This window comes from Eucyclogobius newberryi, unplaced genomic scaffold, assembly GCF_026437365.1.
Source record: "Eucyclogobius newberryi isolate DKJ021-1_F unplaced genomic scaffold, fEucNew1.0.hap1 SCAF_11, whole genome shotgun sequence".
NCBI lineage: Eukaryota > Metazoa > Chordata > Actinopteri > Gobiiformes > Gobiidae > Eucyclogobius > Eucyclogobius newberryi.
Genome location: NW_027315735.1, coordinates 7497938 through 7642116, shown reverse-complemented (window position 1 = coordinate 7642116; position 144179 = coordinate 7497938).

Sequence of the window (144179 nt, the reverse complement as noted above, 5' to 3'; positions counted from 1 at the left end):
ATTATATGAAAAAAAAAATATACCTACAGAAGGTGGCATAACCTCCAAGAAAAAAAGCTTACATAGTAGGCGTTTAGGTTGGTTATATTGGTATACTTTTTAATGTGTATAACAAGGTGGCATTTTATTGACTATAGATCACTTTAGATTAATGTTCCTTTATAAACTGTTTATGATGCATTAATAAGCACGCTGTTGTGTGGGACTTATGGGACATCTACTAGTATTTATCACTTGGATTTTGAAAACAGTTTAATAAGGAGCTGCTCTGCCTTTTTGGTTAATGGCTTATTAACACAACATTATAAACCATCTACAAATTCTAGTAAATGTAGAAGTGCGTATAAACAAATAAATAGTGTTTTTTAACACCCTACAAACAGTTTACTTACCACACTTATCTAGAACGCAAGAATCAGGCTAGCGATGACACTGTCTCTTTAAAACCACACTCTTCTTCTTTTTGAAACAAAACATGTTTACGGTCTGGATTTGCCGTGATTGCACGTTGGGCTACGGGTAATGATTGATTGATATTTCCAATTGTCCGTCTGAGGTGAATTTAACAGGGTTTGACAGCGCAGATCCTCGGGTGTGTTGACGGCTTGGCCCTGATGGAGTTCCGCGGTCTTAACCCATTCTCCAGCGCTCACGGTTCGAACACGAAGCGCGTTCTGATCATCACTCCAGAGGGCAGTTCAAATACTGCAGGTCAGCAGGGGCCCATATTAACAGAACCAAGGCTTTGTCACCAATCCCACTCAACTTGAAGGATCTTTAGGGGAAACAAATCGATGGACCCCAGACTCTATAAAAGAAGCACAGACAATGAAGAGAAAAAGAGAATTTCTCTGTTGATGTAGCAATGCATCTTTCTGTAAAGCCCTCTTCTAGTATTTGTTCTATGTATACAATTACAGTCTATACCTTTAGCTTAGGTTAGACAATAGTCTATCAAATATGAAGTACTTATGTTGACTGTAACTGTCCATTCAAAGACCAAAATAGTAAATCTTTGAGTTTTTTAGGCCAATAATCAGAGATAGGAAAAGAAGACAAACATTGTAGGAGTAGAAGTACAAATGAAGTTAGTAATAAGTGACTGAACAATACAATACATCTGATATATCATTTGAAGTGAATTTAATCTATCTATCTGTCTAATTATTTATCTATTTATCTAAACTAAAATAATAATTTATAATAAAGGCTCATGCTAATTTGCATATTCAACACAAACTTAAATGTCAGTTTCATGGAAACTATCAAGTTAAATATTGAAGGACTCTTTTCTTTTTCCCCCCAGTTTTCATATTGACTCTGACCGTGAGCCCCTCCATTCAATAAATGTTCTGACAACAGGCTCGGGTTGTGATATCCATTTCTTAGAGATGGCTTCCTTCTAGTTCTTTCAAAATGGTCACGATCTGGTACAACCAGACTGGCCCTAGTTATCACATTATTCACTACCTTTGGCATTTATTTGCATATTAGACATTTAATTTTAATCTGAACGAAAAATTCAACTTAATCCCTCTGTTTTCCAAAAATACAGATGAAAAAAAATTCCATTTAGGGGTTCTAGAATTCCATGGTCCAAAACCCAAAGAGCTGGGTCTAATCCAATTCAGGAAAGACATCCAGTATGACAACCTCTGTATACCTCTTTGATTTCAATAACTATTCTAATTTTAAAAATATTTAGCTATATGCACTGCTCAATTCAATCAATTCAACCAAAGTAATAAAGTACAACATTGGTGGCTTTAGTAAAATGCCAAGTATGTCTAAAATCCCTGTAGTTACCCATATGATGAAAGTGAGATAGAAGTCAGATGGACGAGAGCTGTTTACAATTTAACAATTCTGCATCAATTTTACCGCGAAAAAGAAACCAGCATTTTTCGAGATATTAAATATAATATAGAACTCCAATGACCTTATGAAGTGCTTCCTGGCTGGAATGGAGCATTTTGGAGCAGTCTACTTCCTGGGCACTAATGCAATATGTGACCGCGGCGGTGACGAAAGGCCAGATATGTATTGGTGTCTCAGAGGTCACGCCGCAGGCTTTTATCTCTCCATATGCTGTCGGCACGCTGCGCAGACCCCAACCAAGCCCCCTTCCCCGATATGAGGCCATCCTGCTGGGTTACAAAGATGACCCCACCACCAACACCACCACTGCCCCACTTTTTCACTGTGGGACAGAGGGAGCCACATGTTCACCTCCTCAAACATTCAAAACAAGGCGTATGACAGTGGAGAAGAGTTTGCCTCAACACATGGAGTCTGCGAATGCTGTATGCCATAAATATTTATTTTTAATAATGTTTTATTTTAAAAGCCAGTGAGATTTTCCTTGGCTTTACTTTTCCTTAAAAGATTTCTGAACATTAGAAGATTTTTTTGTCCAATTGTAAACCGAATTTGCCTCTTCAGGGAGGCGTGACCTGAGCAACAATTCTTTTAAGTGATTATTTGTGGTGGCACTCCTCATGTCGGTTGGGTCAAGCCCGTTGGACCTAAAGCCGTGATGTGAACATGAGGAAAACCAGGAGAGAGGGAAAAGAGAGAGAGCAAAGCATGGAGGTGAAAGAGGAGGAGGTTCACGTGGCGACGGTGCAGGTAGATGCTAAAACAAACTGACTCATATTATAATGGTGATTGAGTGTTCATAACCACAAGAGGAGAATAACCAGCTTTGGCTCCTCAGCTAAATAAACGCTTTGGGGAAGGATAATTTCAGTCAGAGTGCATTTAGACTTTCCTTTCATTTAACCTTCATCATCGTTAACCAGCTAAAATGTAGAGAAAAATAACATTAAATTGTTTATAATGAATACATTATAAAGCTCATAATGCAGTTGATTCAGTTTTTAACAGTTCCAAGTACAATACTTGATGGCGTACTTTTGGAGTACACCAGCGGATGGAGTTTCAGCTGTACTTTGACTCTTACTAGACTAATTTTCAGACAAGTAACTGTACTTTTACTAGAGTAGAGTACTTCAATACTTTTACCACTTCTGATTGTTTGGCTGCGACTCCCAAACCAACAAGTTAGACATTGCCAGGTTCTGTTGCCTAGTGACAACTCTTAAACTTTAGAAATAGCATGAACAAAGACAACATGTAAGCTTTTTCATTCTTCATCAGCGCTACAGGGCCTTTAACAGGCTCCTTTCCTCCAGTGAATGTAGCGTTCTCCTGTGTCCTTTTTCAAGTACAGTTTAATTACACACATTTATTCATTTTGATTGATTTTTCCTGCAGGTAAGAGCATATGTAATGGCAACTCATGCTCGTCCCATATCCTCATAGATGGGCCATATGGGACATGTTGCTTTTAAGGTGAAAAGGGAATATGTGACGTATGTAAATAATGTATATTAAACAACTGACCCTTATTCTGAGATAAACACCTAATGTCACTTCAAAGCACCTTTTTCAACTTTGCACTGTATCTTGTATATGGCCTCGGTGTATTTAGATATTTTATTTACTTTTCATCTATTATACTTGTACAGATACTTATTTCTACCTTATTTTACCCAACTTGGTTCTTTGCTATTTTAACTAATTTCAATGATGTTTTCAGCTGGTTATTTGATTGATATTTGTGAGCTACTATGTCCCAAGTAATTTGTAACTTGTTGAGAAAAAAAGTCTAATTTGCAAAGAAGATGTTATTGCTTTGCCTGGAATGTTCCACAGTGGCATTATTGTTCAGTCAAAGCTGTTTTTATTTCTTTAATGGCATTCTGTGGAACATTCAAGGCAAAGCACATCTCAAAGGAGTTAGCATGCCCTCCACCAGAAAAGTTACATAGTTTTCTTTTTAATTACAAGTGCATGTTACAACAGAGCAATATACATTATTAAAAGTGGTGTTCAAGGTTTTCAATCACTTAGTTAGTTCTGAATAATCCAGAGGGTTTGGGCTGGTGCCAACCCATCGACCACATTTAGGCCAAAACCTTGTTAAACGTCTTGTTAATCTCATCTGAGCTATTGGCTAACTAAATGACGTGCTTCTAGTAAAAATCTAGTGACACTAACATCCTTGTTTACATATTATTAATGAAGAGACCAGATACATGACTTAAATATCATGAAATGAACATGTTAAACACTGGCTTCACCATTCATTTGTATGTGAAGAGATTTTCAATTTAATTTAAATCCAGTCCAAATTGTCAGCCAAATTATATTTTTAACTATTACTTTTAACTATTTGTTTGAGAAATGATGGTTAAAACAGCCACTTGAATGGACAGACTGTATTGGCCGTGAAAGTTAAAGTTTTGTATTGTTGCCTGTACGTTTCGACAACAGTTGGTTCAATGCTGAAGCCAGTTTGAGGGGGTCCCAGTGTCCGGATCTGAACCAGGAGTGCCATGGAGCCAGCTGGGAGTGCGAGGGTGTGAAGGTTCTGCCCTTTGGAGCCACATTTGTCTGTGGGGCTGTGGCACTGAGGAGGCCGCTGTCAACAACACATACACACATCCTTCTGTAATGGCCCATTTTGCGCAGCACACTTTTTGGAACTATACGCTGAATAGGGTTGGGACAATAATCGCGATAAAAAGGGTTGTCAATAATCGTTCAAGGTGCATTTCTTATAATCGTGATAATTGCTAACAAAGAAGATAACGTTAGCATGGATAAAAACGCTACATCCATGCTGTTCTTGTCTAGATTGTTGTTGTTTTCACTTACAACAAAGTGCAATACTATAATAGTTGTTTAATCAGGGAACATATCTTCTTAAACTGTCACTAATTTGAATTATTGTGATATTATAGTCCAGCACGATTATTTTGGACATGAAAATTGTGACACAAACTTTCAAACCTGTCCCATGTCTACTGCTGAAGCTGGCTTCCTGTTACATGTCGGTGTAATCCCTCATTCGTCCAGGAGTGTTCCATTGTAGAAAAAGATTCAGTTGTAGTCTCTGTTTCTGGAAAAAAAAACTAAATGTTTCGACTCTCATCCAAGAGTCATTCTCAATCTGTGAATCTTTTTCTACAACTTGTTACATGCAACATCTTGAGGACTTTTTAGATGTGTTATGTTTTAAATTGGTAATTTTGATGGTGCGTGGCAAACTTTTAAGTGTAAATGGTGAGTAAGTATTACTTTCCTGCTGTAATAGTTCAAAACACAACTAAATGTAAAAAAAAAAACCTGCTACAATCTAATATACAATTTTACAGCTAACATCAAAAAGCAAGTAAACAGTAGTAGAACACCAGATAAACACCACTACTGGCCTTCTGGTGGTCCCAAGAGTCTCTAAAAGCACAGTAGGAGGTAGAGCGTTTAGTCACCAAGCTTCTGTGTTATGAAATCAGCTCCTGTCCATGTTAAAGATGCCGACACAGTCTCTTCATTTAAAACCAGGCTTAAAATGTTCCTCTTTGAAATAGTTTATGGTCAGCCAGTTACGAACAGAAATAAAAACATATAGTTTCGCTACGCTGCACATTGAAATACACGTGTGTCTCCCATCCAAAGGTTTGTACAATGTGAATGTAAGAAAAAAACAATACGTTAACCCCCTAAATTCACCTAGTGTGATCCAGGTTAGATTAGGGACTTTCACATTGTCATAATGTTGAGGGGCATGACCTCTATTGTTCACATTTTGTCATAACTTATCCATAGAATGTGGTTCTTGGTGGATTTTTTTGCTGATTTCCATCCATCCATCCATCCATCCATTTTCTACTGCTTGTTCCCTTTCGGGGTCGCGGGTGACTGGAGCCTATCCCAGTGACTTTGGGCCTTAGGCGGGGTACACCCTGGACAGTGGCCAACTCATCACAGGGTTGATTTTATGAGCAAAAATAAAGTTCTATTTAGTTAAATATCAAACTTTTACTTGGTGATTAGCTAAAAGAGTTGAGGAACAAAATGATGAACTGCTGGGTCACGATTTACTGGATACGTTTGGTATTTGTCCTTTCAAGTTCTCAATCTTAAATTCTCTTCAAGAAGATATAATACACATAATGTGCCTGAAAACATTTTAGAAGAGGGAAAAAGTTGCGTTTCCTTTTGAATCAACAGAGTTTCCCTCACGGAATTTATTGCTCATGTGCAATACCTCCCAACACTGTAAGTAGAACGATACAGAACATTATACTCTGATGGTTCTAATCAGGCCTTATCATGTGCTATACACCCATCCACTCTGCCACTTATCCACATTTCACACTTAGCCTCCACACCACACTCTCGCTCATCCCAGAGCTGCTCTTAACGCGCTTTTACAAGGTGAGAAGTGCCCGATTCAACAACAATTGAAAACCGAGCCTATATTTCAGCTGCACTCATCAATCACCCCTCGATCAATCACTGTCCCCTGGCCCCGCGCCACCCTCTCAGCAGAGCTTCACCGCGCCCGGGGCATGCCGCCGCCAGGAATGCCCGCATAATGAGGGGCTGTCGGGGCACACGGAGGGCCACACAGGGCTCCGGTTACAAGCCATGTTTGGGAAGAGCTGCGGTGTCATGTGTGTGTGTCTGTGTGGACGGGGACAGGCTGTTGTCTGCTGCTTACAAACAGCCGGCGCACACTTAAAATTTCCAACAGGACTTGACATTACAACAGGCAAGCTCAAGTGCTTGTTGGAGATTTTCCTTTGTGCAGAAAAATAACACTGTACTTTTGTACATTCTCCATGTATATACATAGATTTGTTTTTTGACATACTGTGGAGTATTATAGCAAAAGGAACAAAATATCCATAGAGACAAGACCAAGTTCAGTTTTTAGAGCAATAAAACCATCCAATATGAAAATAAATTAAAAAAATGTAAATGAAGAAAAGTGTTTTTTACAATCAAACTTGACTCTTATACAAACCTCATTGAACTTGATGTGATAAGAGCCTAAATATCTTTGTAAAATATGGTAGAAGTGTGTATTCTTAGCAGGTCAGGGAGCAAAGATTGTGCTCACTTTGTCGTACTGCCAATAACACTCCAGTCTGCACCTTAAAGTGAATATTTATACATATTGTTATTACTAAATGAACAGTATAGAGCGTAGATATGTTACTACATTCATCCATGTCGCCTGATACCTGCCCTTAGAATGATTTCCATTGTCCAGGGTTTCTCGTCAATACATTAACATACCACGTTTGTGTTGTATGGGAGATGTTTCCGGGTTTCTTTACATAGGCCTGAGCGCGTATTTATCTCACGAGCCTATAGTACATAGCAGACATTACAAGGAGCAGGCGAGGAGCCCAGAGCTAAAAGTCACAACAAGGAGGTTCTGCATGTGAGAAGTTTATGACAGACTAAAGCCGCGGATTAGCCAGGACATGTCGTGTTAAGCAGTCAGTCAGTGTCTGCTTAACAGAGCCAGGGATAAGGCTGCAAATGAGGATGAGGAGTTTTATATGGTCAAGCAGAAATATACTGTATATACTGCTGTGAATCGATTACAATGTCATCAGATTAGACACACAAGTTGATTGATGATTAATCTCAATTAGTCATTCTGCGCAAATTTGTAAATGTAATTGTTCGAATAGTATTACATTTGGTGATATGGAGTATTTTCGCTCATTTTCAGGAATCTAAATACGTGATTTAAAAGGCAAACTAACTGCAATTTAAGGCTAGACATGCAAGGCCCTTCATTGCTGCTTGCAGGTGTAACTGGCCCTTACCACGACACATGCGAGCTGTTCTTTTGGCCTGGCGTCTAAAAGTGTTCTGTTGTTGTTTGGTGTAATATTTGATCTATATTACTTGTTTTAGCACTCACAAGCCAGTTTGTTTTCACCACAGAGAGCACTGTGGAGATCTGCCCTCGTACACATCAGCTACTGAGTGATCTGCGCTCGTCTAGGTGAGAACTGATGGATTCTATAAGTAAATTTAACCGTGTGATAACAGCTCTGCCCCTGAACCGTCCTCATACTTTCAGGTAAAACCTCTAAAAGTCTGTTTGGTCTTAACAGACCTAGTGATTTATCCACGTCAATTCCTTATTAATGTGTCGACGTGTTCATATTGGCAGTCCGAGTCACAAGTACAGAATGGAAGGATTTTAGAATGATCTTGAGCTTTATCATAACTAGTATGAGACCACAGAGTACCATAAACAAATAATGATTTGTTTGTATTACAATTGTAAGTCAAAACCAGGAGTCAAACCCAGGATGTGAGGAGCAGAGGTTCTACAACAAGCTTTTCAGAGTTGATGAGTTACGATATTGTTCTAAAGGTGAATAGAAATACACTGACACTTTAATAGCCTTAATGGGCGCATGAACAAATACTTCATACATAATTAACACACAGTATATTAAGAATGATTCAGGCTTGGTAACTAATTGATGTCAAATTACCTAAACTCCTAAATTATGAATTCTTCTTAATTTAATTATTTGTTCATGCTTTACATGGTCAGTAAAACTAATGAGTGTTAAAATCGCACAGTTAAAGGGGACAGAGCAGCCTTGTAACTTTGTAACTACCTTGTGTACAATCCCCTGAACAGGACGTACACTGTCGAGTTTTATAACGTGTCAAATGGTAACGTAATTACATGTTGTTACAGGTTGTTATATGGAGCGCTCCATTATATTTATTATAGTTATAGTGTATCAAGTGCAGTGCAAAAAGTGTAACCTGGCCCACGCTCACTCTTTCTTCTTCACATGAACCAATCCGGGAAGTCTCTTGCCTGACCAGCCATCCCCAACACGTTTTGGCAAACAACTTATCAAAACTGTGTGTGGGTCTGGGGCTCGACCGCTGCGGTTCAATTTCCAGGGCGGAGTTTAGAGAGCAGAGACAGAACCAATCACATAAACCCAGAAGTGAGGAAAAAAACGCGACACGCTTAACCGGATATTACGTAGCCGATGTCAACAAGGCGTGTTCCGTGTTATCAGTCCCAGAACGCAGAAAATGTCTCCTGAATCGCGATGACGCCCTTCGTATAACCGCATCTAACGCACGTTCATCGCATGGCGAGTAGAGCAGACTTTCCTGATTGTTCAAAACGAAGCGAGAGCAGAAGTAAACACTCGGTCACGAGCCAGGTCACGAGCCAGGTCTGCCATCTTGAATGTTTTGGAACGGGGGTGGAAAGCGCTACTTCCGTATATCAGTGTGACGCGTTGTCGGTAACTGGATTACCGACGATCTCATTGGCTATTGACTCCGAGTCCAGACCGAGACGCATTCGAACAGAATGTGGGTGGGTCTGACGGGTCAGGCAAGGAAGTCTCTGTAAAGCCATCAGGAAGTCTAAAAAAAAAATATTGATGCTGATTCAGAAAATCCCGCGACCCCAAAAGGGAACAAGCGGTAGAAAATGGATGGATGGATGGATGGATTCAGAAAATCGAATTTGTGTTAAATCCATTGTTCAGAAAAGCACACGCCACTTTTTCATCCACAAATTTACGAAGTTCCAAGTTTGCTTTTGAAAAACAAAATAGTCTGTATTTCTCCTAAAATAGACCAATGTACGACCCAAAAAAAAAAAACACTCAGTGGTGAAAACAAAACTGTTCCACCCCAATATATCTGTAAAACCTTCTCAGTCATTATTTTATGGATTTTCCCTGTAAACCACTTGTCAAAATATGTGTGTTATGGACGTTTAATGTTTTTAAATAGCGCAGAGCATTGTGTCATTTGGCAGGAGAAATAGAGATGGGAGCATTAATCACACTACAAACAGGATCTCTCGGAGGGGCACGGGCAGGTATTAAGCGCAAATCCTCTTTTCCAAATTTGCGCACGCTTCAAATGGAAATTCCATCAGAAAACTCCGCCTCATTTATTATTCATCGTCACCTCTTCACCGCGGCTCGGGGAGGTGATGAAAAATGTGTGCCGTTACGCAAGTGTATCATATGGGATTGTAATATATTGCTACGAAAAGCAGTGAACTGGAAAAGACGGGATTTAATATGGTATCAGCCGCTAAGTCTCCGCTAATTCAATAACATTATGTTGCAGATTTATCAGGCAGCCCATTTACAAACACATCTGTGCACCCAGTCTGAAGCCAAGAAACATCTGATTACATGGAGGAAAACAACTTGATCTAAATACACCATAAAGGAGACATTATGCAAGATCCACTTTTATGAGCTTTTAACATTGTTATTCAAAATCCAAGACCGTCAGCGTAACCTATTGAGAGTAGAACCTTTTAGGCGCTTGTTTTTAAGAATTTACAAGACATTAGCTCACATAAAAGCAAACTTGTGTATGCAATCAGCAGTTATCTCACTGCAGGTACGAGTTAGGTGAACGTGCCGACCCAGAGGCTGCAATCTAATGACACCTGCCCCTTCCTCTTCTTTCTGAGGTTCTCTTTCCTTGACACCCTTATCTAGGTGGATTCTACAAACATTTTTGTAGAATTACATTTGAAATATACTTGCATCTCCCATCCAAAGGTTTGTATAATGTGTATGCAAGAAAAATCAATCAATTTAAAACATAACGCCCTAAATTCACCTAGTGTGAGCCAGGTTAGATTAGGGAGTTGCGTTCCAAAACCTTAAACTTACTTTGATTGTGAAAAAATACATAGTCAAAATGTAAATGTTAGAACACTAAGCTACGCCCCCAGAAAGAAAATATCAAACTTTTATGCAAGTGATGTTTAGTTACCTATAATCCCCATATCTTATCTTATCTTATTATCATACAACTGATTGACATAAGGTTTTCTCAGTTTATCCACAAACCACTCAATTCTAAAGTACAGATTATTATTGTAAAGAGTAACGATAATTTAAAAGATTTGCGTATGTTAATGAAATACACCTTGTATGGGTTTAATTTGCACCGGATCTGCACATTTGTACTATTGGCAGATCAGCATTAAACCTGCACCGTGTAACGTTATACTTTTTTTATTTTGCTGCCTCATTAAATTTAATGGAATAGAACGTACCGGGCTTTGAGCGTACCTATTCCAAACACGTCAAAGCTGGAAAGGTCAGGTGACAGAACATTTTGTCCATGATTGTTGTCCATGTACTTTCAGTAGGCTATAGTCAAAGTCATAGCAGCAGAGTCTTACCCGTACACCACCTTTAGGTAATGGAGGCTGTAGGAATAACTTCTGAGAACCTGGCACTATAAAAAGAAGTTAGTGAGTGGTGTCACTGTTTACGCAAGGGTTTATATTTGTCTGTGCCAGTGCCCCTTCGCGCCATAGGTACCGGGCCGCGTGGAGGGGAGGCTGGAGCCGGGATGGGGGTGTTGATGGAGGCTCTGGCTGCGTGGGGCCGGTCCTGTCAGATCTCCGGTCCAGCTCTGGAGACAGCTGGAGGTGTCAGCGCTGCGCCAGCCTCACATATGCCGCCCCACAAAACCTTGTGTTTGTGCTCCCAGTGTCTCCTTGTCACAACACAGGCATACCCTGTCGACACGGGGCTACGAGGGTTACGGGGGCTACCCTACCCTGACCCGTTGCCAAGAAAAGGCTCTGGGGGTTTGAGAAGGTAGGGAGAGAATTTGGTGAAAGTATGTTAGAAAAGTTTTATGTCTGAATTTTAAGGTGCACTGCATAAACTTTCTGTGGGAGGGTATGCCAGCTCGTCTCCATGGGAATATTATAGATATGCCTTGAATGTCGGTGTAATCCCTCATTCGTCCAGGCGTGTTCCATAGTAGAAAAAGCTTCAGTTGTAGTCATCTGGACTCAGTTAGAAAAAATAGATGTTTCGACTCTCATCCAAGAGTCATTGTCAATAAAAGAATTTAGGTCGATAACTTCGATATTTATACTATTCTGTGGTAAGTCCAGCCCATTGGGAGGAGCCTTCCTGAAGAGGAAAGAGTTGTTTGTTACAACAGAAACTTACCCTCTTGGTATCTACCGAGCCTATTCAACCCTTTAATGGGCTATTAGTCTCCCCTTTGTCTTTGTGAGACCCTGGCTCACCCACCCTGAGTACCTCATTAACATCTAAATGTCCTGGTACTGGACCTCTACCTCTCCAGGGGTTCAGGATCCCATTGTACACTACAGGACGATTGAATCTTAGTCCTCCGTTTCGTTTTTTCTTTTTTAACAAAAATAGCTTCCTTCACTCCTCTTTCAAACCATCTTTTCTCCCTGCTTAAAACCTTCACCTCACCGTCTTCAAACGAGTGATTAGAGGCTTCAAGATGGAGATGCACGGCGCTCTGTGGTCCTGAACTTGTATTTCTTCTGTGCTGATAGAGCCTCTTGTGTAGAGGCTGTATAGTCTCACCTATGTAACGTTCTTTACAGCTTTCTTCACTGCATTGGATCGAATAAACTACATTGCTCTGTTTTTGAGTCGGCAACTTGTCCTTAGAGTGAACCAGTTTTTGTCTTAAAGTGTTTCCTGGTTTAAAATAAACAGGGACTTCGTGTTGTCTAAAAATTCTCTGCAGTTTTTCCGACAGGCCAGAGACATAAGGGATAGAAACACCCTTCCTTCTCTGTTCAGTTTCCCTTTTGTCCTGCTTCTTGGTTCTCTTCACTCTGTTGAGAGCCCAAGCGGGGTAACCACAGGCTGAGAGGGCATTTCGGACATGTTTTTGCTCTTTCTTCTTGCCCTCTGAGCTGGTGGGCACATCTTGAGCTCTGTGTTGTAAGGTTCTGATCACACCCAGCTTGTGCTGTAGTGGGTGGTTGGAACCAAAGAGCAGATACTGGTCCGTGTGTGTAGGTTTCCTATATACTTCTATTTGGAGTTTCCCGTCCTCTCCTCTGATCGTGGAACAATCAAGAAAGGCCAAGCGATTCTCCTTAGCGTCTTCTCTTGCAAACCTGATATGTGGGTCCACAGCATTGATGTGCTCAGAGAAGGTTTCCAACTCTTGTTTCTTGATTGTTACAAAAGTATCATCGACATAGCGAAGCCACAGTTTTGGGGCTATGCCTGAGAAAGAGGCCAGTGCCTTCTTCTCAAAGTGCTCCATGTACAGGTTGGCCACTATGGGAGAGACGGGCGAGCCCATGGCACAGCCATGAATCTGTCTGTAAAATTGTCCCCGGAATTGAAAGTAAGTGGTGTTCAGACAGATGTCCAACAGTTTACATATGTGTTCAGGTGTCAGTTTGGTCCTTTCCTGTAGGGTGGTGTCTTCCTGCAGTCTGATCCTCACTGCTGCTACTGCATCAGAGGTCGGGATGCAGGTGAACAGGGACACAACATCATATGAAACAATGAGGTCATCTGGGTCCAGTTGGAGATGTTTCACTTTATCCACAAAGTTGTGCGTGTTTTCCACGCATGTTTTCCACGGGATCCTGAACCCCTTGAGAGGTAGAGGACCAGTACCAGGACATTTAGATGTTAATCAGGTACTCAGGGTGGGTGAGCCAGGGTCTCACAAAGACAAAGGGGAGACTAATAGCCCATTAAAGGGTTGAATAGGCTCGGTAGATACCAAGAGGGTAAGTTTCTGTTGTAACAAACAACTCTTTCCTCTTCAGGAAGGCTCCTCCCAATGGGCTGGACATACCACAGAATAGTATAAATATCGGAGTTCTCGACCTAAATTCTTTTATTGACAATGACTCTTGGATGAGAGTCGAAACGTCTATTTTTTCTAACTGAGTCCAGATGACTACAACTGAAGCTTTTTCTACTATATGCCTTGAATGTAATTAAGACGATCAGATTCATGTCTCATGAGTTACTGGTCTGGAGTCTCATTTATAAAGCGTGTGTATGTATAAAAATATAACACAAGTTACTTTCAGAGTTAAACAGCCTGTACCCCATATATTTGCATTTAATAAAGTCAAATCTGTTTTGCCAGCAGCCTCACGGCCCAGACATTCAAAGAGTTCGGCCTGTAAAATTACAGACAGTGCTTAATAATTTTTAGTCTTAAAATAAATAAATAATGAATTTCATTCTTTCACTGTTTCTAAAATCCTCAAAATTAAATTTTTGACGTCACGGTGTACGGTAATCTGCTGTTGGCGTGCTCGCAAAGCATCATGGGGAAAGGCCCCGAGCTAACTCCACAACCAGGAAGTAATGCGAAAGAGATAATTAGTTTTGGTGACTTGTGCCAATGAGCACATGCCATTGACTTGGTGTGTCCTAATGTTTCATTATATTCTGTACTTTATTTTTACGGTTTAAACCCTTTTATTTTAATTTAGCTTAATTATAAATATAAATAAAACAAAACAATACAGCAAATGTCTTACCATTGTTACCCTCCTCTAAAGGTACTGTACATGATTTCAGAATTATAATTCACTTCACTCGTTGTTTCATCTGTCTCTCATAATTCCTTCACACACAGTGTTTGCTGCCAGCGCAGGGTCATGGGTCACACTAACGTTAGGACATACTTGACCTCTTGTGTCTGGAGTTCACATTGTTTGAATGTATAGAAAGATAAACTAAAAAGGCACCCATTTGTCTCTATTTCAGCGAATGAATTAAACAAATCAATTTAGATATCTTATCTTAAAAATAAATAAAACTTTAGCAGTTATAACTAATCTGCCAACCCTACCATCCATAAATCTTCCACTTCAAAACAGAAGTAAAACTACTTCCAACACACAGCCACTTATGGAATTTATAATAGTCCATGACAAGAGCCCAAAGTAAAGTTATAGTGCGGCTTACACGGCCCATTTACATTGAAACAATCACTCAGGAGCCTGGTTTCAGATTCACTCAGCCACAGGGCCCACCGTCCAGCTACAAATCAAATGTTTGGAGGACATTTTGGCGATGTCCTAATGGCTTCCAGAAGAGGATGGGACCAGACTAACGCGGTGCCTCTAAAAGTTTATGGTCTGTGTAAAGAGAGGGCACAGTTCAGGCAGAAATCATATAAAGGAATCGGTTTTGTTTCAAGTCGACGTGAGCGAGGTGAGGTGAAGGGTGAGTGAAATATGGCAGTGATAGGGCAAAACACAGTGTCTCTGTTAGTCCTGGTCTGGAAGCGGATCATGTGGGACGAAACAACAAGCTGTGTGCTAAACGAGTAATGAGCAAACAGAAGGCTAGATAGATTAATAGGCAATCCAGAAGTGTTTATCTGTGTTTTTGAAGTCCATACACATTCACCAGACTCGTTCAGAATATTTCAGTTCTACTTTTCTAATTCTAGTTCTTCACTCTAAAAGCTTGTCAAACTTTTTTTTTTTAAATTGTTCTTTATAAGCTTGAAAAGCCCTTCAAAGCACATTTCTGCAGTCATCATTCATTCAAATAATCATCAACTAATGGAGCTCGTAATGGATTACATTTTTTTTTTTTAAATACATTTTCTGTTTTTGATGAAAAATTAGTTTCTAGTAAATATACTCAATTAGGATTTCTGCTTCACCTGGGTAAAATTTAAATTGCGTCAAGCTGGAAAGGCTCTCACTGAAAGCAATTAATCTTCAAACAAATAGTTCAAGACAGAAAATGAAATCATACTTTTGTTAACTTCAGTTCAGAGAAAGCAAGGACATCCTTTCAAAGTGCTTCTATGTTAGCTAAACAGGCTAAAGTACGTCCACTGGCATTGCCATGTTTGTTTTGATTAGTTTGGGCGCTTCATCTTGCACTTCTGCCCAAACCACAACACTGCTCTGTGATTGGTCCAGTTCAAGGCTGGATCACAAAAAGGTTTGGTCAAATATGGTAAAGCAAAAAGGCTGTTAAAGGCCCTTTTGTGATCCAAACAACTGATGGGAAGAATAACTGCATTTTTCATTGATTTGTAAAATAATCATTAGTTGTACTACTTCTGTAGCTACCACTGCCCTGCGGCAGACTGACAGAAGCAAGACTGCCAATCTGCTCCATCAGCCTGTCCGACCACCACCAACACTTACACAAAAACACCGGCTATTGGCTCTCCCTGCATTACAAAAGTCCTGTGTATAACAGCAGTATAATCGGAAACACAGCAGTGTAACCACAGACAGGTCTGCAGCTGGACCTAATCAGCAGCACATATTATGCTTAAACCAAGGCCCTCCAGCCCATCCCACCATCACCATGCAGGTTCTACAGCTGAGTTGGACTTTTTATATGTTTTTTTTTTTTAATATTTTCCTTGAGTACACATTTAGGCTGCACTCTACACACTTCTTTAGCGCGTCTCTTCCGCTCCCGTCCTCCCTCCTCGCTGCAGATCCTGCTCCTTCTGCAGATCCTTGGGCTGGCCTGTTTTCTGCCAACTTTTCTTCCCGCTCCCTCAAAAGCTTCAAAAGCGGCACAGAAGCTCTTGACTTTAGTTATGACTTCATAGCTCTTCTCGCGCTCGACTGGCGGTCAACTCAAGTGGAGAATGAATAGTCTGAGAGGGCAAGAGCGCAGAGTGGTGCAGGGAATTTTTTCAACGTTCACTGCGAGGAAATAACTCTGATGCAGGGCTGTTCGCAGAATGTTAAAATAAAGAGGTCCAGCTGTTATTTAGTCAACTTTATACTTGATATATTCTCTATTTTAATCTTGTAAATCCTTATTAAATCCTGGTTCAATCGAGCTACTCCTAATTTAGTCCCTGTTAAGTCTTAGTCCTTTTAGTCCTGCTTTTGGTTGATTTCAAATTCTTAACTGTTACAATGTCATACTCATCCCAGATAAAATAAAACTCCATCATTGTTGAATCTGATCATTCTAGCACCCTTGGACATACATACCTTTACCTACATAGTCAATAAAAGTCTGCATACAAAGCCGTGGTACTTTACTGTATTCTTTGTTTCATTCTTCTAATTTAGTACATGTTGCTTACTTTGTGAATAAATCAGAGTCAGAGAGTGTTGGTGGTCCACCCCTGCTTCACTTCTGCGTCTGAAAAAGCAGTTTGTGAGCTGTTCAACAGTTTATTACATACTTCTTCCTTTCATGCTTTAAAAACTGGGTGCCAAAGCTTTGGATTCAATAGTTTTACCTACAAAATGTTATGATGTGTTCTGAAACCGAACAATAGAGATGGTTTTGACCCGCCAAAAATATCATATTATATACTTTATGAATGCAATCCAATTGTGTATGATGTCTATTCATGCACAGTTCTAATTGTATTTATTTTTTTGAGACAAGAAAAAGTAAAACAATAGAATCAATGAAAATATTTTATAATGCACCCTTACTGGATTGGCTAAATAGGCATTCTTAAAGGTACTTGTTGTTGTGGGAGGGTCTGCTACCTGCTTGTCGCCATAGAGGCTTTGTCTGGAATGTTCCACTGTATGGAACTGAATGAATCTATCTTGCGTTTCTTAAGTTACACTGATTATAGTGGCTGAAAAATACCTGGGAAAACATGTAATCTCACCACAAATCAGACTTTGTGTTGTCTCCATGGAGATACAAGATATTTAATGCCATACGGTAGAATATTCTGGCAATAACATATCCATCAATATCAACACAAAATTTTATATTTTTGTCTGTTTACTAATTTTCCTATTTATTACTTTTTTTAAATAATATTTCTGCATAATCTTGGGTTTGGAAAAATGCAGACATTTATGCACATGTTGATTCGACAATGTGAAATAAAAAGACTCTTAATAAAGCAAAATAGAAAACATATCAAAAAGTCAAGTGAGAGATGCATGAAAAGTGTGAGAGATAAGGCTTCTAGTCGTAACACAACTTCAGGCGTTCAACCCACCGCCGTAAAATAAAATCATTATGAATATTTCAGAAATTGCTCAAGTAGCACTTTGAAGGCAGCACAAGATGACTACACCATTATTTACACTTAATATGTCAATCACTGTGCGCTGAGAGGGCTGTGGTGAACGTTTAGAAACCACACCATATCAGAGTGTGCCAGTGCATATTTGAGCTCTGCTGCAGCCAGGCCTTGACTCATGCCTTCTGCTCTGCTGTTCAAAAGATGCAAAAGGAGGGCTGGAGATGGGTCAAAACGCTCTATTTTAAGAATCCATGGATTTCAGTTTCTCCAGGTGCTCAGTCTGTCCAGACTCTGCATCAGGGACTGAGGTCTGCGCCGTAAGTATCACGTTTTCTCCATAAATAAAGTTTAAATCATACCTCAATTATACTTTTTAATCATGAGGCTGGTATTACCAGTTCACAAAAAGACATTAAGTAAAAAATGAATAAAGTTTGTGATGCAGAGAAACATGGTTATGCCAGTGCCTTAATGTGATGCTATGTGTTTGGAGAATGAGACGTGTCAGATGTGTTATGCATTGGAAATATGATATTTTGGGTAACTGCTGTGTGTCCAGAAACAGGAAACAGCTGATGATAACGTGTGCTAGATTTGTTTAGCATTTCGGTTCAACTTGTTAGTTACATCACTGGAAATATGGCAGTTTATGACAAGATCAAGTCATCATCAGTGTTTCTTGCCCGGTGCAGTTGAATGCCTCTTATAGTGTGATCGGAGTATGCTTTCTACATGCAGCAGTGCTCCAGGTATATTCCAAATACTCCAGATGTGTTTCTGCAATTTGGGTGACTCATATTATGACACTGTTGCATTATGTTTAATGGCATCATGAAACTCATGGACCTTATTGAAGCTTAGTGACTTTTTCAATGTTATTATTGCATTTACACAACTTAAACATAATGTAATCTGGAAGTACTGTATTGAAAATGTGTATTCTGAATTCTGGTACAGATACTGAAATGCAATTTACTCTTACTGTTACATGCTTTAAACTACCTTGTATTAGTCCGTATATGTATTAGTTTCTTCTCTAATCAGTGATAAATAAAAGCATAATAAACTGTGCAACAAACATTAAGTTGTTTTATTCCTAATCATAATTGTGAAAGTATTCAGAAGTTTCTCTAAGTATTCTTCCTGACACTGAATACTGTACCTTAAGATGGCGCTGCTTTTCTGTTTTGCCAACTATAAGCTGCACCCAAAACGTCTACGAAGCCAGAGTGAACCATATTTTTCTTTGCCTGTGCTTCTTTCAGTCCATACAGATTTGATGAAAACATAATTGAGTGCTGCAACATGCTGACTTGTGTGGCGCTTGTCCTGTGTTGGAGAGTAAGGAAAGCAAATGGAATGCATTCGGATTTGATTTGGGAAAAAGCGCTGATGTGGTGTTAAACTTCGGCAGTCAACGCGGCAGAGCAGCAGAGGGGTAATGATGGCGGCCTTGACATGGTTGGCAGACGAATTCTTGTGGTCGTCAGGCAGCGTTACACAGGCAGTTCCCAGCTTCCTTGTGCCAAAAGCTTTCCAACTGCACTTGCATTTTGTGATTCCTATGCTGGTGTTTACAGCTTTATATTTGTCTGGTGAAGAAGTGTGTGATGATCCATTGATTTTTTATGGTTTTATTATGGTATTATAAATCATTACTATTGTTTGTAATGTTGTTTTGTTAGCATGTTACAACTGGTGTCAAATGAACATATTTGTTTTGGTCAAAGACAGAATATCACTCAAAAGGTGTCTGTAGGTATTATCCAAATTTCACTTTCATCAAGAATAACAATACTTACTGACATTAAATTGAAGGAGAATATATCCAATTATAAAACAATGAGCGCCTGTGTAGTCAAGGCCTTAGCTACTCAACACATATTAAGAGTAGGAAAATGCCTGAGCTTAGGAAATGAGCCCTCTGAGAGCAGTGAACCTCCAGGCCTAAATACTAGTCTATAGTCATAAAGTCACTTGCTCATTGTCTATGCAAATCATTTGAGAACCTTTTGACCTGCATGGCTTTTGTACAAATGAGAGGGATGATTCTGTGCTTTTAGTGACAGGAAGACTGGCCCACAGCCAGAGTTTATGACTGATGGAGGGGCTTGTCTCCTCAGCTGCCCCTGTACCCAGGGAGAGGACAAGCTAAAGATGTCCATTCCAAATATAGAAGGCTATTTCTCACCCACACTTGATGGATTACCCCAACCCAAACTATGTACAGTGTCTAAAGAAGTAACAATGTAGCATACTCCTGCAGTCACTGCACCTTCTTTCATCTTTGGTCTGAATCAGGGTTGACTGCTCTCCCCTGATGTGTTGGGGTTTCCCACAGTGTGAGTCTTTGTCTGAAAGGAACTATCAAAATGTTGGTAATATAGCTGATGTAATTTCTGTGTTGACGAAGTTCTATGTTCCTATTCTCATGATCATGAATTTTGGGTTACCATAAAAAGAAGAAGGATCCCAGCCTAAACAAGTTCCTATCACAGGATGGGGCTGAGGGAGTGACCAGCTCCTTTATATTGTGCGTCGTTACTTCTAGCTGAAGGGACTTGGGCATCTGTTTAAGTTGTCTCATGGCCCACTGGGCAGAGACCTCAGAAAAGTGACCTGCTCTCAGCTGGGAAGGGCCCCTGTGGATGGATGGGCATGTCTGTAAGATACTTGAGAGTAATTGGCAGCACATTCACATGCGGCTCAATACTTTGGGTCACCAAGATGGCCCTGCCTTGTATTGCTGCGGTAACTACAAAAAAAGCTATCTTCACTTCAGCAACTCACCTTCAAAGCAACAGTCTTATAAACTTCAATTTATTAGACACTGGCATGGTGTAACCAGCTTGTGCAGATATCTGCAGGGAGGGTGCAGGAGGATGGTTGTTACAGGAAGAGCAGGACAATAGGGGCTGGTTACAGGTCTTACACAGGAAGAGGGGCTGGTTACAGAACATTATAGGGTGGGCGAGACTGGTTACAGGATGCAACAGGTGGAGGAGGGCAGGTTACAGGACTTTATAGGGGGGGAGAGACTAGTAACAGGATATTACAGGAGGATAGATGCTGGTTACAAGACAATACAGGACAGGGGCTGGTTACAGGACTTTATAGGGGAGAAAGGTTGGTTACAGGACAATACGGGACAGGGGCTGGTTACAGGATGTTACAGGAGGACAGGGGCTGGTTACAGGTCATTACAGTTGGAGAGGGGCTGGTTAAAGGATGTTACAGGAGGAGAGGCTGGTTACAGGATGTTACAGGGAGACACTGATTACAAGGGAAGCAGGGCTGGCAGTGTTTGTATGGAAGGTTGTCTGCTGCACTTTCACTTTTAATGCCGTCTTTAGCCTTTTTGTGTTCTTTGGAGTTGAGTCCAACCAGATGTTTCTCTTAGAGCCACTGAAAGTGATAGCTCATGATGCAGTATCATTTTTCACCGTTGTATCACCCCTCTCCACTCAACACCCACATAATGGCTCACTCTGCTAGCGGAATCAATAGCTATTCTACTGTAATCTACTCAGAAAGCTTTGCTCGCAGGCAGGCATGTGCAAAGTGTCTGAAAATGATCTTTCACTAGAGAAGTCTGTGTGGGAGGATTTGGCCGTGAGTTGGGAAAATGCAAATGAAAAGAGGCAGAGATCAATATGATTTTGAATCAAACAACATAAGGGTAATTCTGGCTGTCTGTTTGCTGCAGGCTGAATGACTGCTGAGCGAGCGGGAGGTCTGCTTTTCCCTCATTTCATTTTCCTTCTGCTTTATATCCATGCACTACACAACATGGATACACTGCAGACTGAGGTATCGATTCTTCTGTAGTAATTAACCTTGTAATTTTAATGAGAACCTATTGCTGTAGTTCAAACCATAAAGATTGCATTGAAACTTTTCTAACCACTAACTATTGATCAATGTCGATTCCAGAGGCAGATCAAAAAATGCTCGATAAATACTTTTCCTTGGTTCTCTCCCTGTGACTTCCCTCTCCCACTGTTCTGAGGCCCCTGTGGTATGTTTGTATCTTTTCAACGCTATGGATTTATAGACGTCTGCCGCATGTAAATCAAATTGAAATCAAGCATCTGCATGCTCTGAATCTCCAACGAGGGCCAAAAATACTTTTCTTTCCATTGTCTTGTGTTAAATCAAGAAGCGCGTCTGTTCACTGAAGTTCAAAGCCTCTTCCAACGCAACAATACCAGCCAGACTCCGACAGATGGGCAGCAGTGGCCAGGCTCTGCACCCTATACCAGTGGCGCTCTGACCTTCTATAAATACTTGCCATGAGCAGCCCTCAAACAATGCTGCTGCGCATGTGGCCTGTGTAGCGGTGTGTCCATCAGGGTATATGCCTCATGCTCTCATCCATACCTGTTATCTTCTGTTGCTCTTTCTGCTACTGCCGTTTCAACAAAACTGGACTGAACATTCCACTGCAAAACCTGAAGCTAATACCAGTATGATATTGTGTGATTTAGACTCTTGGTGTAGTGTCATAAATCAGTCTAAGTGATTAAAGCGAGAAGGTAAACAGGCTTGGTGAATTGAAATCAAGATCATGCACTATTAATTCTGAAACGATGTATTCACGTAACACTGCCAAATTCCACAATGCCTGTTGTATAAAATGGTGCTGGAGGGCAGGTAGAATAGAACTTGGGAAAGAACCTCAAAAACTTAAATACATAAGCAACATTTTTAAAAAGGTTAACAAAAAGCTATGAAATAATCTGATTAGTTGCTGGGTCACTACTGGTAAATACATGTATCACTCTGTGTGAACATTATTGAATTAACTTAAATTCTCTAATCCCCATTGTTTTAATTTTAGGCTAAGTGAAAACACCCAAGCTCTAAAGGGTTGGGTTCACATTTGATGATGTCATTTATTTTATTTTATTTTGAAACATTATTGACTTTGGACAATTGATATTTAAATTCTACTTCATCCAGTTACTTCATAGTAACGACAGGCTTTTCACAATGAAACATAAAGTGCAGCTTGTTCAAAATGGAGTAGGGAGAAGCGCAAGCTTATCCAGCCCTAACCCACATTTACAAATTATATGGTTATGATAAATATAAGTTATACACGACCAAAAACTATGTGACTGCATCATGGGCTATATATCCCTTCTTCTTTAATATATACCTAAAAAAAAGCTTATTTAAAAAAATTGCTTAATGTTACTACATTGCTTGATGTTCTCTTTAGTCTATTGTTAATTGTCATAATTTTAGATTTAGGGCTGAGGCCTAGATACTATAACTTTATGGAAGATGTACGGTTTGTTTAAAAAAATACATAGTATATATACATACTTATGATTCACAAATGTTGAACCTTCTTCTTCTTTGTTAGAGATTGGCTCTATAAACTTGTCATATTCAATCATAAGTGATTGTAACTTACAACAATCATGCCTGGTGTAATAATTTCAGAATCTGAACTGGTAACCTTTCCTTTAGTGGAATTTGCTTTTTTCCTTCCAAAATGTAGCTGTTTTGTTCTGGTTCTAATATAATATGAATAATACTAGAACAAGAGATGTATCTAAAGCACAAGGTTCTTATCAACTTACTGTTATCTATGGTTTGAAATAGCGGGCAGTTAGCCGAGGTATGCTAATTACGGTATTACTCTTAATGCAAAGTGGGCACTGCTGCTATTCCCAACAACATTTTGGATTAGCATGGAGCAAATGGATGAAATAACTCTTAAAGCACTGGTTCACATCTTGCTGTTGCATTTGACTGTGAATAAGAAGACTCCAGCTCCACTATTTTGATCTGGCATGGTTCAGCCAAATGTCAGAGAGGAGTGTCACAGATTGGACACAATGGAGCAAGTGCTATTTGAAATGGTATTTACAGGCTTGTTCTATTGGGGCTGAGACTATATCTAGCAATGGTTTTGGCAGGTCGCACCAACAGGCTGCGGCTTTAATGCACCTTTTAGGTTTAGTGTAGCTGAGGAGGTTTAACACAACTGTCTTCTACCATGATTTCCAGTCCTAGCAGCAGTAGATCATTCACTGAACGTTTTTTTTAAATACCGTATCTAGCCAAACTGGCAAAAAATTACATTTCATTAAGTTCCTTGGTATCAGGATATCCTCAAGATGTTAGATTGCTTTTATTTAGGCTATAAACACTTAAAAAAGTAGCTGCCTACCTTGAGACAAACTTTTATTCAGTTTAAAAATACAATTTGTTTCATAGAACAAGTGGGACGTTGGACTTTTTCTTTTTTTCATCCCATTTTGGGATGAAAAAAGGGAAATCTCAAGCTGCTAGTTATGCTGTACAAAAAAATAAAGCTGTATCCCTCTTTTTTCCACTCAAATCAATCATTCTGGGAAGCATCAGGGCCAGTTTATTCTCCAAACCCACAAATAAAAAAATTCCCTAAAATGAAATTAGAAATTAATAGGACTTATATATGGATTCCGCCTGGAGATTTTTGCGTTTTTGGAAAAATAGGCCTCAAGCAGAAGGGATCAAAGTGGGAGGTTGCTTGGTGGTTGAGTGCATATCAACCGTGCCTGACACTTAGCTGCATGTCCCTCAACAGTCTCATCCCCGTTTCACACTACATTGTCCTATCCATTAAGGCCTATGGTCAAAAATCCTCTAAAAGAAATGTCAAAATACTTCTACGTAAGTGAGCACTTCAAATGGAGATCAAGAATCATGCTCAACTCTTTTTTTTTTACGGAAAAAGCACATTCTAGAAGTCACACTATTTAATCTACAATATAATTCAGAAACCTTGAAGACGCAGATTTTAAAATTGTTTGCTGAATTTTAGGTTATAATATGTATTTTTTGATGAAAAATAATCGTATTATAAAATTGTCTGGACAATTTTGGTAAAATATCTATTTGCAATTATTGTAATTAAGACAATATTTTGCAGTTTTATATTTTTGAGTAGATTTTTACACCTGTACATGTAATTACAATTGAGTCAAATTCTAACCACGCAATTGCAATTAGTTATTTAAAATCAATGAGTACTGAGTACAGTACACATTCCAATTGTTCTTAAGTACAGTTGTCTCACCGTTGACATGACATGAGCTCAGAGAATATGTAGATTGCTTCATTCCGGCTAAAATTATATTATATATATATACAAGTACTGACAACAAGTTTGTCTTATGTGTACTTTTTACTTTTACCTGAGTACAATTGTAACAGCAGTACCTGAAGGCCTTCTTGAGTGCATTTTAGCCATGTAACTGTACATTTCATTGAATAAAAATATTCAGTACTCTTCCCACCAACCCATGATTTCTGAAAGACATTGCGGCTCCAATTAGATTTGCATTTTAAGTTTTTAAAGTTGGATTCTGTTTCACGAGCACACTTTACAGTCTAGAAGCATGAACATTTGAGAGAAGATTGAAATATAAATCACATGCAGTTTGAATAATTTTATAAAGGTCTAAACTCTAGGGTTATCACACAAATGTTGCTGTTTGCAAAGGACATAAAGGGCATAGCAAAACTTTTTGTAGTTTTTTAATTGTGACAATTTAAATGCCAATTTTGGTTTGATTGTGATACATCTTGCAAATGAAATAAACCAAAAATATAATATTAATTCAGGTTTATATTTATTTATTCATGGTTTTAAGCTCCAAGGGATGATTTATGAAAAGTCTTCTCCTTGTTGCTTTCTGCAAACAGACTGCAATCCTCTACAGTGTTTTCATGAAAATATGAATCAAATATTTGTCATCCACATTTGGGATTTTAATTAAAAGCAGTTACCATAAATTTGCCCATGCATGTGACCCCGCCCTGTAGCTGTAGCCTCTCTGTCTCTGCGCTCAAAATTGCAAGAAGCTTCAAGAGAAAAGGAATATGCTCTCTAATAACCTTTGCGTCTATGTTGGGTAAGTTCTCCTGATGTTCTTTCGACACCTTAAATTTAGCCTTGCTCTCTAATCCTTGGCATTGTTTTGTCATTTGGCAGCAATGCGAAACATGCTCTGTGCAGGCATAGCACTGTATCAAATCAAATCAATTTATTTTTGTAAGGCCCAAAATCACAACAACAGTTGCCTCTGAGGGCCACAGGGAGAAATGAATCAACCATGTCTGTGGTGGCGATCAAATCAAATCAAATCAAATCAATTTATTTTTGTAAGGCCCAAAATCACAACAACAGTTGCCTCTGAGGGCCACAGGGAGAAATTAATCAACAATGTCTGTGGTGGCGATGAAGTCAGACAATGTCCGTGGTGGCGAGGGACGATGTCCCAGGGTCCTCTGTCCTTAGACTCTCCTTCTCGGCCAGGAAAAACTACAAAAAAACCTCTTTGGGAAAAAAGCGTAGAAACCTGGAGGAGTTCCAGTGAAGGAGAGATCCGACTCTCACAGACGGACAGACGGACACAAGGAGACTGGAGCTGGACCCACTCTTCAGGCAGAAGAGGGACCGTCTGAGTCGAGCTGGACCCACTCTTCAGGCAGAAGAGGGACCGTCTGAGTCGAGCTGGACCCACTCTTCAGGCAGATGAGGGACCGTCGGAGGCGAGCTGGACCCACTCTTCAGGCAGATGAGGGACCGTCGGAGGCGAGCTGGACCCACTCTTCAGGCAGATGAGGGACCGACTGAGGCGAACTGGAGCCACTCTTCAGGCAGATGAGGGACCGTCCACACAGGGCAGGGACCACTTCACCAGGGGAGGGGCATCTGGGTCCACAGGTCCTCAGGAGTGAGAGAAAGAAAATAAGGCGGTGAACAGTTTGCAAGTGGAATCAAAAAATAAATATTGTTTGATAGCATAAGTAGTCAGAAGAAGAAGAGGATAGTGCTCAAGCTGTCATACTTCCCCCAGCATAGTTACTCCTAGGGCAGCGTAGCTGAAGCTGTGGGTTTATCTTTCTGTTCCTAACTACTCTGACCATAAGCGATTTCGAAGAGGAACGTTTTAAGCCTGGACTTAAATGAAGAGACTGTGTCAGCATATTTAACATGGGTCGGGAGCTGATTCCATAACACAGGGGCTTGGTAGCTAAACGCTCTACCTCCTACTGTGCTTTTAGAGACTCTTGGCACCACCAGAAGGCCAGCATTCTGAGAGCGAAGAGCTCTGTTTGGATGATATGGTTCTATAGCATCTTTGAGGTAGGATGGGGCCATGTCATTTATGGCTTTGTAGGTCAAGAGTAGAAATTTGAATTTGATTCTAGACTCGACGGGGAGCCAGTGAAGAGACTTCAGCACTGGCGTAATGTGCTCTCTTCTTTTTGTTCCTGTTAGTAATCTTGCTGCTGCATTTTGAACCAGTTGAAAGCTTTTTATGGAGCTTTTAGGACACGCTGCAAGCAGGGAGTTACAGTAGTCTAATCTAGTCGTTACAAATGCATGGATAAGTTTTTCGGCATCACTTTTAGGCAGGATTCTTCTGATTTTGGCGATGTTGCGCAAATGGAAATAGGCTGTTTTACAAGCTTGATTTATATGAGCTTTAAATGAGAGCTCCTGGTCAAATAAGACTCCAAGGTTTCTTACAGTAGAACTGGAGGCTACACTGACATTGTCCAGTGTGACTATCTGCTCAGATAGAGCGTCTCGTAGATGCTTAGGGCCAAGCACAATGACCTCGGTTTTTTCAGGGTTAAGAAGCAGGTAGTTTAGTGTCATCCAGGTTTTTATCTCCTTCACACAAGTACTAAGTCTGTCTACTTGATCGCTCTGATCAGGTTTCATTGATAAATACAGCTGAGTGTCGTCTGCATAGCAGTGGAAGTTAATGTCATGCTTTCTGATAATGTTGCCTAATGGTAGCATATAAAGAGTAAACAGAATTGGACCGAGTACCGAACCCTGTGGCACACCGTAAATTACTTTAGAGCTTGGTGAGGAGCTCTGGTTTACATTAACAAATTGGAACCTATCAGATAGATAGGATTTAAACCAGCTGAGGGCTGTTCCTCCAACACCTACATCACATTCTAACCTCTGCAGTAGAATGTTGTGGTCGATGGTGTCAAACACTGCGCTGAGGTCCAACAGAACCAGGATTGAGACCAGTCCATCGTCAGCGGCTAATAACAAATCATTTGTGACTTTAACTAGTGCAGTTTCAGTGCTGTGGTGGGCTCTGAACCCTGACTGGAAAACTTCAAATAAGTTATTGTCCTGCAGGTGGCGACAAAGCTGTTTTACTACAACTTTTTCAAGGATTTTAGAGACGAAGGCAAGATTTGAAATAGGTCTGTAGTTTACCAATAGGTCGGGATCTAGATTAGGCTTTTTCAGAAGAGGTTTAATGACTGCATGTTTGAAGGACTGTGGAACATAGCCACTTTCGAGTGAAGTATTTATTATATTAAGAATAGGGTCTATAATTAGGGGAAGAATGTCTTTGAGGAGTCTGCTTGGAATGGGGTCTAGGACACAAGTTGAGCTTTTAGAGGACATAATGGCTGAAGTTATCTCTGCTTGATCAACAGCTGTGAACCTTTCTAGGTTTACAGGTGGATTTATATGGGACGTTAGATTTACAGCTTGGGCTAGTTCAGGGCTAATAGCGGGGGTAATTTCATCTAATTTATCTCTGATTGTTTTTATTTTATTATTAAAAAATAGGAGGAAATCATCAGAGCTAAGTGTAGCTGGGATTGAGGGCTCTACTGCACTGTGACAGTTTGTTAGCCTAGCTACAGTGCTGAAAAGGAATTTAGTGTTACTTTTGTTGACTTCTATTAGATTTGAATAATATCTGATTTGGGCCTTACGCAGAGCCTGCTTATAGGACAGCAGGCAACTTTTCCATGCTTTTAGGGATTCTTCGGTGTGAGAGCGACGAAATAATCCCTCTAACTTTCTAACTTTTTGTTTATGTGAACGCAGTTCTTGGTTGTACCATGGGGAGGCGCGCTTTGGCCTAATGACCTTCTGTTTTAACGGCGCGACAACGTCAAGAGCAGACTTCAGAGAATTCATGGTCAAGTCGACACATTGATCACTTAAACTGGGACTAAAACTGTTCTCAGCAGGATCACATGACATGTCACTGAGTATTGGCTCTATTATTTCTTTGAATTTTGAGATAGATTTTTCAGATATTGTCCTTTTCATTATAACTTTATTTTGTGGGACTGGATGATCTTTAAGAATAAACTGAAAGGTAATTAGGAAATGATCTGACAATATAGGGTTTTGAGGGAGGACAATGAGGTCACTAATCTCTGTTCCATACGTTAGGACAAGATCCAGAGTGTTCTTGTGAGTGTGAGTCGGTTTATTTACATTCTGAGTGAAACCAATGCTGTCTAACAAGGCGCTGAAGGCATTACTGAGAGCGTCATCACTCATATTCACGTGGATATTAAAGTCTCCAACTATAACTATTTTATCCCAGGCTAACACTAAGTTTGATATAAAGTCAGAAAACTCTGTTAAAAACTCTGAATAGGGACCAGGAGGTCGGTAGATAACTATGAACAAAACTCCTTTTTGGTTTTTCATATTTGGACATGTGATCGACAGCATAAGGCTTTCAAATGAGTGAAATGCATTGTTAGTTTTAGGGCTCATGAGTAGGCGATGAAGTCAGACAATGTCTGTGGTGGCGAGGGACGATGTCCCAGGGTCCTCTGTCCTTAGACTCTCCTTCTTGGCCAGGAAAAACTACAAAAAAAACCTCTTTGGGAGACTGCAATGGTGGAGGGAGAGGGATGAGCCAACGCCACTAGAATCAAAGGTATCGGGTGACGGGCCAATCAAAGTCAAGAAAACAAATCAAAAGACAAATGAACCCAACTGGTGCCATGTCAAGCTGTGTACGCTAGCTTACGAGAGCTCAGGCAAGAATTTAGTGGAGGCTCCGGAGATCTATTAAGATAACAGCAAATTTTATGTAGTCTTGCCCAGAAGTTTAATTTAGTTAGTTTTATTGTTTGGTTTAAAATGGTTTCTGCTTTATTAAAATCAAGCTTGCATGAGCAAACCTGTGTGTTCTAAACAGAACATCTGCATTCTAATGACTGGTCCAATCCCATTCATTAGCTCCCATGTATTTTAAATGGTAGAGTTAATGTAAGTAAATAAGTCTCAAATCTTTGGCCTCAAATCCTGGGGCCGTATTTCCCCCCCGATCTTAGCGTGGCTGTACCGTTGACGAGTTAATTTGCTGACATCTAGCATTGGCCCAACTGCTGAGAGTGCAGGGCGTGGAACTCTAAAGAGGTGTGATTATGCAGAAATATGAGGTGGAGTGTGCGGGTGGTGCTTTCTGTGAATGGCCAGAATCATAAACTTCAATACAAGTGCATTGAAAAACATAATATGGGCAAAATGTTCAAAAGATCCCTGGGGAAAAGCCTATAGGCCTATGTCTTTAACTGTAGGCTAATAATCAAAATTATTTTAATCTAAGGTTAATTATGGCCCTGCGTTTTCTTTCTTTGTCTGGATTGAGGCCATAACAAACATCACCTACACGTGGTGCATCAAACGCTATCATGTGTGCTGGCACATCCCACTCCAGCCTCCAGTGGCCAAGAACAGCCAATTTAGGCTAGCGTTAGGGTCGTGAAGGTAGCAGGAGCCCGACCTGGAACCGGCCCCAGGCCATGGCTCACATTTGAGATGGGTGCCTGTTGCCCCAAAATCTAGTCTCAAGTCAATAGCCAACAAGTCCAACTCAAGTCCTCTGAGTTTCATTATACTATATTATCAAACATAACACATATTTTTGCAGTTGTTTTTTTTTTTAATGAATTTTGATGAATTTTGGTAAATGGACCTTTAATTTAATAGATAAGGCATGGTCCAGTTTGTTGTAAAATAAAGCAAAGTTGATTTTAGGGCAAACACTCAACCCACTAATCAAATGTATGTAGGCTCTGCATTCAGTGATCTTTACTGGTTAGACAGTGTTGGAACAACACAGGCCTTGATCACTTGATGAAAAAAATATTCAACAAAAATGAAAGGAATATTACTTTTATAACATATTTTGGAAACACCAGTTCAAATCTACTATATCCAAACAGTAACAACTACTCAAAGCAAGATACATGTGAAGTAATTTTAACTCAAGTGAACTCAACTTCTATGCCTCAGCAACATACACGAATGGCACTCCCCTTTACCAGCTCCCACCCTGCTAAACAATAGCGTGTTGGATTACATTTGTTTTCACACATGTTAATCTGGGCTTGTAAAACTAGCACAAGCGCCCATAAGGAGGTGTGCCGGCGCAGGAATTCCTCCGCATTTATCAGTGCCTGGGCCGGACTCAGGCAAATTAATGAAGTCTGTAATGCGTTATCAAAGAGTGACACTGGATATGTGTGGAAGTGGGGGGTACCACCTGTTTATGGGTAGTTCACACAAACATCACACACTCGGGACACCCCCAAAACGCAGGTGCCCCCTTCAGTTTCTCCCCTGTTTCCCCTCAACGACAGGACGACAGGTGGATAGACATTTTTTATGATGTCTGCTTTGGGAATATGAGACACTGGAGCGTGGCAGGACCAAAAGACAGACACACAGTTTTATGTTGGGTATAAAATTCTACACCTTTTGCACAGGGAATAGTCGGTGTCTATGGTTTAATTAACATTCTATAAATCCATCAGCGGGGCTAGTCTAGACGTGATATTGGAGCTACCAGTCATGCTCCAGGACGTACTGGACAGTAAGAGATGTTTTATTGCACTCAACAAAGTATTTCTCTGGTAGAGGTACAAAGTAGAGGTTCAAAAGAGTTGTGAATAAACAAACATAGCCCACTGAGCAAATTCATGCCTTTCTACAGAATATGAATAAACTCTGTAGGTATAGGCTTGTTTCACTCCAAAACAATTTAGTTAATTATATTCTTAATATGCCAGTAAAAAATAATGACCTACTAAATAAAGTGCTTTTGGTCAGTCTGCTTTTTCAGTACAAGCTGTACAGTTTGGAACACAGTACCATAGCACCTGCACACAGAACATATGGTGAGGTCATGGTTACTTGAGAATCAAACCTTTGACTACAGTTAAAACATTAAATATTTCTTTCCTGCTCTTGTGCTGCTGCTTGTCCCATGTTAACATGGTTAACATATTTGTGGTCTATTTTGAGTGCTCTTGCAGATTTCTGTACAGCCACCGGTTCAGCCAGTAATCTGTTTTTCTATAGACTCCTAATTTTTTAAAATATTTTTCCACTATTCCTAATTGCACTGTATATCATTTAAATGTTTTGTATATATTTTGTATATTACTGACATTTTACACCTTGCCTAGGACAACAGTTGGAAACTAGCTAAACCACAACTAAAACTGACATATTTACAGAAATGTTGATTAATGTGCACTGTCCCAGTTCAAATAAAAATTGCAATGTCATCAGTATAAAAATAGGATTAGTAGTTTAGGGCCCAGAGAGTTGTAAAATGTGCTTTTAAACTCATTGGAGTGATGAATATTTAGGATGTTCATGTTATGTAAGTGGACTCATTATAACATGTGGACTTAAGAGTTAAAAATCAACAATTGTTTTTCGCATTTTAAGACACTGAAAATCAGGTACGATGCCTTTAAGTAGAACTTAAAGTATGGGGTCTGAAAACTACATTTGTATTAAAGTAGTACTGAAGTAATGTTAACTGTGCAATATCTGTAAGAACAATTTATTTAATGCATTTGACCAATCCACAATTCTAGATGCTACCGCTTTTAAAATCTGATAAATTATAGCATTAGCAAGAGGGTTAGCCTAGCCTAAGAATGTTTTAGGTTGATGGAGGAGAACTGCGGAGAAACTTGCAAACTCCACACAAGAAGAAGAATCAAACACAGAACTTTGCTGCTGTGAGGAAAGAGAACGAACCAATGTGTCTCCATCTCCGTAATTATGTCAAGTTTTTCAACTGAAGTCAATTATAATCCATCCATCCATCCATCCATTTTCTGCTGCTTATCCGGGGCCGGGTCGCGGGGGCAGCAGTCTGAGCAGGGACTCCCAGACTTCCCACTCCCCAGACACTTCCTCCAACTCCTCCGGGGGGATCCCGAAGCGTTCCCAGGCCAGCCGAGAGACATAGTCTCTCCAGCGTGTCCTGGGTCTTCCCCGGGGCCTCTTCCCGGTGGGACGTGCCTGAAACACCTCCCGAGGGAGGCGTCCAGGAGGCATGCGGAACAGATGCCCGAGCCACCTCAGCTGGCTCCTCTCGACGTGGAGGAGCAGCGGCTCTACTTCGAGCTCCCCCCGTGTGGCCAAGCTCCTCACCTTATCTCTAAGGGAGCACCCAGCCACACGGCGGAGGAAACTCATTTCGACCGCTTGTATCCGCAATCTTGTTCTTTCGGTCACTACCCAAAGCTCATGACCATAGGTGAGGGTAGGAACGTAGACCGACCGGTAAATAGGGAGCTTTGCCTTTCGGCTCAGCTCCCTCTTTACCACAACGGTCCGATGCAGCGACTGCATCACTGCAGCCGCTGCACCGATCCGCCTGTCGATCTCACGCTCCATCCTTCCCTCACTCGTGAACAAGACCCCGAGATACTTGAACTCCCCCACTTGGGGCAAGGACACCCCACCCACCTGAAGAGGGCAAGCCACCTTTTTCCGGTCGAGAACCATGGCCTCGGATATGGAGGTGCTGATTCTCCCCCAGTAGAACCACGGAGTCCCCGTTCGGTGCACTGTCCAGTACTCCTCCCAAGGACTCCAAGTACTCTGCACTGCTGTTCGGCCCGTAGGCCGCCACAACAGTGAGAGACCTGTCCCCCACCCGAAGGCAGAGGGACGCGACCCTCTCGTTCACTGGGGTGAACTCCAACACGTGGCGGCTGAGCTGAGGGGCTATAAGCAAGCCCACACCAGCCCGCCGCCCATGTCCCCAGAGTTAGTCTCTGTGTCTGGAGATCTGGTCGCCGAGGCCCCTGCCGTCGACTGCCGCCCAGATCTCTCTGCACCGGCCCCTTATGGATCCTCCTGCGGGTGGTGGGCCCACGGGAGGGCGGCCCCACGTCGCTCCTTCGGGCTGTGCCCGGCCGGGCCCCGTGGGGTTAAACCCGGCCACCAGGCGCTCGCCATCGAGCACCCATCCCAGGCCTGGCTCCAGGATGGGGCCCCGGTGACGCCGATCCGGGCGACGTAATCGGCCTTGTTTGTGAACTCATCATAAAGGGCTTCTGAACCGATCTTTGTCTGACCCGTCACCTAGGACCTGTTTGCCTTGGGAGACCCTACCAGGGGCTTGAAGCCCCCGACAACATAGCTCCCGGGATCATTCGGGCGCTCAAACCCCTCCACCACGTTAAGGTGTCGGTTCAAGGAGAGGGTCAATAATAATATTAACTATCATTATTCTTGCTAACCTGGGGCAGCGACGGTGCACATATAAGTCGTGCCCCTTCTGTCCTATAGTTTGATTAGTGGCCAAACTGTGGTACTGCACTTTTGGGCAATAATAATTTTAATGTATACATGAAGATATTAACTTTAGATCTTTTTTTTAAATCCTCAAAGCACCTAAAAGTTAGTTTTGTAAGTTTACCCCTAGCTTCACTACGGATTCATGCTGCTCCGCTCCACCCGCTATTGCACCGCCATTGCACTGATTTGTTGATGAGCACAGGCCACTGAAACCAATACCCCATATTTGATTCATCTTCCAGGTCTTGTTATACTTCCATGTAGCAATGTTACAGTGGGGAAACATTAACCCATAAACCAGTAAGCAGCAGCTTGTTTGAATCCTGTCCAAGTAAAGTGCAGTCACACTAATATGGCTAGTTGCAATAAGGGCATTTGGCATAAAAATTTGCCAAATCCCTCAGCAGTTAGGTCATTCCACTATACTTACCACTGCTAAGCTTGGAATCAACCCTGTTTTATCAACATCGTTTTCCAATCCACGTCCACCTAAAGACAGAAGATGTAGAACACTTTGCTGAACCGCCAAACTAAAGGTAGCAGAAGAAGGCGGGTGAGTTTCCACTTTGCACGCAATGGAAAAATCACAAATTTGTCCTGACGTGCCGCTTATGAACACTCACTTAGCTAGCATCTCTGAACTGGCTGCTAATCTGTAGCATATCAGGGAGTTATTTATGCTGCTTGGATTGTTAACTGCTTTTTAGTCCCAGGAATCACGTGTCTGTTACTTGATGCGCCAGGCTAAGAAGGTGAATTTGCTCCTTCTACTGTATCGTCCTGAGAGCAGAGCCGGGCCATTATGGAAAAGTCAGTGTTGTAAATCTAATCTACACAAAGGTACATTGTAAAAACCTAAGAACAACAATTTGATAGAGCTAAATTGACATCATGTTTTGCTTCAAGGTCCTGACCAAGCCGAACTTGAGGTTTGTACTTCCCTGGTATTATAAAAGTCCAGTTTAAACATGTTCAATGTTTTGTATTTTTTGTAACAACAATTGTAACATTGCAAATTTTAAACACTATATGTTATCTTAAAGTATCTCAAAAACTGGAAAATAAAATTATGAGGCTAAAAATGATCTATGTGTGTATAAGTAAAGTAAGGAATTACTTGGATCTGTTAATAAAAATTCAACGATCAAATGGCTTTCATTACTAAGCATGTAACATAACTAAGTCATGACCAAACAAGAAAATCAAGAACAAAACCAGGAACAAAAGGGATATGAACCTGTGCAGCCGGCCGTAGTGTTGTGAGATTGAGACTTTGCTGCATGTCCTCCTTTCTCTCTCATCTCCATGTCCCGCTGAGCTATCCCGTCTAATAAAGCCTAAAGGCCAAAACCTTAAATAAATAAATACAAGGGATATGAACCTGGCGGAGTAGGCTTCTGGAGTTGGCCTGATGAATAATAGATTTCGTATGTGAAATGTAAAACCACATTCACAAACAGACGCTGACCTTTTGAGTGTTCAGCTGTTGTAATAAATAGATAAAGGGACAGATCATAACCCTTTATGTTTGGTGTTATTAATTTTCATTGGGCACCTGTTGGCCTGTGACACTAACGTCCCCTCATCCAGAACTATCCATCAGGCTGATGGGAATACACATGTCTGCTCTCCATGTGAAGCTCGGAGCCCAGTCTGATGCTATCTCGGACTAAAGTTGAAAATAAAAGTGCTAATTTGAAATAGAGGGACAAGAAGGTAAATGATGAGAGATAATATAGCAGAGTAAACAGGCTGTTGGCCAAACTAAAGTTCAAAAGCAAACCCTGAAGGGCTGTGAAGAAATGTGTCCTCACCGGGCTCACTGCATAAACAGAATCTCTTCAATATAGATGATTATTCAAACAATCAAGTAATTTTAAATAGTTTATTTATATAAATATGACATATTGTGCTTTTGTCAGAAATTAAGTATAAAACTACAGTCATTATCTTATTTTTAATCCACTCTATTGTCCTAAAACAGTTTAATTTTATAAATGGGTTAATTTACTTCCTTGTCAAAACTGCCGAACCGATCAGCCCGACCATTTCATAATTTTTTATCCCTACATTTGTGAACGGAATGATTTTAAATAATCCCACGTATACAGCAGTGGGCGGAGGTAGGGGGCAGGTGAAACTCGATCTTTTCTGAACACTCAAGTCTCAAATGCAGGACAATAAAGGATTAGTCAAACAAGCAAGAATTAATAGAAATACAACTCTTGTTATAATGGGAACATTGTTTTATAACAAGCTTGGTTATTTTCTCTTTAAACTAAACCTGCAATAAACCTCTAACTAGACCAAAACTAGGACTTAAACAAAAGTCTATGAGCATTAAACTCATTTCAAATCAGGATCAAACAGGGAAATGTGCACTCATAGTTTACTATCATATCTTTCTCCACAGTGTTTTTTTTTATTGGGGGGGTATTAATTAAGTATTTTTTAAAGCCAGAGCACTCAACTTTTTGTTGTTGAAAATTGGTACTTTTTGTGTTTCCTGCCAAAGAGAATCTTGTTGAGTGCACGTTACTGCTAATAATAAAGCATTTTATTTCTTGTCAAGTCAGAAGAAAGGGCAGGAAGCTGTGCTCTGAGTCGCCTAAGGGTTTGTGAGAGTGTGTGAAAATCAGGTGCCCCAGCTTTAACCTGAATCAATCTTAAGAAACTTTTTGTTCCCTATGAATCAAGTCTTGTTCAAGCTTTATTAAAAGTCTATTTATTATAACATGATACCAGATATTTTTTCAGCCTTGCAACAAGTGCTTATTTCGGTATCCAGTAGACCCAAACTTCAAGATCAAACACTTGCCAATAATCTACAGATGATTTTCGCGATCCTCCTCGTGCCTAATCCTGCCGCCTGAACAAAGCTGTCGATGGAACTGCCAAGGTCATCAGTCAGTGGCATCTGTTGTAACTCTTGTTTTCCAGCTAAGCCTTCCAAACGCTCCCAACTGCTGTGTACTTTCCATGCCTGTGAACTGTGGAGCATGCGCCGACACTCGGAGCTCATCGTATCACTTGGTCCTATATCCAGCGCAGCACCAATTTGCCGTACACAAGTGCTAATCATTTACTGTCCACTTGGGCCTGAGGAGAGCCAGATCAAAGTTAAGTGTGATCGTAGCGGGAATGTTGCCCTCTGGGATATTTAAAGGCTCTCCTTGCTAACTATGTGTCTTTGGGACTTGATTGGAGATTAGCGCCATTTTCATTTTGGTGACTGTAGTATCCTGGAATAAGGAGATGCATAGGGGGCGCCGTCAGCCACAAAAGGGTCACAAAAGCTGAGTTTTTTAGAGCGCCATTCTTCAGCAATCAGTATTTTGTGTTTACAAGCATGAAATCTTGTAGATATGGCAACAACAACAGCACTTACTGAGGAGTAGCACTTAGTGGATTGCCATCTAATAAAACAACAAGTTAGCGCTAGAGAGGTAGAGATGCCAGTTTAATTAATATAAACATATGTGAATGAAACAAACACTGCACAAATGCCTACGTAAAACTGACCGTACATACGGTCAGTTTAGCAGGACCTTTAATGGGATAATATGGTTATTAAGGTTTATTTTGGTGCAGAATGTTAAATCATATGTAATACTTTGAGGTTTTTTTTAGACTTTATTCGACAGGAAAGAACAATGTGAAATGGGATGAGAGAGAATGGAGGACATACAGTAAATTGGGCTGGGATTCAAACTCACTACACTGGGGCCGACTGCACGTGGAGCCTGGCATATGTTTCGACCACCGGGCAGCACCTGTACATGTTTTAATAACTGCACTTTTAATAACCTTTTAACAAAGACATATCTATAAACTTAATAGACTTTGTCAATATTAAATTAAGTCTTTGTTCATGCTTTATTAAGGCTAATTAAGGTGCAGTTATTACTGTATTCTGACAAAGACAGAAGTTACTGTCGAAATATTTCAAGGTAATTACAATCTCTCTTAACTTTTGTCTGACATAGATAAAATTACAAAACTATTCTACTAAGAAGACAAGATGAACTTTCTCAATCCATTTACAAACTAACTTACTATTTGAACTATTATCTAACTTGCTTATTAACTAAGTTACTTACTAAACCAAATTAACTATCCACGTTTTTAATATTGTTATTCATTGTTGTATGTGGCACCTCACCGCCGAAGCAAGTTCCATGTTTGTGGATGTCACTGACAATGACAAGAAAACGTTTCTGATTCCAAACTAATTCACTACTTTAACTTTTAACTTACTTAATAACTTAACTTCTAATTTACGTTACAAGCACCACCTACACCAAGGCCCCCAAAACACCTTGTATGTAATCACCCTTGCACCTTTTTGAGGGTCCAAATCGTGCCAAGTAAAGGGTCCAGCTGCTATTTTTGGGTCAGTATGGCACAGAGTGGTCTATAGAGAGTGGGCCTTGTTTTATACCAAGATCACACTCTAAAAATACACCACGAGTGTGTGTGTGTGTGTGTGTGTGTGTGTGTGTGTGTGTGTGTGTGTGAAAGTGAGATGGTTGCACAAGTGAGTGTTGAAATCTGACAACGTGTTGGGTTTCTTCACGTACAGTGCCACTTTGACAGGAGAATAAGTTACCGATAATTCATTATCGGTAACTGCTATGCGAGAGGCTAATGTGTTTCTTGTGGAGTGGTAGACTCAGCATAAAGGCATGGTCGTGTTTATACATCGCTGACCGTTAAAGATGCATTATCACAAGGTCATTTTATAGTTTTAGAATGGCATTATCGTCACGGAGACAATCTGGTAACGCCACCAAATCTGTGAAGAGGCCTGCTCAAGGGCAAGGCATTTTGTTTAGCAATAAAACAATTACAGATGCGTTCTGGGAAATAAAATATAATACAGTTTCATAATAACATTTCCAGAAGAGCAGCAAATGACGGCTTATTTATATAAAATATTATATGATATTTATATTTATCATTTTTGTAATTTAAGTGAAAGTTCACTAAATCAGTGGACCTAAACTCAAAAAAACAAACTGTAAAAAAAAAAGAAAAAAAGATAAGCTTCAACATTGTGGATTTTTTTGTTTGTTTTTCCTTCTGAAAAATACTGTCAAATTCTGAAGTCCCCTGAACACAACCTGTAACCCAAAAAAGTGACAAACAAACATAATTCTGCATTAAGCGATGTTATTTTTTAGTTTTCTTCCCACGTGTTTATAAATCTTGCATATTTTGGATGTGAAGCTAGTATAGAGAATACATTTTTATGATAGAACTATGGCTGGTTTGGATATTAAAAAAAGAAGTGTGGGCATGCGGTCGACTGTGACTACAAAGCTGCCATTCAAAGGCTCAGTATCAAAAGAGTTCTTTACCGTTAAAAGAAAGCATATGACGGGGTCTACACAGTACCAAACTATTACTATCACTTTGACAAAACTTTACCACAATGGTTTCAAAAAATAAAAAGCTAAACAAACAAACATTTCTGTTGAGATTTGGATAATAAACTTATGATTTTGAACCACAAGTGAAGAATCCATCCATCCATTTCTTCCGCTTATCTGGGGCCGGGTTGCGGGGGCAGCAGTCTAAGCAGGGACTCCCAGACTTCCTCCTCCCCAGACACTTCTTCCAACTCCTTCGGGGGGAGGCCGAGGGGTTCGGAGACATAGTCCCTCCAGCGTGTCCTGCGTCTTCCCCGGGGCCTCTTCCCGGTGAAGAATGTTTGTCAGAATTATTTGTACCACTTAATTTAACCACGGTCATAGCCACTTATTTTATATGAAAGTTTTCTATGAATTGTTTTTTTCTACCTGTACATTGTGATTTTTGTGTGTGTGGTTATTAATGTTGTTTTTGTAGCATGTTTCTATCATCCAGTTGTTCTTGAACTGTGCGTTGCAACACTAGCATTTTTCCATAGTAAAACAAATTAAGAGCTCTTATTTTAATCAGCCTTAATAAACTATGACATAATTCATAATTAACACATAGTTTTAGTTGGTTCATGCTTTATTAAGGCTAAAAAAAAGGTGTAATTGTTATAAAGTGTTAGCCCCGCCCACTTTCACCTGTCTCTGATGTTGAACCATGACAGAGAAACAGCTGTCTGGGATGGTCACAGACAGTTGTTTCCACATGGGTAAACGTTTATAGAGGTGGGGGGTGTTGGAGACTGAGCCGAGGATGAGGAGCAAGAGGATGTTCTAACGCGCTTGGGCTTCATGGGCTTAGAAACGCCAAAGTGATGGAAGAAGGACTTCTAAAGGATAAAACGACAAAGACGTCCCATGACCTCATGGGCTTTGTACTTCCAAAGCACCGAACGTCAAAGAGGGCGAGGAAGGTGAAGAAGAGTCTCCCTGGAATAAGGCCGGTTGGTCTCTGACACAACAACTATTCTAGTCACAAAAACACATCATGACCTCATGGGCTTTGTAACGCCAAAGCAATGGGAGGAGTACTTTTACGGACTACGACAGAGTCTGAGGACTACGAAACGTCTGAGGAATAAAGTCTGGCGGTAATGCAACACTCGGATGCCAACCGCCATAAAACAACAACAACAACAACATGGTTCTCATCCCACGTCCCTAGTAGAATAAAATGGTCTGTTTCTGGCAGCTGCTATACACTGCACTGTATAGAGTAAAGAGTGTAATTTGAATAAGGTTACTTTAAACAAATTACGTCAAAAATCAAAACTAGTTCAACAAATTGTTTTTCCCACCTACCTTTGCCTTCACTGCGATGCATTATAAGCACTTTTCACAACTTTCATAGGCCAAATCTGCTTTTGCCATCATGGTAATGCTAACAAGCATTACCATAGCATGCTAACATTTCCTGGTTCTCGGACAATAAAAAAACACATAATAAATAGCTGCAGAGAGCGCACTATGGTCTCATTTTGACCCAAAGAGCTGTTTTTACAATGTTAGAGCAATCTGGCTTTATTACATGAAAAAATAAATGTGTGAGGCTTCTTTAAAAATTAAAAATAAAAACAATTCAAAGTTAGAAGTAGTTCTGCCTCTTGTGTAAAGCAATGCCAACTTTCTTTGAATTTTCAGCGGTTGCATTGAGAGAGCGACAGTATTCCTCAAAAATAAAAATAAAATAAAAACTCCAAAACAACTTTTCTCATCGACTTCTTAAGGTTTACAATTACTAATATGTTATAGATCTTAAGTCAACAAGAAAGATTGTCCTCCCAAATGCGTGTGGAACAGCTGGTCAGGTTGAGCGCTGTGAAGGTTATGATCACACTGAGTGATTTCTATCTCCACATTGGGCCTCTTGCTGTGGCCCCGGGCCCCTGAGCGCCGCCCTCAGACAGCTGGGGCTGGGCTCTCGTTTCACTGGCTGCTTCGTCATTACTTCCATTACTACTCACTCCACTGCGCATTACTGCCACTTGTCTGTTTACCACACTCTACATGTTTCTCAGTGTAAAACCTATTTTCATTACACAAAAAAGTTGAAATTTGATATTGTGTCCTCTTCTAATCTTACAAATCTAACTTTATTATTGTTTCAAATACTGATTAGATAATAATGAGCTTGCATTATATAAATTACACGGCACAGAGACAAAAAAAAAGTATGCATGTATACACAAGAAATCCAATGAAATCACGGCACAAAAAAAAGTAAATTTTCAAATTAATTATGATCATTTTTCTAATGTCTGTTGAGTCTCTGTTTGTAGGTGCAGTTTGTGTCATCTATGTTTTCATAATGGCCTTTGTCCCTGCAGCCAGAAGTGTGCTCCGAAAGGCTTTAGATTTGAATTTTGACTAGCTCTTTCCAGACCAGGGCCTACTTTTCCAAAAATACCCAAAAAAATGACATTTGAAAATGTTAAGCTGTTCCTGAATCCTCTGGAGTATAAACAATTAGCTGGAGCCTTTGTGAAGCTGAGACTGTAGTTTCTATTTAACTCTAATCATAATATCTAATCTAATATATATCTGATGATAAAGTACAAAATTAGGTTTTAAATTCTGCCAAGATTTTCTTGTTAACTATGTGAATGAGTAAAGCTGGTTTCTGGAGGGATCGGCTGATTGACACTAAAATTAGCATTTTTGGGGTTTTAACAAAAAGTTGAAGGTAAATTCAAGTAATAGTTTTAGGGACTTTAAACAAAGCAAAATATAACTATAAAAATCCTATTCATTTTTTTTTTTTTTGGGGGGGGGGGGGGGTTTGGAGAACAAACTGGCCCTGATGCTTCCCAGAGTGATTGATTTGACTGGAAATAAGAGGGATACAGCTTTATTTGTATGTACAGCATATAAAGCAGCTTGAGTGTTCCCTTTTAACAGATGTAGACAAAATGGAATAAATAAAGACATATTCCAAGACATCCTAAGTGTAAGGGCTAAGCACAGATTTTAGCCAGGGATTATCTATTTCTTCCATTTGTTCTAACTGTTTATCATCTGCCAGTAAGGCCTGTACATGAACCTCTGGCATCACAATACGTTCAACGTTTCCATTGATTCTTGGTCACACGAGCACCGCAATGCCCTGATTTGAACTGAAATAAAGCAATTTGTCAGAAAAGATAAACCCCAACCTCCTTTTTCTTTTAATAATTGTAGAGTTTTGAACCGGATACAAGATTTTCTTGCCTAGCTACATAAATCTTGAGATTGTTTTGTCCCATTCATCAAATAACCGGTTGAGGATGGAAATGAAAAAGATTTATTTTCAACATAAGTTGCGTTCACACAAACCACATCAATACTGGAACAAACATAGGAATAATTTCGTAGCTAAGCCTGGACGTAACCAAGATTAGCGCAGGCCCAAACCAAGTCTACATCAGGAGCCACATTTCGACTGGTTCGTTTTGGAGTTGATCAAGACCGTCAGAAAGTGTCTCCACTGTCGCAAATGTAAAAAGAAAATATATATTTTTGGTGAACTTTATTTGGCCAACCTACGTACTTCCAAAACAAAGCTAGTGCATTTTAGAATTAATTCTTTCTTCTTCATCGAATGCCCTCCCCACATAAAATGCAATCGTCAATATTCGATCATGTATAATACTGACTCAAAGTAATCCAAATCTATTTCAAAAATGATAATAATATTACCTCGGTTAGAAACCAAGCCCTCCCCCACGCTGCTCGTCCCTTCTGCTCCCTCCTCTCCTCTTTTCCGTGGGCCCTCTCACCAGCTGTGGTCTGCTCAAAAACTGATTTCCAGAGTGTTAACCACCATGTTCTTCCAGGCGACGGCAGGATTTCATTTGCAGAGCACAGGGGGCCAATATCTAGGGTAATTCCCGGGGTTTAGAGCCACTGATCTCTTCCCGGTTCACCTTGGGGAGAGAAATTAAAGCGCGATAAGGCATCAGCACCCTGCCCAGCACCGAGTTCACCTGCACTGAACGCTGACCGCATGGGACACACAGCAGCTCACATTCAGCAGGTATACAAAGCAAACAGGCTCAGGAAATGAATCATACATATGGTTCAGCATTTGTTTATACCAGAGCTAGATATAATTGTTATACCAAAAATAAATGCTTTTTTAAAAATTGTTTTAAATCTTGCAAATCGCAAAAGGTGCAATGAATCAGGTAATTATTGATCACAACATCTTGAGTACCCCTTTAGTCATGTAATTTTAATGCTTTATTCATATATAAGTTGAATACAAAAATACACATTTATTTTTAGTATATGTATTATATCTAGCTCTAGTATAAACAAATGTTGAACCATATGTATGATTCATGTCCTGATACTGATATTATATTTTCATTTCTCCCTCAAATGTTAAAATAAATAAATAACTGCAGATTTTTTTGTCGTCAAAAGCTTCTGAATCAATTCTTTTCAAGTCATTTTATACATTTGTTTCCGTTGAGCAGAGATATCATCATCGTGCCATTTTAGGCAGGATCAAAGCTTTACTCTTCAGTCCAGATAAAAAATATAGTGTAAAGTACAGATACTTACTGTCAGGTTTAGTGAAGTAAAAGTCAAAAGCATTCACTGTAAAATGTACCTAATTTAAGTTTAATAATTTTACTGAATTATACTTTTGTACTTTGCTACCTTCCACCACAGATGGTAAGTACCTCATGGTAAATGCGTGTGTAACCTCATGGATTCCTCGTATGTACTCTGCAAAGAAACAAATATCATTTGATGGTCAAAAAACTTTTCAGTTGGCCCATTGTTCAATCAACACGACATTTAATCAAGAATACGTGAGCAGTATAGAATAATGTAAGCTATTTACCAGTCATGGCCCAGCAGTTTATCGAGTTGTTCCATTGCTCATTTGTTAAATTTTTAGCATGGTTTTCTTTGTACTGCTGCACACACTTTTTTTTTTATGTTTGATCATAATATAATCACATGCAGAAAAAAAAGAATTGATTGAAGATGCACTATGGACTTGTCTGCATGGATGCTCTACAAGTAGCATTGTTGCTCCTATTCATTTGAGGTATAAAGGCATTTCTTGTTAGAGAATGTGTAATTTTATACAAATTCTACGCTCAAATACGCACTTTCCTCTCTACCATCTCCCCTGTAAAAGAGATTACTTTAAAGTTTGCCTTAATTTGCAAAAGTACATTTCAGCTCTGTATTCTCATCTCTATCCCCATTTTAGCACACGGTAAAAAGTCATTTTCTGTGAACGTAACATCTCCCAAATCCTCTTTTCTAATACGAAAGCGGCTAATCCTGCCAGAGTTCAATTACAAGAACACATTATCAAAGCTCACAAGACAATTTCTCCTTTTACACTCACCACAGTCAAACTTGTGTGCTCTTACGGAATGTCAATTTGGCTTGTGCGGAACCATAATGGAGCGCTTCCGAATGTTTTTGGGTGGTACTTTCAAGGACACTGTGCTTGGAGAATGAGTCATTTGTAAGGCAGTGATTAATTAAGCCTAGTTAACTGTGCGCACAGCCTTAGCATATCCGCTGTGCCAGGAAGAACGCGGGACCACAAACAGACTCGGTTTGCTAATAGTATCCTTATAGTCCCTTATAGTGCTGAAGCAGGAATTCAATCTTGGACTCATTTGAGATAAAGCTTGATGTTGGTCAAAGACATTATGGTGGCGCTGTTGCTAGTAAGTTTGCACTCTTTTCTATTACCACAATGTTTTAGCAGGGTTGGACTTGGAGAAAATATTCGCCCTGGACTTTATGGTCTGGACTGGCCCCCTTTGAGGAAGGAGGAAAAACCTGTCTCTCAGCCTGTGGTTACCCTGCTCTCAACAAAGTTGCAGGAGCCAAAAACAGAAGGGAGAACCAAGACGGAAGTGAGTCTGAAAAACTAAAAAGACAGCATGAAATTCCAGTTTATTTTAAACCAGGCAAAACTTTAAGACAAAGACCTAAGTATCCTAAAGATTCCATGGACAAGATGCCGATACAAAAACATAGAAATGTAGTGTATTCTATCCATTGTAGTTGTAAAGAGCGTTACAAAGGTGAGACAACTGGAACAGAGGCTTTATCAGCACAGAAGACATGCAAATTCAGGATTGCAGTGCACTGTGCATCTTTGTCAAAGTCACAAACCACTCTTTTGAGGACAGTGAGGTGAAGATTCTAAGCAGGAAAAGAGATGGTCCAAAAAACGAGTTAAAGAGAATCCGTCTTTAAACAGAAATAGGGGTTTAAGGTTCAACCTACAGGTCGTGTATAATCGTGTTTTGAAACCCTGGGGCGGGATCAGCTCATTGTCAGATGCTAATCAGGTTCTCATCAGTGATGAGGGAGAGGCAGTCAGCTAGCAATAAGATTTCTATGGCCTATTTCAGGGCTGTTATAGTAACTAAGAAGATTTGTTTCAGGTGAAATTTAGAAACAAATAGATTAACAAAAAAGGCTATTATCAGGAGATTACGCCCAGTGGGCAGGGTTTACGCAGCCCATAGCAGGACAAAAATCTGCGTTGTGCAGAATAGGTTTGAAGATTGAGAATGACTCAAAATGTCTTAGTTTTTCAGAAACTTTTTCCAGTTGATACAAGTGAATCTTTTTCTGAGGTGGAACACTCCTAGACACCTACCTACCAATCGGTTTTATCAATATGATAAGCACACTTTATATATGTGTATATATGTTCATTTTAAATATAGCTTTTGTATTTCGTCCAAGTGAGTGCTTTTTTTTTATTATAAACCAATGTAATTACAGCTTTCAAACAAAAAGTGTAGAACAATTGTTATTAAAATTACTGATACAAACTAAAATGTTTTAATCATTCCCCCTGTTAGGACCCCCAAAGTGTGCTTGTTGAATACGCCCCTGGATTTTAGAGCACAGTCACAGCAGTGGTCTAAAGTGGCCCTTAAACACCGCAGACTGTATCTGGATGTCTGGACCCAAGTTTTGTGTGACTTTTGAGGATAAAAGCCTTTTTGGCTGTGTATTTAAATGCTTTAGTTGCACTGCATGAAAATGCAGTGAATGTCTTCTTTCTTCTTAAGGAGGATGTTGTCCAAAATTAGGACTATTCTGGACGTTCCCTCCAGCCCGATTCACAATGTGCTGGGCAGCTGCAAGAGCTCCTTCAACAACAGACTGCCGCTGCTCCACTGAGAGACACAGGAAATCATTCTGTCACCATCAAACTGTGATAACAACATTTAAGTTTAGTTTTTAACTTTACTTTTAATATATATGGTTGCTGGTCGGTGCATGTTTATGTCAAAAACATTTCCCCTTGGGGATTAATGAAAGTGATTTGATTCTGATTAGCAGACAAAACTTGATTTAAAACACAATGTAACCTTCATTGCTGCAGTTTACAAACTTATTTCATGTTAATGGAAACTAAATAAAGTTGAGTTAATGTAAGGAAAGGCACCGTTTGGATGCAGTATATAACACAGACAATCAATTGTTGAGTTCATACAGTGGTAGCAGTGCAAACAGCTGTAAGTACACACAGTATCTATATAAGTGCCCAAACAAATGTGGTTTGCGGTACAGACTTTTGCTTTGTATTTAACATTCTGAAAATCTAATTCAATTGCTCGGTTTTTTTAACATCAACTTTGTGAAATCAACCGCAAAATTAATTTATTTTTGTGAATAATATGTCATAGTCAAATCATTACAGAAAGCCTAAGACGTGCAAACTTATGAGGATAAGATCATGTCATACCTCTTCTGAAAGCAAAAATCAACTTAATTCATTCAAATTTTGTTGCTTTGAGTTATTTAAATCCTTAACTAGCACTGATTCCTTCTTGGGAACAGAATACATGATTGTGGACTGAGATTTTAGATTAATCACTAGTTTCAATAAAAACAATCAAGACGTACGGACCACATAAATAAATAACTAAAGCATCACTGTACTCCAAAACTCAAACTCCAACTTTTTTAAAGTCTGTCCAAAATCCTGACCAGAACAATGTCTCTTAAATTGTGCATTGTTGCCGTGAGTGAAACCTTTCGTGTATTTGACCATCCCTCCATCCTTAAAAACACGTTCACTTTTCACCTCTCCTTGCTTTTCTTTCTCTTTCTGTTTCTCTCGAACATGACATAACTGCTGTTTGGACACGACTCCGCTGCGACGCAGTCTGTTTCCAATCGCCGCGTACAGAGAATCCCACAACGGGAACGAGCTCGCCGCCCTTTGAAACGACGCACCAGGAGGAAAATATATACAAATGTTTGCCACCAAGCACGTTTATTCCCCCTCTTTCCACCGCCACACGTCTCCACAGCACAGCAACCCCTGCAACCTCACGTGTGAATCATTACCCATCCGCACACATGTTATTGGAATGAAACTATTACCAGGCCTGCAGACAAGATAAATGTCCTAATTGGCAGCTTTCACAACATTTACATTTGGGCTTTTGGGTGCCAGAGTGAGAGTGAGGCGTCCCGCGGAGAGGTGGGGTGTCTCCGAATATCAACAAACAGCGTGACTTTTAAGCCTCTGCTCTATCAGCTTTCCTGCTTCAAATGCGGGTTGAAGATCTTTTTACTGGGTAGTTTGTTGTTTCTTATCTCCCGGTGTTTTGTCGGGTCCATGTGTGTGTCCTGCTAATCCCTGAAGAGGCGCCCAGACAAAGTGAAAGTAAGATGGGGTTTGTGGCCCTGGAAAGGGGGTAAAATCTTTGGACAATGCTAGTTTCAAAGCGCGATTTAAAGGGACTGTACCCAATTTTTTCCCAATAATAAATGCAGTAAAATCTGTTTTGCCGCAGAACAGTTTTACAATATTGTAAAACATCTATTTGGGTGAAAAGGAGACTACAGCGCATTCTCTGCATCTAATCATAGAGCGTTTTATTCTCTTTGAAGTAGGAAGTCCGCCGTTAGCACATGCTAATGTTTGTTATCTTTACTGTGACGGCAAAACTCGCTCCCGGCTCAGAGAGTTGTGAAAAGTGTGTTCTAGAATTTGATTATTTGTCATAGTTTCAGATGGTGGGCAAGGACTAATGTAACTCTACTGACATATTGACTTCTTTGAAAGAAATATCCAAAATAGAAATTAATTGTAGTTGAATCCTGATTTGTCTGGCATTGTCTCAATAAACATGCAACATTAATTTCATGGCTTAAGGCCCTTTCAACTGTTTATTTATGTTGACAGAGGGGAAGTTGAACTTTGTGTCAGTTTTTGTTTCATGTGGATAGGCCCACAGCAATATGAACCATACGCCAGGTCAACAGGTCTCACAGTTTAAACTGTGAATTCTGCCATAGAATTCTCACTTGAATATGCTGCCCGGTGGCTGAGTGGTTAAGACACTCACTCGTATGCCAGGCTCCAAGTGCAGCCGGCCGCAATGTCCGAGTTTGATTCTTGACACTGACTATTTACTGCATGTCCTCTCTTCTCTCTCATCTCCCAACTCAAACTACTTTCCTGTCAATAAAATCCATCCATCCATTTTCTACCGCTTGTTCCCTTTCGAAAAGAAAAAACTAAGAATTCTCACTTGCCCTCCTGCTCAACTCTAAACTACACTACTACACTACTACTTTTCAAATGCTGTGATGTCACTGTTGCAAACAGTTTAAACCTTTAAATCATAGCTTTCCAAACTTTTTTTCACTTTGGGCCGCATTTTGAAGGATATACAAACCGGAGATCCACAGACAACATGACAATGAAGTGAATATTTGGAAATTTGATGTAGTTTTGATGAGCCTCCACACCCTTAATATGGCTTGGAACATTAATACTAGGTCTGTATCTCATCAAAATGTGTGTTATTTAAGTTATTATAGCTGAATGTTCTAAATTTTACAGTAAAAAGTACTACTTTTTGGTGATTGGGCCAATGTAGTAGGAAGCCTAAGGGTCAACAAAATTGTTTTGAGGGCCGCATTTGGCCCACAGGACGTCCCTGCTTCAAATGATTGGTAGGTTTTGTTTTTTGAAGATAAGGGTAGGCATGGCAAGCTCAAGATTCTGCCTACACCTTTAAGTTCTGTCATTAAAACGCTTGACCAAAGAAGAAAGACTTTGCTCTGGTGATAGCGAGGAAAGCGGACTATCGATCCAGAGTCTGCAATAGCCGAGAAACATCTAAAGACACGTGTGCAATAGGCTCCTCCCCTCTGGGGCCAGGAATCCCCGAAAAAGAGATTCTGAATCTCAATGGGATTTCCTGATTAAATAAAGGTCAATAAAAAAAATAGGTCGGTAAGCCTATCACGATGAATACTATTCTGGTTTATTGTTCAATAAATTATAAACGAACAATATTTTTTACAGCTCAATGTTTATTGCATACCTTTTCGCAGCAGCAGTTGGGAATATTTTCTTTTTTGGAGATTGATGCGTTGTTAATGGCCTATCACACATTATGTGACATTTTTGCTATATTACTGTTTGTTGTATATTTGTTATTGTGACAGGCCAAAAAAATCCGTCTTCTCTGATTCGAAAACGATTGCTTGAACCATCAGCAGCAGGTTCTGATCCAGAATGAGTGAAAGTGAAAGCAATATCCTTTATACAATTCGACTAGAACGAAAAGATGGGACAAAAAAAATAAGAAAACATAAAGGACTTATAAAGGACTGAAATGTATTCTTCCCATTGAGCACATTGTAAAACACTTTGGAAATATTTAATCTTGAAGCCTCTTCTCTAAAATATTAGAATAATAGCTCCAAAATATACATCTAAACTGAACATTTTACAGCGTACAACCAGACATGTCTCCTTTAAACAAGCGTCTGGAATGTAAACATGATCCACCGTTTTTCTCAGGGCCGTTCATATCTTCTACAGGATTTGATCTAAAAACAAACCACACGTCTACTCTTCCAAACGATACCGTCAAAGCCACAATAACGGCTCACCGCATTTTAACAGCACCACACTTTTACTGTCAACTTGAGCAAACGCAGACGTCACCCATGTTTCTGAGCCTCCGCAGCAGCCGAGAAACCCGACCTGAGGTTTGATGTGAGCGGACAGACCACATTCTTCACTTAAGACACATTTTGAAGTAGGGTACTGCAGGTAAATAGGGGGAAAGCTCTTTAGAGATTTTATGGAGATGTTAAAAAAAATAAAATCATATATAATTTTTCCTTTTTTGAACTCCCTTCACATTTGTAAAATGAATGGAGTCAGGTTTAAATAAATTGACAACTTTGTTGGCAGATTGGATACAAAACATAATTATAATAAAACTAATCATTAAGAAAACATAATTTATATTTGCGTAAACTACATCACTGTAAACATTGTAGCAACTTTTTTTTAACAGTGCTTTTTAAATCAGGATATTTCAGTTGCTACCCAGAAAGCCATTGCCAATCTGTAATCTTAAAAATAAATAAATAATAATAAATAAAAATCAATTGTTAAAGGTTGACAACATATTAAAACATCCTGTAGTAAAATATTAACATTATACACAAAAATACTTTTTTCTTGTATTACATAACATTTTAATAGTCGCTTGTAGGTTATTTTATCATTCTGTTCGTTCGCAATTTGTTGCTTCGTTCATTCCATAATTTTATTCCAGTAACTGAAACATATCTTGATGTAAGATTTGTTCTTACTTGCTGATTAAAACTGATTACACCCACCCACCCACCCACCCACACACACACACACACACACACACACACACACACACACACACACACACACACACACTCTCACACACACACACACACACACACACAACCGCACCTCCTGTAGTGTCTGGCTTTATCCTCCCAAAAGTGTGACTTAATAAAGATGCAGAGTGGAGCTCCAATGAAAAGCACATGCACAAACACAGGGTTCAAGGCGCAATGAGAGGCTACAGTAATCGGATTGGTTTCCTGTGACAAACAATAATATTTGCTTTAAAAAGTTCTCAGCCCTTACGAGCTCCTGTGGTAATCAGAGACAGGCCCGCTTTTATGAGGCGCTACCTGCCGAGCTTCAACAGGGGGCTAAAAGGGGTCACAGCAAAGGACACAATAGCAACAGCAACAGACCATAATGGCTAATTTGATTTACGCCACAGACAATGATGCGGATGGGAACGACATTGTTAAACCGCAAAACATCAAGATTTGCAAACAATTTAACATTTTAATATTTAGATTTCAAGTATTCATTATCAGAGACACAAGAAGTGGGAATACCAGCCCTTTCCCATTGTTACATTCTAATTACTGTTTTTCCCCCCCCCAAATAAATTATGCAATTCCTGTTTTATGGAGCGTTACTATGGCAATCTTTGATATGTTCTAAATTGTGCTTTCCTAAATCTGTATATTGTGGCTTCTGACACTCAAAAAACAGCTGATTCTATTAGTTTACCAAAAAAAAGACTTAAGTAAATTAGGGATGGGCCGATGTGGATTATTTTGGAGCTGATACCGATATCTGATATTTGGCTGGTTGCTTTTGGTGAAGGCTGATATTTTATAAATGTATAATAAATCCCACAAATTTTAATTGGAAGTAAAGTTCTTAAATTACCTGTTGATTTAATAGGGATTTTTGTTGTTGTTGTTGTTATTTTATATATTCAGATATATTCTGTTATTTATTTTTTAGCCTATATTTAGCTAATTTAACTAATTAGTCATTAGAAAAAGGAAAACATGATATCGATTGTTTCCAATATTGCTTATTTACAAAAAAATGTCCTTTGATGAAAAAATTAAAACTTCCAAATTCAATTAAATATTCTCTTCTTCAGAATTGCAATCTCGAGATCATAACAAGTGTTCCTCCATCACTTGAGATATCTTTGCCGAGAGTTTATTTTATACAAAACAATCCTGTCTCTCTGCGTTTTACGTGACAATGAAACACTCGAGGAAACACTGGTCTCGAGGAGTACATGACTGGTCTAATATTTGACCTCTTCAGATCCACTCCCCGCAGGATCCCCTTTAATTACTTAATGTGCGAGCTTATCTCACTTCCACTCTATTTTCATAATGAGTGATGGCTTCGCCGGCCCACGTAGCTCAGCTTAACTGTGATCAAGTGGAGGGCGGCGGGAGCTCCCAGCACGCCCACGGTCCCTGAACACACCACCACCACAGCGACCGTGATGGATCGCACTCTTGTCAACATAAACTCATAGTACTGTCTGCTCGGCTCAACTTAAGGGCTCCTGACCCGAGAGCTCCCCCCCGCCGGGCTGCTCTTAGTGGGACAAATTTCCTCTGCTCCTCCAGGGTCTACATGCCATAAGATTCATCTGCCTTCTATTACCCTCCCAAACTCAGCGGAGAAGTGCGAATAAATGAAAACGCTTGGCTGGACTTGTGAGGAGGGGATTCTCAGGGGGGAAAGTCAGCACTCACTTATCTACAACATTTATTGCACTTGAAAGAGTTGGGAAAAATGGTCAGGTTTGGATTCTGTAAGCCTGAAACGGCTAAATGGATTTACGTGAATGTGCAGACTTTTGGAGCTTTTAAAATAAATGATAGTTTTAATGAACGTTAGGGATAATCTTGCACGATGAGACTGTCCCACTCTTCTAAACTCATACAGCTTGGTTCCACCGGTTACATTATTTAATGGCAATCTACAAAGTGCTCCTTTGTGTTTTTAAAGTCTGCTCCTTCACCAAGACTCACTCTGATCATTAGATGCTCTAACGTTCATTTCCATGTGTCTTTGACTGATGCATTTGACAAATTTTAAGTTAGCTGCTATTGTTTTTTTTAACTTGTCTTACGCCACATGAACTCTTGTATCAATCTGGTTGGACTTGCGCTGTGATTTTGGGCGTTACAAAAATAAAATGAATTGAATTGTTAGAGTTTAGCCCACCAGCTGTGACCAATCACATTCAAGTTTGAGTGGAAGTCAAATATGGTGACGCCGACAGACATACTTTGGCCTACTTTAGCAGATTTACGGACAATTTTGTTTAAACGTGCACAAAGAAGCGCTTTACATATTTAAACACGGGGAAGATGTCTGTGCTTTTCTCTGACTGGATTTAACACCAGTTTGATTTTTCGGCTTGTTCCTGTTGTTGTTACACTTCGACCAATCAGAATCCACATTCGTCATGACATAACGCCTTTTCCAGACTGATTTGTCCTAGAGCCTTTCCAGATTGATATTGTGATATTGATATGGTCGGAATGATACACATATCAATCTGGTGTGAGCAAGGTCAGTCATTTTTGCTGTAAAAAGATTAAGGCATATTGTGTTGTCTCTGGTAATTAGTATCAAACTATTACTACTACTTACCTAAGGTGATTATCATTGTACATTTTGCTCTTTGTAAATGGCAATATTGATCTAAAATAGCTCAACAATAGAAAAACTTTAAATGCAGGACAATTGAACCCAGAACCTTGTTGAAGTGCCGACTCTACTGCACAGAGACACATATAATATAAACTATTCATAATAATCAACAACTGTATCAGATGTCTTGGCGTCAACTTGGCTGTTAAAATCGTATCGAACAAGTTTTTCCTTTTGTCAGACAACATAGTGAAAGATCGTGAAGAGAAAGAGGATTCAAAACAGCTTGCAGATCCCTTTGGCGATGACCCCAGCCGAGAATGAAACGTCATCGTTGTCTGGAGACATGACAGAGCGGCTCCTCTGATGTTTGGGCTCTTCGCAGTGTTTTCTGTGTATGATGTGGCGTCAATCATCTGAGCGGCGATGGGAACCTCGGAAGGCGGAGGACGTACACGGAGACTACATGTCGTGGACTTGCGCAAATGTCTGCAAAACATGTCCCAGATTAAGCCCCGTCTGCACTACAACAACCTTTCGGTAGTGTTAAAGGGAATGTTCTTTGTGACTTTTTCAACAAAATAAGTTTCAAATTGTATAACCTGTTTGTAAGAACTTGATTATAGTGTCAAGAGTATTAAAATCTGACACTAATACTACCCGCTACACACTAAAGTATTGATCAAACAATACAAACAAATCACATTAACAGGACAAAACTGGACTGGATTTATTTTAATCTTGGGTTTTATCAGAACTATTAGAAGACCACAAGGGTGAGTGTTGGTTACCTGGTTACTTAACCTCTAATCTTGCAGAGGGCCCACCGTGCAGTCACGGTTTGAATGCTACCAACAAAGTTTGTAGCTCTGCTCTGGAAGATTTAGGGGAAAACTTCTTGAATGACTTGATAATTTTGGCTTTGTTCATCACCTGATGAAACGTGCCTGGGGAGAGGGTTTGAACACACGCTGGTCAGCACTAAGGCCTCGGCAAAGTCCAGGAAGAGCCTGGCGTCCCTCCCCACTGATCAAGAACTAGTTCTAACACTAAAAGAGTTGGTCGAGTTTTGTGTGGGACAATTAGCTTAGAGATAAATATAGGAAAGAGTGAAAGTTTTGTGATTTCTGTCACGTCTTTGTGATTTGAATAAAAACAAATTCTGCTGTGTGAAGCACTTTGAATTGTGCCTTGTGTTCGAAATGTGCTTTTAACTCCAGTAGTCCGACGGTTTGCTTCATGAGCTTATGCGACTACCGGTAAATAAGTTTCCACTTTTCAACATTTGCTAATGTGCATAAATCCACCTGAAGCAAGCCTATAAACTTAAAGTGATTTTAGGGTTCTAAATGGGCTATTTGGCATTTCCACTTCTCGTTACTTATGTGATACTCCAAAATATGCATTAAAAATAATGAGCTGGAAACACAGTTACTGAGCTTTACAGAGAAGGGATTTTGAAGTCAATTTATCGGATTGGTATTTCTATTCAATAAGGAAAGTTCCACTGAAATTCCAAATCCTAGGGCGATAACACGACAGCGTGCAGTGACTTATATGGAGGGGTAAGACATGGGATGATCATCAATATTTAGTGAATGACATTTGCACGCAAAAAAAAAAAAAAAAAAGATGCAGAAGATGGTCTGGTCCCGCGCACGGAAAACGAGTGCTTGTTATATATCTTATCTTATTGAGCCCATTCAGCTAAACAGCTCACGGTCAGTGCTGAATGGACTCAATAGTGTCACTGCTCATCTCACTGCACACAAACTAGCTCTCTGTGTGTTCACATGCACACAAATAACCTGATTATGAGCAGTATTCTGGATACGGTGTTAACATGTGCTCAGAGAAACCAGGATACTCATACCCCTGTATACATAAGGCATCTCAATATTCTGGATATCAACTGCGGTGGAAAAATACGTCCCACAGCGTCAGTTCAATCTGAGAGCAACACAGACCGCCACAGAAGTGAGTTTGCTGTTAAAAGGTGGCTGTATTGTAAAGTAGACAACTTAAATGATTTATGATGATAAAATAATACCAATAAAAAAGTTCTGGTAGAAGTTTGAGTCCTTTTGAGAAATGATCTGCTCCTGCCAAATGTGTTTCTTGAGTTCACACATGCTCAGTACAGCACCAGCGAAATCAGGATACTGTGTTTACATGCCAGAGTATTTTAGATGCTATTGGAATATCCCAGTGAGAGTAACCCGGTTTCTCATAACTGGGTTATTGAAATAAGGATATGGTGTTTACATGGACATACAAAACCAGGATACTTAAGAAACCTGATCATAAACGGGTTATTTTAGCGCATGTAAATGCACTCTATGTGAATAAATGACTGCCTGTGTATAATCATTAGAATTATGAACAGAGCCTTAGCTACAAACAGTGAGTTTTCTCTCAAAGATATTTTTGCTTCTGCTGTTGCTTCGCTTCTCCTCTGCACATGCTCAGTTAGGCACAACCCGCAAATATCCAAGATTCCCACACAGGTTTATTCTGCACAGTCTGAGGCTGTGTTGTCCTCAGAGCACATGCACAGCCCTCTAAAACACAGTACACATGGTCATTTTATTGGTCAATCACTACTTATCTTGCTTGCCCTGAGAACTGCCCTGTGAACTGCCCGGTCCTGGTCCATGAATCTGGTCCTGGGGAAGTGAGTTTGTGCCATCAGAGCCTTGGACCAGTATCAGTCACTCTCAGTCGTATTGTCGTGCTTGGGAAAAAATGCCTGACTTGCTTTAGTTAGTTTCTGTAAACAATTTAGCACGACGGTGTGGTTTCCTGTGCGCGCGCGGGTGAATTGTCTTTGGTCTAACGTGCTTCCAAGAGGGGCAGTTTATGACAATTAAAACTTAAAAGAATGATAAATGATTGAAATACTAATACATCGTGCTGTCCGATGGCCAAGTGGTCTAAGCAGCAGCAATATTCCAGGCTCTGTGTTGTGAGTTCAATTCCCAGCGCCAACAATTTGCAGGTCCTCCCTGCTCTTCTCCCCCATTTTGGGCTAATAATGCCAACAGGCCAGAGAAAGAAATACTGTTACATTGTTTAGTGTTACAGAATACAGGTATTAATATAGTTTATTTATTTTTACAAGGGAAACTTATCTAATTTTATCTAATGTCCACTGTCCTAAAAACATAAAATACAAAGGAGTGGAGTCCTAAGACAGCACACACAAAAATGGCTACGACCCAAAGTCTGTCTTAAAAACAAGCGGTTGTACCAGTTAGCTAAGGCTAGCGCTACAATGATTGCAGATAATAAGAGTCGGGCTCACACTGCAACCAAGATTCCAAAATATCAAACACTGCCTAATATTAACAGCAGCTCAACTGTCATACAACAGTTCTAAGTTTAATATTTGTCCCTTTCTCACTGTGAAACCTGCCACCCACGCCCGTGAAAACTAAAATACTAAACTATAGAATATCATGTACTGATATTGCAGTATCGCCACATTGTTATATTTTAGCGTTTTTCTTTACATAAACATTGATTAAAGCCGCAGTCACATGTTTCCTGTGATGTTGCAGTCACGGACGCCCCTCGCTGTCTCCGTTTGGGTGTTTGGTTTTGTGTGAGGGGGCTATCAGAGCGCAGATAGAAGGCACATGCGGTACAGTGATGATGGCTCCCAAACGAGGTTATCCATCACCGCTGTCCGGAGCCCACAGGCCCCCGGCCAATACCACATTTATTATAGGGGACGCGAGGGTACAAGCGGGAAAATGAAAGGGCTTTTCTCAACATAACCCTGCACTGGAAACGTATGGAGGGACGTGAGGCCAGGGAAAATGATTTGTGAACCGGTTTGTCAAGGGCAAGTGCAGCAAAACAGTCGCACTGATTTGGCACTTTTATATTTTCATTCCTCTTAAACCAGCCTTGTACAGTAATATAGATTCAAAGAGAGTACGTGTTCTCAAAAGGATCGAAGTGGATATCCTCTAGTTGGTGGGCTGGCAATACACAACAATCCCTCTGTATATTGCTTATGTTACCGGAGAAAAAAAGAAAATTACAAACAGGCCTACAAAGATTTTCCTAGAATGCCTACAAAGATTTTCCTAGAATGCCTATGCTCAGAACCTGATTTGTTATTTGTTTGTTTATTGCTTTGTGGTGCAACTTTATAAAAGGCTTATCTTCATTCTGGCCAACCAATCACATTCTGGGGGTGGGCATAGAGGAACACTGCTAGGATGGAATAAGACTGTCATTGACCTGTGTAAACATGTTTAGACCGTAACGCCTTCTGACCATGTATTTATCAGTAAAATAGTTTATATTTGAAGTTTAATTGACTCAAAAATTAGGATTGTCCCAATCATATAATCATAGCAACTGCAGTCCTTGTATCTGGGCATATGCCGTTAGAAAAATTGGGCAATGAAGCAACTATATGCAACTACTGTGCAACTGCTTTGAAGAAAAAACTTATCTGAAATCGTCTTAATCAAAGATCCAGATTCACTTTTTCCACGTGGGATGCTAACATGCTAACATGCTTGAACTAACAATCCAGACATTTATTTCTCTGTGTCTTTACTTTGGCTTTAAGAAACAAAAGTTTGCCCCCTGGCACAAAAAGAAGAAATGGTGCTCCTTGTGTAAAAGACTGTGGCTTTAAAGCAAACCGCTTTGATGTTAGAGTTGACCACTTAAAGGGCAGCTGTAGGAGTGACGTGAATAATAGTGTTTCATTTATCTAATCTTAGGTCTCGGCTGGAGTTCTGCTGGCTCTGCAACAGAGCTGCTCCACCACAACATGCAGCCAGAGCCCTCAATGATTATGTTACTGCTGCTTTTCTCTCTGTTACTCTCTCGTATCCAATGCATCTTGTTGGTGTTTTTAATACATGCAGTGCTAATTGGGCATATTGTGCAATATAAGTTACACAATGTTTCCTAATGAACGGACATCGAAAAACATTGTTTCAGTTGTTAGAAGATTTCTTAAAATACCACGTTTTTTTTGTAAGAACGTGACATGTAACTGAATGTATAGATACCAGCACCACTGAAGACATTTGGCCTTTGCATTTGTTTACATTAGTGGAAGTTGGAGATGTTAATTGCCAGCAGTGGTTCAGGAGCGGGACCACGCCTCAACCTCTACTCTACTAGTAAACACGCCCCACTCTCTAACCACACCTCTAATTACCCAGAAGCCCTATTTATAAGGCCTATTCACAGCATATCTTGTTGTCTCTGCTCTCTCGACCCCACCCCATGTCTCTATCATCTTCACCTTAACACATTACCATCTACGGAGGGGGGGTTCTGAATCGGCTGGGCTGATTACCTGAGACAGAGCCCCCATCCTGAGTCTCTACCCAGCCAACTCTTGTTGCTCAATCGTTGCTGCATCGTCGCTACATCGTAGCTCCATCGTGGCTCGATTGTCGCTACACCGTCGCTACACCGTTGATCTCCATCGTCGAGCTCCATCGTCGAGCTCCATCGTCAAGATTCATCGTCGAGCTCCATCATCGAGATCCATCGTCAAGATCCATCGTCAAGATCCATCCACCATTTATTATCAATAAATATTCTTTCATACTCCGTTGTGGCGTTGTCCCTGCTGGAGGCATTCACACGTGTTATGTGACTGGCAAAAAAACAATTTAGGCCTAAATAATTGTTGTTGATTTCATGTGCTAGCTTAAAAGCTAACAGGTCTGTTGTGGTTTTAGCACTAACTTGACCATGATCAAGAAAACAATGTGAAATGTGGGTACATGAGGAATTTACCCTATTTTGAGTATTTATTTTGATTTAGTAATACAGGCCTATGTATTACTAAATCAAAATAAATACTCAAAATAGGGTAAATTCCTCATTTAGTAATACAGGCCTATGCCTCTCCTTGAACCGACACCTTGACGTGGTGGAGGGGTTTGAGCGCCCGAATGATCCCGGGAGCTATGTTGTCGGGGGCTTCAAGCCCCTGGTAGGGTCTCCCAAGGCAAACAGGTCCTAGGTGACGGGTCAGACAAAGATCGGTTCAGAAGCCCCCTACGATGACAAAAAGAACAAGGCCGTTTACGTCGCCCGGATCGGCGTCACCAGGGCCCCATCCTGGAGCCAGGCCTGGGATGGGTGCTCGATGGCGAGCGCCTGGTGGCCGGGTCTTACCCCACGGGGCCCGGCCGGGGACAGCCCGAAGGAGCGACGTGGGGCCGCCCTCCCGTGGGCCCACCACCTGCAGGAGGATCCATAAGGGGCCGGTGCAGAGAGATCTGGGCGGCAGTCGATGGCAGGGGCCTCGGCGACCAGATCTCCAGACACAGAGACTAACTCTGGGGACATGGAATGTCACCTCGCTGGGGGGGAAAGAGCCTGAGCTTGTGCGGGAGGTTGAGCGATACCGACTAGATATAGTCGGCCTCACCTCCACGCACAGTTTGGGCTCTGGAACCCATCTCCTCGAGAGGGGCTGGACGTTCCACTTCTCTGGTGTTGCCCGCGGGGAGAGGTGGCGGGCTGGTGTGGGCTTGCTTATAGCCCCTCAGCTCAGCCGCCACGTGTTGGAGTTCACCCCAGTGAACGAGAGGGTCGCGTCCCTCCGCCTTCGGGTGGGGGACAGGTCTCTCACTGTTGTGGCAGCCTACGGACCGAACAGCAGTGCAGAGTACCGGGCCTTCTTGGAGTCCTTGGGAGCAGTACTGGACAGTGCACCGACCGGGGACTCCGTTGTTCTACTGGGGGACTTCAACGCCCACATGGGCAATGACAGTGACACCTGGGGAGGGGTGATCGGGAAGAACGGCTTCCCCGTTCTGAACCTGAGCGGTGTTCAGTTATTGGACTTCTGTGCTAGCCACGGATTGTCCATAACGAACACCATGTTCAAGCACAAGGGTGTCCATCAGTGCAAATGGCACCAGGACACCCTAGGCCGGAGGTCAATGATCGACTTTGTTGTCGTGTCATCTGACCTCCGGCCGTGTGTCTTGGACACTCGGGTGAAGAGAGGGGCAGAGTTGTCAACCGATCACCACCTGGTGGTGAGTTGGATCCGCTGGCGAAGGAGGAAGCCTGACAGACTTGGTAGGCCCAAGCGCATTGTGAGGGTCTGCTGGGAACGTCTTGTGGAGCCCTCTGTCAGTGGGGTATTCAACTCGCACCTCCGGGAGAGCTTCTCCCATGTCCCGGGGGAGGTTGGGGACATTGAGTCCGAGTGGACCATGTTCTCCGCCTCCATTGTTGATGCGGCTGCTCGGAGCTGTGGTCGCAAGGTCTCCGGTGCCTGTCGTGGCGGCAACCCCCGAACCCGGTGGTGGACACCGGGAGTAAGGGATGCCGTCAGACTGAAGAAGGAGGCCTATCAGGCCACTCTGGCTTGTGGGTCTCCGGAGGTCATCGACAGGTATCGGCAGGCCAAGCGAGCCGCGGCTCGTGCTGTCGCAGAGGCAAAAACCCGGGCCTAGGAGGAGTTCGGGGAGGCCATGGAGGAGGACTATCGGTCGGCACCAAAGAAATTCTGGCAAACCGTCCGGCGCCTCAGGAGGGGGAAGCAGTGCCTCACCAACACCGTTTACGGTGCAGGTGGAGGCCTGCTGACCTCGACTGGGGATGTCTTCGGATGGTGGAAGGAATACTTTGAGGATCTCCTTAATCCCTCAGTCACGTCTTCCGAAGAGGAAGTAGAGACCGGGGACTCAGAGGCTAGCTCATCCATCACCCAAGCTGAAGTCACTGAGGTTGTTCGCAAACTCCTCGGTGGCAGGACTCCGGGGGTGGATGAAATCCGCCCTGAGTACCTAAAGTATCTGGATGTTGTAGGACTGTCTTGGTTGACACGTCTCTGCAACATCGCGTGGCGGTCGGGGACCGTGCCTCTGGACTGGCAGACCGGGGTGGTGGTCCCTCTGTTCAAGAAGGGGGACCGGAGGGTGTGCTCCAACTACAGAGGGATCACACTCCTCAGCCTCCTGGGTAAGGTCTATTCCAAGGTTCTGGAGAGGAGAATCCGACCGATAGTCGAACCTCGGATTCAGGAGGAGCAGAGTGATTTTCTTCCCGGTCGTGGAACACTGGACCAGCTCTATACCCTCCATCGGGTGCTTGATGGTTCATGGGAGTTTGCCCAACCAGTCCACATGTGCTTTGTGGATCTGGAGAAGGCTTTCGACCGTGTCCCTCGGGGTGTCCTTTGGGGGGTGCTTCGGGAGTACGGGGTCCGGGGCCCTTTGCTCAGGGCTGTCCGGTCCCTGTATGACCGGAGCAGGAGCTGTGTTCGCATTGCCGGCAGTAAGTCAGACCTGTTCCCAGTGCACGTTGGACTCCACCAGGGCTGCCCTTTGTCACCAGTTCTGTTCATAATTTTTTTGGACAGAATTTCTAGGCGCAGTCAGGGGTCGGAGGGTGTCCGGTTTGGGGACCACAGGATTCCATCCCTGCTGTTTGCAGACGGTGTTGTCTTGATGGCTCCATCAAACCCGGACCTGCAACATGCACTGGGACGGTTTGCAGCCGAGTGTGAAGCGGCTAGGATGAGAATCAGCATCTCCAAATCCGAGGCCATGGTTCTCGACCGGAAAAAGGTGGCTTGCCCTCTTCAGGTGGGTGGGGAGTCCTTGCCCCAAGTGGAGGAGTTCAAGTATCTCGGGGTCTTGTTCACGAGTGAGGGAAGGATGGAGTGTGAGATCGACAGGCGGATCGGTGCAGCGGCTGCAGTGATGCAGTCGCTGCATCGGACCGTTGTGGTGAAGAGGGAGCTGAGCCGAAAGGCAAAGCTCTCTATTTACCGGTCGGTCTACGTTCCTACCCTCACCTATGGTCATGAGCTTTGGGTAGTGACCGAAAGAATAAGATTGCGGATACAAGCGGTCGAAATGAGTTTCCTCCGCCGTGTGGCTGGGCGCTCCCTTAGAGATAAGGTGAGGAGCTCGGCCACATGGGGGGAGCTCGGAGTAGAGCCGCTGCTCCTCCACGTCGAGAGGAGCCAGCTGAGGAGGCTCGGGCATCTGTTCCGGATGCCTCCTGGGCGCCTCCCTCGGGAGGTGTTTCAGGCATGTCCCACCGGGAAGAGGCCCCGGGGAAGACCCAGGACAAGCTTCCATGTAGAATAGCAAATTATAATTTCCCCAACAGAGCAGATATATTGTAAAAGCAGCTCTTACAGTCATAATGAGGCCTGTGTGCTGTTTCCATCTCCAAATTATAAAGCATTTTATCTACCTAGAACCAGGAAGTGATTTGTTAACATGCTAATTGTTGTTAGCATTAGCCTGATGGCAAAAATCCGTTCTGGCTTCTGAAAATTGCGAAGAACCCTTCGCGGTAAATAATTAGCACGCTAGATATGTGTTGGATGAAGGAGATGAAAGAAAACTGTGGAATGCGTTGTATTTTAATGACAGTAAAAATCAGATTAAGCACATTTAAACTTAATGTAATCTAGAGAAAGGGAACCACGTTTTAGCGCTAGGAAAAACTGACATGGAACACGCAAACGTTCTTGTCTGAGGCAGAAAGGAGGCCACTATAGCATTGTGCAGGCTAATATATTACTCTTACATTGTGGCATGAGAAAAGTCTTAATTACCACATGAAATGGATGTCACGTTACTTCTTTCAAGAGCCCCCGACTATTCATTGCCTCTATAAAAATCGACATGGAAATAATTGAATAACTTTACAGCTGTACTTTGGAAAGTGTTTACGAGTGCGAGTACAAGTTTCTCCTTCTAGAAGCATTATGGCACTACACGCTGTATTTGAAACGCCAATAAAATATTCCCCATGCGGCAAGTGAGTGAGGTTTCTAAACAAAATAATGCTCATGTCAACACTTTGGTCAGTGTTCCTCCTCTGAGCGTTTGTGGTCTATGCTGAGCTCTGTTTCTTTATTTGATTTTCCTAAGTGAATTTAGTGGTGCAGCCTGTAAAGTTGCACCAGGCAGCAGTATTCAGGCGAAGGAAAATGTATTGCTGACTTTTGAGCTGTTCTTTTTCAATTACACACAGATTGGAGTCTAAGAAATAACAGTCTTGTTAGTGGATTCCCCGCTTAAAATCCATTCAACATAAAACGATTAGTCCAATGTATTGTTCTTTTTTTTGTAGTTTGAAAGGAGAGAAGTTATGTAACATTGACTTTTCGGAACCATTAACCATGTTATAATGGTTTCCCCATTACCTTTACGCATTAATGCATGTGTAAGTCATTCTGAATTCTTGAGATTTTTTGGCACATTCATATTTATACAATTTTAATAAATTAGCCAACGATAAATCAACTATTTGGGAAACTTACAAAGTCAACTAGAAGGTTCTGTATCAGATCACATTTTTCAAAGAACCTTTGGAAACACCACAATTTGTATTCAATTCAAAATTTTACCTGCTGGTGGTTTTCAGATTCTAGAATATAATAATGTTAAATGCTAAGGTTGAAAAAGTACATTAGCATTTTTACTTGAACAATTGAAACAATGCTTCTGGGTTCATCCAGTGTAATTGTTCATATTGAATGTGGGAAAAGATTGTACTTTGCCACTAAAATATCTTCAGTGTTATTTCCTAAAAGTTACCTGATCATTTCTATCAGTGACAAGACCAATAAACACTTGAACCCCATCTGTATTACATATTATTGGCCTTTAGAATATTGAGATGTCACTGGAAACATATTAAGGGGCGCATGGACTGGAGTATAATTGTAGCTGTTGACACTGAAGACACATTGAGCGCAAACAATGAATAAATGACAAGTTAAGGATACAGAGAGTTTTGAGCTATAAAATATGACTCAAACACACAGTGCATGAGGCGGTGTGTTATGGTAATGACATGTGTCCTTTCAAGTAAAAAAAAAAGTTTACTGATGATTATTACATTACATTACATTGCATTACATTTAACATTTAACACTTTGTCTGGAATGATTCACAAGCAATGAAGATATTTATCATGCATTAATGTATGCAAGGGTGTGTGAATTGCTCAAAAATGCCTCTAAAAACTGCAACAACAAAAATCCAGACCAACTTACCACATTTAAAGAAGCCGAATCTACCTTAAACTAATGCTTTTATTGCAGTGTTCTCTCTCTAACGTCTTCCTCGGCCTGCGTGGGTTTGCCTTGGAACAGGAGATGTTTTCTTACACTACAGGAGTGCAGAAAGTCTTATTGTTTTAATCCCTGGGTACACATAAGAGATAGTGTGACAGTTAATATATGTGGTGCGGTCGGTGTTCAGTGATGACATCAAACACGCGCGTACTATTTCAGACAACTTTGAGAAAATGGGGAAGAAATGCTAAAGTCTGTGGTGTTGGAAGGCAAAGGCGTGATGGCCGCGGACACCCAGAAATTGGAGGAGCGGAGAAGCTTTTTGCCAAAGTAATAAAATGAAAGGAGGTTTGTGAAAAGTTTATACCGCTCTACAAGGGAAGACACTGTCAACGTCGTTCCAAGTAAGTTGCATGTTATAAAAATATAGTTTCATTAAACATGTTTTTTTTATGAAACTATATTTTGCACTAGCTTTTTCACATGAAAGTAAGTGTTCTAAGTGAATTGAATCATGCATACTCATAAAACTGCGTCACGCTTTTTGAGACATTAAAGCTGGATTTTTTTATTCTTTTGGAAATATTAATAATATTCCTGTATTTTAAATGTTATGACTGTATTAGATGTTGTTTCACAATTTCTTAATTGCGTGAAAAAAGAACAAGATTACATAGAATTTATATCTTGATAAAAGTAAATTCCAAACTTAAGGTATATTTAAGTTAAGAAAATTGTAGAAGGTGTAGTGTCTGAGACGTTTATGTTTATTCTTGAGGGATGAAATTGTTTTCATGATGTAATACAGTAAATTGTGCCCATGTGGTGTTCATTGTGTGACCTGTTTCCTTGGAGAGGCATGGGACTCCTTGGTTAAGATAAGATAAGATTTATTTTATTTGCCCCTCAATGGGGAAATTCCATGTTGAAATGCACAATTCAAGAACAGCAGGAGAATAGAAACATGCTAGAGAAAAGAAGATACATAATTTAAAAAAATAGGTAGAGCTAAAAATTAAAGATAGAAAAATATTCTATTATGTAGAACTGTCATGTGTACAGTATAAGTGGCAGGTAAAGTGAGTTCAGTAAAAGCACCAGAGATGATTGACATTATGTTAGAGTATTGCACAGATGAATGACATGTGTTGAGGAGTAACAGTGTTCAGTGTAGAGTCTGACAGCTGCAGGAGCTAATGTCACCACAGAAACGTAGAAGGTTCTCAGGAATGAACCTCTCACTCTAAAAGACCTGAGTGGTGTGTGTCTAGTTTGTGCTTCAGATGAACACTATGAGTCCTTTATCTCAATGTATCCTCCCTAGATGTTCACTGGAGTCAGTAGAGTGATGTATGCAGGTTTAATGCTCTTTTTTGGTAGTACCTTTTGCATGGCAAGCAGCGGTAAGCAATGCTAGCTCACAGCAAGAAGATTCTGTGTTACATTTTCTTGACCAAGCAGGCCCTTTCTACCACACCAACTAGCACATTCTGCAAAAAAATGAAAATCACACATTTGAATATCTCAGTTTCACCGAGGCCGACATGGTCCGGCATTTACGGCGCTCAGTCACAATTATTAAAACTATTCCTTTGCATGCCCTCCACCCACAACCAAGCAAACCACCACAACTCTTTGACCCCACCCACAACCAGCCCACAGTGAACACAGTCACATGCAGTGTTGGGAAAGTTCACTTTCTACATGAACTAGTTCAGTTCATAGTTCACACATTTTAAAATGAACTAGTTCAGTTCATAGTTCATAATTCAAAATTTTGAACTAAGTTCACTGCTCCAAAAAATTAACTAGTTGAGTTATTTTTTTCAATATTATGCAATAATGTTTCCAAATTATTTCCACAGCCCAAATACAACCACAGGCAGCAATTATTTTATTAGTTTAATGCTGAAAATATTTGTCAGATTTCATCTTCATATCCAACTTTGAATCCTTACCCAGGATTTACATTCACATTGAGGGGACAGACTTCCTCCATTTGTTGCTGTCCATTCAGCCCACACTAGTGGCAGTTGCAGCTCTCAACCCCACAGTATATTCTCAAAAACATGAGGGAAAACTTGCTGGGCAAAGTTTGCACAGAAATATTAGATTGTTCCTATCCTCACCGACCTTATCATAAAACTCACTTAACTGGTCGTAGCAGGGCGAATCGTTGCTGCTCTGTTGACCACACGTTGCGGTCGCGTCAATGCTGCTTTTTGTTTTGATGCGCATTCGCAGTGCGGTGCGACACGCGAAATCTGTATGTCTCCACGATCTATCGGCCTCTACAACTTCGGAGCTCTCACACTTGCTAGACATAGGCTCTTTTTGGGCAACATAACGGTGTGTTTTTGCGGTGTGACACTTTATTGAACGAAAATAAAAAGAACTAATTTGCCGTTCACAAACACCAGAAAGAAGGCGTTCATATTAAGATGAGATAAGATAAGATATTCCTTTATTGTCCCACATGGGGAAATTTCATTGGTGCAACGTAGGTAGATACAGAGGTAGATACAGAAGAACAGATCACTTATAGGAAGTCTGAAAAACACTTTCAGTAGAAGATCTCCTATAAATAAATAAAAACTCCCATAGACAAATAAATAAATAAATACCATTGCATGTGATCCCGACAGTAATTGCACATGAATATGTGTCATGACAGCACATAGATTGCACATGAACTTCACAGTAATTGCACATGAATTGCACATGAATTCCAACAGCAATTGCACATATGACAGAATTGCACATCAGTATTAGGTTAGGTCAGTATTGCGACGGGATAACGTGACGATCTCCGGGTAAGACGACTGTTCTCTGCAGTTTCATGAGTTCCTCCTTTGTGGAAACGCGGTACGGCGCCGGCCGGGGGGTGGGGCCGGAGCCGGGGGGCGGGGCCGGAGCCGGGGGGCGGGGCCGGAGCCGGGGGACTCAGAGCCAAGACACATCGCAACGACACGACGAAAACACTCAATCCAGCCGAATAAAGTCAAAACAAGTTAATTTAAAGCGATTCCAGTGCGTGTCCCGATCGTTCGTGAAGTTCCTCTTTCATATAAACGTGTATATAAACGTGTACCGACGACACGCCGTACTTTATCGTTCTTCAGCAGAAATACCGTTCGTTCAGTTCACGTTCATCAAAATTATGGTCACGTGTATACCTCACCCACTCAAACACACCCTATAAATGGACAAAAGAGTACAGATGAACCAGTTGAGGAAACTGGAGAGATGAGGCAGACACCAAGGGCTTACAAGTCAGGCCCCAGCAGCCACAGACGACCACCGCTCCTGGTACAGAGGGCTCCACAGAGGAAACACCGGAGATTCTAAAATAATAAAAGAATGAAACTACGTAAAAATTAACATGAGTTAAAGCTAAGAACTAGTACAAAATGGGATCAATAAAACAAATGCATGTTCTCTCCATGTCTCTGAGTGTAGGTTTTCCTCTAGGTGTTGCTGTTTTCCCTATCACAAAAGCTGGACTCCTCAGTGGTGCTATCCTGGTTAAAAAAAGCATCTTAGATTTCATACATGGAAAGGATCACGAGTAGCATAATTGAGTGTTGATGGCCATAATGACAGGGAGCAGAGACCAGCAAAGCAGACGCATTTGTATTTAGAGTAGTCCGTTTTGGCCTCTCCACGGTAGACTTTGGCTGAGAAACAATGTTGTGTTTATGATTTCCAAACGATCTGAATTCTTAAAGCTCTAGTTGTGGCCGTGTGCTTCGTTTACCTCTTCTTCGGGATCTGGTGTTTTGGGTGTTGTGCCGGCTTTCTCGCACGCCTCTCCTTGACCTCAGCGCCGCTCCATTGTCCCAGAGTGTGCGACTTGATTAGCGACCTAAGCTCTGTGGAGGTGCGCCTGGGTGGGCACAGCTGATCTTTTGTACTAATTTGGGATTAATGGCGGGTCTGCAACAGTGCGTAAACACGGCCAGTGAGAAGGCCCCTCCTGCCACACGGAGCTAAACATTAATCCCCCTCTAATGCCCGGAGTCAACTTCCAGTCCTCATCAGAATCTCTGCCTAGGCCGATACAAAACACCAGCTCCATACGTAAAGTGTACACCACCACAGTTAATGAGAAGGGATGGAAGGATTAAGAATCTAAATGAAGTGTGATTATAGAGGTCACAATTCAATCAAAATAAATTTGAATACAATGAAATCGATATTAAGTCTACTACATACAACAAGACTATCTGAAATAGTGACCGCATTGAGTTATGTTGTTGTAGAAATTGAGAAATGGTAGGTTATACTTTTAATACTGTGGTGTGGCTTTATATTTAATTAATAATGAACAAATAGTTATTAAGAATGAGTCACGCTACTACAACTACCATATGTAATTACTAAGCCTAAACCATTCCTATTAAACTATGTGTTAATAATGAACTAAGTTTGTATTCATGCTTTTATAAGGCTTGTAAAATTTTGTTAAAAGTACATTTTACAATACCTTGAGTATTTTATTTGAAAATCTAATAATTATACAAAATTCATGAAGTATAGTTCAGTATTGTAGGCCTAAATATAATTTCTTCCGCACAGTCAACATTTATGACCAAAAATAAAGAGGAAATAGCCTTATCTTAAAAAGCACACAAGAACGTCAGTATGATGTTTTCCGTTAGCTGCATGCTCTTGTGGGTGCTAGCTAGCGCCTGTTTAGCCATCTGTGCCGTTTAGCGTCTGTGTGAGCTAGCTTGCAATTCCCCCAAAGTCAGATGGATGTGATATTATTTGTGCCAACATCCTGGCCACGTGCAGTAGAGGAGAAGACTGTTTCATAAGTATTTAAGTTAGCACACTATTTTGAAATGTTTATAGGCAATTTACACATTACATTTAGCTTTGAATATCAGTAGTAATAAGCATAGGTCTACCACATGTTCTTGTTTACATAAAGCAGGCTACTTTTTATTTATGGCCCTTTTTTGTTGGCTCTTAAACAAATTTATGAAATCCTGTTCTATCCACAACAAACATATGTGATAAAGACCAGATATTAAGGTTGAATGATATATTGTATCTGCAATGTTTGGACGCATCTGTTGTTTCAAAGGTTCTTGGCGGTTACATTATACAGTAACATTTGAGCTGAAAACACCAACCTAAAAGTTAAGCTCACAAATACAAACAAGCTCAAACCAAGTGAATTCAACTGTGCATTTCAATTGCAACACAATGTCTAGATGTGAATGTTGGGTTTGAGTGATTGATGGCACACATACACAAAACAAATATAAACGTGCAGATAAAACCTTATGTCTTCACTGTATCTGCAAGGAGAAATGGAACAAATAATCCTGATCTATGCAGTTCCTTCCGTTTCTTTAGCTGTTGACACTACAAAACAATGCATTTAAGCAAAGAAGTTTATTATTAGAAATATTGGGACAGCTCACGGTATATTATGACACTTTTGACATTACAATGTCACGATATATTTGTTCAACCATACTTGTAAATCATCAAAATCGGAACTAAAGCAAGTCCACAGCTCTAATAACAACAAGTGTGAACTTCAATTAATACCTATTTAATTACAAACATGTTGCAATCAAATACTATACAATATACTCTCTCTACAAGTTTGTTTTTGATAGTAAAGAAGTCATTATCGAGCAGCCCATGTTCCTAAACCTTGTCTTCAACTTTTCCATTGAAACTGATGGTGAAATATAGGCTATTGGGGCACTGGTAGTAATCTAGTGGTCTGGTTTGAGAAGCACTGTGGTAGATGTTGGGATTGTCTAGGAGCGGGGCTGGTTGTGCCTCACTTTGTCGCCGCTGTTGGAATGTGGAGAAAAGCCCTTCGGAGAGGAGCATTAGCACGGGGCAGCGGAGGGAACGAGGCGACTAATCTCCACACAGCCTGCACGCAGCCTCCCTGCAGCCTCCGCGCACGCAGCCTCCACGCACGCAGCCTCCACGCAACATCCACACAGTCTCCACACAGCCTCCACAAAGCCGCTCAAACAACATGTGAACCTAGGAGTGTGTGAGCACGTTTAACAAAACGTGTGGGCATGCAGGAACAGGCTGCTGAACGTGTGTTTTACTTGGGACGTGCAGCAAGTTAGCGCTTGGAGGTTTGAAGAGTTCACCTGAAAAATAAACAAATAAATCGCCTAAGTGCAATAAAAAAAAAAAAAAAATCTAATTCTGTTTTAAAAGCAAAATTTATTCAGTGCTAAAACAATTATATTGAGCAAATCCGCTCAATACTATAAGCTGAAAAAAATATTGTTGTGTGAATGTTTAGTGTTTTTATTTAATTTTTAATTTTACCAGCCTTTGGATATAAGATGATATTTAGCTTTTGTGCTAACTTTGTCATATTTATGTAAAGCTGGTGCTGACATATGCACTGCCCTAATTTAAAAAATAAAATAATTACAATATGGTATACAATATACACCTGTTTTTGCAAATCAACTCTTCATTTATTCTCACAGACCTCCTATTCCTGTTGTTATGTTATGTTATGTTATGTTATGCCATTTTGTAGGTTTATAATTTGACTTCACTCTAGGACTAGGAATCTCCATAAATGTTACCTAGCAACCATGTAATACACTGGGTGGGTCAAAATTACTATAATTCAGAGATGGTTATTTGACAAATAAAAATACACAAGAACACCATAAGCCTGGGCAATATGGAAAAAAAAAAAATCAGTGACAAACTTTACAAACTGATTGATAAAAAACTATAATTAGGCCCGAGCCCCAGCAGGGGCCATTCACTCATTGTCATTGTATATCACTCATTGTATTCACAATGTATAATTTGTTGTTATAGTGGAAACGGCTACATTGTTTTTGCTAAAAATATTATTATTATTATTTTTCTTGTTCTTCTTCAGCGCTTTGAGCTCTAATTTGACCCCCTGAACATGCTCAAAAACTCACCAAACTTTGGTGAGTTTTTTTCCGTTAAAAAATGGCGCCACAGCGCCACCGACAAAAGTCAAAATACATTGCGCCTATGGGAGACGCCCCGAGGTCAACTTTGTCATAGAGCTACGAAATTCGGGACACGCATTCCTCTTGTGAGGACAAAAACAAAATATTATTGTGGCCACGCCCCCAGACTTACCCTATGGCCGCCATCTTCCTTTGAAAATGAAAACACGCTGAGTTAGCCATTTTGTTCACGTCAAACTTTGACGAACTCCTCCTAGGGCGTTTTGCCCACTGACTTCAAAATCGGCGTACGTCCTCTGGACAAGTGGGGCATCTAAAGTTATCCAAATTTTTGGGATACCTCTTACGGTCTGTGTGCGGCGCAGCCGCAAAGTTGGACAACTTATTTTGGGATATTGCAAATCTAAAAATTGCTCCCATTTGATCAAAACCAGTCCGATTAGGACCAAATTTGAATCAGTTGTTAAACTTTCTAGTTTGGACCAGTTCATGATGACAAAATTGAAATGGGCGCGATGGCGCCCCCTACAGAGTGGCCTTTGAGTGAACATTGATGGACAAAAACTGGTTTTATGCAAATGTTCAAAACTTTGCCCAAAATTCTATTTTGGCGTCCCGAGCAAAAGGCCAATCAAACTTATGCCTTAATTTTTACGGCGTAGTCGTAGCCATGACGGAAACCTCCCATGTATTCCCTATGGGAAAATCGCTAAATCCCTCGAATATCCACATTTTTCTGTTTCACACTTTAACAAACTCCTCCTAGGGCGTTTTGCCCACCGACCTCAAAATCGGTGTACATCCTCTAGACAAGTGGGGCATCTAAAGTTATCCAAATTTTAAGGATAACTTTTACGGTCTCTGTGCGAAGGAGCCGCAAACGTTTCCCAGATTTCTGACTATTTGGCCTTCAGAGTGGCCTATAAACAATAGAGTTTTTCCAAATGACATGATATTTTGCACAAAATTCTAATTTGCCATCCTGATCATAAGAGTATGAGAGCCAAAGTCATATTTTGTACGGCGTAACCGTAGCGATGACAGAAACATCCCATGTTATCCTTATGGGAAAATCGCAAAATCGCTCAAATCACCACATTTTTACGCTTCACACTTTAACAAACTCCTCCTAGGGCGATTGTCCGATCAAACTCATATTTGGGGAAAATCATCTATACAAGCGGGGCATCAAAAGTAATCCATATTTATATTCTTAGTGCTACGGCCTCTGTGTGGCGGACCCGCAAATATATGTCACAAATGGGAAAACAGCGAAATCTCTAAAATGACCACATTTTTACGCTTCACACTTTAATGAACTCCTCCCAGGGCGATAGCTCGATCAAGTTCATATTTGGGGAAAATCATCTACACAAGCGGGGCATCAAAAGTTATCCATATTTTGATTTTAAGTGGTACGGTCTTTGTGCCGTGGAGCTGCAAATATACTGTCACAAATGGGGAAACGCCGAATCTTTGAAATGTTCACATTTACGCTTCACACTTTAACAAACTCCTCCGTGGGCAATAGCCCGATCAAGCTTTACTTTGGGAAATATCATCTACACAGCGGGGCATCAAAAGTTATCCATATTTATATTCTAAGTGCTACGGTCTCTGTGCGGTGGCGCAGCAAATTTGACTGACACTTGTGTTGATTTGCACTGGATTGGCCATGTCCAATGTGTCGCCGTCTGTCAAGTTCTTTTTTTAATTCAACACACAATAAGGGCGCCATCTTTATCAAGTCGAAAGCGCAGAGTCGGAAGGCCGGCGGCCCGCGAGGGCCGTTGGATGCCGCTTGCGGCTTTAATTAGGCCCGAGCGCCACAAGCTGGCGAGAGGCCTATTAATCTCGTAAGGCTGCGAAAGTGCGCACGTAGTGCACACGAAATCGAGCGCAAAGCGCTCGCCCACTTCCAAACACTCACTAACGCACTCCTTCACTCATGCACGCCCCGGGCATACTAATTAGTAGTAGGAAAATGGAACATTACCGTTGTAAACGGGCGAAGCCCGCGCAAAAGTGCGCACTAAACGAGCACTTTACATTGAGATGACGACCGCTTCGCGGTCGTCATCCCCATATAAAGCACTCATATGCGCTAAGTACCTCACGAATATGTTCCCCATCTCTTGCATGTTCCGTGCATACAAGCATGTAATGCAAAAATTGAACATTCTTCTTCTTCTTCTTCTTCTTCTCGGGACCAACCCCCCTATTTTTCACCCAGTGAACATTGACGAAAAGTCACAAAAATTTGCACACCTCTAAAAATTGTGCCTCTCTACATTCTGGCTATTTCCCTTTTCTAAAATATAAAAAAATTGGTGCGTCAGCGCCCCCAAATGTACCAAAAATGCATTGAGAGATGGGAAATGACCCAAAAAAAATCTGATCGTAGAATCATGAAATTTGGCGCAGAGGCAGATGGTGACAAGAGAAGTAAAAAATATTATTACGGCAACGCCGTCCGCCCAACCAAATGTCGGCCATATTGCTTCAAAAATGGCTAAACATGACTTCGGAGTTTTTCCAAACGTCGTACTTTTACGAACTCTTCCCAGGGCGTTGGCCCTAAAAAGCTGAAATTTGGTGAAAATGCTACTGAGGAGTGGGACATCAAAAGTTATCCAAATTACATTGATACCTGTCACGGTCTCTGTGCGGCGAAGCCGCAAACTGTAGCAAGAATTTCAGAAATCTCCCAAATTTTACATTTCTGCCGTTTGCGCAGATAAAGTCCGAATTGCGTCAAATTAGAATCAGTTGTTAAACTCTTTGCCCTAAAGCTACTTGAAGTGAAATAAATTAATTTGGAGCCACAGCGCCCCCTACAGATTTTATATGGAGGTTAAATGTTTAGTTTTGCGAAATTATATGAAATTTGACACACAACTCAATTTTAGAATCCCCATCAAAAAAGTCAATGAGACCCATGTCATAATTGTTATGGCGTTGCCGTAACGATGACCGAAACCTTCCAGGTTATTCCAATGGGGAAATCGCCAGAACATGTTTACACTTTAGACTTTCACAAACTCCTCTTAGAGCGTCAGCCCTATTAACCTGAAATTTGGTGAGACTCATCTTCAGGGGTGGACCATCAAAAGTTATCCACATTTTTTATTCAAAGAGTCACGGTGTCTGTGCGGCAAAGCCGCACATTTTGCCAAGAATTCAAAATAAAATTGCTTTTTGATGGTAAAACAAAGGGGAGAAGATGTGACAGCGTCACAGATTCAGCAGTAGGCGTAATAAAAGGACAATTGGGGCGCGTTAGCGCCCCCTCCTCTTGCGGCGTGGCGGCGGCGTAGCGAGGGCTGATCATTGCCGCTTGCGGCTATATTTTATATTTACTATCCCTCCAAATAAAGTCAAAATTTGAAAAAAATAACTACTCCTTAATTGAGTAGTTGTTAAGCCTGAATCATGATTAATAGTATATTTGTTCATTATAGTTTAAGACTTAAGGCTAATGTTGAATATAAAGTGGTACCAAAAATACATCTTAACTTGTGAATTCAAGTCTGGGAGAGAGTCTATTATGCAATGGCCCAAAAGCGCGCGTGTGTGTGTGTGTGTGTGTGTGTGTGCATGTTAAGCTGACAAATGTAAACGCTGCAGACCTGAGTAAAAGGGGGACATGCCAGACCACATAATTATGAAGTCAGAAAGTACATGCCGAGACTCTTATAAAACCCAGGAGCGCGGGAGGAGAACATGTGTGAGGAGAACGTGTGAGAGGAGAACGTGTGTGAGGAGAACGTGTGAGAGGAGAACGTGTGTTAGGAGAACATGTGTGAGGAGAACGTGTGAGAGGAGAACGTGTGTGAGGAGAACGTGTGAGAGGAGAACGTGTGTTAGGAGAACATGTGTGAGGAGAACGCCTGTGAGGAGAACACGTGTGAGGAGAACGTGTGAGAGGAGAACGCGTGTGAGGAGAACCCTTAAATACATTCTAAGATTTGGCAGAATTATTAGCCGATGAGGGGAATTCATTAGAAATTCAAACGCTTCCATAACAGTCATACCTTTTAGCGGTAAGAAGATGAGGTAATGGGATACAGTCGAGAAAGTTTTAAATACACATATTTTTGAAAAGAGATATTGTTTGAATTTTTTGGGTTTTGACCATTGACGTTGATTATTAAAGCAGAGAAACGTAGAACTATTTCAAAGACACACATTTTAGTATATATTTGAAGTTTGGATTTCATTCGGGGCGAAATCTAATTTGAAAAAAACATTTTTACTTCATGTAGAATATGTTACGTAGAATTAAAAATACATCATCCAATAAAAAAATACAAGAATAATAGTACTTGCCAAAAAAGTCAACTATTTATTTTTTGTATTGATCTATTTTGACTGATGAAACAAAATAACATGTATATTTTGTTAGAAAAGACCTGCAATAGAAACAATATTTCTTCTTATTTATTTATTTTTGAAGGCTAAAATATTAGGTTATGAAAATGAAAAAAATAAATACAAATCTAATAGAAATTCCAGAATAACTGAGCTAAATGAACAGAATCAGGGGATAAACATGACTTAAACAAGATTCTACAAATGTACAAATTGTGATTAATTGTACAGAAAGTACAGCTCCTTCGACTCCATTCTCTGTCTCACTGGGACCACTTGAACACACCACAGCGGGCGGCGGCTGTCCACTTTTACACTTTCTCTGACCACACTCCAAACACAGTACTGTTGACTCTTGGTTTTGTCCCGGCGCGCTCACTTTGGAACTTCACCGACAGTTTATCGCTCTGCATTTTCTCCATATGAAGACCTTCAAGCCGCCTCTGTAATCACCACTCTGGCCGAGATCAGCGAGCCGTGGGAGGATTCGGAGGCTTTCCAGATATGACGAGAGCAACAAGCAACCGAACCCAAACCAAATAAACCAGAGCAGTAAATGCTCAAATAAAAAGTAGGAACAAGAAACACCACTTTTCAGCTTTAGAATTCCACAGGTTTTAAGTTAAGAGTTATTTAGGCATGAATAACTACCCTATTTAATGCTTTGTTTTCTCTTTGTTTCCATTGCTTTACCATTAATGTCACACAGCACAACACCAGGCCAAGTTACGTCAGATCTGTGGAGAGGCGAGCCTGCATTTTTAGCCCAAAAACTAAATGAATGCAATATGTTTAATGTAACACTGTGGAACACTCTAGGCAAAGCAATAAGTTGGCATTTTTAAACGGTTATTTGTGCTATCAAAAAAAAACTTTGTCTTTTGTCTCATTTGTGCATGTTTGAGTTACTCCTCTATGTTTTTAAAGTCCATAAAACTTCATAAGATGTTCATAACTTCATAGTATAAATAAGCTACTGTGGCATTTTACATTCTCAAATGCAGGATTACTATTGTAGGGCTGCAAAGATTCGTATTTGACAAATGTTAACTTGACTACAAGACACACATCAAAAAATACTTTTTTTATCAGTCAACACTTCATTTGTAAATATTCTCTATCTTAGCTTACAGTCACCATATTGCAACCTTTATTTGGCTAACTGTACTGTATCTACAGGTCAGATCTGTGGAGAGAGAGTATATAGTTCACCTTTAAATATGAAGTCAAACAAAAACTTATCTCATATTGCAGGCATCTCTGTCAAATTCCCTCTAAAAAAACAAAAAACAACATAATCTGCAACTTCCAAAACGTGTAACCAACTTTCCCAAAACAAAATAACCTCAGAATTCGCTGTAAATGATCAGACTTGACAACTTGGCTTCCAAACTTCAGTTCAGCAAGTTAAGCATTCTGCGATAGCTCCGGCCCCTCTTACATTATTCTGCACCGAGGTTACCCCTAGTCTTTTATGAGCTGTGAACTGACCACAAATGTACCGACTAGCCCATCCCCAAAGCACCGCTGCGCCTCACTCCCCATCCGTTCTCAGCTCCCGCTCCTGTAAGTCTATGGGAAAAGGCCAGAGAAAAGTCGGTAGCAGCCTAAAAACGGAAAAATCCCTTAATGCAATTCCTACCTTATCTAAAACACCTACATCTGTGTCTCCAGTCTGCGGCCTTTCAAAGGATATTTCATGGCCGGGATTGAGGGGGAAAGCTCCCTTCAGAGGCTGGGCTTCGGGTGAGTTATAGGCGTCTAAGAGCCAGAAGATCTCCCGGGCCTGACCGCGGCTTTAGCGTACAACACCGGCCGCGGACGAGGGGCTCCGGCGCTTCAGCCCCTGCTGTGGATATTACAGAGAGAAATACAGAGCGGAATGAGAACTAGGAGCAATGTGCGTTTAGTTTTATGAATACGTGTTTTGGTTGAGTGCGTGGTCGTGGAATGGTCTTAGATGTAACCAGATAGTGTAGAGGTGAAGAAGGTACTCAGGCTTAGGCTTTTTGAGACATCATATTTTAAGTGGTAAGACTTAAAATTGTGAAAATAAGCAAGATAACAGAACTCATTGTTGTGTTTGCATGAGGAGTGAAAGGAGTGAAACAGTTTAATAAAAAAAAAAAAAAAAAAGAACAATTGCTGGTTTGTTCAGTGGTAGAGGCCGACTTATGCTCTTATGCTAAGAGACTCAGAAGTGCTGTTTATGATTTACTGGGCGATGTGTGGACTGACAAGAGGTTCTGAGCTTTCCAATAAAGAATGGCACGTCCTTATCGGCAGCTGAAGTTGGTAAAAATGTGTGGCTGAATGTTATCTCTAAAAAAAAATCTAAAACATCGGCAAAAATCTGTGAAATGTCTCGTGAGATTACATAATTGGTCGGGCCCTTTTCAGTCGCGCCATATTTCACTGTATTGCTTTTAATCTTGTTAAGAGCTTTGAGTGTTGAAAGTGCTCGACCGAGATGATCTCTCTTATAATAATGACACTGTATTTAATCTATGTTTAATTGAAAACAGTAAGGTTGAATGAGGGTAAACAAATAACACAAAAAAACAATGGAAGAATAATAAAGACAGACCTCATTTTTAAATGTTTTGCAGCTTGAAAGTGCCATGTAAATTTGATTTTACAGCGGGGGTCCTGGATCGGTTGCATGGCTGTTGTGGAAGAACTGCTGGGTTAGTTGTGAAGTGGAGCTAGACAAACTTTGAGATCACCACCTGATGACATCATGATGTGTGAGAAAGAAACCCCATTGCAGGTATGTTTTGTACACTTAAGATTATGGCTATTATGACACTTCAAGAGATTTTCACATATCAAAACTTAGCTGATATCCAAATGTAAGTCTCTACTTTTTAACAGTTCGGTTTAATCCATTTACAAATCAAGATAAATGTGCCATTGAAATAATTTTATCAACATTTTCTCAGTGTCATAAATCCTCTCTGTAAAAGCATATCTCCCCTTCCTGTCTGACAGGCGCGTCTTCCCGCAGCGTCTCTCTTAGCCGCCTGCTGCTCCGTCACTTTAACACAGCGGCCGGGTCAGATCCTGTAAATTTTCCAGCCGAGGATAAAGTTCAGCAGATAAAATCAAACAGATGTGGGCTGAGGGGGCGTGCCTGCCGTGACCCATGAAAGCGCTCCATCAAAGCGCCGCCACGTTTGTTTTGAATTATTACATTGTTATCAAAAGAGACGGCAGCGGCGTGTTTGAGGAGCAAACGGATCTGTTTGTCCAATAACACGGAGGAGCGCTGGGAAAGACTGACAGCTGACAGGAGCGGGGCAGCTGCAGACGGGCGGTGATTGGCAGCACTACGGCTAACTTTGGATTGAGTGTTGACTTTGTTTAGGGGCGCTGGACTGTTGACTGTCTGGCACCTCGTGTCAGGGGCCCCGCTTTCCTGTAAAGGTTCACCTCTGACTGAGGTGATTGAGCGGAGGAGAGCGGCCCTGGAAGTCCTGGGGTTCATGGTCAAGGAGAATAGAAAGTGAAGTGTACTGTATGTAGAGGTGGGAGATGTGTCAAACAATGGATAATATTGTGATTGTTTTAAGGAGATATGCTAAATTAGATTATTGACTTTATTGTCTATAATTGTAACTATTCAAAATGAACTCAAAGAGACGTCGAAGAGAAACGTCTAGTGTTATCTTCCCAACAAGGATATTAAGTGATGGTTCGTTTGTGGTTCATTTTATGATTCATTCTCAGTTTGTGTGCCACTTGAATCTCAGTCAAAACATTTACAGACACATTTTAGCACATTTTAACATTGAGATATGGCAAGAAACATGGAGATTTTTTATCATATTTCCCACCCGTAAGTGTATGCCAATGGTCCAACAGGGACAAGAAGATATAAAAATGTAATAATAATAAAAAAAAATGTAATATAATGTAATATAATATATTATAAAAGCAATTTATATTTATTCTTATTGTACATGGGTAATATCTCTTCTCGTATGTGGTAAATTCCATTTAGATTTTCTGCAAAACTTGATTCAAACCACATTATTATTATTGGCACGTTTCAGCAAATTTATAGTGACATAATATTGTTTGAATAATGTTATATCCTTAATTAGGGGTTTTCTCAAATATAGTGATACCAAATTTGGTGATACAGTATTAATATGGGCTGCTCTATCGATGTATTGCCATGAGTATGGTATGTTACCATACCATGTTTTTAAACAGCACTACAGTGTTGTTTTGATCATTCAAATCTGCGTATATCATAACCAGTTTGTGCAGGTTGTGCTTTTACAAACGACAATTGTTGTTAAACAGTTAACTTGAAAAAAGTAATATATCACAAAATTGTAATATTATCATATTATAAGTATTGTGTATCGAATCCTGAATGACCCTGTGAGTCGCTGCCCTTTCCTCAATCTTAATAAAAATATATCAGAAATATTAACATAGCATTTAGCAAGCATGACCCAAAACAACACAGAAAAGCATGTATTAGAGCTCTCGTTGAGGATACATACATTTGCAACACTCAAATAAGAGTTTACATTTGAATTGTATTGTGATTTATTTCTTTTTTGAATGAATGAACTGATAGAATACAGTTTCTACATTACAAGTTACAAGTGTGACTTTTAAGACAGTCCACGACAGGTAAGACGCTCATTTCTTTAGTTTTAAGCCATTAACATCCACTTGCTTGAGAAAGTTGTTTTGAAATAGACTTACTGTATTCTGTTTCTTTATTAGTTTATTAATATTCTATTTGATTAAATGCAGGGTTACTGATAGTCATCAAGGGTCATTGCCTTTTCTAAAATGTTATTCACTCTGCTCTAATATTAGCCACGTAACAGTATCCAAATCTAATGGTACAACAGGCTGTTTATTACCATATAGTATTGAAATGCTCACCGTATTGCGCCATGCTATGAACATTATATATAAAAAGTAAAAGTGACTGTTTTGCTGACACTTGAAAGAAAATGTACGGCCCATTAAAACTTTAGGCCTTGGACATTGAAGCTTTGCACACTTTGCTAACTTTATTCATGCAGTTAAGTTAAGTTCACATGAGGAACCCGGTGGTGGATGATGAGACAAAGGTCACGTTGAAGGATCTCGCAGTGTCGTGGACGAGTCATTGAAGATGTGGGAAACGTGAGTGCGCTCTTGTTTGGTCTGCCTGCTGTAAATGCGATTAACTTCCACAAACCAAGCGTGTGATTAGATCAAAAGTAAACGGGCTTTCTGAAGAGAGCGGCTCGATAAATATTGGTCATTTTGGCCCACATTGGACTTATTAACTTTACACCAGAAGGTCGTACCATTCCGAGGTCATACGCTCGTACCACGGTTCATCTTAAGGTGAAATAGTTGCCTTATCTCCTAAATCTTGTTTCAACTGATGAGAGAGGTCAAGTACGTGACTATAAAAAGCCGCTTTGGTTTGGAATGTGTGATATATGCGTAATATGGAATAAATACGGAACATCTGAGCAAACATACACAAACCATTGGCATGTGTGTCCACCGTGGGCAGCTGGAGAAGTTGGACGGTGCCGGAGAAGTGTTGTGTTTCGGAGGGGCAAAATAAACAGGCTTTGAAAGGAGGCTGCGGCATGGGAACTTGTGGGTCAAGCGTCAGGGAGGGCGGGTAAACCCAGAGGGATGGACGCTAGCACGCGATCGCACACACCACTCAGGCTCTCATAACACGGCCACTGCAAAATGGACTCAGTAAATAAATATATCGGATAATGAGACTTTGAGATTTGGTTACACTTTATGACAACTACACTTTAAGGCGAGACACTGCAAGAGAATAGGAAAGATTCTAACATTTTAAAAAAATGAATGTGAAACTTCTTTTGCAGTTTAGATACATAGATGTAAGAAATACATGTATTAAATAATTTTCCTCATGTCATGTTTTCACATAAAAATAAGGGATTATTTGTGTTTATGTGTAAAAAAAAAAAAAAAATACAGAGGGGATTTAGACATCTTATTTCGCATTTCAGTATATTAGATCTGATTCAAAATGTGAGGAAAAATTCTAATTTGTCAACTTTTTTTGTTCAGTTTTAGAAACACATATCAAAAAATTCTGTCCAAGTCCAAGATTGTAAAGTTTAGAGTGTTTAGGTACTACTATAGGGCTGATCTTTGTATCTCTGTGGGAGAAAACTGCCTTTCAAAGTACGTCCCATTGAAATTTATAGATTAAAGTAAATCATAAAACATCTTTAGGTGCAGATTGGGCAGTGTTTTCATTATAAGAGAGCAAATTGACCCAAAAAATATTTAACTAAATTAAATAAAACAGCCTTTAGGCTGTAGTTTCTTGCCTTAATTAGCCTTAATAAAGCACAACCTTAGACCTAATTTGTAATGTACAAATATTAAGACTGATTCAGGCCGAGTATTATTAAATGTTACCTAAGATGTTCAATGGTTCACTAGTTTGTATATCAGTTTTATGTATATGGAAGATTATATTCTCATTCACTCCCCACTCAGAAGACAGACAGAAGCAAGGCTGCGCCTTGAGCCCCTCTGGCCACCTCCACTTCTATCATTTCCTGTGAGTGCGTTGCCCAAGGACAAAGCGGCATGCATTGACCTGGGATCAGACTGTATGCTGGAGCTGCTGAGGAAACTGGTGGTCTTCAGCGAGGGCTCTATGGCAGCACCGTTGCTCTTTCAGGGCCAGTGCGCTAAAGCAGACACCAAACTACACAACTTATGAATGAATGGATTAATGTGCACATCGTGTATGATAGCGTCTGCTCCGTCACATGATCTTCAGGAGGAATGTGTAACCGGCTTCCTTTTTTAAATGGTCAGATTTAAATGAGGCCTAGATTGAGACTGATTTCCAGATCAGTGCAGAAACGAGCAGTGGATTTTCCTTGTGTCAAAACGGCTCCAGGACGCTGCTGAAACCTACGTGAAATGAAAAAGAAAAAAAACATTAATCAGAGAAGAAAAGAGCAGTGTACCAGGGATCAGTGACAACAGGGATTTTCAGAGCAATGATGTCTATAAAGATCACTCTAAATACAACTTCGAGTGGGTAAATGGGAAACAATTATAACGTGTTTAAAAGCTATTTAAGTCAATTTGTCATAACGTGTCTCCTTTAAAGCTCTTTCCTCGCCATATTGTTCTTTCATGAATTACATATGTATTTATATTTCCTGGTTTCTTTTTTGAAGCATCGTTCTGCTGCCACCATATTGCTATAATTAGCTGAAACTGAAAGCCGCATGCTCGACACATCTTTCCATATATAAATTAATATTTGACACTATAAAACATGAACTATACCCATCCAAAGCACCCAGCAAGTCGTGCAATATGTGACCTTTAGGGAACCAGGTTTCCCCCCCTGGTTCATAGCAATTGCCCTTTCCTCACCTGTACCTGTAAACAAGCCTCAGAACCGCTGGTAAAAGTGACGAGAATTTATGAGCACTCAAAATAACTTGTGTAAAGTTTGCTGAAAAGTCGACTACACGGGTGATTAGAATGCTGCCGCTCGCGGACCTGCACTCTCAGACGGGAAGTTGATATTTCGCATTGACATTTAGCAATAATCTGCGAGTCGGAGCATATCATAATAATAATAATGAGGCCCTTTGCTGCAGACCCCTTCCTCGTCCTCGTATTGATACAGTAATGTCGGGCGTGAAGGAGGTGAAGGAGGCGTTTGCTCACCGTATTCCCCCGTGTTTGCACGTCTTGGTGGAATTTGTTTTGACTCTCCAAATGTTTAATGAGCAAGCAGCGACGGCAGCTGGAGGCGGGCTCAGATGGAGCAGGAGGCGCGGGTGACACGGAGAAAGGGGGAGCCGAGTGCTGCAGGAGAGGAGTTCAATCTGAGGGTTTAAAACGATACGAGCCAGTGTCAGAATACTGTCTTTTTCATGTTATTTTGCAGATCATTGAATAATATAAATTCTCAAAGCAAAATCAAACTAACAAATATTGGGATTTTGCTGCTTTTTGAAAATGTTTTAGGGACTCTTTTTCAGCTTCGTAATCAAACTGTTGAAAAGCTCATTTAAATATTTCTACGATTAGCAAACGCTTCACAAAAGTAAAATGTTGGATTTGCTTTCTAAAATTGCAGGATCAAAATTTTATGAAATTAATAATATTCCTTTGTGTGGTTGGTAATGTTTGCGGATTGTCTTGCAGAGACTCACAACACTAGACTTGAATCTGAAATCTTCAGGTGAGAGGGAGAATTATGATAAACTGCACCTCCTTTGTATCCAACCACATTTGATCAAGATCTTTGAAGCTCCATTTTGAAAAAAAAAATATTTCTGTCGTAAAAAGTTACGATCCGGCTTATTCAGTGTGAAAAATTAAAATACTGAAAATATATTTAGTTACAGACAATTGAATTCTTACATTTATTTTTTGTATTGTTACATGTTGAATCAGACTTGGGATTATTTAACTCCAAATACTTAGAATACCTTTATTTTATGTTGCATTATACTATAATGTGAAAACCCAACTTTTAAAACAGCTTCATGTTTCTGTTATGATTTATTTATGAAAGAAACTTGATCACGAATGATAAGGAAAAAAATCACACATTTTCAATTTTTCTCACAAATTCAGTGAAATTTGAAGCCTAAATATCGTGATCAAATTCCATCATGTTTTCCTCTGATTTTAAAACGTAATGTGTATCAGTGTAAAGTGTATTCTGAACACCACCAAATGAAGGAGTAACTGTACAGCAATACAGTTACTCTAAATTAGTATGTGTTGGGTTTGTATTTTTGGTACATGTATTCAGTCACTGTGATTCCTCTGATTAGAGAGCTATGTTTAGGCTGTTTCTGTTAGTGTAACCACATATTTAATATACAAGTTAAAATTATACAATTGTCAAAAGTTTACAATTTATTATTAGCCTGGCAGTGTTTTCAAAACTCAGATCTGTTTTAGTGCAATAAAAAAGTATTATACTATATCTTCTTGAGCAAATCCCTCAAATATACAATTAATAATATAAATTAAAAACATAATAAATCAAATTAAATTGTGTAGAAGATTAAATAAAAAAGATAAATAAAAAAACACTAACATATCTAAATAATCTCTGTGTTTGATAGAAAGAAAGAAAGAAAGAAAGGAAAGAAAGAAAGAAAGAAAGAAAGAAAGGAAGGAAAGAAAGAAACTGACTAAATGGAAAAGAGTGACATTATAAAAATGTACAGAGTCCTGTCACCATGTCGGCCCGGGCGCGGGCGACGTCTCCGCCGAGCTAACCCCCGTCATGTGGCAGCAGATTTGCAAGAGAGATAAAGGCAGATCCAGTCGGGGATCAGTCCGGCCCGCTGCTCTAACCGAGGATTTAGGCTGCGCTGACTAAAGGGGCTCCGGCGGAATTACCGAGTGTGGAAGTGAACTGCTCCAACTCCCCCCAGCCTCCGTGCGCTTTAGCCGGATCATAATAAAAGATAAAGGTGCATTGTGGATGGCTGTCGCAGGTTAATATGCAGCTAATGTAACAACAACAGTCCAATCCGCTGATGAGTGAGGAGGATGAGGGCAATTAGCGCGCTCATCCAGGTTCTTCTGAAAGGATTCGCAGACGGATACTGTTCTGAGACCTCCATAAGCAGGAGATATAGTGTTACAGATAGGCCTATTATGGTTAGCATGAGCTTCGGCGCTTGAATACTAGAAGAAGAGGACTATGGTAATTTGTCAAGCTAACAATTATACATGGCAAGACTGAACCACTAGAAATTGGATGATTAGTTTGATATTCACACACGGATCCAACTAGAACTGTAGTCTTTTCAGAGATGGCAGTATAACAGAAGATTATATAAATATTGTTGTTTTGAAGGCATCCAAAATTAGAATATCAAGTGTATAGTCCAAAAATTGCAACTGGAGTTGAAAGAAAAACAAAACAAATACTTTAAGGTGTTGTACAGTTCTGCATTTTTGCTTATAATTTTACTTTGTGCATCTTTTGCTCATTTAAAAAACAAAAAAGCAAACATATTTACACATTTCTGATTTGCCCCATAAACATAAATAACTACTAATCGCAAACTTATTCATTCACTTTCATAATGCATCACTAGCCTCCTGATGATTTACTGCGACCAGTTAATAAGTGCTTTCCCATCTTTCAGAGGCCAGAGCGATGGTTTGGTGTCAAGGTAACGCTAACAACAACTAGCATGCAGGGCTAGTTAATAATAAAAATTAGATGCACACAGCGGCCTCATTTTGAAGAGTTGCTTTTATATTATATATACACTGAGGTCAAGCTAATTTGGCTCAACTACATGGGCAAATATTGGACACAGCCACTTTAAAGTTATCACTGGTCAGGGGTTGAACTGTCGACCTTTGGGTTTGTGGGCGAATGCAATTGCTTGCAAACTTAAAGAAATTCAGTTTGAGATTTCTGAATTGTATATGTATTACAGTCATTTCTAACTGCGCATATGATTTTTATACATTATTATGTATAACACAGTCTTCACCAACTCTTATTTGATTTCAAAGGCGTGTTATGTAACAAACTCCTGGATGTTCTGAGGTGGCTTCATTGTTACCTCTCTGGTCAAACTCTACAAAAAATGTGTGACAAACTAGCCCATAAGCGCGCGTACACAGGGACCGCACTGGTGTCAAAGTGTAGAACGTGCCCACCCAGACGCCCGCGCCTGTAGCAGCTGCTCGCACTCTTGTCACCTTCCTCGCTCGCCCATACAAGGCCCGGAACAGTCTCAATTAATCGGCCATCCAAGAGGGCCATTGTTTCCACGTTTATCCCAGACTGACCCGACGCAGCGGCCATGTCCGAAGCATGCAGCGTGTCAACAAACATGGACATCAGGGCGCATGAGGTGACAGAGGAGCCAGCAAATGGGGCCCTCATTTGGTACACAAATAATGTGTTGTGGAATTTTTGAGTAATCCAAAAGAAGACGATTTATTGTAAGTGACTGTTTAAAGAACCTTGAAGATGCCAGTGATTTTTTTATCTGATACCAAGTGACACTATGGCAAGTATTGTGATATCGATTTGATACTGATACCAATGGGTTTTTTACTCTTTCCAAGTAATCCAGAATATACAATACTCCAGAAGTACATGAGTTCAGACAGGTTTGATTGACGGGTGGATAAGCCAATAAGGGACTAAAAGGCTGTGTCTGTTTTGAAACAAACATGGCTGCTTGTGAAGACAGAAAAACAAGAGAAGCACTAAACTGTTGACTTTGTACTAATTGATATATGACCAATGATCTCCTTTGTTTCACACTTGGATCAAAGAAATCTGATTGATTTTGATTTGAGTTTAGCTTAAGTTGTGATAGAGTTTTTTGTTGTTGTTTTTTTTAAACAATTTCCACATTTAAAAAAAGTTGATGCAAGTTGGATAATACATCAGAGGATAAGGATAAACCCAACAAGCTTTTGCCTCGGCACACACCTCCACAACATCACAACTGTCTCTGTTTCTGTCTAGAAAATCTGTCAGACCCCACAAACAGATGAAGTTTGATTATGGTATGGTGAGAAATTCTTTACATTTTGATTTCAATTGCACTATATGTCTTAATAAAATAACTGAAAATGTCAAATTGACAATGAAACAAATATTTCACCCTACTTTACCTCTGTACTGCCAGTTGAGGTTTGGAACAGGTTCAGAGTCAACTTTCATCTTCTACAGTTGAAACACTGAGCAGCATTTAGTCAAGTGAATAGACAACTCATTTTACAAAGGCAAACCAAATGCAGATACATAGAGAAACAGCCTTGATAACTTGAAACCGCTAGATTCAGGTAGGAATTTCTCCACAGCTCGTTCTTTCAAGTTGAAATGCCCTATTACCTTTATAGTTTGTGTATGTTGAGTTGTAAACTATTCATGGGTCAAACACTAAAATGAAAATGTTATAATGTTAGTTGTTGTTTTTCATATTGTACCCTGTCTGTGTTTTTACTTAAATGAAAATGAATGGAAACACGAGCAGGCGGCTGCAGGGGCTCGGGACACCTCTCCACTCCTCTTGTCTCTATCCCAGCTGGAATTGGTTGAACAAATGGCTGATGGGTAGGTGGTTGTTGGGTGGAATCCTCCTGAAGGTGACCCTGATGAGGGGGAATTGGGGCCGGTGGTGCGGAGGGGCCGGTGGAGCAGGGGGCTTTGGAAATGTAATAGACGACTGTCACTGTAGACCTGAAATGACAAGCGCCTCAAAGACACACCGGCCGAACAAGCTCTTTTGGGGGCTTTCAACCCGTAATATGTCTATTTTTCAATTGTTAAACATTTTGTATATTTTTTTCGGTGATGTGGCAAAAAAGTCAATGCTATTAATTTATTGTCAAAGAGAAACTGACCATAAATGACTGTGTAACCAAATGATTTCAGGCGGTAGTAGCTCAGTGGTTTGCTTAATAGGCACTGATTCCATTCCAGTCGGACCAGTGCGTACTGTGATTGGGCAAGACACGTCAGCCACCTCGCCTGTACGACTGTGGTATATGAAAGGATTGTCGCGGATTGGCTTTTTGCACTTTCTGGATTTTGTTAAGAAGCTATGCAAATGAATGTTGATGATCTTATAAGATTGACTCCCAACACTGACCGTTTACTGAATGTCTCTACCTTCTCTACATTTCTAAAGCTTTCCTAACCTATTCCTGAGTTTCAGCACGACAGTCAGAAGCCATGTTTCGACAGTAACATGGCTTCTGACAAAGACGGAAGTTACTGTCAAAACATGTCCAAGATAGTTTCTGATCTATTGTCTGATATAGATGAAAATACAAAACAATTCTCCATAAAAACAAGATAAATATTCTTAATCCTCAAAGTATGATCTTTGGTCAGGCAACTGGAACACTTATCAGTTCATTTTTGTAGAGGTAAGTTAGGGTTTAATACGAAGAACAAAATATGTTCAATAATTCAATAATTGCTGTTATTGGATTAGCTAATTATAGACCATTCAAATTGTGAATATGGTTTTATAAACCTATATCAGGAGTCATTGAACCAGGTGACTCTTGCTAACTCCCAAGAAAAGAAGCATCTCAAACTTTCATTTATTGATCTTAATTATTTTGGCCCCAGAGGGTGAAGCACAGAGTCAAAGTGAAACCAGCAGTGCCCCCCCCCCCCCCCCCCCGTCTGATGGAGATCGGGCTGCTGTGAGTGAGTGGAGGTGTCTGCAGCGGAGGAGAAATAGCCTGGAGGCGCCTGCTGGAGGATTTGACCTGCTCCCTGGCTCTGAGACGGAGCGCTCTTTCCCACACTAGACACATTCAGCTGAAAGTGCACGGCCAAAGGGTGACTGGGACGCACTGCAAAAAAGGATAACGCCAAAAATGGATCGGATCAGTGCAATAAATTTGATTTGAAGGGAATTTGGACTAGATTAGATGTGTTAGTATGTAAGGGCTCTGTTGAAAATATATTATGAATACAAAGAACTGCATTGCACAAAAGTAAAATCATTATTTTTTGCCTCCACAAGCATACCAATTTGCTTATATCATATTCATGAACATATAACTTTTATTATAAATGTGTTATGTAATTTTTTTTGTTTATTTATTTATTTGTCTAAGTTAGAAATGAATAATCATAATCATAATTGTTTCAAATGCATCTTACTAATTTAATTTTTGTTAAAATTTAATAAATAACTTAAATTCCTTTGGTATAACATATATAACTAGTCCTTTCTTGTAATGTACCCTTCTTTTGTTGTAACATAACATACACATTCCTTTGTTGTAATTAACTTAAGTAACATATGATTATTTTCTTGTACATAACTTAAGAAACATTTATAAATTCTTGCATTGTAAATAACTTTTGTTACGTTTATAAATTGCATTATTGTACATAACTTACTTACATAATGTGTATAAATCATTTTGGTGTACTCCAAATGAAGTCAAGGGAATTACTTTAAACAAATCCTACACTCAATTTAAAACAATTCCAAATCCAAGCCATTTGAACTGTGATCGATATTCCTTTTTTGCAGTGTGTCCTCGCGTGCTGCCTGAACAATCCGGACATTGTGCTAACGTGCTCCGTCTGCTGCTAGCTTACCCGCCCCAAAATAAAACAAATACTAATAAAGCTTTTTTTCAGCGCGTACGGCGGGGGCGTCGCGTCACGTACATTTAGCCCGGCCTTAGAGCATCAGAGCCTGTCACGCGATGGAGTCCCGCGCCCTTGATGGAGTATTTGGTTGGATATTTAATACGTTCCAAAAAGATGAAAGTCCTTGGCCTAATAAAAACCTGCTGTGTTTTTCAGCTTTAATGAGTTTCCATGGAAAAATATATAATTTGCACATTAGAAAACACCATATTGATGCTACAGGCGAGATGGGCTGATACTGAGGGGGGGCTTGTGTTACAGCCGAGTTCACGGGTCAAAAGGTGAAATAAATGTAAAAACCGATCTGTTGTCTGTTTGAACATGCATCTGCAGCCTTTATTCTTTTTTTTTTTTTAACATAGATTGTTTCAGTTTTTTAATGCTTTTAAACAGAACAAAACACAGACAGAGCAAAGTAAAAGGGAAACAAAAGACATGCACAAAAGCTATACTGTACCAAAGTTAGTTGCATTTTCAGATTTAGTAAATTTTTCTTTGTATGTGTTTCAGCCTTTATTCTAACTTCATAATGAAAAGTTGTCTTGAAATTATAAGTCAAATATCCACATCAAATTGGAGTATTGTTGTTTAGTGAAAAAGCCAATTTGGAAGGTTGGTATTGAAGTCATTGTGACATTTGTTAAATATTCATAAACTGTTTTCAGAGAGCTAACTCTTTACAATGAGCATCAAAAACTGAACATCAAAGGGGACAACTAAGTGTAGGTTGGGTGTCTGGTATCACAGAAAAGTATGAATTAGTCTAGTTACAAGTGGTGCAAAAAGCGCTGAATTGAAATGTTAAATTGAGAAAATGTTAAAAGTCTTTTTCAGAATCTGTATTAATATTTGGTGGGATTTCCTTTCGGTGCTGAAAGGAAAGCTCAGATCAACTGTCACCACAAACAGACAAAACATTAAAAACATAATCATAACAATATATAAACAAATATTACATGGCCTATAAACATAGTATTTAAGTGCCTCCGACAGTTTGAATCAAAATGCAGTTAGGGTAAATATATTTAGAATTTTGCTAAAAATTGTAAAAACGTTATCACTGAGTAGCACAATTTTTAGGTTTATAATTTAACTTCCTGGTTGTAATTGGTGAGATCACACAAGGGAATTACCCAGTACACACTGGGCAAAAACTCATATAATGTCACAATTATTTAAATTTGACAAATAAAAATGGATTTGAATTAATGTTTAGAGAGTCAAAGTTGTCTCTTTGTGTAAATTATGCATAAACTTTGACTGGAATGCGTGTCCATGGTGTGATGTCACTCATTTTCTTCAGAGTTTTAAACGTTTTCTCAATAAAAAAAAACCTGCTCGATTGGTGTAAAACTCTCGTTCATATGTACAAAAGGCATAAATACACCAAATAAAGTCAAAATTAAAAATAGGTCGTAGGTACTTTAAGAAAAAGTATATATATATTTAAAACATTCACGTAAAAACATCATAATCACAATGTTAATGACTCAAATATTTGGCTCACTAATTAAAATTTATCATTTATTTTTCATTTTTAGCTTACTAGATAATTTACTTAAATAAATAATTAAATTTTATACTTCAGTGCGGGATGGAGGGCAGGGCTAACAGCTGCACTGGTACGCTGTACAAACCTCCAGTACTCACGTACATTTACATTAATTTGCAGTTAACTTGACTCAGTCCGTCTAATTGTCTATATTAGCTCAGGTCTGATTAAAAGGAGAGTTCAGTGTTTGGAGGAAGAAATGTTTAAGTTTAGGAAATGTATATTGAAACCCATTTCTATTCTTTGAAATGTTATTTGTTGCACTTAATTTTAAAAAAAAGGGAGGGGGGGAGGGATGTATTAGAATCAATTAAACTCATGTACTACTTTTCTATGTGAAGTGGCTAAAACCGGGGTTGTGTGGTCCACCTGAGGAGAGAGAGGGATAGAAAGAGAGAATGGGAGAAAGAAAGAGGGAAAGAGAGGTAGAGAGAGAGAGGGGAGAGAGAAAGAAAAAGAGAGAAAGACTTTAACATACTGATACAGTCATTATTTGAATGAATATGTTTTAACTGAAATTGTTAAAATGCCATTTCATTAAAAAAAAAAGCTAAAACATAGATGAGGACTTACTAAACAGAATTTATCAAACTAGCGTAAATAAAATACAATACAAAAGCTCAAAAAAGTGCTTTAAAACATGAATAATAATGTGTTGGGGAAAAAGTGTCTGTTAAAGGCGGTATGGACAATTTTTCGGCAATTTCAGAACGCAGGCAGAAGTGCGCATGCGCACTCCCCCGTGCGGACCGATACAACACACACGTGCGTTTGTTTATTAGCGTAACGGAGCGCATCGCATCGCTCGTCTCCCGTAGATTTCTGTCCACTTCTGCGTCAGCTCGAACTGTCTTTCTCCGTCTTTCTCCGTCTTCATTTGCCCCGTACACTGAGGGAACTATATTATGATAGATCCATGCGCTTGGGCACGTGGAAACGTGAGGAGGAACCGCAGGCGGCTGCAGGTGAGCGGTAGGTGCGTTTTATGATTGATAGGTGGCAGGACAAATGATTTATCCACGCCACGAGGAAATATGATACAAAATTTGCTGAAAAAAATCGTCCATACCACCTTTAATTGACCAATTTATCTATGTTTTTTTCCGTGGCAAAGATGTGAAAAAGTAAAATATATATGTAGATAAACCAAAAAACATATCCAAATGTTTTTTAAATATTTTATCAATTTTTGCATGAAGATCAACACTTTTAAATCCAAACCACATACATTTTATGCCGAAATTATAGACAAATAAAAGAATGTTTTAATTTTGGTTTGTTTTTATTGTATTGAAAATCCTGTGTTCTTCTTGTGAGTAAGCTTACAGCCACAAACCTGACTCGTACTTGACCTGGAGGAGCTTCTTCCTTCTTGTTTCCATGGAAATATTGTTAGTTTGGCTGTAATGTTTCTTCTCAAGGTTTCTACCTTTTCCCACTGTGTACTCCAAAGGTATCCATTTATTGTGTCCATGGCAGGAGTTTTGAGGCCCAAACACATAGTTCTGAAATCCAGTGAGATCGTGGTGTCAAAGACCATCTGTAGCACTTCCAATATTTCTGAACAACAGGACTGTTCCAAAAAATATGGTAATGGTATTCCTCTAGGCCACAGTTTCTACACCAGTCAGAATATCCTTGTGAATAATGAGCACGCTGACAGTGTTTTCCAACAAAAAAGACAACACCTTCTCAAGTTTAACAAGTTTAACTAATTTAATATTTGTAGCGCCCAAAATGACAACAGCAGTTTCCTCGATGGGCGACAATGAAATAGAGCAGCAAATTAAACAATATTCCCAGGAATATGGCAAAAGGATCCCCTATCCTGAGACCCTTATTTTCTGCAGGAAAAACTACAAAAAACCCTGTGGGAAAAAAATCTAACTCTCGGGGAGAACCATAAACGAGTATCTAACTTTTCTTCAAGTTTCATTTTTTTTTTTTTTTTTATAACATAACTACAGTAAGTCATATATTATCTATATTTCGCCGCCATCATGATTTGTCTGACACATCAAGGTCAAATGAGACAACAATATCTGCTCATGTGATCCTGCCATTGACCACCTCTGCTACATTTGGCCCTCTGCACCACAGGCCTGTTTTATTGCTGTTGCACTCACTTTTCAATAAAACGCTGCATGGATCCATAACGGCGCGCCACTGCCAAGTCCAATCCCGTCTTCATCACCTTATTGTAAAACAAAATAAAGCAAAGGTAAGTAAAAGTAAATGGGTTTTCCTATTGAGTGTTATTGCACCAGGAGCGGCCGCAGATGGGTATTGATCGGCCTCATCCTCGACCATTACCTCTGGGATGGCAATCATGGGGCCCCGCCGGCTCATGGGTAAATAAGCTTTTTCTGGCGGAGCAGAGAGTGATAAGTGTGCGAGGGGGAGACGTCTGCTGGGGTCCCCGCTGCTGCTAACGGGGCGATTGAAAGGAGTATTCATTCATTCATAGGCAAGACGAGAATAAGCAGCGCGGCGTCAGGGAAATGAGGGCAAATAAAGAACACCAAACAAAATGAAAATTAAATTAGGAAAACACTTTTTTGTGATGAACTGATATGTATTTAAGTGTGTTGATTCATGGTGCGATGTCAGGAATGGTTTGAAGGACACTTTTTATAACATCTATTGGTTTCTTCACCTGCTTATACAATTTTGCTGAAAAAAATGAAACAAATTCTGTGCCAATTTTACCCCATTTAGCAATTTTGGTGGTGTATAATTTTACAATTTAATTGAAAATGATGTTGTTTTTCTATAACTCAAGAGGAAAAGCATATTTAATTTACAGGAATTATCTGACGCGAACAAATGAATAACAATTCTGTAATTTTAGTTGTTGTAATTTAATTGTGTTCAGAGTAATTTTGTCATTTTCTGAGTCAAGATGTGCAACTTTCTGTAACATTCTTCCTGTAATATTCAACTTAACACATTACAACCTGCCACTAGACTGTTGTAAAATTGATACATATTTATCGTCATAATTAAGTGGAGTAAAGTACTTTGCCTGAAATGTTCCACAGTATTAATTGATCATTTATATAATTTCAGGTGGTTTCTTCGCACGGGTTGGCTAAAGAAGGTGTTCTCAACCTTTTAGATCACAGGACCCAACATCCCTAAACATGAACCTTGACCCTTATTCAGTAGTAAGTGAGCTGGGGCCCTTTCACATATTAAATGTACTATGTTCTATTATATGTGTGGCCCTAAATGAGATGCTTAAATGTGCTTAAACATTGGCAAAAGTATTCACAGACCATATTTTATTATATATTTGGATTGTACTTGTACTCCAACAGTGTAATAGTTTGACCTCTTGTTATTTCTGTACAAAGTTACAGGGTTTACAATGCCATAAGTGAAGTATCTCCAACAGCGTGCGCACTTTGCAGTCCGACACACACCTCCAGCCCGACTCCACTATGATGAGTATATTTTCATTAACATCAGCAGTTCTTTGTGATGATTGGGTACGAGGCCTGCTCTGCTCTAAATGCCATTCCAAACTCATTACCTGAGCCTCGCGCTGGCCATTTACCCATCAGCCCCTGACCTTGAGAAGAGCCCAAGGTGATGAGTGAGCGGGCTCTTCTGCAGCAGCAGCAGCATCAGCAGCAGCAGCAGCAGCAGCAGCAACAGCAGGTTGGGTCTGAAGCGTTTCACTGCAGATACTATGGGCTGAAATGACTCGAATTAGGAATATTTCTCGTGATTTTAATTGAGTAGTAGGTTCATTTACTTTTTTCTGGCTCATTCTAATCAAAGTCTGATCTTATTTCAAGGGAAAATTAGTAGTCAATGGAATACAAATTGTAATACAAATGAAACTAAAAACTGATGCGATCATTAAAAAAACAAACAAGAAAAACAACTATTTTGAACCTAAATGCGAAAACAAATGTTGAAACTAACTTAATTTTTTTTTTTTTAAACAAAATAGATTCTCAAGTTACTATCCTTGTATGACTACCTCTTAAATATGGGTCTGCAAAAGCCTGCTCAGACTCGTGTGTACTCTTGATGTGTCCTTGAGCAAGCCACTCACCCACCTTGCCCATCTTGTGTGTGTTTCAGTGGTTAGAGCAGATTGGCAGTCTTACTTTGGTCAGGAGAGGCTTTTTAAGTACATCCCTGACATGTTGGTGTCATCTGGAGCTCAGGGAAAGGCCTCCTGCTGGTGCCAGAGTCAGGACGGAGCTCAGGGAAAGGCCTCCTGCTGGTGCCAGAGTCAGGACTAAACATGGAGCTCAGGGAAAGGCCTCCTGCTGGTGCCAGAGTCAGGACTAAACATGGAGCTCAGGGAAAGGCCTACTGCTGGTGCATGAGTCAGGACTAAACATGGAGCTCAGGGAAAGGCCTACTGCTGGTGCCAGAGTCAGGACTAAACATGGAGCTCAGGGACCGGCCTCCTGCTGGTGCCAGAGTCAGGACTAAACATGGAGCTCAGGGGCCGGCCTCCTGCTGGGGCCAGAGTCAGGACTAAACATGGAGCTCAGGGACCAGCCTCCTGCTGATGCCAGGGTCAGGACTAAACATGGAGTTCAGGGACAGGCCTCCTGCTGGAACCAGAGTCAGGACTAAACATGGAGCTCAGGGACCAGCCTCCTGCTGGAACCAGAGTCAGAACTTAATATGGAGCTCAGGGAAAGGCCTCCTGCTGGTGCCAGAGTCAGGACAAAAAAAGCAAAAATGTGCAGAGAAATAAATGCAATCGCGGGCATTAGGCATTAGTTTAGCAGTTCAGAATGTTAATGAATGTAGGTACGCACCTGTTTTCACCTGCAGCACAAACATTATACATCACCAAATTCAGGTTTGTTTCCAGTTTCACCGCCTTAAACGTGCTGTAATTTGGTCATTGGTACATTTAAAGGCTTTCCAGGATCAGATGAACACGGACCCTTTCAAATAAGATTTATTTAAGTGCATGACATCAGTCTCTTTTTGGTCAGCAATGCTTAGTTGTACTGTCTCTGTAAAAGAAAAAATAAAGACAGATTTGTGATAATAGTGTGTTAATATTCATTGCATATGCATTTGCATCCCCAAACCATAAACTGATGGCACTCAACCTAACCATTTAAGCCTGACAACCACAAAATGTCAAATAATTTCATACTTGCAACACTGCAGCAGTTTTTATACAGCAGTCTCACATATTCAAACACACGTTCTTAAAAAATGTCAGTGCAATTATTCAATCATTCAAATGCATGAGTAAACAGTCAACCTGAGTTTGGGTGCCAACTCAGCTAAGAATTTTCATGTTCAAAATGACTGTATTTACAGTAATGGATATTTCATGGACCAACAGCAGAACAATCTAAACACATGACTCACTATCTCAATATTCACTTCATATTCCCCTCCCCCGTCAAACTGAACGTCAAACTGAAATTGGTCGGCTCTCACTAAATGTAAAAGAAAAAGACTGTATTTTTTGTATATGAGATTTGTACTTTTTAAAGTGTTGATTGTCCCCAGGCCACTTTTGAAAAAGAGATTTTTAATCCTCCCGGTTGAATAAAGGTTAAATAAATAAATACATAAATAAATAAATAAAACCCTGTTACTATATAAAATTGAATTCAATTAAAATTCAATCAATGTCCTGGAAAACCTGAAAACAATTGACCTGTTTAAAAAAATAAAAAAAAAATGATCCTTGAAATTACCTCTACCCTTTGCTTTGCTGAGTTATTAAATATAAATTCACGACTGACACTGCCATCTTCACGGTAACAAGAGCAGACATCTAAAGCCCACCAAAATGCAGGAAAGGGCATCTCCTACTTTGGGTATAGACTACTAGACTATGTCTTTATTATAAAAACTGTAGCATAAAGGTGGCAATCTGTTTGTAGATGCGGTGATAACAAAACGAAAAATGTCCTAGTAAAGTCCTGGAAAATTATTTCCAGCAAAGTGTGGGAAACCTGAGCAATACTTACTCCTATTACTATTATATAGTTTTAGTCCATATTCATGCATTAGCAGCACGGTGCATCAATATGGACTTGAATAACTGAAATGTTGATATCAAATACCTGCTGACGGTTGCTGCTATCAAACTCAATATGAGCGTATTATTTTTAATAGTTTAAGCAGATTAAGCTTCCTCTTAAACAATATATTTTCATGTAGCCTAGTGAACAGATCATTCTGACGATATTCATCAGTATCAAACTCAAACGCATACCGAGGTCAGAGCTCACAGCAGCTTCTCCTGGTCATGTTAATGCTTTATTACACTCTTAGACCGCTGTAAAACGTTTTTGCCTGTTGCTCCTGATAGTTTGGATGTTTGTTTTCTTGTTGTTAGCTCCACATTAGCGCCACTTTTAGCACAGCTCTAAGGTCCTCCTCTCCCACATGTTTCCCAAACCCACACGTCCCTTTCCCCAAAGCAGCAGCAGCAAATGCAAAGGCTTAAGACACTGAATATAAATGAGGAATGTTTGGCGGGCTGGATGCAAATGTCTGGCGGGCCGCTTTAGGCGATGGAGGCACCTATGCTCCCCAGCTACATGTATTTATGTCATGTTTTTGATACTTTAAAGTTGTTTATTTCTCAAGTAGTTAGAGAGGATTTCAGGTAGAGACGTTAAAGTTAAGGGGCTCTGGGATTTGGAAATACTGTAGTGTCAGGTTTAAGAACATGCATGTGCTGGGAACATGGGGACTTTTCTTCAAGTACATTTCCTAAAGACTGGGAAGATTGGGCAACAGGAAGGATCAGGGAACATACTATATGAACCTTTAAATTTGAGAAGTACTGTACGTTACCCCTTCAATTCAACCTGTAATGAATTTGAGTATGTTTGAGTAAAAGAAAACAATAATACCAACAATTCTATCAGAACATTCCAACATGTCTACAAGAGGAATGGGGAGAAGTATAAACCTATTGAATCCCACCCCGTTTCCTTATCAAATAATAACTCCTACTTTTTCCCAAAGAGGTTTGGTAGTTTTTTCCTGGCCGAGAAGGAGGGTCTAACGACAATGGACCCTGGGAAAATTGTCTAAGGACACGGGATGCTGGGATATAATTCTTTAGGAACATTATTCTATCTGTTTTTCACTGTTGCCCCTCGAGACAACTACTGCTAAATAAATCATATATTGTATTAAAAATGTCTATGCCTTGTGTCAACAACGAATCTGTGCGCCTTTTAATGTTTTCTATATGGTCCTGGGCCCATTAATGCCCAGGTGGCGTTGTTGGTCCTCTGATTTGTGTTTTAACAGTATCTAAAGTTAAAACACCTCTGACATGCCACAATAGGATAACTGTGAACGTAAAATAACAACCTGCACGCCTGAGATGCTGATGTGCAAATTGCAACCCTGGAAATGCAGAGAAGTTGTGTCTGTAAAAGTCCAAGTCAGTACTCATAGTGACAATATGTATCTACCTGCCAGTACTACAGATCCCAACACCGTGCATGTCCCTGAACATTAAAACATCTCTTTGCTTCAGTGCTGTATACGGGTTCTTCATAAACACCAAATGAAAACCAAAGCGTAGTGTTCAGATTGTTCTTGCCTCCTGTATTGTTGAACTGAGTTGAAAATTGTTAGTCTTTAATAATCCTGACAATCATGTTCTGCCTTCGTGCATTGATGAGGATTTTGGCGTGTGTCGGTGTTATAAGGCAAAGCACTTAGACTGTGAGATGCTAATATTGTGATAAGTACTTTGTCGAAAAACCTTATGCTTCCTTCAAAGAGAAACACGAAGTAATTTCCCCTGTGTTTAGGAAGATCTCATCTCCGATAGAACCGAAGAAACAGATCATTCGGAAGTTGATGACATGTGCTGTAGTTTACAGAATGGTGCAGAAGATTGGAAAGGATTTAAGAACCACATTTTCACTCAATAAACTCGAAGGGTAATACAAATGTCAACCAAGAAGAATGCAATAAATACAAAGCATAAATACATTATACTGTGTTTCTGGTATTAAGTTATGCTCCATGACAGGCAGCACGGTACATCATTGTAATAAAGAGCAGTGGGCGTGGATGGGGGGTAGGGGAAAAGGGAAATTTTTCCAAGCAAAAGTGTCTTGTAGGAGAATAAATCTGACTAAAAAGGTGTATGAATCATTGTAAACACGTCTGTTTCCTTTTGGCTCTTTAACAGGGGCCAAATCCACATCAAAACTAAAACTTAAAAAAAAAAAAATTGCATAAATGATGGTTAAGCCTCTGACTGTCACAAAGTTAGCAAATAGTCTCATTACATTCATTGATCCAACCCTCAACCAATATTCGTTTGAATTTAGTTTTAGTTAATAGTCAAAAAGTTCTTATAAGCATATACTATCACAGAAAAAAGATTGTCCTTGGATAAATGAAGATATCCTAAACCTAAAGAGACTATGTCGGAAAACTGAGCGTCTGTGGAAAACCTCTAGTCTTGAGGTCCATAGGTTACACCTCAGAGATCTTGTGTCATCCTACAATGAAATGATGGAAAGTTCCAGATCTGATTACTTCCGCCAGCTAATAACATCCAACAAGAAAAACCCCAAAGTGTTGTTTGACACTATAAATTCTATTGTTTGTCCTTCAGCTGCTGTGACTCCTGTTTCCTGCAAAGCCGACAGCAATGAATTCCTCAGGTTCTTTATCGATAAGATCAAGATGATCAAAGACCAAATCCCACTCCCATTGTCTGATAAACCTGTTTCTGTGGAGCCTGTTTCCCAAAACTGGTCTTCTTTTAAGCCTGTCACTCTAGAAGACATCTCAGCTCTGGTGACCAAGATGATACCCTCCTCTTGTACATCAGATGCCCTTCCCTGCAGGCTCTTCCTCAAAGTGTTTGATGTTATTGGCCCCTGGGGGACCAAAATGGTAAATCTCTCGCTTTCTACTGGTGTGTTTCCTGGTCCATTTAAACATGCCATAGTTGAGCCTTTACTGAAAAAAAACAAACTTGGACCCGACAGACCCCAAAAGTTTCAGACCTATTTCAAAGCTCCCGTTCATGTCCAAAATCCTTGAGAAGGTGGTCTCTGAACAATTGTCAGATTTCCTTGATCAGTCAAACATTCACGACTCTTTTCAATCTGGTTTCCGCAAACATCATTCTACGGAAACCGCATTGCTAAAAGTGTCCAGTGACATTATGATGTCTGCTGATTCTGGAAAATGCACTGTTTTAGTTCTGTTGGATCTGTCTGCAGCCTTTGACACTGTTGACCATCATATCCCGTTAAACAGACTGAGGGACCTGATTGGACTATCAGGGTCAGTTCTTGGTTTTCTTCATATTTATCCGGTCGGAGCTTTAGTGTTGCTGCAAACCAAATAATGTCCGACTCAGCTGATCTGTTGTGTGGAGTTCCTCAGGGCTCCGTTTTGGGTCCCGTCCTATTTCTGCTTTATATAATTCCCCTGGGAATGATCATTAAAGAGTTTAGTGATGTGTCCTACCACCTGTTGACCGCTGACGATATTCAGCTATATTGCTCTTTTAAACCTTCTGAGATCCAGAAGCTGAACTCCTTGGTCAGTTTAGTGCAACTAAAACAATGGCTGAGTAAAAACTCCTTGCAGCTAAATGCTGACAAAACAGAAACTCTGATTATTGCCCCTGATGATGCCTTTCCAGGGATAAACCAGTACTTGGGTGCTTTAGGCCAGACTGCTAAACCAAGTCTTAGAAACTTGGGTGTTGTCTTTGACAAAGACATGTCTTTAGAGCACCACTCCAAGCTGTTGACTAGGAACTGTTTCTTTCAGTTGAGGAAAATCTCTAAGCTCAGGAAAATGGTGTCTCAAAATGACCTGGAAGTTATGATTCATGCCTTTGTGTCTTCACGTTTAGACTATTGTAACAGTTTGTTTTCCTGTCTTAACAAGAAGGAACTCTCTCGTCTGCAGCTGGTCCAGAACTCTGCAGCGAGGATCTTAACCCGCACAAATAGAAGGGCCCACAATTCACCCATTTTAAAAGCACTTCACTGGCTGCCGGTCTCGTACCGGATACAGTTTAACATTTTTATGTTTTAATTTACATGTTTTAACTTTTAGAGCTTTAAATGGTCAGGTCCCATCGTACATCAGCGATCTGATTAAACCGTACGCTTCCTCTCGCTCACTAAGGTCCCTGGACCAGAAACTGTTGCTGGTGCCTCGCACCCGTTTTCGAACCAGAGGAGACAGATCCTTCCAGGCTGTTGGCCCCAAACTCTCGAACGATCTTCCGCTCCCCCTACGGTCACTGGACTCAGTTACTGCTTTTAAGGGTCAGCTTAAAACCTTTTTATTTAGTCAAGCCTTTTAAATGCACTTGTTTTAGGGACTGATTTTACTGTATAGTGTTGTATATGTATTGTTCACCGTAAGTTTTTTGTGTTTTTATTGTTTTATTCTGTGTTTTGTGAAGCACTTTGTGACCTCTGTCTGTGAAAGGTGCTATATAAATAAAATGTACTTACTTACTTACTTACTTACTTACTTACTTACTATCCATTGTTTTTATAATACTCTGGTTTAAGGCTCTGTGACTGAAAATTCTTCACTCAATCTAGACATTTATGGGGTTTTGACTATCTACTTTTAGTCATAGTTTCAGTCATTCAGTTTTAGTCATTATGATAACTTCTGATTTAGTTTTAGTCAGCAAGTATATAACATCGATGAACACAATATATATAAAAGACCAGATAGTTGCACCTTTAAACGGATGTCTCAGTCCTTAAGTAACCTGTAAGAATCTCAACATAAAACCTCATCAACTCGATCAAAACCACATCCAGAACCGAGTACTATCCCTGTACCACTACAGCCATGCATTACCACCCAATTAATTACGCTTACGAGTTTCCTAGCAACAAGCTCTCTGTGAATCTACACCTCTCGTCTGGAAAGTAACCTCAAAGTAATCCTTTCTCCCGTCTCTATTTTTGCTGCCTTTTTCATTTCAGATACATGTGTTCTGCCGATGACCTTTAGTTGATAATACAGGGCCTTACCTGTGTCACGAGTGGACATGTTAACACAGAATGAAGACCTCAGCGCGTTGTCGGGGATTGACAGCAGTCCACCGCGCAGTGATTAATCCACGTTTTTTCAGACACGGGAGAGAGTGAGATGGACTACGCGTTTGGAATCCGTAATATATCCAGTCAAATCGAATGCAAATGACTGGTGCAACTGAAATGTCAACTCAAACAAGCCGTGCTGCCCCAGAGAAGTCATTTAAAGTCATTGCGTCGATTCAGAGTAGCGCTAATCCTTTTTCATTTCCGTGTAGTCAGCTAGGTACGGGAGATGACTATGGATGGATGGAGGGGGAGGGTCCTCATATCGCCAATATGAGGTCCCCTCATATTGGCGGGTTTGAGTTGGTTTATCAGACTGGAGAATATGCTGTGACAGGTTCATTTCTCAGATTAATGATTTGGATAATACCAAGACCTCAAACAAGGCTTGCACTCTGTTATTCATGGGGGCATATTATGTAAAATGTACTTTTACAAGGTTTTATAACCAGTGTTCCCTTGTTATTATCTTACTGTACTCAAAGTTTCATTTTGATTGATTCATGATTAATTTATTCAGCTGCATTTGAGGCTTGAATGCCTAGAACATGTCTGTTCACCTTCCCCCTGTCTCCACCCTCTTGCACTTACATGCATAAACTCTGTCATGCATGTAGGGTTGAATAATGTCACATAGCCTTATGTAAAAAACACGTAAATGACAATCTGTGGCTTATTCTGGTGAAACGCCTATGAAGAACGCCTATGGCTTTTCAGTTTTGTACTTTTGAACAGAAAGTCTCTTTCTATGTCTAAGCAGTTTTAGATCAATATTTCATTTTGCAAAATGTAAAAAAAGCAATTTACAATACCGAAGTATACTGAAGTAATTCACTTGACTTACAAGTATGTCAATTAAATTCATACAAGGAAATCAAACCAGCATTGTTTTTGAGGCCAACTGGCAGCTTTTTCACAAACCTATCACAAGCCAAAATTGTTGCTGTAATAACCTAGCCTCTGAGACTTTTATCTCCAAAACGTTTGAAAATAGAACATGTTTAAAGAATGCAGGGAAGGCTGTAACCTGTCAGAATGATATTACATTGTTAATGAATTAGCTCTATATTATCAATGTAAAATGTCATGCATTGAAATTGTTCACGCTGAGATTCACTCCATCACAGCAGCCAATGCTATGATTATAAAACAACATTATTTCGGGCTAAACTAATGTCATATGTCATACATACCTACCGTCCCTCAGTACTTTGTTAGCAATTCATTCTAAAATGTTTGTAATGAAAAATAAATGTTCAGACTCAAACTGATCAACAGGAAGCCAAACAAATGGATCAACAAAAACATCACCACGACCCAGCTTTAGTACAAGGTTAGAAAGGCAACAGATGGAGAAATGTATTTACAGTTGCCGTATACGCTTATGTTTTATGATGGACCAGTAACACTGATAAATGTACATTTTATCGACGGGAGTGTCTACAGAGCCGCCGCGCGCGGCCGAAACTTGCCATGTTATTTTGTGCCGCGGCTCCTGAAACTGGTGCCGTTTTAGACTGCGCCAGGTTAGGGTCAGGGTTTGGGTTAAGGTTTGGGTTAAGGTTAGGGTTAGCCATGATGAGGCTATGGCAGTGCCGCGGTTCCTGAAACTGCTGGGCCATTTGACCGCGCCGCGGCTCTGCAGCCACGGCCTTTATCGACAATGCTTTCTCAGATTACGACAACGTGGAGGCAGGTTAGTATTACGACAACGTGGAGGCAGGTTAATATTACGACAACACAATTCATCAGCGACTTCAGGAGCGCTTATACAAAGTATTTTCTTTGTTTTTGTTTTTGAAGGCGATTGCATTCAAAAAAATGAAAGAAAATCCTCAACTAGCAAACATACCATAAAATCTATGTATCTACAGGTAAGGCCAAAGCTCTCTCATGTGTTTGAGTCATATGACACATGGTCAGTGACAGGACATAGACATAAAAATGGACACGGTCGTTTTGCTCAGATTTATGGACATTAAAATGAAGTGGCAACAGATGGACGCATGTGTCTAGAGGTCATGTCCATGTTATGGTCTGGTGATTCCACTCTCAATAACACATGCTGATCTCTCCGATTTACAACATACTACCATCAATTTGAATAGGACAATATGTTAATGGTCTTTTTGAGCTTTTAGCCATGTTGTTGAAAATGTAGAAAAACTACATTGTTTGTTTGTACGTTGTACTAATTATTTTGTGCATTGCTGTGTCAGGTTTGTGGAGATGCAAGTCCACTCACAGTAATGACACTGGGGCTTTAATTAACCCTATAATGGCTGATCCATGAGATATCATGTCAGAAAACTCAGATTTTTTGAATTTTGTGTTTAAAAGGTCTTTAAACAGAATGTTAAATAAAAACAAACGCAAATAGTTAGTAATTGTCTTTGTTTTTGACCGAATTTCATAAAAGCTTGCAGTATAAAACAAACAAAGGTTTTACCGTTGACCTTTGAAAAATGTAGAACAGCTGCCTTTTTAAAAGATAATGGTATAACCAGGTAGGAGATACAATTTGGGTTTAAACTTGTTCTGACTGGGTTTGGACTACTTGATATTGTCCACATTAGGGTTGGACTGGTTCTGATATGGTCGAAACTGGGTTTGGACAGGTCCAAACTCGGATTGGACTGGTCACACTAGATCTAGACTCGGTTTGAACTGGTGTAGACTGGGCTCAGACTATGTAGAACTGAATTTGGACTGATTCTAACAGGTTTGGACTTATCTATACTAGTTATGAACTGGAATGGAGTGAGTTTGAATGGGTTTGGAATGGCCAAAACTGGGTTTGTTCAGCTCCAAACTGGGTTTGTCGTTCAGACTGTATTTGGACAGGTTCTGACTGGGTTTGGACAGATCCAGTCAGGATTTGGACCAGTTCAGAGGAGGTTTGGACAGGTCCAGAGTGGGTCTACACAGGTTCTGACTCAATTTGGACTGATTCTGACAAGATCGGTCTAAATGGTACTAGCTGGTCTAGACTAAGTGTGGGCTGGTTCTGATTAGAACTGGAGTCAGTGTTGTCAGTGTTGAACCTCCTTTTATTCTATAGGGGAAAACAGTGCCTATATCAAATTTGGAGCACATTACCCCTAATAACTATAAAACAAAACTAAGTGGGACATTTTTGTTGGTTTAGGTTAAATGTGGACAAACATTTTTTGAGAAAATACAAAGTACTTTTTCCCTGACACTACAGCGGTCTGTAGCAGTTTCCGGCATTTAGTTTGGTGTTTTCGGTTGAGTGGCGATACCTGTTTGCCAATGTCTGATCTAGTCAGCTTTCTGAAACCAAGCAGGACCGGTCCTGGTTAGCACTTAGATGGCAGACTGCTTGATCACCAGGGTCAACAGTGGGGCACTAGAGGAAATGTTGTTGTGTCCTTAGCAATGACACTTCACCCACATTACCTCGTATAGTACTTTAAGTGCCTTAAAAAGCAATATATAAATACACTTTAATAATAAGAAAAAATAACTCACATGAATCAGTGTTGCATTCATAAAATACAGGCGCAAGTAGTCCCCTCAGTACAAAACTAGATATTAACTTGTTTAGTTCATATATGTTGTACAACAAATGTACAACCTTTTTGTATTTGTTTATTTTATAATTCTTGTTTTACAGAAGCTTTAAATCCATTCACAGTTTTTATTAAATTGCAATAATTGTTATGATGCCACTATTTCATAAACCCATGGATTTCCCCAGCGACTCATCCAATGAATTTGATTAGTAATGCCACATTTATCAAACATGGACATACCGTATATATATATATATATATATAGATATATATATATATATATATCTGCTAATAAAACAGGTACGACTGCTCTGAGGGGCCCTAAACGTAGTCGCCAGAGTGGTTAGCCATGATTTACACATGCAAGCGCGTCCATTCACTAAAACTACATTTACCTTGTGTTCCTGCCTTCCTCTTCTCATTGACCCAGCGCCATCAAATTGCACTGTATCTCCTTCTGGATGGTCTTGGGGGTCAATTTGATCCGAACAAGCTGCAGCGGTCTCGGTCTAGTCTCCCCCCCTTGGTGTGGAGGTTTAAATTGGCGCCCCCGTGGGAGTGCTTGTGTGGGCCCCAGAGAGCTCCTGTCCGCACGCTGTTCATTTGGAAGAGATAAAATGCCTGCTTGAGTTATGTTTCAGCAGAAAGCGAGATGCTGGCGGCAGTAATCGGAGACATTTTATATGAAAAACAATGAGTGTCACCATATCATTTTAGTACCAATTTGCTGGTATAGAGAGAGAAGAGTCCCTTGCTATCAATAAAGAAATGGGTCTGTATATTTGGAGGTGATTTCATGGAGGTAAAATCTGAAGAATGCTTTCCAACAATGACACAAATATCTATTCTTCTCAGTCCATGAGGATTAATGTGTCCTTAGATCTTGAACTACGATCTTGGTGAGATTATAGGCGATATCGTAGAGTCTCCAGATATCGGCATCGGTCAGATTTGCAGAAAATGTGCTGATATTTGGATATTTGTGCCCATGTGTCATTCTCAATTTGTGAAATGTAAATAGGAGAGCACAGTGGTGTAACTTTACGCAGAACTGTTGGGGACATTTTTTATATTTTATTTTCTTCCAATATGCAAAATTTGCCCAAAAAATGCAAGACAAAAAGTGTCTGCAAGCATTGGGCTACATGATGGAGCAGGGGCTGGTAAAATGGGCCGTACATCTCCCTATGCAGAAGTGCAACTTTCATTTGTGCTTAATACACTTCTTATACTGACAAGGCAAAGAGGACTGTGTTTATATGCTGCATAATCATTCCAAACAGAGCTTCTCTGGTGCGCCCCCTTGGGAAATAAAAAAAATGCATTTGTATAAAGTACTATTTATCTATCTTATGTTTCACATTTAAAACAAAAAGTGCACGGGATCAAAGGGGAAAAGAAGAGAACACACATGCATGTTGCGCTTATAGAACCCAGAGTTGTGATTCGGTCTAAACACAGGGAAACAGGTGTAGGGGCAGAGAGGTAGACTGACCCACAGAGAGATGAAACCAGGTGTTTTTCTATTGCTTTAAAAAATGTCTCTCACTCGCAATGAGTGCATATTTCCCCAAATGTCTTGCGCCCCCCTTGTCACAGCTCTGCACCACCCCCCAAACGGGTGCTCCCCACACTTTGAGAAGCTCTGCTATACAGTGCTGGCTGAATCTGTGTATGGAAGTGTTTGGTGATGACATCACACAGCATTCTCGCTTCCATCTCCAAGGTGCATCCATCAGCTGATTATAAAGCTGATTTTTGGAAAGTAAAATCTGTCTGACATATAGGCCATGCTCTGACACAAAAGAACTATTCCAAAACTGCAGAGTGGCATATTAATATATGCCACTCTGCAGTTTTGGCCGATGACTTCTGTGGCTATAAGAAGCTATTGACATTCACAGACACAGAAGAGGCATAATTTTACATTTTGAGTGTGTAAGCTGCTCTGGATGTCTTTAAAGTCAGAGGTGGGCAGAGTAGCCACAGCATTAACTCAAATTGAGTTGAAGAAACATTACTCAAGTAGAAGTAAAATACATTTTACACAAGTAAAAGTCCCCTCAGTGTAAGTGTAATTCCTTAGTCTCCCAGGCTCCTCAGGGAGAGAGCTGAAGAAGCTCAGAATCACAAAAAAATCTTTATTGCCATTTTTGACAAAATTAACAAACTAGGAACTTGCTTTGGCAATAAGGTGCAACATATAACAATGAATACTAGAAAATTTGCAATGGCTGAAGCCATTGCTAGAGTGTCTGCGCGTCTCTCCCTCTCTCTCCCCCACCTCCCCCTCCCTCTCTCTCCCTCTCCCCCTCTCTCTCCCTCTGTAAAGTAATACAAATAAAAATGTGCAGTGCAATGAATTGGTTTGAATAATTGTTAAAGTGTAGAGAAACTGTTCTTGTGGCGGGAGGTTCTGGTCTGGATGGACTGGAGCCTCCACACACACTTTATAATTAAGCAGGGCCTTAATTATAAAGTGTGTGTATGTACAAATATTTTGAAATAGTGGTTTGGTCCAAAAAATGCTCAGCTTTGCACACAGGGGCTTTCAGAGATCTGTACTCAGACGGATAAAAAACGGATCAAGTTTGAGGAGGTGGTATATGGAAGTTTGTATTCGGTTTGTACGTCCGTAAAAAAATATTCATGGGTTACATGAACTAGATCAGGACTAAACAAGGACTAGAATAGGACAAAACCAAGTTCACATCAGGACTAAAATTTACTCAATTTAGCACCAAATAACATGAACACACCCTCAAAGGGGACAAAATATCAACTTTAACATCTTATTTTGATTTATTCCTGCATATTTGAGGCTCCAGTGCTAAGAAAATTCCTGTTTTCACCTACTCCCTATCCCCACCCACATCCCTGTACTTACTGCATTTGTTCTTTTCTTCTGTATCTGCCTGTGTATCTTCCTGCGTTGGACCAATGAAATTTACCCATGTGGGACAATAAAGGATTATCTTATCTTATCTTAAAGTGAAACATGTAGGGTGAGTTCTAATATGTCACATAGCAACATTTCAAAAATGTTTGTTACAGTGAAATGTCACTGTGGCTTATCAGTTCTGCAGTTGGGAACAGGAAGTCAGTGTACCTGTTTCTGTTACTAAGCCATTTTAGAGCATATGGTGTTTTACAATGAACTTAATGTAAATTTATTATCTTCTTCAATTAGTTAAATATTGAGTACATTAAAAAAAAATAACCATGTCTCCTTTAATAGTGTGAAACAACAAAGCAACACATAATAATAATAATAATAATAATAATAATAATAATAATAATAATAATAATACCACCTTTTATTTATATAGCGCTTTTCAATGACCCAAAGACGCTTTGACATAATGTACAAAAAAAAATTATACAAAAAAAAAAGGGGGTAGTATTTATAGACAGGGGGAACAGCACGTACAATACACAATAATGTACACAGTCCGAAAAAAAAATGAACAGATAAAATAAACAAGACACAAGAAGTACAAAGAAAATGATGGGGATGTAACAGGGGGTAGAAGTGTAGACAGTGCAGGGTAGGAGGCTAGGGGTAGGGTAGGTCATAGGCTTGGGTGAAGAGGTTTGTTTTCAGGCGGGATTTAAATGTTGTGAGTGAGGGAGAGTGGCGGGCAGGTTGGGGGAGGGAGTTCCAGAGTCGGGGTGCTGTACCACTGTCACGTAACTGGAGACACCACCAGTTACGTGACAGTGTCCCTTTTTAAACAGATTATACAACTTTTAAAAACGGAACGAGTCAAGTACAAGTAATGACTCAAGTAAAAAGTGCTACTCCCACATCAGAGTAGTGTGTGGTGCAGTGGACATGATGCTAACAGCTCGTTCTGGGCCAGGCCTGCGCACATATGGAGCGGGTTATCACTTGTGGAGACTGCAGCTTGTGCCCATGATCTCATTAAGCCTGCTGACAGATACGGCAGATTTATGGAGTATATGTACCGTGCTGGTGTTCACCGGGAGCAGACAGGCACAAGACTCCAGAAGCTCCACAATGTTCAGGCCCCACCTCTCATTTTTCAGATGTTTTTAAAAATATTTTTTATTCAGTAGCTTCTGGTTTGAATCAAATTGTAGGTACAAGTGCGATACTTTACACTGATTTCAATACCATGATATAAAAACACACACTATAGATAACTGTTAAAGTATACAATTTAACTAACTAACTAAAACGAAACTACTACTATTGTAGCCACAGCTGCCCTGGGGCACGCAACGTGAGTTAAATGTCTTGACAGAACTGGGCTCGGTTCTGTCACATTGACATTGTCAACTTGAAAACTTAAGACCAAACTTTGTTAGTAAAACATAATTATCATTAAATAAAAAACAAATATACAATGGTAGTGTACAATTATAAAAGTAATGTAAGGTATGTTTATTTTTACAGTAAAGATCTTTCTTTACTGTATAGAAGTGAAGCTCTTCACTTCATCTGAGCTGCAAATAATGATTGATTTTTGGGGAGTAGCTTTAAGGACAAGCTCTTTCAGGTTTCCGTCTCACTCAATAATGCTTTCATTTTATCTTGTATGTACTTCCTATATTTGAATCCCTTGTCCTTTAGGTGATGTGTGGGGACATCATATTGTCTTCTGCTCTTTGCCCATCGTTGACCCAGAAACGGTCAGGAGAACCACAGTGCAGCAGCGGTGGAGCACATCAATCTGGTTTCGCCCAAACTTGTCACAAAATGTATCAACCTTTTCACAGTGGTGCTATAGTGGCCTTCTGCGGCACCGCTAGGAATTCTGGACTTCATAAAAATAGGTTTCCCGGTGCTCCCCAAATCGGATTTACCCCATTGTCACATACATTGACCATAAATGATATTAGTTTTATTTTTTCCCTTTATACATTGTCCGTCTAAAAAAACATGTTCTCCAGGGGGGTTCTGAGGGTCCTCTTCCAGAAAAAGTATGTGATTTGGTGTATTTTGATGATATTTTCAGCAGTTTAGAGTTTATCCAGTTGCAATAGGAATTTACTGTCTACTTTACTGTCGAGTAGCCTTTGACTGCATCGGGGCAACAGTGACAGTGACAGCTTGACCCCAGGTCCGACCAGTGCTCTTGTTGTGTAAAAAAAAAACAGTCAGCTAAAAATTGTAAAGCAACTTTGAGCATGACTAAAATTTAGTCAAATGATTTATTAAAATATGATTTATGCTCATTAGTTGCTTCTGACTGAGAAATTCCTCTTATAATTCTTATGATCACAACTTCGAACATGACTTTAATATTAATACATAAAAAATGGATGTCTGTTTTTACAAATCATCTTTTCAAATGAAGTCTTAATCTCCCAATCCATACCCAATTCAATATCTCATGTCCGGCTGTGTATAAGCCCTGCCAATTACTCAAATATAACCTTTGGACGTCTCATAACAGGCGCATACTTCCACATCAGCGCTAATCTGCTTTCATACAAGAAATTACAATCCATTATATTTCTTATCCAAAACAAACCATGCCCTGTCAAAGTCCTGGTCCGTCTGGTGCTGCCTCTTCTTTGGTGACCTTTTCCAGGGCGCTGAACCATCATAGGGAAATAAAAGCAGCGCAGTCCAATGCTAAATGTGTTCAGATTTTAATTATCAGGCTGATCCCCACTGCAAATAACAGTACGGATCGATACAGGCTACTGGGAAATATTCCATTGTACATGCAGAGTGGGGATTAGGCACGTCATTGTGAGACAGAAATCAAATTATGCCTGATGACAAGTGGACATTGAACATGAAAGGGAGGAAAACATGGCACTATTATACGTCTGGTGATATGGAGTCTCATTTGTTTTGAGGTGAAGTCCTTGAGCTGGTAGAGGAAATATTTGGACATGAGAAATTGTCTGAGTTCATGGATTTAATGTTATGATGTCCGGAGACAAAAACCCAAAATCAGTCCGGATAAGGAAAATAAGAATGTTAAACAAAAAGTTCAAAATCCAAAGGTAGGCACAAAGGCTCCAAAAGTCAAAAAACACAAAATATCCAAATTTCCAAAAAGCCAGAACTGAAGAATACAAACTTGATCAGGTAGACAGATAAACAAGGCAGGCGCACAAGCAGGCGCACAAGCAGGCGCACAAGCAGGCGCACAAGCAGGCGCACAAGCAGGCGCACAAACAGGCGCACAAGCAGGACAGACATGAAGTGACGAACACACCCAGACTAAAGGGGAGACAGAACTTAAATACACACAGAGAAGCAGGTGATTGGTGGGAAACAAACAAGTGGCAAGAGAAACTAATTAAGGTAACGAGACGACTGACAGCAGGTGTGGTGGGAGGTGACAGGGAAATCCAGGAAGTAAACAGACAGCAGGTGAGGGGCGGAGACCATGGCGGAGACACAGAAACAACAATGGAAGCACATGACAAACACAAGGGGCACATGGGAAATGGAGTCTCTGCAGCGCGGGTACTAACATTTTGGCTGCTAAAAAACAACCTATGGCTTTTCGGGGACAGATGGGGCCGATACATTGGGACATATCTGACTGATTTTAACCTGTAATATGTGTTCATGGGTTAATATATATATATATATATATATATTATTAGAAAACATCCGAGGCGGGGAGCTCCTGGTTCATACAACCTACGGTGCTCATGAGCATTTATTTTACTTTCTTTAAAAGAATGCTTGTGACTAGTAAGGGTCATTCATGTTTAATCTGTTACATTTTCAAGATGTGCGTTAATTACAGTTTCATTTAATGAGATAAACTCCAAAAGCAAAATGTCAGGTTCATTGCCGTTCATTACTGCAACATCTTCCCTGCTGTAATGTCCTCAACACATTTAGTCACGTGGTGCAGGAGCTCTATTTATAAAAGAACATAATTAATGAAAATTCAACACAGTCAATGTTTTTGTGTCATTTTACAATCATATTTGATTTCATAGTAGAGTGGAACAAGGAATAGTGTTATGAATTTCCCTGATGCGGACAGGAGCTGATAGAATCAAGTAAATCAATGATCAAATATATATGTACTAATGTAGGAGAAACTAAATATGTCATATTTTTTGGCTAAATTACCACTTTAACTAAATATTACAGAAACAGGTTCAGTTATCCGGACACTGTTTTTCTATTTTTTACACTCAATTTGCAAATTGAGACTGACTCTTGGATGAGAGGCAAAACTGACTCATTTTCTACAATGGAACACTCCTGGACGAATGAGGGATTACACTGACTAAATACTACAGACTTTTATAATGTTTGAAGCCATCTGAAATTCAACAATAATTTTGTTTGGTTCAATAATACCCTGCTTAGCTCAATAATCTCTTGGAACAACTTCAAATCAAGATGTCAGATTTCTGAGTGAACCCCATCCTCTGTGTGACCTCCTCCTTCTGTCACAAACTAAACTAAAGAGGCTCTGAATGCTGCGTGATATTTCTTTAGCTAATCCAGCCCAGCCAGAGAAAACAAACTGCTTTAATTTGGGCTGGGGGCTCGTGACTTGTGACAGGCCAGAGGTGAGCGCCACAGTTCAACCAAAGGGACACATTCCACACACATTCCATGAGTCCAGTTCATAATGACAGAAAAGAACAAAAAAGGCTTGTGTTGTTGGTGTTATTTATTTAAAAACCTGTATTGAACTGATCATTTTAGTGGTCAATTAATAGAAATATGGCCTCAGTTGGAGGTAAAGTCAGTGAGCAATATCTTGATATACAACAAGTTTCTCAATAATACTGTGAATACTGTTGAATTGCATGCCCTACACAGCATAGACCATGATCATTTTCTTTGTCTCAACTGTGCAACCGAAAAAAAAGTAATCTTACTATCTTAACTCATTCGATTAACTATTTTTTGTCCAATTTACCTATGATTTTCAGTCGCTGCCGGTCAGGGGCTTCAATCTCGTAGCGTGGAGCTGGCCTTGTGTTTGAATTGCAAAGTGTGCATCACAAAAAGATGCAACATGGCTGAGCTGCTGTCATGTTGATGTTTGAATTCTAAAGCAGATTTCAGATGCACTCTGGTACAGTGGGGTGTTTACTGCGCACACACAGAGAGCAGCGGCCAATGCAAAAGAGCAGAAGAGACTTTGGAAATAGTGTCTGGGCTTTACAAACAAGCAACATACAGCAAGTGATTCCTGCCTAAATCAGAATAATAACATTTGTGTGAATCATTGCATTGTGCTCTCTCATGATCAGTCGTGATTGGCCGTGTGGACCCTCAGTTTCTCACAGTTGTATAGTGTGAAGCCTTCCCAACATTCTAAAGCTATCTACCCAGTGTCTAAAAACTGCAGTATTTACGCTCTCCTTGGGTGACACAGACCTCCTCCTCTCTCATGCTCAAATAGAAGGAGGGCTTTGGGTGTGAAGATTTGTCCCTGAAATTCTGAGCTTTCATTTGGTTTATTCTGAAATGAATACATTTTACATGGAAAATTGTTCCATCCCAACCAGAGATAATATATTTTTGGCCCATGGCAGCTCTTAAAAAGCCACCCAATTTGTGAACCAGCACTGCTTTACTGTGACAGCTAAGCACTCTGCTTTGAACATGATTAAAAGCACTTATAAACTCATCGTGGTCAATAAGGTATTAGAGCAACAACTTTGAAACTAGTCCTGTTTTTCACATTTTTAAGACTTTAAAATCAATAGCAATACATAAACTATTGTACCATGCGGTAAAGACATGGATATTGTTGGAACAATATGGTCGAGCATGCAGGAATCAAAGCTGGACTTGTTTGCTGTGAGGTAAAAGTGCTAACAGCGGCATGCTCCCTCTTCCACAGCTGGACAATGCCCTGCATCCGTTCCTCTTCACTTCTCTGCCCCGGACCATCAGCTCCCCATTTCGCCTGGACTCACCCATCCCCCCAGCACACAGTCCCCCTGCCATCCACTGACTGTCACAGCAGCACAGGTGAGGAGTGAGCTGAAGAGGATTAAAGTGAGGAAGGCAGCAGGACCTGACGGCATCAGTCCTGCGCAGATGAACTGTGTGGAGTTATGGAGCATGTCTTCAACATGAGCCTGAAGCTGAGGGTGGTACCACAGGTCTGGAAGACCTCCTGTCTGGTACCTGTGCCAAAGACCTCAACAGCTTCAGGCCGGTGGCTCTCACGTCCCATCTGATGAAGACACTGGAGCGGCTGGTCCTGGACCACCTCCGCTCCACAGTAAGCTCAGCCATGGACCCGCTGCAGTTTGCATATCGGCCTGGCATCGGAGTGGAGGATGCCGTCATCTCCCTGCTGCACCGCTCTCTCTCTCACCTGGAAAAGCCTGGCAGCTCTGTGAGGATCCTGTTCTTCGATCTCTCCAGCGCCTTTAACACCATCCAGCCGCTGCTCCTGAGGGACAAGCTGGAGACGGCTGGTGTGGAGTATGACCTGGCAGAGTGGATCCTGGACTACCTCACAGACCGACCCCAGTTTGTGAGAGCCCGGGACTGTGTCTGACACCAAGACCTGCAGCGTGGGGGCGCCCCAGGGTACTATCCTCGCGCCCTTTCTCTTCACCCTCTACACTGCAGACTTCAGACATGACACGGACAGCTGTGTCCTGCAGAAGTTTTCTGACGACTCTGCCATCATCGGACTCATCCCGGACGACGATGATGCGGAGTACAGGGGACTGGCGCAGGACTTTGTGGACTGGTGTCAGCTGAACCACCTCCTCATCAACGCAGGGAAGACCAAGGAGATGGTGGTGGACTTCCGCAGACGCCACCCCACTGCTCCCTTACCAGTGAACATCCAGGGAAGGGACATTGAGAGAGTGGACTCATACAAGTACCTGGGTGTTCATCTGAACCACAAACTGGACTGGACTCACAACACAGACGCACTATACAGGAAGAGCCAGAGTCGGCTCTACCTCCTGAGGAGACTCAGGTCTTTTGGAGTGACAGGGCCACTCCTGAAGACCTTCTACGACTCTGTGGTGGCATCAGCCCTCCTGTACGGCGTGGCCTGCTGGAGCAGCAGCATCACAGAGAGGGAGTGGAGGAAGCTGGACAAAGTCATCAAGAAGTCCAGCTCCATCCTGGGCTGCGCTCTGGACTCGGTGCAGGAGGTGGGGGACAGAAGGGTCCTGGCTAGATTCACATCTATGCTGGACCATGAGTGTCACCCCCTGCAGGACACTGTCCGCTCTGGAGAGCAGCTTCAGTGAGAGACTGATCCACCCTCGCTGTGTGAAGGAGAGGTTTCGCAGGTCTTTCCTTCCTGCTGCTGTCAGACTTCATAACAAACACTGTTAGTCCTGAACACTCGCAATACTGTTCATGTGCAATTACTGTGCAATTCATGTGCAATTACTGTCGTGACACATATTCATGTGCAATTACTGTCGTGATCACATGCAATGGTATTTATTTATTTATTTTATCTTTATTGTTTTTCCCCTCCATCCCTTGTTGGGAAATGGGAGGTTTTGTCTATAGGAGTTTTTGTTTATAAGAGATCTTCTATTGAGAGTGTTTTTCAAACTTCCTTTAAGTTATCTGTTCTTTTCCTCTGTATCTACCTCTGAATCTACCTGCATTGCAACAATGAAATTTCCCCATGTGTGGACAATAAAGGATTATCTTATCTTATCTTAACCACTCTCCCACACTAGTGCATTGTCAGAAAGCTGCATTTCTTAATTCCAACGTTGTACACATCAAATAAATTTCAAAACACATCCTGCACGTACACTTTCACAACTACATGCCTGTTCTCTTGTTTTAGCTTGTCACCATTAATTTGATGAAGCTGCCTAATCCACTGTGTGTTTCTTCTGAAAAGTAGCACTCCATTGCTGTGAAACTAAGTTGACATAAAGTAATCCATGCATCAAAGCACTATCTTTCATGTCGTTGCTCAACTTAGAACAATTATTTGCTCAAAGTATTCCGCCCAAGTTTGACTGTGCTTAAGCGTCTTAGCGTCCAATGTTGGTCCCAATTGTTTGTGCAGGAAGTCTCCGTCTAAATCGCTCCGTCTCTCGTTTAAACAACAGGTAATTACAGCAGGACAACCCGGGCCAAAGCCTTAAATATACAGTTAGCTAGAATCAGACTTTCAAGCTGCATTCCCATCCAAATGCTAGCTAAGCCCCTCGTAGACGTCTTTCTTGACTCACCAAATCCAATCATTTTACATTGTTGCCCAGTCTAGGTTTTGTCATTTTGTACCTCCAACGGAGCTTTGGGAAAGTCTCTCGCGCAACTTCTCATGCCGTTAGCTACAGACTAACATCATATTAGCTGGACTTTATGAATGGTCCTAAGCTTACCTGTGCGTTCCAGAGCTAAAGTCTACTGGATGATGACACGCAAAACACAGACAAGAATGTCACGATGCTTGAGATTATGTGAATAATTTTTTGGGATGTCTAGAGGGAGTAATGAGTCAAACCCTGCAATGAACTGATGTACCTAGACAAGTGCATGGTGGGATTCAGCTCACACTCTTTTTACTGTACACTGGAAATGGTTTACAATGTTGGCATATAAAATGTATATAAAATATTTTGGGATTATTTACTTTAAAATTATTGGCAACTGCTTTTTAAGTGAAAAATATAGGCAAATGTACTGATATTGAACCTATAGTGCAAGATCTGGTTTGTATGCAGAACCAAATTGATGGTTTGATTTTCTATTTATTAGTTTAATAAACAATGAAATTAATCATTGAAAAGTTTATAAAATAGACTGATGCATATATGAATGACCTACATCAAATAAAAAAGTACTAAAATCATTTAGCTTCAAACAATAACATAATTATGACTATTAAGAAAAATTGCCGGTCCATCTTCCAATAATAAAAACGGTTCAGCCCTGGTTTGGTGCCGGTTTAGTCCTTGTTTAGTTCTGGTTTGGTCCTAGTTTAGACCTGGTTAATTTCTGCGTTAGTTCTGATTTAGTCCTTTTTGATACTAGATTGATTCTATACTGTATAGTACTGGGTTGACAGTTTTACAGAGAAATGTTGGAAAAGCCTTTTGTATTCTACATTTTGACCTAAATACCACAGAAGTTGTATTCTCATTATTGAAAAACAGATGTAGTGTTGTGCAAAGCCCAAACTGCGTCTGAAAAAAGCAACTGAAGGCTAACACACAGATATACAAGAATGATTTTCCAAATTAAAATTATTTCAATTCATAGTATTGGACATGATCAACTCCAAAGCCTCATACTGTGTCGAAGAAACTATGGCTTCCACCGACCCCCTGTACAAACATCTTTCACTGTAACGCATGAAGCAATAGCGCTGACAACCAAGAGCGCACCTAGCATTGTGGCTACGGCGATGACCCATACGTTAAGGTCGCGCTGGTCCTCCACTGACCCAAAACGTGGTCAGCTTCAAAGGCCGGACACATCTGGTAGCGTTCTGGTCCTGGGGGCAGGTGGACACATAGAGGTCTTCATTTCAGCAGCATGGCCGGGTCGGGAGGTTGGGTGTGTGGAAGGGAAATGGGAGGGTTAGCGGGATACAGAGTCAAAGTTACCACACCAAAGGCAAGACCGGGCAGAAACAAGATGGCTGTTTCCTGTAGTGTAGACAAATTAACTGCATCATTAATCTTTGGTTTGGAGGAGAGGGAATGTCAACCGAGGCTAGATGAGTTGTGCACAGGTTTGGGGGGCTGAGAAGCATTTGTGGAAAAAATATGTAAGAAATTCAAATTGGTTTAACTACAATGTGTATGATAAAAGTACTCGAGTCCCAGTTACAGTACAATACAGGATTACACAATCACTTGGAACACTTCTTTGTAGTTTTAATGCCATACTTTGGAACATTCCTGGTAAGCAACAGCATCAACATGATGACAAGAACGTGTAATACCATAGATGTAATACAATATTACAAAAGTTACACCTTTCACAAACTTTTTTCTTCTGGCTTTCTGGGAAAACCCTTCTGGGAGAGGGTAAAGGGAGCTGTGAATGAATGTCTATGAATGTGGTGCATGAATTCATCATGACTCATGCATGAATTAATTAGTTATCTTGCTGCCTGGTGGTCGAGTGGTTAAGGCAGCTGCACACATGCCAGGCTCCATGAGCAGCCGGCCGCACTGTCATGAGATGGAATCTTGGCTCTGACAATTTACTGCTTGTCCTCCCTTCTCTCTCATCCCCGTTTCTAGCCAAGCTGTCCAGTCTTTTCAAGCCTAGAGGCCTAGAAATCCTTTAAAAAACATTCAAAATTAATTAATGATGATTAATTAATCATCATTAGTTGACACGAACAATGCCTAAATTGTAATTCTGTTAGATCTTAGTGCTGCTTTTGACACTGTCAATCATGGGATCCTCTTACAGAGACTAGAGGACTGGGTGGGCATCACTGGCACTGCTCTAAATTGTTAAAGGTCCTATCTGTAAGACAGGAAGTACTTTGTTGAAATTGGTAACTGGGTCTCAGCCCACATGCACCTAACCTGTGGGGTGCCCCAAGAGTCAGTCCTGGGACTTCTTCTGTTCAATCTCTACATGCTTGCGTTAGGTCAGACGTTAAGCAGCGAAAATGTGTCCTATCACAATTATGCAGACGACACTCAGATATGTTTCACTGTCGGCAGGTGAATATGGACCAGTGGATTCACTCTGTCACTGCATCTAACAGATCAGTGTGTGGATGCAAAACAACTTTTTCCAGCTGAACTCAGACAATACTGAAATCATCGTCTTTGGCCCACAGAAACAAAGAGAAAGTGTTAGCAGCCACATCCAGTCTCTCTCTTTAAACCGACAAATTAAGTTAGAAATCTGGGAATAATAATGGACTCAGAATCACTGTCATAGCTTTTTACCAGCTACAAAAAATGACAAAATCAAAGACATAGTATCTAAAGTAGACTTGATGGTACTTATCCATGCTTGTGTCTCCAGTAGTAGAAAAAGATTCAGTTGTAGTCATCTGGACTATTTTTTCTTCCTAAAACAAGACAGTCAACTCTCTCCTAAGAGTCATTCTCTGTCTGCGGATCTAGTCAGAGAACTCGGATATTCATCCTACTCTGAGCTGTGTAAGCCCTGTTCACCGGGCAGAACCTCCTGATGATAGCCTGTCCTGTTTATCTATTTGATAAACACACATTTGTAACCCTAACAGCCCTGTAATGGGCCATATGAATCCCATTGTTAGCTGTCTGCAGCTCCATCATCGCTGATGAGTACATGATTAGCATCTGAATGGCCAGGACTGATACCACCCTATGGCTTCAAAATGCTGTTGTACGTCACCGGAAAATTTAATCTTAACCTGCCATTTCTTTTATATATCATAGAGTATTCTCTTTTCTTTCTTTCTTATTTTTCCTCTCAAACCGTTTCTTCTCCCTGCCACTTCACTGTCTTCAAAATAATGGTTTATGTCTTAAAGATGAGCAGCCCTCTGTGGTCCTGAATTTGCGTGTCTTCTATGTTAATCAAATATTTTGTCAAGTGGCTGTTTAGTGTCACCTACGTTGTAGCAGAAATGCTACATACATGATAGTTTATACATGATCTCACCATTAGTTAACACCAGGGAGCTGTACACTTAGTCATAACCTAACTAACTAATAACCTAACTAATCATGATAATCAGTTTCACAGTTAACTCATCATTACTCCATCATTAACTAATCATGTTCATCATGAAGCCCAGAATTACCCCCCTAAAAAAACAAATTATTTATTGGTTGTTACACTGTATACTATTGGTATAGGACTTAATTTATTAGTTCATCATGATTCATGCAGAACTGATCATTTAACACTCAAGGAAACACGTTCAACTATTTGTACATAAGTAAATGCATTAATACATCATGATTTATACCTGATTTCATGACCTCATCATGACAACCATTAACTCATTGTGAGTTCACCAGGAATTAATTGTGATTGTGTCTATCAAAAGGCTGCATCCTCTCACTCTCAGCCCGAAAATGATGATTGAACAAGTACCCTTCTACAAATACCTGAGCATTGGGATTTCAACAAACCTGTTCAACAGTTGACGAATAATCTAAAAGCCAGATTGTCATTCACTCATGTCAATGTAATACATCCAAAAATCATTGGTTTAATTTTAGGTTGATTCACTAAAAATGTAGGGATGTAAAAATAACAGACATTAACAAGTCACAATACATCAAATTACCACACTCCTATGTTTGAATGCATTGTTTTTTTGTTTCTTTTTATTATTATGTATTTTTTATAAACAAAAAAAAAAAAACTAGAGAAAAACTAAAACCAATGCAACAAAAAGTATATTGCTCATGTCTTGCCACTTCTAAAGATATTTATTGATCATTCTTATAGCCTTTCAAGTCAAGTTCAATATAAGTCAAGTGGAATGTTGATGTTGAATATTTTTGTTGTGCTTTAGATTTTTAAGTACTACTATAATGTGTATCATTTATACAAGTGACAAGCTCTTTTTTAAAATATCCTCTATCTTACTCCTTTTCCACACTTGTATTACTATTTAAAATGCAATTATAGGGAAGGATTTGTGAGGCAGGTAGAAAATGTAACACTTCTGGCTGCCTCTGTATGTTTGTGTGTGTTTGTGCGTGTGTGTGTGTGTGTGCGCTCCATAACCTTGTTGACCACGGCTGACTCCTCCATTGCAGATTGCTGGCAGGCCGGGGTCAAAGGTCGGGCCTCAGGGGGAATAGGCTCTTTAAAAGGTTATCTGGTCTCCGTTTGGCGCTGTGATGTGATTTCAGTTTGTAATTGTGTATGATTGAAATAATATATCATATCAAACAAGCTTCGGAGGTCACATTTTTCCCAGGGTTTCCCATTGTCGGTCAGCTGAGAGAAGAAAAACATTGAAAAGAAAATATTGATATTGGTTTAAATGTCTGAAAATATATTTGTTTTGATTTGAGGAAGTTTTGACAAGTCAATTACTAGGGCATCTTCATCTGTTAATTTGTTTAGTAGGTTTTAAAATCTGAATTTTTACATGTTTTTTAGTTGTTGTTGTTGTTGTTGTTGTTGTTTATAACATTGATTTTTCACATAGAAACAAACAAAAAGGGTTTTGTTTTGTTAAAAGTTCTGAAAATCTGAATATTTATTTTGATTTGAGTCATTTGACGTTAACAATCAGTAAATCTTCATCAGTTTTATGGTTGTATTACTAGTACATTTTGCATAATTTAATAATTTACCTGTGTTATGTTGATTGTTCAGAAAAATATATATATATATATATATATATATATATATATATATATATATATATATATATATATATTCAAAGTTGGGTATTCAATCAGAACATTTTTAAGGGTTGATTTGCTGTATAGGTTTTATGTTATGAAAAGGTGAGATTTTAACTATATTATGTTAAAATTGGCTTTGTTTTATTTTATCCATGCATGTTAATAATATTTTCTATCAGCGCTGGAGATTTTTTCTTTTACATTTAAACTCTACAATTACTAAAATGTGTCAATTAGCGCTTAAAACACAACTATTTAATTGGATTTTTTTGTGATATTTTAGCACTTTTCTTTTCCACTGACAGTTTTCAAGGAAAAAATAAATTGAAATGTTGAATAATGTAGGGACAACAAGTCTAAACTACTCTAAGGATTTATATTATATTAAATAAATTGATTTATTATTTTGGATGAAAAGAGCAAAACACATATTAATACATAGTCAGTATTCAAAAAAAAAAAAAAAAAAAACCTGTCAGACAAGACTAATTAAAGGGGCACTGCATAATCTTTCGGGTGGAGGTACGCCACCTTGTCTCCATGGAAATGTTTTTGCTTTGCCTGGAATTTTCCACACCATGGCATACATATCTTGCATTCATTTTATTACGATTTTACAGCTAAAAAATTCCTTGAAAACATTACTTATTACTGTGATCAGATTTACTGTTGTTGTTGTTGTTGTTGTTGTTGTACTACACTATTTTATGTTGCACTTAAACGCAGAAGCAAGTTCTTATTTTTCAATTCTTCTCTGACATTGGCAATAAAACTGATTCTGATCTGACCTGTAACTTGGCCTGATGTTCCTCCTGTTTGTATTCACGGCAATCAATACATTTAAAGCCATGGAGACAAGCAAGGCATATTGTCCACCAGAAAAGTTTTTATTTGTTTGTTTTCATTGTAAAAACAAGAATAAAGAATAGACTTGGATTATGAACACTACATATATTAACCAAATGCAAAGTCTGAGATGCAGAGATGACAAAAATGGCGTGTTTATCCTCCATGCGGAAAATTTAAAACGATAAATCTAAAACGATTCCACAAGACAATGCTTTCTTTGTTCAACGTTGGTTGGTTATTCCTGCATTAGCCCGGCTCTCCATCTGCCTATCTGGAGCCTGTAAGCCCGATCAGCTCTGCGCTCCTTGTCCGACCAAAGCTCCGCTAAATCCACCCAAGCCTAATGTTTATCCGATGTGAAAATAATTACTCAAAAGTGTTTTTTCTTAATCCCCATAATTAGAGTGCTGAAAAAAAGGCAAGAGCCGTGTCACTGTATCTCACCGGAGCTGCTGCGATTGACTTCCCGGTGGCGGCAGGTTTCAGGTGGAGATGGGAAGGGATAAAGGTTAGATTAGGCCTAATCCAGAGAGCAGCAGCATCTAATCTGTTATGATACAAGATGATCACTTAAAAAGGTCTGGATCCAGGACTGGGGCTTCTCGACCAGGACCCGACTTAAAACTGCTTATGGCGGCTCCGGCAGCTGCTGCAGTCATGTCACTGTTATTTCCATTGAAACTATAGGGAGGCTTTTAATGGAGCAATGACATGTTGATATGCACAATGTAAATGTAATGTATCTCTATACCCAGATGTGGTTAGTACTCGGTTATGATTCCTCAAGTACGTTTGCTTGAGAAGTTGTACTTTTAAGCTCTCAGACCCCATGCTTTTTCTCCTACTTGAGTAAATATTGTATAGTGTACTTGAGCAAAAGTGTTGCTTCCTCTACTGTCAGAAAGTATTCAAGAGACAAAAAGCTCAAAAACACATTTTAATTAACTTAAATACTTTTTTTTAAACATGCTCTTGAGTACTTTTGTTGCATCTCATGTTTAAAAAATACACCTTCACTTTAACACGCTGACTGAAAATGCTTATAAATCAGTCATCTTTCAATAGGACTAATATCTAAACTATATATATATACATTGTCAGTCTGGACATTTCTACATTCTACTAAATACATAAAAAAAAAAAAAATTGACAGATGACTTTTGACTAGATGAGACGTTCATGTTGGACAATTTGCGTCATAGTTTTATTAAATGTCTTTTGTTTGGCTTTATTTATTTTGTTCTGTAGCTATCTACTGGCAACGGGAGAATTACAATGAAAAAATAAACTAGCAGTGTTGTGCCTGAACAGTGTTGTTCATAATTTTGGTGAACGTGAACTGAATGCACTGTATTACTGCCGACGAACGATAATGTGAACGCGTTCATTCTGGCGTCTGTGAACGGCACGTTCATTGACGAGTCTTTGTTATTGCCTGGTTTCTTATTATTATTATTATTCATGGTTGTACAAGCGGTAGAAAATTGATGGATGGATGGATGGATGGTTGTTTTTGCCACAACTCTGGCCTTTTTGACCCCCTGAACATCGATGAAAAGTCCCACATGTGGACATAGATGCAAATCGGCTCGGCTCGAACTCGAATAAAATGGAGCTTGCGAGAACGCCCGTCGCAACAGTGCCGACTAGTTCAAGTTTCATGGCCTAGGCACATGAAACTTGGAACAGTGATAGAGCTACCTTTGACGAGTAAAACACACCTGGCAGAATTGCTGTATGATAAACAGGAAGTCAGCCATGTGGAATCAAAGTGACGCCGCCATGTTTGACTTTTTTTTTTTCAAAACTCATACATCCTAGGTTTTTTGTCAGATCGAGCTCAAAACAAGACTTTTTGCATCTAAAGACATTGAAATTTTATAAATATTCCAAAAAAATCTGATATTCCTTACGGTCTCTGTGTAACACGCCCTCAAAAAAGGCTTAATTTCAATTTCAAGGATTAGTCACGCCTAATGGAATTGATCTACGGAGCTTATATTTCACTCACTAATGCGTTTTCATGGTCTGATTGGAAATGATTAATACCCATGTAACAAATTTACTCTATAGCGCCCCCTACACATTGCGTGGAAAACTCAACATTGTCTGATTTGTTTCAAACTCATGGGTTATATTCTCCTCGAGACTCCATGAAAAAAAAAGCATTGAAGATATTGTGTATTTTCACAATTGGCCAGCAGGGGTGCAATTAATGCCTTCACTTCCTCTTCCTCTTTTATTTTCATGGAACATTTCCTCTCGTGCCCTGGTCTTAGCATTAGCGTTAGCATCAGCATTAACGGCGGGTCTCTGTTGCTAGGTGACGGAGGTACTTTGAGAGTGTTTTTTAAACTTCCTATATTCTGTGATCTGTCCTTTTCCTCTGTATCTACTGCGTTGTATCAATGAAATTTCCCCATGTGTGGACAATAAAGGATTATCTTATCTTATCTTACAGGGAGGAGGGGGTACGCGGTGTAAAGTCTAAAGAATAAAATCTAAAGAATAAAGTCTAAAGAATAAAGTCTAAGAGAAGCTTTAATTCTTTTTGATTTCATTCAATAAGGTGTCAGATTTCTAGAGACTTCCAGGCGAAAAACACACTGTTATGTTGCCCAACCAAAGCCTATGCCTGGCTAGTGTGAGAGCTCCGAAGTTGTAGAGGCCGATAGCGCAGACAGATTTTGCGCGCATGCGCATCAAAACAAAAAATTATAAGGTTGGTGAGATTGGGAACAATCTAACATTTCTGTGCAAACTTTGCCTCTGTGGAAGGCTGTCCTTTCAATGTGAATGTAAATCCTGGTTGGGTAAGGATTCAGAATTGGATATGAAGATGAAATCTGACATTCAGCATTAATCTAATACAATAATTGCTGCCTGTGGTTGTATATGGGCAGTGGAAATAATTTAGAAACATTATAGCATAATATTGAAAAAATTACCTAAACTAGTTCATTTTTTGGAGCTGTGAACTTAGTTCAACATTTTTAATTATGAACTATGAACTGAACTAGTTCATTTTAAAATGTATGAACTATGAACTGAACTAGTTCATGTAGAAAGTGAACTTTCCCTACACTGGAAACTAGCAATGGGAAATGTTGATGTTTCCTAGGGCTTAGAAGGAGAGAATCTTGTGCTGCCCGGTGGTCAAGCGGTTGGGGGGCAGCACACATGCCAGGATCCATGTGCAGCCGGCATGGATTTACTATATGTCCTCCCTTCTCTCTCATCCCCATTTCATGCTAGGTTATCCTGATTAATAAAGCCTACGGGCCAAAGAAATCGTATCATTTTTTTTTTTTTTAAGAAGAAGGAGAGGACCTTGTAAACAGGCATAATGAAGCTGTGTGAATGAAGGCAAAAACAACTCCAGGATTGTTTTTGATTAAAGAACAATGTCATAACTTCATTTTATTATGTGTATATGTATATATTTGAACATTTATGTTTCTTGATGAGTATGATGCAGTTTTCTCTTTTTGTTTGGTATATATTCTGAAAATATCAGATTTTGTTTCCCTTCCAAATGCATTAAGTTAAAATTACAAATTTAGGAAATAGAGCTGAGTTTCCTCAGAGTGAATCCCTCTGTGATGTCATCAATGTGCGACGTGGCATTGAAAACACAGAAACAATTTACACTTAAAGGTCCCATAACATGCAAAATTGACTTTTCAGAGCTTTTAACCTTCTTACATTATATTTGTGCTTCATATATGTACCCAGAGTGTTTTTTTTGATTGATTCCCGCAGTTTTTAGCTATATTACAGACTATCTCCTTTCCTCGAATCTCCAAACTGACGGGCGGTGGGGCAAGACCGCGTCACCATCCCCTCTCTCCACCCCCCTCCCCTCCCGCCTCCCGCCTGCCGCCTCCCGCCCCCTTCCCCCCGGCTTCGCGCTGCTGTCTCCCTACAAGCCCATTCCGGAAGGTTTATGTGGCACTTGATGCAGCAACTGGGAAAATAAACGTAAAGAAGTTCTATCCGATACCGAAAAACCAGGAAATAAGAGCGCGATGGACATAAGACTTTTATATATATATGTATATATATATATATATATATATATATATATATATATATATATATATATATATATAGATATATAGATATATAGATATATAGATATATAGATATATCTGTTCTGCGCACGCTGTGGAATAAACACCAGATTTATTTAGGCTCAAAGTAGTGTTGATCTGAAGTTCTATCGTTTCTCACTCAGTCGCACGGCACACGGGAGGGCGGGGCACACACGCGCTCTGAGACTACGTCACGGGTGGGCGGGGCACACATGCGCTCTGAGACTACGTCACGGGTTGGGCGGGGGAGCCAGATCGCTCTTCGCAAGGGTGGGGGCGAATATCAAACCAAGCCGTCTGCATTTCCGGGTTGGTGAGGGGGTCCAAGGTCTGGGTGATATTTCTTAACTATTATGTTAAGGGTGTTGCACAACCCTTATCATTATCAATTATACACTTAGGATAGACTACGAAACGTGAAAAAAAGCATGTTATGGCACCTTTAACTGACACACTTTTCTGTCAGTTTAAACGGTCATTCAACAATATGTGTTGATAAGGTGTTTTCAGGTCATATTTATTGTCAAATCCTAACTGCTGTGTAATTTATATGGATTTTGGCCCCGGTTTAAAATAAAGTTGCTAGGCAACAGTTGTAGAATTATCTCTATATACTGTATGTCAAATTTTCTGCCTATGTTCAACCAGGAAGTAAAATTTTAAACTTCACCGAACTTGTCAAAGTGGGGACATCTAGGCAAAATGTTGAATCTGAAATATGATGTTGTCTTACTTGTCATACGCACTTGAATTAACCAGTTACTAAGCCTGAATCATGATGCCACTCCAAATGAAGTAGTACTCTGACCCTTCCAATATTATGTCATGTATAATGTTGATCTGCATGAAACAAATTGCGCAACTGGTCCATGGATGCTGCTCCTAACAGGATTCCCTAACGCCATTAACGAATGGGGCAAATGCGGAGGACCAGTTCACCTATGAGGTCAATAAAGTGTAACAGTAGTGGAAAGGTTGTATTGTGGTGTTTACCTGTCTTTGTTGAACCTGGCGTTGGCCTAATTCTTAATCCAAAACCAATACAAAGAATTGCGTTGCATTTAAAACATTTTAAATCTGACAACATCTAAAAAGCCTACATACCCATTCATCACCAGAACATGTATTTTAAATGATTTACCACTGGAGTAATGGACAGAGAAAGACGTCTTAATCTCTGCGCTGGTTTTCCATTGAGGCTGGACCAGGCTTAAAGGGGAAACCTGTTGTCATCCGCTAAATCTCTAGATCAACATCAGGTCTGAGTGTGTGGCTGGGCTCTCGCTGTGGCACAGGGGGATCTGCAGAGTGAAGCCCGCGTGGCATCAGGGGGCCCCGCATGGAGAGAACAGCTCATCGGCCACAGAGCCAGAGCCACCGGGGGAAGGCCGAGGGTTTACCCCAATTCTGTTGTCTCTCCAGATTGTATTACCCCGGTGGTTTGCAAATGTGCAGCACGGCCAGGAGTCTTTCCCCACTGCGTCTCTGAAAGCGGCAACAGTCTGGTGTTTTCCTCTGTCACCTGATAGTGCACGTTCATTTGTAATGTGTTTTTTTGATAAATGATTGATTGTAGTTATTTGTGTTTACAGTTGACATTTTATTTGATCTGTTGTTGTTGGTTTTTTGTTTTTTTTTGTCCCCACTTTCTTTCTTCTTTATTTTACTTATTTTATTTAAGGCAGGGGTGTCCAAACTTTTTTCACTGAGTGCCGCATTATGAAACTCATACGGAGCAGAGTCATTTGAAATTTTGCATTTAACATTTCTTTTCTATGAGCCTCCACACCTAATAAGACTTGGAACATTAAAATTGGGTTGGTATAGTATCAAAAGTTTGGACCAACTTGGCAGAAAGTTTTAGGGCCGGATTTGGCCCTCGGGCGGTAGTTTGGACATGCCTGATTTAAAGGTACCACATTAACTATGCCTTAATTAGCCTTTATAAAGCATGAACAATAATGGGTTATTAAGAATGATTCAGACTTAATATCTTGCTTAATTAAGGATTAGTGTTTTATGTATTAAGTAATAATAAACTATTTGTTATAAAGTCTGTGTTCATTCTTACCAAGGCTATTAAAAGAGTAGTTAGTATTACATTTTACCTGATTTACTTATTTATCCAAACTGTAATACTGCTGATTTATGCAATTTCCAAACAAGTAATGAAGTTCAAACTTACAACAATCACAGCAGAACATTCAAACGCCTTGGTGTAAAAGATCCTGAAACAAACTTTAGATATGTACTTTTACCTGCAGACACTTTTGGAGAACAGAATTGAGTCAGATAAAATGTCTTCTCACCGTAACATCACGTCGTTCATTCATTATTAATAGTGATTCCATGTTGACTCACCTCGACGCTGCCTCCCCCGACTGGAAAGTGCCAACACCATCTGTAATTAGTTGCATATTTACCCGCCTGCTTTATATGATAATACGGCCGTGAAATCAATTTACGCATATGCTTATTGACATGTTCCTGCCGCACATTGATCAGTCGGACGGTCAGTTGCCTAAAAGCGCTTCATTATGGTGTTTGCTGTATTTTAATATGCCTGCCAAGCTGCCCATTTTGTTTTACTGCCAGAGATTGTCACGACTCAAACCGGGACCGACTGCTATTTAGTGTCCATTGATTATTGGCAATCAGCGCGGGGCTGATCTGTCAAGGGAGGGCCACATTCAAATGGAAGCTAAACAAATTCATGACTTCTCTTTTACTTTTGTTAAACAACCACTTTATATTCAATAATGGGAGGTGGGGTCAGATAATGGCGTCGTAATTACAGCTGTCTGGAGTATGCTAAATCAGCGGTGTCCAGTCTTGTACTGCTTACATACAACACAAAAGATGACATTTTGAATGGGTAGTGTTTATTCAGTTTACTCAGTCCACCAGTCATAAGGTGATAAGGCATATACAGTATATCTTTGTTGGTACCACTTGATAATAACGACAAAGGCTTAATCCATAATGAACATGTAGTTTATCAAGCATGGTTCAGATTTAGTAACTACTTAATTGAATTAAATAGGTAGGATAAGAAAACCTGAATCATTCAATAATAATTAATAATAATAATTTGTTCACTATGATTTAAGTCGTACATGCTTTATCAATGCAGGACAAAGTGTTGTTCTTATAAATTACTTTTTTACCATGAATTATAGTTTTACCTATGTGTTCTATTGTGACTTTCTGCTGTTCTGTATTCTGTGTTCTACAGCTGGTGTTGTGCAATATATACAGTCAGTATCCGAGGGAACGGCCTCTAACGCATGTTAAAACCAGATTCAGGACCAAGTCTATGTTTTGCAAGTCTCCAATAAGTCAAGTCTGAGTCAATGGCCCACAAGGGTTTTTTGGCCCGTCGGCAATATTAGACAAGACAACGCTTGACAATCCGTTTTTCATTGTCGCCCTCTGAGACAACCGCTGTTGTGATTCTGGGCGTTACAAAAATAAATTTAAATGAATTGAACGTAGTGTGAAAAGGGGAAGGACATTGCAGCAAACTGTCGAGAGCCAGATTCAAACTAATGAGACTGTGGATAGTAGCACATGTGTGCTATCCACTCTGCCACTGAGATGAGTTTCAAGTCCTTTCAAGTCATTTTACAAAATTACAGAAAATAGCTCATATTTTGGCAATTTGGTTCTTTTGAGAATAAAAATAAAAATACATAATAATCCTGGGCACACTCACAACTTGCGGCTCCACTCTTCTGTTAGAACACATTACTAGCAGAAGCCGACCTTTCATTTCAACGTAGAAGAGCAAATGTGAACTTTAGGAGTTTTTACTGTACTGAGACACAAAGACATGGATGTTGAAGACACTGCCAGCTGAGCTCTTTACCTTTACCTCTGACCGTCATCAGAGCTACGTTACTCTCCGCAACAGAAGCATGCACATACTATCACAAAGACTTAAAGGTTTATTTCTCCTGGTCCTGGGTCCTGTACTGATGGTAAATAATCTTCTCTACCATTAAAATTTTAGCCTCATGTCTCTTCTTTCAACTCTCGAGCTACATCCTTTTATAAAGGAGAGTTATAGAACAATCCGTTTACTTTTCAGAGGTAACACAATGTCAACAACCTCCATTAAGACTTTAATTAGTTGTGCTTAAGATACACATTTCGTCATCTTAAAAGAGGGAAAAAGCAGCATTTCCCTGAAACAACGGAGAGTTTTCACCCACACCAAACCACGCTTTCCACTATGATCTCCACTATCTAACTATGCTTACTACACTTCTTTCCCTGTCTTTGTTTTAATATATTTAAACTACTGCAAACATTTGGGAGAATAGAAAGATAATGTGATAAATTGTTGCAGTGTCTCAGGCAGTAGACACTTACCTACTAACATGTAGCAGTAGTAGTATTTCTGAAGTATATTCGGACATTATTCCAACGACATTAACACTTGACGTGCAGAAAGACTGAAAAGGTGTCAGCTGAAGTTGATGCTTTTTTGGCTGACCCTTTACATGACAACTTACCTGTATACCACTGCATAGTAGTATTAGTATATTGCTGGTGGTTATAACAGAGAGGTTGTAAGCACAGAATGACTGTCACACCACTCTCAGTTTTTCCCCAGGGCAACTTTATGTATAAAAACAAATTTGAGTTATTGCCTATACAGTAAAAGCTGTGATTCTCAAAAGGTGTAACTCAGTGTTCCATTTTCAAATTGTATTTTGAAGAATACAAATCTAAATATTAATTTCAATACAATATAAAACAATAGATGATCAGATCTAGTCATTAATATCACAGCAACTATTCACTAGAGTTCAAGCAAGGACTGTAAAGTTAAAAACCAACAATGATTTCTAGCAAAGGCTCTTAACCTTCCTATGTTTGCATTTTGACCGATCAGTTAAAAAAAGCTGCATTCTGGCATAATATGTTGTATTGTATTTATGTTTTAATTTTCCATATAAAAAAAAGAAAAAATCAACTTAAAAAATGTCAAAACCGTTTCCAGCCGAGCAGGTGCCGCAGCCTTGACTCCAGTCAAAGACAATCTCTACCGCTTTTGTTTCCCGGAACCCGAGAACTGGAGCATTCCGAGTGTGCGAGGAGCAGTATTTAACACGGCACTCATCTAAATCTACATCTAAATAAGCGCACAAACACACCATGCTCATCCTGCGTCCAGCGCTGACCACATGTGTCTGTTTACCACTTTATTTACCGCGGATTAGCCAAAAGCTTTTGTCAAAATGTCCATAATGGAAGAGATGATGATTGCCGGTGGGCGACTGGCGTTTTTTTTTTGTGTTTCTTTATTTTTTTTCATGTGTGTGCTGCGAAGGGCATTTGCGCTCTCTCTTTTGTCGGAATATAAAAGAATAAATATCCTGCTAAATCCGAGGAGCTGGCAGGACTCGGGCTAAAGCTGCCGCTCAGTATTCACCGCTGCGCCCCTCTTTGCTCGCTCTTCCATCGTCCTGGAGCTGGTGCTGATGGAGCGCGGGGTGTGGAGGGGTGTCGGCTGTGTGTGTGTGTGTGTGTGTGTGTGTGTGCGCGTGTGTGTGTGTGCGTGTGTGTAGGGGGGGGAGTTTGATCGGGCCTGGCCGTTTGATGTGTTGATTGGGAGAAGGAGCGAGGATAGCAGCTGCACTGGAAAAAACCTTCCCCCGGGGATGGTCGCCTTGATAGCTAAATGAAGACCTCTAGTGCTTTCTTGTTAGCCGAGAAGGGTCCGGCGGCCTCCAGCTGAAGCACAATTAGTCAACGGTGCCGGATTTAGGTGTCCGGCACAAGTTGGCGTTGGCTAGCTAGCGCCTCGGGCTGTGTCCTCGCCCCCGCCGGCCTTTTTCCGCTGCCTTTTTTTTCTGCCACTACAGAGGCAAACATCCTTTCGTTGACTGATCCCTGCGGTATTCAAGATACAGCTGTGCACGTCTGATGATTAGAGTTAGCTGCCGCACAAGCTAACTAGTTTGGAGAAGGAAGGAGCAATTTCTTTCAGATCTCGGATGTAGCTGTTTGGGTCCGACACATAAAGCAGTGGAAAATTCTCCCAAGAGTTGCAGCTCGCCCATCAGTTAGTGGCTAAATCCTGCCTGTCTGCGGAGGCCTGCTGGCACTCCGACAGCGCCCGATTGATCACTGCTCCAGCTTATGTTTAAGAGAAGCCCAATTTGTAGTCCGTATCAAGTCACTTGCAGGCGTAATTCCACTTTTGGCTGTCAAGAGTTGCAACTGTTCGCACTAGCAGAAGCATTCATCTCGAGTCAAAGCAAAAACAGATTGGGAGAATTTCCTTGGGTCACAAATGACAAAGAAGATATCCAAAGTAGTTGTAAATAGAAAATGAAAATGAAAAGTGGATTGTGCTTGATTCTTTTGGTAATGCCAGTGATGTTTCTGTTTCAAAATATAGCAAACTGCATTTTTGTACGCAGTTCAAAGGTATAAATCATGTAATTACTTGTAAACTATTGGAATTTAATTATAATTTCAATGGTAGTATTGGTAATAAACATTTATATAAATAGAAAAAAATAGCACCGACTTTTAAAGTAAAAAATTAATAAAACCAACTTCTTATCTTGTTTTTGCGCTGAAAAGCATATTTTGTTTTAAAATAAAAAATAATTCAGTTCAGTAAGCTTCAACTGAGTATATTTACCTGTATTCTTTCTCTCTGGTGAAAAGTACCAACAATGTTTAAGTATCTGTACTTAACTCAAGTACATTTTACAGTGGATTCTTTTTACTTTTACTTCACTACGTCTGATAGGTATCTGTACGTTCTACTGCACTATATGTTTGACCTGGACTGAAAAGTAAAGTAAGTCTCTTTAAGGTTTGAGACGTTCATGTTGCCTCAAAGTTTTAAGCGCAAACAAAAATAAAAAAACACAAATGACAGGACACTTTATTAATCAACGTTATTGATTCAGTAGCTTTTGTTGACCAAAACCAGCACAATTATTTATCACGATCTCTAAAAATCTGTGTGAAAAAAAATGTTCTTCAACGCTTGACTTAAGTAGATTATTTCACTTATGTATTTATTTCATTTAAGTATTTTTTGTCCCTCAAGCAACAAAATAGTGTACTTCTTCAACCACTTCATCCTAATAAAAATTGTATTAGGATAATATCACCTTTTTTCTCAAGCTGAGCCTTCAAAATACAAATAATAAAATAAAATACAGCTAACACCAGATAAAAATCAGTCCTGTCAATTCCAATTATTTTCTTTCCCAGCATCGCACCAGTAAGAATGTCATATTGCTTTATTATTTGCCCTTTAACATAAATCAATTTCTTCTTTTCTGCTTCTTTGACAAAACATCCGAAACCCCAAAGACAAACATATGCATTTGCCTTCCTCTTTTCCCCTCCTCTCGCTGCTCCTCGTCCTTCTGCCGCTAATGCCACTGCTGCAATGCAACATGGGAAGTTTCTGCCACTGCATGATGAAGCCTTCTATTTATATTAAAATGAGCCTACTCCTTGGGGAGATAAAGAAGGGGGAACGGGACAACAAACAGAGCTTTAGAGACCCGAGTGTGGGGCGACGGTGACGGCAAAAACGGCAACAACTCCTCCAGTGTGCACCCTAAGGACCCATGGAAGATGTATTGTATGGACAGTGGCACCTAGGAGGGCCTGGTGGGTGGATCGGATATACAAGGCCATAAAGTAACAGCCACAGTAATAAAGTACACCAGTTAAATCCACAGTCACGACAATAACACGCTTTTTGCACAATTAATTTGATTGTTTTTTAATTATAAATCAAATCAGGAACAATACTGTTTTTTTTATTTATTTATTTTAATACAAGCATGAATAATTACAAGCATTTATCTCTTGGAGGTGCAGGTGAATAGGAAACAAAATCTTAAATGTATCTACATGTACAAGTGTTTCATGAAAGATGTTTTATTCTGTAAAAAAAAAAAAAAAAAGAAATTCCACATCCAAATCTGGAAAATGGACAAAGCCAGGATTAAATATTTTACTGAATTTGGTTGTCATATTAGATACAAAAATGTGGATATTTTTGGATATCTTATTTCGTTTTTGAGTAATCAAAATTGTACTGAAAATGTACGAATAAATTCAAATAAAATTTTAGAGATTTGAATGAGATATCAACAATTATGATTCATATAGTTTGATGTGTGTATGAGCTTCTTTAAAGGATGATCTTTATGTCTCTGTGGGAGAAAAATGCATTTGTGTTGACAGAGAAAACTAACCAAAAACATTTTCACGCACATCTTTTTGCTAACAGCTTATTAACATTTATAATACATTATAATCCATCTACAAATGCTAGTACATACGTTGTAACTGCATAAACAAATACATAGTGCTTAGATTCATATTTTACAAATTAACCTTAGTTTAAAGTGTTTTGTAGAAAACAAATCATTTCTGTATTTTAGTCATCTACATCCACATGTAGAAACACGTCTGATTCTTGTATTAGTCGAGCAAACTGAATGTGTTTAACATGTTTAAACGTGCAATGTTGGCTACATCGCGAATCGAGCCGCAACTGCACGACTTTTCTCAATTTAATTATTTCCCATATGCCTTTTTTTTTTTTTTTTGTCAGTGTTGCTTTGGACACACATTGTTTCTTGTAGATATTCACAACAATTAAAAGTGAAATTATTGATCAATCGTGTAGTAAGAATAACACTCAAACACCAAAACTCGCAAGCAGATAATTTAACAAGTACAAATATTCTAACCCAATTAATCTAAAAAAAACAATCTATGACAAAGAAAATGGCACTTCCACCTCCAAAAAACACCCTTAGGAATCACGAAGGATGTGTAATCTGTTCGATGACACTAAGGGCCTGGTGGGTGGATTGGACACAGAATACCATAAAGAAAACAGCCATGCTAGTAAAGTAAGCCTGTTAAATCCACAACCACAACAATATCCCGTGAAATGGCTGTTTTTTTTTACAGTTAATGCGTTGACCAATAGTGAGAAGTGTGGGCTGACCTGTGATGGATTGCAGAGTTTTACCGTGTTTGCGCTGGCACTTTGTCAAAGCCGTTCTGTGTTAGTTTATTGACTACTGTCACTACTGTTTTCCCAAAGAATGGCGACACCCAAAAGGACTATGGGTGTTATAAAGATGGTTGTATTTCACGCGGGGATGGTCGTTTGCGTCATGTTACTGTTGAAAAAGTGAGTGGGAAAGCTTTTTACGAAACAAGATAAAGAAGAGTTTTATGTTTTACCGTGTGTGTGTGTGTGTGTGTGTGTGTGTGTGTGTGCGCGTGCGTGCGTGTGTGTGTGTGTGTCAAATATTTTCCTTGTATTTCCAATAGAATAATGGCGTGTGGGCATTTGCCTTTTATTGTATTTTTTTCATCGGGAACTTCACATTATCTTTCTACTTGGAGAATTCATACTTGATCTAACAATATAAATGTAAATTTCTGACAAGCCATTGTTTTTTTATTAACCTTTATTTAACCAAGTAAGACCGAGATTGAAACCTCTTTTTCATAGTTTTCTTTCTTTCTCTTTTCTGTTCTTTTACAGTATTTGTCTGTATTTGCCTTTGTTTCCTCTATGTACCAGAACAAAATCACTCACACTCACTCACAGGGATTTTAAAGATACAATTGATACATTTTTCAAAACAAAAACCTTCCAAGAAAAGGACCTCAGAACATGTACCGTAGAAGATAAAGAATGCTTGTATAAGGACATAGTATTTATGTTTGGTCAATATGTAGAGTTTATTAAACAACAATGTGTTAAACAGAAATAACATAAACCTGAAATTAAAGGTAATACAATAGCTAATTGTACAGCTGCATGGTGGGCAAAATCCTCATCTCTAAAGTCTTAACATTTCTGTACAGCTCATCGCAGAATCTTACTCTGTCGATCTGTCTAACTAGGCACTGCTGAAAAAAAAAGAAAGACCAATCTTCCCAACAACTTGCCCTAATAACCTATATTATGGCAGCCGCATGGTAATAAAGGCCAGTGGGCAATAACAGCTGGCCTAGTGTGGCTGCAGAGTGGAGCCAGAATGGACTGCTCCATCCAGTTAATTAAGCTCTGGGGTGAAGGCGTTATTTGTGGGAAAGAATCCAATTATTTTGCCTCTCCAGCGGCGCGGCGGACGAGGTGGGCTTGTGTGCTGATGAACACCATGATGAGACCACTCCGAGGCCAGATAGCCACTTGACGACTTAAGGAGTCAATTCTATTGTGGAACCCGACAGGGGCACCCACTCTCGCCCTCACTGTTTCTTTGATATTAGATTAGCTGCACGGCCCATTGTAGTGTTTTTACGCACTTTTACGCAACACAAAGATGTATCTGAGCCAGTTACAGACATTTTATTCGATACGATTTTGAGCTGTTTGAGTTTAGGTTTTCGTCTGGTTTGCTCAGTTTGTTGGGATTGGACGAAATACATATAATAGCCTACAATGTTGATTTTATTTAACATTTAAATTGCCGTCTTATTCTTTCTGCATTAATAAATGTCGTGCTCACGTTTTGGAGAAGAATACTTTGAAATATTATTGTTCAATATTGTTTTTATTATGTAATGACATCTCTTTAAGATATAAGAAAAAAACTAATATTTGCACCAAATACAAACTTTAAACAGATCAAATAACCCAGGCTTTATAAATGGGTCAAAACAACTTGAATTAACTCATCCTAAAATCAGTCAATAGTAAAAAAAAAAAATTCCAGTGTACGCCTTCAAATGTAGCCAACGCATTTCTGCCAATCCTGGTGGGAAACTCCAAAAGTATTAAAAATAAGGGAGCGGCCGCTTAATTGTAGCTTCAAAGGCAAACGAGGCTTAAACAAAACAAAAGAAGCAATTAAAATCTGAAAGCTTAATTGCGGGTTGAACATTTCCAAACAGACTCCGATATCCCTGTCTGCCCGACCCGAATACGAGACATTGTTGCAACACACACTTTTGCCTTTCTTGGTGCAATTAGGGGCCTTAGGTACAGATTAGGAGCAGCAATTCTGAAACGCACCGATGCAAACAGTTGCTTTATAAAGTCTTCAAATCAGTCATTATACCTTTGTGTTAGTGAAAAATATGTAGCTTGTGAAATCATACCATGTCACTTTTAATGTTAATTATAGCCCATTATAACCCATTCAAGGTAGATTTGTCTTAACATTATAATCAAAGGTTTATACAGTTGTAATATGATATACCGGAATATAATTTGTATTAATTTTTTGGGGGGGGATTGTAGTTTGCCATAAGATAGTAGGTAGACTAAGATGGCAGTGCTTGAGTTGGAAAAAAAAAGTATAATAAAACGATTTATAGACAGCTCACAATACTTGTGTTTGCTATGAGGACATATTTTGACATTCTAACACTCATGATTTGGGAACAGAAACATTCAGACCAAGGACCAGTCAAAGTCCATAACTGCAGCTAATCCAGGTTATGTAAGACATCTGGCATGATCTTCTGTGAGGTAGCAGGATTCAAGTTCAGTGTTCGTCCATCAACCAGAGGAAGTTAAAGTCTTCAATCAGAGTTCTTCTGTGAAGGACTAGTCCAGGATGAGCTAGGGATTGTTTTCTCACACCTCAAAACATTTTCAGTTTTGAGAGTTTAAGACACATACTATTTAACGTAGCATCGGTTCAAAAGTATTATGACACTATAGTGTGATAAATGTATTTACCAGTAGTGATCTTGCAGCTGATCATGTTGTTCCACTAATCATTTTGAATATTGTTTTGTTAATATAGCTCTATTACTCATGCATGTGCTGTGTTGTGTTTTGTGTTCAATCTCGAGCTCTAAAGCAAGTAGTTGTGACAAGACTGTACCTGCTATAGTATCCCTGTGCGTCATCAACAATGACAGCAACTGTAAGTCATGTATTTCCTTCCTATGAGCAGCACAGGTGAGGATTTGTGTTGTATAGTTGTAAAGAATATTATTTTTTTCATGATATCAATATATTGTTATTTAACATTGTTATTTGAAATTGTATTGATCCCAAGTTCCAGTGAACCTGCCTCTTCCCATTCTCTCCTCACAGTTGTTTTCTGTCTCTGTGAGTCCCCGTCACATTGACACTTCTTAATTGGATCGCTGGGCGAACAAACTGCTGCGTCTGGCCCCACGTGTGTTCCCCTCAAACAGAGCACTTTCATGTGTCCGGGGGGAGAGGGGGGGCCCCTAATCTGTGCCCACGAGAGCTCACCCTTCGGCCCCCGCTGAACCTTGTGTGTGCCTGGGTCACCTCCGGGGGACCACTGGGGACACGCCGCCTTTAATCCCACCAAGTCGATCAAGGCTGGGATGGCTGCAGGCCTCACAGCCCTCGGGGAGAGCTGCTTATTTCAATAAATGTAAAGTGATGCCGACCACAGGCAAACACGCGCACACATACCCACGCACTCACATGTACGCTGGGGCTGAATATGAAGCGCTCCATGCTGATGTAGTTAAATGACAGGCAAGCGAGTGGAACATTTGCCGGCTTGATGCTGTCGATGCGTCGCTGCTGGCCCGATAAGACCTTATTTACATTTGTCAGCCTGGAATTGATTTATTTTTTGCCCTTTACAAACTGCTCGAACTGCAGAGAGGCAGGGAACTGACGCTTGGCTGCGATAAACCAGTGTCTGTCAAAAGTCTTGGTTAAGAAACTTAACAAAAATTGTAGACCAATTTGTTTCTGTGAAATTATCACTATATAGAATAAATATACTAATGGCAAATAACTTTACATTTAATTGTAATTACATTGAAATTCATGTCACAGTCAAATACATTGGAATAACAGACATACATTTAGTTGAATTAGACTTAATTAGACTCAATATAATTACTTTTAATTATGGTGTTCCTCAGGGCAAAATTTTGGCTCCTGTGTATTTTAAGAATTATATATATATATATATATATATATATATATATATATATATATATATATATATATATATACTTTTCCATTAGTAATGGTACAATTTAATATTCTTTATTCAATGCTTTGTACTATATGACAGGCATGTCAAAAGTGTATGGACATATTTCCATATTTGTTATTTACTGAAGCTACAGCTGCCCTGAAGCTGACTGACAAAAATGTACATTCATATTAGCCAAGGCTGGGTATGGAGGGCCATACCCACAGTCTCAACTGCTATCCTTGACATCAATATATATTTATATTTTTTTATTGCATTTGAATCAATATTGTAACGTTTTTTTTTTAATATATTTTATTTGGCATTTAGCTTTAAAAAAAAAAAAAATATATATATATATATATATATATATATATATATATATATTATCAAGATGTCAATATATTTTGCACTTTAATCAAATAAATGGATTTGGAAAACATATATATGTATTACCGCACAAAATCCAGCTTTCCATTCCATACATTCCGCTAAACAAATCAGTAAATTAAAACATCGTATGCAAATTGTAACAAGTGTGACCATAGCATTGGGGCCTACAGGCTTTAGCGCTTTATGTGTGTGACAGCGACATGTGTAAAAAAGTGTACCCCCTGCTGTGATGTGTGCCTGCTCACGGGGCTGTGTGGAACCATGTGTGAAGCAGCGGCGGCGGCGAGGTGGGCTCCAATGAAATGGGTGGCTGAGCAGGCGCCTCCCCATTAAGGCTCTAAATGTGCAGCGGAGGTCGGGGCGGGAGCGTGAATGAGCGGGGTCCCCGGGGGGAAGGCCAGGGTCACTGCTTCTCTGATGGGACCCCATGATTAAGGTCAGGCCCGGACGAGGAGCTGCCAGGCGAGATGGACGCCGCACTCTGCTGGGTTAACTTCATGATTTCTGATAAATGGGCCAAGGTTAAGATCAGACAACAGTGTAAAGAAAACAGAAATGTAGCTGTTAGCACAAAGCTGGTGGTTTGGGTAAAGATGCGAAGTTGCAAGGCAGTTTGGTTGACAGGAACTGACATATAGCAGAAAATGTATATGTAATAGGCTACCCCAAATAAATTGTCTGTTTGCTGTAACCCGAGTCAACATTTTTCATCTGGGTCGGACGGTAGGCAAATTCTTATTTTTTTTACTTTGAAGGCAAAAAAAAAAATCAAAATTTTGTAATTTTTTGACTCAGAGTGACCACCAGGGGTCAGGCTTCAACAGTCAATGACAGAAAACGTCTCTATCAACCCGATCGGGAGACTAAATCTCACGATTTTAAGATATTTCAATAGACCTTTTGTATGCCGCTATCCTTTATTTTGGTAGCTAAGGCAGGGGAACATGCGGGGGACACGGGCGCCGCCAAGTTTGTTGTGATGACGCTGCTGGGCGTTTTTCAATCCCAGAATGCATTTGCGTAAGTCAAGTTTCACACCCTGACAGAGGGTGACATTACTATGGACATGTCAGTGGTGTCGACAAAGGCAAACCAACTTATGACAACTCCTACTTGTGATCTGTTTTGTAACAGATGCATGTGTGACACGGTTCGTTATCAGTTCTTTGAGATGAAAGACAGGTTTACAAGTGTGATAAAAATATTCGACATGGTGGTTCAGGAAAGACCGGTCGGTGAGTCGGCGAAATAATTGAAAAACAAAACAATTCAACAAAATGCTGATATTTTTTTATCAGTCGGCTAGTTTCATAGCGGGTTGGTCGGGTTACGGCAAACAGACATATTATTTTGCTCAGCCTTAGTAGTAGTATTTATTTGGAACAAATATTGTTATTATTTTATGTCTGTTCTCAGTTTCTTCTAGCATTAAACAGCTATCCCAGAGTTGATATTAACTTATACCTACATATTGTTATTAAATCAAAAGCATTAAACTTTTATTTGTATCTAAAAAGTTGTTTGAACAGTTAAAATATATATATTATTGTATTATTTAGACTTTTCCGACATCTATTTGTAAATCCGAACTATTTTGGAATGTCTAGAGGTCATTTATAAAAAAAAAATGACTAACCTTTTGTTTAACCAGGTAAGAACCTATTGAGATCGAGACCTTTTACAGGGGTTACAAGGGCCAAAGTGTAAAATTTACATCGCACATAATTTACATTTACAGATTTAAAATAAACAAGGTTCAGTCTAAATATTAAAAACAGAACTGTATTTTTTATGCTCTTTGTTATTATTATTATTATTATTATTTATATTTTATGGAGCGAAAACCCCTCAGTGACACCGTCTCAGACACTTCAGTTCAGACTGCTTTCCATGCTGTGGTAGCGGCATAGCAGAGGGATCGCTTTCTCCAATCAGTCCGGAGTCGGAGGACAGACTAGCAACAAAAGGGCGCACAAGGGTGCACGGACAGGTTAAATTTAGTATATCTACATTCAGTGTTTGAAGGTAACTGCATACTTCAGTCAGTCAGGACTAAACATGGGGAATCTGCGTTTCAGTTTTATGCAGCTAAAATCCGGAACAGTCTTCCTGAAGATGTGAGACAGGCTTCTACTCTGACAATGTTCAAATCTAAGCTAAAAACAGTTTTGTTTAGCTGCGCATATGACTGAAAGGATTTTTCTTTGGACTCCAAAACACGTTAGACGTGTAAAAGTACGTACAATCAGTTGGATTGATTTAAAAGGGAGTTGGACTCCGAAACACATTCGACGTGTAAAAGTACGTACAATCAAGTGGACTGATTTAAAAAGGATTTAAAAGGAGTTGGACTCCGAAAACACGTTACCCTTTGTGGCTAGGTGTTTTTTTTATTTAGTTAATTGTATTGTATTTCTGTTTCTGTAATTTCTTGATTTGAATGAATTGCCTTGTGTATGAAATGTGCTGTACAAATAAACTTGCCTTGCCTTGCCTTGCATACATACTGTATACCAAAAATATGCTGTGTTTCGGTAGAGTTACTCTTTCATTCAGAAAACAGTTAGCTTCTTAAAATCAAAGTAATACATGGTTGTACTTCATCTTGTAATTTAAGTTTCAAACTGAAAATTAGTAAGAACATTGAAAAACACAGCTCTTGTATGTGCAATTCTGTCTCTAATCAGCGATACATGAATGCAGAGCAAATGGTGCAATAAACATAATGCTGTATTATTCTTTTGTCTTTACACTACAATGCAACCAAAAGTGCATATGACAGTTTTTTTCATGTTCTAATTAATTATTTGTTTTGTGTAGTAGATTTACGTCAAGTGGCAAATAGAGGAAACATTTCAATTCAATTTATTTTTGTAACTCCCAAAATCACAACAACAGATGTTGTGTATTTTTATACCACTGTTGTTGTTGCATTACTATTGTGTAAATTGGATTAGCTTTGGCTCTTGGTTACTAGGTAACAGTTACGAAATTACCTCTACCAATATCTCATTTGCTGCTCATGTCCAATCAGCACTCAAAATATAAAACTTTACAAAAAAAGATAAAAAAGGAATTGAAAAAAATAACTCAACAAGTATGAAATAAAATTCAATTGTGTTC